The sequence below is a fragment of the Mobula hypostoma genome, chromosome 10, assembly GCF_963921235.1.
Source record: "Mobula hypostoma chromosome 10, sMobHyp1.1, whole genome shotgun sequence".
In the NCBI taxonomy this organism is placed as follows: domain Eukaryota; kingdom Metazoa; phylum Chordata; class Chondrichthyes; order Myliobatiformes; family Myliobatidae; genus Mobula; species Mobula hypostoma.
Genome location: NC_086106.1, coordinates 55285736 through 55419584, shown reverse-complemented (window position 1 = coordinate 55419584; position 133849 = coordinate 55285736). Strand labels below are relative to the sequence as shown.

The 133849-nt window shown below is 42.4% G+C and overlaps 1 protein-coding gene across 6 annotated transcripts; it reads left to right on the top strand.

The window, feature by feature from the left end:
• Positions 1-40077: 40077 nt before the first annotated feature.
• Positions 40078-86330, top strand: LOC134353309 (interferon-inducible GTPase 5-like). 6 transcript variants are annotated; one of them, XM_063061350.1, is made up of 4 exons: positions 40078-40208; positions 44107-44182; positions 44312-44439; positions 84280-86330. In XM_063061350.1, the coding sequence occupies exons 3-4, from the start codon at positions 44420-44422 to the stop codon at positions 85478-85480; spliced, it is 1221 nt and encodes a 406-aa protein (XP_062917420.1). In that variant the 5' UTR covers positions 40078-40208; positions 44107-44182; positions 44312-44419; the 3' UTR covers positions 85481-86330. The 6 variants fall into 6 exon arrangements, with proteins under 6 accessions (XP_062917420.1, XP_062917416.1, XP_062917415.1 ...); XM_063061345.1 differs by having other exon boundaries at positions 40088-40208; positions 44011-44182; XM_063061347.1 differs by having other exon boundaries at positions 40129-40208; positions 44080-44182.
• Positions 86331-133849: the final 47519 nt, after the last annotated feature.

Genomic DNA, 133849 nt, shown 5'->3' with positions numbered 1-133849 from the left:
ATCCCATTTATAGTATAACAATTGATAGAAATAGCTAAACAGGTTCGTAAATTTGCACAAATTCCCACTGGTATGCCTTTCTTCAGTAATTCCCACCGATAAATGGACATGGTCTGAAAGACTTGGAGAGGATTAAGTTAATACCCATGTGTCTGCGTCCCATGCTATATCTTGCTTTGTCCAATCGCCAGGATGGAGAGGGTGCTCAGAGGAATTTAAGGCAGTGATCCTAACTGCCATTTATCACACCGGGGATCACTGTGGACAGCTAAAATAAATGCAAGCATTGGAAAAGTGGACATCTAGTAACATTAGTCATGAGATTTTGGACACATTTTATCTGAGTGCTTGGACAGGTGGACCAAATCAGGCTAAATACACAGGCTGAGGCAAACTCTACAAGGATACTATTGCTATATGCAACTGAGAGTGAGGCAAGAGTGTGCAAGAATTTTGAATCCATTGACAATGTGAACTGGTTGTAGATCTTAGGAAGGAGAAGAGACATGAACACACTCTGGTCTCATTGAAGAATGTGGTGGGAAGTTTGAGCAGCTCACATTCCTGGGTGTCAGTATTTTGCAGGATCTATCTTGGGCCAGAACATAGAGGCAGTCATGAAGAATGCGTGCCAGAATCTTATTAAAGAAGATTCAGCATGTAATCAATGACTAACAAACTTTGATAAATGTACAGTCGAAAGCATTCTGACTGGTTATACCATGGCCTCATATGGAAATTCAAAGGTACAAGAATACAAGATGCTACAGAGAGTAGTAGTCTCAGCTAGTTCTATCATGGTTACACCTCTACCCACCCACCATCAAGGGCATCTATAAGAAGTGATGTCTTGGCAATGAACTAACTGCTGCAATGAATTTCACAGATTCACCACTCTCTGGCTACAGAAATTCCTCCTCATCTCTATTCTAAAAGGAAGCCCTTCTATTCTGTGTCCTCTGGTCCAGGACTCATCCACCACAGGAAACATCCTCTCCACATCCACTCTAATTGAGGCCTTTCAATATTAGACAGGATTCAACTAGGTCACCCCTCATTCTTGTGGATTCCAGTGAAGAGAGGCCCAGAGGCATCAAACGCTCCTTATATGACAATCATTTTGATCCTGGAATCACTTTTGTGAACTTCCTTTGACCTTTTAAAGATGAAGGTCCCAAAAATGCTCACAATACTGCAAGCGAGGCCTCACCAGTGCATTATAAAGCCTCAACATTACATTCTTGCTTTGATATTCTAGTCACCAGAAATGAATATTAACATCACATTTGCCTTCCTCATCACTGACCTGGTCTGCAAATCAACCTTTATGGAATCCTGCACAAGGACTCTCAAGTCCCTTTGCACTCAGATTTTTTAATGTCCTCTCCATTTAGAAAATACCCTACTTTTTTATTTCTTCTGCTAAAGTGCATGAACATTTATCGTCAAAACTCTGTATCACAACTGCCACTGAGTTGACTATTCTTCTAATCTGTCTAAGTCCGTCTGTAGCTTCCCTGTTTCCTCAAAACAACCTGCTCCTTCACTTATCTTTGTATCTTGTATCATCCTCAAACTTTGCAACAAAGTAATCAATTCTGTCATCCAAATCATTGACATATGACATAAAAAGAAATGGCCCCAGCACAGACCCCAGTGAAACACCACTAGTCGCCGGCAGCCAATCAGAAAAGACTCCCCTTGTTTCGACACTTTGCCAAACAACCATTAAATCATCCATGCTGGTATGTTTCCTGTTATACCAGGGCCTCTTAACTTCTGAAGTAGCCCTCATATGTAACACCTTGTTTCAAAGGCCTTCTGAAAATCTGAGTACGCGACATTCACTGATTCTCCTTTGTCTACCCTGCCTGTTACTTCTTCAAAGAATTCCAACAGACTTGTCAGGTAAGATTTCTTCCTTGAGGAAACCCTGCTGACTATGAATTATTATATCATGTGCCTCCAACCACTCCGAAATCACATCCTTAACAATTGAATCCAACATCTTCCCAACTACAGATATCAGACTAAATCGCCTAAGACTTCTTTCCTTCTGACTCTCTCCCTTCTTGAAGAGCAGAGGGACACTTGCAATTTTCCAGCTCTTCTGGAACCATTCCTGAATCTGGTGATTCTTGAAGATAGTTACTAATACCTCCATGATCTCTTCAGCCACCTCTTTCAGAACCTTGAGGTGTACACCACCTGTGTTAGGTGGCTTATCTTCCTTCAGACCTTTCAGTATCCCAAGGACCTTCTCCTCGTAATGGCAAATTCACACTCTTTGACCCATAGAACCATAGAACCATAGAAACTACAGCACAGAAACAGGCCCTTTGGCCCTTCTTGGCTGTGCCGAACCATTTTCTGCCTAGTCCCACTGACCTGCACACGGACCATATCCCTCCATACACCTCCCATCCATGTATCTGTCCAATTTATTCTTAAATGTTAAAAAAGAACCCGCATTTACCACCTCGTCTGGCAGCTCATTTCATACTCCCACCACTCTCTGTGTGAAGAAGCCCCCATTAATGTTCCCCTTAAACTTTTCCCCACTCACCCTTAACCCATGTCCTCTGGTTTTTTTCTCCCCTTGCCTCAGTGGAAAAAGCCTGCTTGCATTCACTCTATCTATACCCATCATAATTTTATATACCTCAATCAAATCTCCCCTCATTTTTCTACGCTCCAGGGAATAAAGTCCTAACCTATTCAACCTTTCTCTGTAACTGAGTTTCTCAAGTCCCGGCAACATCCTTGTAAACCTTCTCTGCACTCTTTCAACCTTATTTATATCCTTCCTGTAATTTGGTGACCAAAACTGAACTCAATACTCCAGATTCAGCCTCACCAATGCCTTATACAACCTCATCATAACATTCCAGCTCTTATACTCAATACTTCGATTAATAAAGGCTAATGTACCAAAAGCTCTCTTTATGACCCTATCTACCTGTGACGACACTTTCAGGGAATTTTGTATCTTTATTCCCAGATCCCTCTGTTCCACTGCACTCCTCAGTGCCTTACCATTAATCCTGTATGTTCTACGTTGGTTTGTCCTTCCAACGTGCAATACCTCACACTTGTCAGTATTAAACTCTATCTGCCATTTTTCAGCCCATTTTTCCAGCTGGTCCAAGTCCCTCTGCAGGCTCTGAAAACCTTCCTCACTGTCTACTACACCTCCAATCTTTGTATCATCAGCGAACTTGCTGATCCAATTTACCACATTATCATCCAGAACTTTGATATAGATGACAAATAACAATGGACCCAGCACTGATCCCTGTGGCACACCACTAGTCACAGGCCTCCACTCAGAGAAGCAATTCTCTACCACCACTCTCTGGCTTCTTCCATCGATCCAATGTCTAATCCAATTTACCACCTCTCCATGTATACCTAGCGACTGAATTTTCCTAACTAACCTCCCATGCGGGACCTTGTCAAAGGCCTTACTGAAGTCCATGTAGACAATATCCACTGCCTTCCCTTCATCCACTTTCCTGGTAACCTCCTCGAAAAACTCCAACAGATTGGTCAAACATGACCTACCACGCACAAAGCCATGTTGACTCTCCCTAATAAGCCCCTGTCTATCCAAATGCTTGTAGATTCTGTCTCTTAGTACTCCCTCCAATAACTTACCTACTACTGACGTTAAACTCACCGGCCTATAATTTCCCGGATTACTTTTCGATCCTTTTTTAAACAACGGAACAACATGAGCCACTCTCCAATCCTCCGGCACTTCACCCGTAGACAGCGACATTTTAAATATTTCTGCCAGGGCCCCCGCAATTTCAACACTAGTCTCCCTCAAGGTCCGAGGGAACACTCTGTCAGGTCCCGGGGATTTATCCACTTTAATTTTCCTCAAGACAGCAAGCACCTCCTCCTTTTTCCATGGTCTCACTACTTGATTCCCTCAATTCCATAGATTTCATGCCAGCTTCCTTAGTAAATACAGATGCAAAAAACCTATTTAAGATCTCCCCCATTTCCTTTGGTTCCACACAAAGCCAACCACTCTGATCTTCAAGAGGACCAATTTTATCCCTTACAATCCTTTTGCTCTTAATATACTTGCAAAAGCTCTTTGGATTATCCTTCACTTTGACTGCCAAGGCAACCTCATGTCTTCTTTTTGTCCTCCTGATTTCTTGCACTTCTTATACTCCTCAAGCACCTGATTTACCCCTTGTTTCCTATACATTTCATACAACTCCCTCTTCTTCTTTATCAGAGTTGCAATATCCCTTGAGAACCAAGGTTCCTTATTCCTATTCAATTTGCCTTTAATCCTGACAGGAACATACAAACTCTGCACTCTCAAAATTTCCCCTTTGAAGGCTTCCCACCTACCAATCACATCTTTGCCAGAGAACAACCTGTCCCAATTCGCGCTTTTTAGATCCTTTCTCATTTCTTCAAATTTGGCCTTCTTCCAGTTCAGAACCTCAACCCTAGGACCAGATCTATCCTTGTCCATGATCAAATTGAAACTAATGGTGTTATGATCACTGGAACCAAAGTGCTCCCCTACACAGACTTCTGTCACTTGCCCTAATTCGTTTCCTAACAGGAGATCCAATATTGCAACCCCTCTAGTTGGTCCCTCTATATACTGATTTAGGAAACTTTCCTGTACACATTTTACAAACTCTAAACCATCTACACCCCTAACAGTATGGGAATCCCAATCAATGTATGGAAAATTAAAATCCCCTACCACCACAACTTTATGTTTCCTGCAGTTGCCTGCTATCTCTCTGCAGATTTACTCTTCCAAGTCTCGTTGACTATTGGGTGGTCTGTAATACAATCCCACTAATGTGGCCATACCTTTCCTGTTTCTCAGCTCCGCCCATAAGGACTCAGTAGACAAGCCCTCTAATCTGTCCTGCCTGAGCACTGCTGTAATATTTTCCCTAACAAGCAATGCTACTCCCCCACCTTTCATTCCTCTGCCTCGATCACATCTGAAACATTGGAACCCTGGAATATTAAGCTGCCAGTCCTGCCCCTCCTGCAGCCAAGTTTCACTAATTGCTACAACATCATAATTTCACGAGTCAATCCACGCCCTCAACTCATCCGCCTTCCCTGCAATACTCCTAGAGACCCCTGACTCTCTTAAACTTCCGGCATACTGTTTGAGTCTTCCATAGACTGATGCAAAATACTCATTCAGTTCATACACAATTTCTGTTCTCATTGCAGTCTCACATCAAGTCTCGATTCTTTTACAATATTTTTATTAATTACTTGCATAGATGAATACAAAATAAATTATGATATTATGGAAACAGAAACAAGATTGAAATGCCCCATAACTATGTATAGTTAATTAACTATAATATCGAAAAGGTATATTTTATTCTAATCTGAAGTAAAATCATAACCCCATAACGAAACAGAAAAAAAAGAGAGAAAAAAACAGCTGTTTGGTTAAAAGAAAAGAAAAAAAAATCTCTGACATATAGTCGTAAATTGAAACATATAATAGCCATCATCATTGCTTAACAATTCGAAGATTGTGAAAGTCGTTCCGAAAAGGTCCCCATAATGTGAAAAAATCTTGTCTGGGTATAGAAATAGAACAGCTAATCTTCTCTAGATTTAAACATGACATAACATCAATCAACCAATGGGCATGAGTAGGCAGAACAGTACCTTTGTATTTAAGCAACAAATGGCTAAAAGAGAAATAAAAGCCCAAATATGCAAATCATTCAGCTTAAGAGTAAAATCATTTCCTCCAACAATGCTAAACAAGGCACTCAGAGGGTTGGGTTTAAAGTTTACTTTAAAAAGCTCCAAGAAAGTTTGAAATAATTCTTGCCAAAATTTATCAAGCCGTGGGCAGGACCAAAACATATGAATTAGAGAGACCTCATGACATGACACCTATTACAGTATGGAGAAAAATCTGAGTAAACATGAGAGAGCTTGTCTTTAGTCATATAAGCTCTATGAACCACTTTAAATTGTGAAAGAAAGTGACGCTCACATATCGAAGAGGTGTGAACAAGTTTCATTCCAAATATCCTCATCAATTGAAATCTTTAGGTCTTGTTCCCAGAGGTTTCAATTTTGTCTAACAGAATGTTTCACAATGCCAACAACATACATTAGAAATAGATCAATTATGAAAAGGTTTCAAAGTAAAAATTGTATCAATTAAATTCTTATCTGGACATTTAGGAAGTGTATAAAGTTGAGAATGCAAGAAGTCTCTAATTTGTAAAATCTAAAAAAGTGAGCTTTACGAAGATTATATTTAATAGATGGTTGATCAAATGAGGAAAGACTATCACCTACAAACAGATCCTGAAAACATTTAATTCCTAGTCTATTCCACTCTTTAAAAACTACATCAGTCAAAGAAGGTTTAAACATAATTAGAAAAAATGGGACTAGAGAGTGAAAAACCAAATAACCCAAAGAATTTTCTAAATTGTAATCAAATCCTCAAAGTATGTTTAACTACATAATTATCAGTTAAATTACTTAAGGATCGAGGAATTGAACAACAAAAATGAGAAATAATAGAAAATTTATTAACAGAATTAATTTCTGAAGAAACCCAAAACAGGCAGTCTTCATGATTAATGTAGTATATCCAAAACATAACGTAGCATATGTTGACTGCCCAGTACTAAAACCTAAAATTGGGGAGGGGTAATCCCCCATATTTTTTTAGTTTTCTGAAGATGAACTTTGTTTAATTGGGGGGATTTATTCTTCCATAAGTAAGAAGATAAAATTGAATCTAAAGAGTCAAAGAACTCAGCATGGATTCCTTAAAGGAAAATCCTGCCTGACAAACGTATTACAATTTTTTGAGGAAATTACCAGTAGGCTAGACAAGGGAGATGCAATGGATGTTGTATATTTGGATTTTCAGAAGGCTTTTGACAAGGTGCCACACATGAGGCTACTTAACAAGATAAGAGCCCATGGAATTACAGGAAAGTTACATACATGGATAGAGCGTTGGCTGATTGGCAGGAAACAGAGAGTGGGAATAAAGGGATCCTATTCTGGCTGGCTGCCGGTTACCAGTGGTGTTCCACAGGGGTCTGTGTTGGGGCCGCGTCTTTTTACATTGTACATCAATGATTTGGATTATGGAATAGATGGCTTTGTGGCTAAGTTTGCTGATGATACGAAGATAGGTGGAGGGGCCAGTAGTGCTGAGGAAACGGAGAGTCTCCAGAGAGACTTGGATAGGTTGGAAGAATGGGCAGAGAAGTGGCAAATGAAGTACAATGTTGGAAAGTGTATGGTTATGCACTTTGGCAAAAAAAATAAATGGGCAAACTATTATTTAAATGGGGAAAGAATTCAAAGTTCTGAGATGCAACGGGACTTGGGAGTCCTCATACAGGATTCCCTTAAAGTTAACCTCCAGGTTGAGTCAGTAGTGAAGAAGGCAAATGCAATGTTGGCATTCATTTCTAGAGGAATAGAGTATAGGAGCAGGGATGTGATGTTGAGGCTCTATAAGGCGCTGGTGAGACCCCACTTGGAGTACTGTGGGCAGTTTTGGTCTCCTTATTTAAGAAAGGATGTGCTGACGTTGGAGAGGGTACAGAGAAGATTCACTAGAATGATTCCGGGAATGAGAGGGTTAACATATGAGGAACGTTTATCCGCTCTTGGACTGTATTCCTTGGAGTTTAGAAGAATGAGGGGAGACCTCATAGAAACATTTCGAATGTTAAAAGGCATGGACAGAGTGGATGTGGCAAAGTTGTTTCCCATGATGGGGGAGTCGAGTACGAGAGGGCATGACTTCAGGATTGAAGGGCGCCCTTTCAGAACAGAAATGCGAAGAAATTTTTTTAGTCAGAGGGTGGTGAATCTATGGAATTTGTTGCCACGGGCAGCAGTGGAGGCCAAGTCATTGGGTGTATTTAAGGCAGAGATTCATAGGTATCTGAGTAGCCAGGGCATCAAAGGTTATGGTGAGAAGGCGGGGCAGTGGGACTAAATAGGATAAAATGGATCAGCTCATGATAAAATGGCAGAGCAGACTCGATGGGCTGAATGGCCTACTTCTACTCCTTTGTCTTATGGTCTTATGGTCTAAAAAGGATTTAGGAATAAAAAAAAGGTAGGGCTTGAAATAAGTATAAAAATTTAGGCAAAATATTCATTTTAATAGAATTAATACATCCAATCGGTGATAAAGAAAGGGGAGATCAATTTGATAGTACCTTCTTAACAGATTCCAAAAGAGTGATAAAATCTTCTTTAAAAAGACATTTATAATTCTTAGTAATTGTTATACCCAAGTAAGTAAATTGTTTTCTTACAATTTTAAAAGGAAGGTCAGAGTTGACTGATACCAAATTATTCAAAGGCAAAAGTTTACTCCTATGAAGATTAAGCTTATATCCTGAGAACTGACTAAATTCAGTAAGTAAGGAGAGTATTGAGGGTAGAGAGGACTCCACATTAGAAATGTAGAGCAAAAGGTTATCAGCATAAAGCGACAACTTATGAGTGATACCCCTCCTTAAAATACCCGAGATGTCAACGGATTCACGAAATGCGATGACTAAAGGCTCTAAAGCCAAATCAAAAAGCAAAGGACACAAAGGACATCCTTGTCTGGTTTCACATTGGAGATTAAATGGTTTAGGACTCTGAGAGTTAGTAAGAACCTGTGCAGTGGGAGATAAATACAGTAATTTAATCCATAGAATAAAATTGGAACCAAATTTAATTTTTTCTAACATTTTAAATAAATAATTCCATTCAATCCAGTCAAAGGCTTTCTCAGCATCCAAAGAAATCACGCATTCGAAGTTTTTTTAGAGGGAGAATAAATAACATTCAGTAAACGACGAAAGTTAAAATGAAAATAACGATTTTTAATAAATTCGGTATGGTCATCAGAGATAATAAAAGGCAAAATGTTTTCCATCCTATGAGCCAAACGTTCAGATAAAATTTTAGCATCAGCATTAAGTAAAGAAACAGGTCTGTAGGAAGAGCAATCAGATGGATCTATATTCTTTTTGAGAATAAGTGAAATAAAGGCGTCATAAAAAGATTGTGGCAACCTACCTAATTTAAAAGAGTCAGAAAGAACAGAAAGTAAATGAGGAATAAACAAAGGAGCAAAAGCCTTGTAGAACTCTCCAGAAAATCCGTCAGAACCGGGAGCCTTCCCATAACTCAAAGAATGGACAACCCAGGCAATTTCCTCAGAAGAAAAAGATTGATCTAATCATTTTCAATTAACTTCAGAAAGTGAGGGAATGTTTAGATGATCTAGAAAATTATTCATAGCAAAATTGGCTTTAGAGGAATCGGAACTATACAGTTTGGAGTAAAATTCTCTAAAAGTATTGCTTATTTCTACTTGATCAGAACTTCTATCACCATTCGCTTTTGAGATTTCCTTAATTTGATGTTTAACTGTTAAAGTTTTAAGGTGATTAGCCAAAAGTTTGCCTGTTTTATCACCATGAACATAAAATTGACTTTTATCTTTTAAAAGTTGAGTTTCAACAGGGTAAGTTAAGAACAGGTGATATTTTGTTTTAACTTCCACATGTCTTTTATACAAAATGGGATCCGGATCAGAAGCATATTTTTGATCTAAATGTTTCAGCCAATTGGTTAAATCAGTTCTCTCCTTATTAGCTTTTTTCTTAATATTGCTGTATAGGAAATAATTTGGCCTCTAATATAAGCCTTGAAAGCATACCAAATAATAAGGCTAGAAGTGCCACCTAGTGTATTTTCTTCAAAGAAGAGAGTAATTTGACTCTCTAAAAACTGTAAAAAAGCCTTATCCTATAGTAAAATTGGATTAAAATGGCAGAATCTGTTTGATCGAGAAACACTCAGAAGATTTAAAGATAAAAAGCAGGGGCATGATTTGAAACAGCAATTTCTTTATAATCACAGGATCAAACAGAGGGTATCAAATGACTATCAACAAAAAATAATCAATCCTGGAATAGATATGATGAACATGAGAAAAAAAAGAACATTCTCTACTTGTTGGGTGTAAAAAAACGCCAAACACCAATAATGTCAGATTTCATTAGAAAAGATTGGATATAGGAGGCAGACCTACTAATATTCAATCGTTTTGAAGATGAACGGTCTAAAACAGAGTCAAGCAACAATTAAAATCCCCTCCCAAGATTAAAGAGCACAAATTTAAGTCTGGTAAAAAGGAAAAAAAAAAGTTCAAAAAAGCCAGGATCATCTATATTCGGAGCATAGAGATTAGTAAAAAATCATTAGTTTATTATCTGATTTCCTTGAGACTATAGCAAACTGCCCATTGAGGTCAAACATTACATCATGTTGAACAAAAGCAACTGAATTGTCAATCAATATCAAAGTACCTCTGGCCTTGGCTTGAAAGGAAGAATGACAAGCTAGTCCATCCAACATTTGAACAAACCCCCACAGTCAGATCTGTGATCATGTGTCTCTTGTAAAAAAAATAATTGAGGAATTCAATTTCTTAATATAGGTAAAAATCTTATGGCGTTCCACAGGGTGGTTTAAACCTTTCACATTTAAACTAAGAAAATTAATATTGTATACCATTTGATTATGTTTAAAACAGAGGTTAAACATATAAACCACTGGAGTATATCAAAAACCCAAACCTTAAAATTCAAAATACTTGATCAAGTAATAGATGAGGCAGGGATAACCAAACAGCCGATAAAAAGGAAAATGAAAAAGAAGTCCACTCCCGTCCACCCCCTCCCAAGGAAAAAATCACCCAAGCGAGGGTTAAAGCTTATCTACTGATAAATTCCTCCCCCAACATCCTACTGACAAACCTCCAAGGGAAGAAAAGATTAGTACAGAATGAAATCCAACCTAGACTAAATAACCTTCAAAAGAACTAAAAAAAATCCAAAACATAATGTTTGCAAAAAATAATTACAAAGAAAACTTACTGAAGTCAAGTCTATTAATTTCCTAAACAGAAAAAATAAAAAAGAGAAGAAAAAGAAGAATTATTTATGAAAATATATCAAATAAAAGAATCGTTCAAAAAAAGAAGTAATAAACAAATAAACTGCACAATTGCAATGAATTAATCAGTCAACAGGGAACAAGGTTATATGAAGCACAAATAAATTTGAATTTGGAGAAGGAAGTCTGAGAATCGGAGCAGGAGTGCGGTGTGAGCCATTTTGATTTTTTCTTCTCATCGGAGTTAAGAGAGGCAGGACTACGCAGGCGTGTGAGGTCAGGCAGTTAAGTGCAGAAGATTTAAAAGGTACGCAGCTTTATACAGTGGGCAGCGTAGTTTTGAAGGCAGCAGAGTGAAGGCTTAAGGGCTTTGGCTCAATGGGCTTAGGCGGAAATGGGCGAGGCAAAGTAGTTTGGTTTTCAATTTTTCCTGTTATTTGAGGGAAGGGGGAAGGATGAGTGTGCGAGCAGCTTGTTGTTCTCGGTGTCGGATGTGGGAGTCTCCCAGCTTCCCGCACGTCCACATCTGCGCCAGTTGCATCTAGCTGCAGCTCCTAAGGGACCGTGTCAGGGAACTGGAGCTGCAGCTCAATGACCTTCGTCTGGTCAGGTAAAGTGAGGAGTTGATAAAGAGGAGTTACAGGCAGGTGGTCACACGGGGGCCACGGGAGGTAGACAAGTGGATCACGGGTAGGAGAGCGAAGGGGAAGTGTCAGGTACTAGAAAGTACCCCAGTGGCTGTGCCCCTTGACAATAAATACTCCTGTTTGAGTGCTGCTGTGGGGGGGGGGGGGTACAGCCTACCTGGGGGAGGCGACAGTGGCTGTTGCTCCAGCACAGAGTCTGGCCCTGTAGCTCAGAAGGGTAGGGAAAGGAAGAGGAGGGCAGTAGTAATAGGGGGCTCGATAGTTAGGGGGTCAGATAAGCGATTCTGTGGATGCAGTCATGAGACCCAGATGGTAGTTTGCCTCCTTGAGCCAGGGTCTGGGATGTTTCTGACAACGTCCAAGATATTCTGAAGTGGGAGGGTGAGGAGCCAGAGGTCGTGGTACATATAGGTACAAATGACATAGGTAGGAAAAGGGACGAGGTCCTGAAAGGAGAATATTGGGAATTAGGAAGGGAGTTGAGAAGAAGGACCGCAAAGGTAGTAATCTCGGGATTACTGCCTATGCCACGCGACAGTGAGAGTAGGAATGGAATGAGGTGGAGGACAAATGCGTGGCTGAGGGATTGGAGCAGGGGGCAGGGATTCAAGTTTCTGGATCATTGGCACCTATTTTGGAGCAGGTGTGACCTGTACAAAAAGGACGGGTTGCACTTGAATCCTAGGGGGACCAATATCCTGTCAGGGAAATTTGCGAAGGCTACTGGGGAGACTTTAAAGGAGAGTGGTTGGGGGGGGGAGGTGGGAATCAAATTGAAGAGACTAGGAGAGAGGAGGTTCGTTCACAAATAGAGAAAGCTAGTAGATAGTGTGTGAGGGAGGATAGGCAGGTGACAGAGAAGGGGAGCACTCAGACCGAAGATGTAAGGGAGAAGGAAGAAAAAGTTGAGGAAAGAAGGAATAAAGTTGTTTGCACCATCAGGGATAAACAGAGAGTAAGAGGTGGAGAGTTTCTTAAATGCATCTATTTTAATGCTAGGAGCATTGTAAGAAGGGTGGATGAGCTTAGAGCATGGATTGATATCTGGAAATATTATGTTGTAGCTCTTAGTGAAACATGGTTGCAGGAGGGGTGTGATTAACAACTAAATATTCCTGGATTTCATTGCTTCTGGTGTGATAGAATCGGAGGGGCAACAAGGGAAGTGTTGCATTGCTCGTCAGAGAAAATATTACTGCGGTGCTTTGGCAGGATAGATTAGAGGACTCGTCTAGGGAGGCCATTTGGGTGGAATTGAGGAATGGGAAAGGTGTGGTAACACTTATAGGGGTGTATTATAGACCATCTAATGGGGACCGAGAATAGGAGGAGCAAAATTGTAAGGAGATAACAGATATTTGTAGTAAGCACAATGTTGTGATTGTGGGAGATTATAATTTTCCAAACATAGACTGGGAAGTCCATTCTGTAAAAGGGCTGGATGGTTTGGAGTTAGTAAAATGTGTGCAGGATAGTTTTTTGCAGCAATACATAGAGGTACCAACTAGAGAAGGGGCAGTGTTGGATCTCCTGTTAGGGAATGAGATAGGTCAGGTGATGGAGGTATGTGCTGGGGAGAACTTCTGGTCCAATGATCACAATGCCATTAGTTTCAATATAATTATGGAGAAGGATAGGACTGGACCCAGGGTTGAGATTTTTGATTGGAGAAAGGCTAACTTTGAGGAGATGCAAAAGGAATTAGAAGCAGTGGATTGGGACAATTTGTTTTATGGGAAGGATGTAATAGAGAAATGGAGGTCATTTAAAGGTGAAATTTTGAGGGTACAGAATCTTTATGTTCCTGTTAGGTTGAAAGGAAAGGTTAAGAGTTTGAGGGAGCCATGGTTTTCAAGGGATATTGGAAACTTGGCTCAGAAAAAGAGAGAGATCTACAATAAATATAGGCAGCTTGGAGTAAATGAGGTACTCGAGGAATATAAAGAACGTAAAAAGAATCTTAAGAAAGAAATTAGAAAAGCTAAAAGAAGATATGAGGCTGCTTTGGCAAGTAAGGTGAAAATAAATCCAAAGGGTTTCTGCAGTTATATTAATAACAAAAGGATAGTGAGGGATAAAATTGGCCCCTTAGAGAATCACAGTGGGCAACTATGTGTGGAACCAAAAGAGGTGGGGGAGATTTTGAACAATTTATTTTCTTTGATATTCACGAAGGAGAAGGATATTGAATTGTGGAAGGAAAGAGAAGCAAGTAGGGTAGTTATGGAAACTATGATGATTAAAGAAGAGGAAGTATGGCACCTTTAATGAATATAAAATTGGATATGTCTCCAGGTCCTGACAGGATAGTCTCTCGGACCTTGAGGGAAGTTAGTGTAGAAATAGCAGGGGCTCTGACAGAAATATTTCAAATGTCATTAGAAATGGGGATGGTGCCAGAGGATTGGCGTACTGCTCACGTGGTTCCATTGTTTAAAAAGTGTTCCAAGAGCAAACCTAGCAATTGTCAGCCTGTAAGTTTGATGTCAGTGGTGGGTAAATTAATGGAAAGTATTCTTAGAGATGGTATATATATTATGTAGATAGATAGTTCTGATTAGGAACAGTCATCATGGATTTGTGCATGGAAGGTCATGTTTGACAAATCTTATTGAATCTCTTGAGTCGGTTACTATGAAAGTTGACAAGGGTAAAGCAGTGGATGTTGTCTATATGGACTTCAGTAAGGCTTTTGACAAGGTTCCACATGGAAGGTTAGTTAGGAAGGTTCAATCATTAGGTATTAATATTGAACTAGTAAAATGGATTCCACAGTGGCTGGATGGGAGATGCCAGAGAGCAGTGGTGGATAACTGTTTGACAGGTTGGAGGCCGGAGACTAGTGGTGTGCCTCAGGGATCTGTACTGGGTCCAATGTTGTTTGTCATATACATTAATGATCTGGGTGATGGGGTGGTAAATTGGATTAGTAAGTATGCAGATGATACAATGATAGGTGACGTTGTGGATAATGAAGTAGGTTTTCAAAGCTCGCAGAGAGATTTAGGCCAGTTAGAAGAGTGGGCTGAAAGATGGCAGATGGAGTTTAATGCTGATAAGTGTGAGGTGCTACATTTTGGTAGGACTAGTCAAAATAGGACATACATGGTAAATGGTAGGGCATTGAGGAATGCAGTAGAACAGAGTGATCTAGGAATACTGGTGGAACCTCATGTGGATAGGGTGGTGAAGGAAGCTTTTGGTATGCTGGCCTTTATAAATCAGAGCATTGAGTATAGGAGTTGGGATGTAATGTTAAAATTTTACAAGGCATTGGTGAGACCAAACTTGGAGTATTGTGTACAATTCTGGTCTCCAAATTATAGGAAAGATGTCAACAAAATAGAGAGAGTACAGAGGAGGTTTACTAGAATTTTACCTGGGTTTCAGCACCTAAGTTACAGAGAAAGGCTGAACAAGTTAGGTCTTTATTCTTTGGAGCATAGAAGGTTGAGGGGGGACTTGATAGAGTATTTAAAATTATGAGGGGGTTAGATAGAGTTGACATGGATAGGCTCTTTCCATTGAGAGAAGGGGAGTTTCGAACAAGAGGACATGAGTTGAGAGTTAAGGGGCAAAAGTTTAGGGGTAACACGAGAGGGAACTTCTTTACTCAGAGAGTGGTAGCTGTGTGGAACGAGCTTCCAGCAGAAATGGTAGAGGCAGGTTCAATTTTGTCATTTAAAAAAAAAATTGGATAGGTATATGGACAAGAAAGGAATGGAGGGTTATGGGCTGACTGCAGGCAGAAGGGACAAGGTGAGAGTAAGCGTTCAGCACGGACTAGAAGGGCCGAGATGGCCTGTTTCTGTGCTGTAAATGTTATATGGTTATGTGGTTAATAAACATTTAAACTTCTGGAGTTGATGGACTAAATATTATTCTGAAGAGCTAAAGAAAAGTTCAGAACATCATGTTGGAAAAAAAAATAACTCAACAAAGAAAATACGGTAAGAACGGAAACTAATTGTAAGAGTATATGAGAATAGAAGAGAGAATTGTTAAAATAAAAAAGACGTACTGAACCATTAGATTGCAAACTTCCAATAGCAAAAAATCGGTTAAGCTAAGGAAGCGTAATTTTTATGATACACTATTAAACAATTAGTCTTCTGGACTTGATTTGGCCTGAAGAAAATCGTGCACTTCCTGAATCAAATGAAACCACTTAGGAGATCCATTTTCCAAAATGATCCTGAGGTGAGCGGGGTAATTTAGTGAAGGTTTATAGCCTTTGTTGTATAACTCTGCTATAACCTTTTTATACTTAGAACGTTCATTTAATACCTCAGGCAAATAATCTTCGACCAGCCTTATCTTATAATCTTCAAAGTTAATCATACCTAACTGACGAGATTGGTGAGTTATAGAAACCTTAGTTTGGAAGTCATGTAAAGCAATTATCACAGGTTGAGGTTTTTGTTGAGAAGCGGATCTGAACACTGGAATTTATTCTTGGTGGAGTATCCAAAAATCAGAAAACAAACGAGCCAACAGATTTTCAAAAAATTCTGCAGGTAACTTGCCTTCAACCAGCTCAGGAAGACCCAAAATTTGTATATTGTTCCTTCTTGATCTAGCCTCCAAAGCAACAATCTTTTGTCTTAAAGATTCAATGATTTTTGATTGTTTATCTCTGAGCTTTTCTAATTATTCTGTCTTAGTATCCAGTCTGGTTAAAGCATCTTCATGTTCTTGAATCTGGGTAGTATGTTCCTGTAAATTTTTTTGCGAAGTCTGCAGCAGAATCTCCATTCGTTTAAGCTCTGTGGTAACTTTTAAACATACATCTGAAAGTTGTTCAGATGTTCTGCTCTGAGCTTTCCGGATTAACTCTGCAATAGCTTCCATAGTCGCGGAAGGATCCTCTTCTTTTTTAGAAGTTTTAGCACGAGACATCATAATACTCCAAAGGTAAGTTTTCGAAGCAGATTGGATTCAGTAATTTAAAAAGAATGGAGCCAATCGAGAAATGTGTCTGCTCCATGCAATGCCAGTAGTTTTTGAATCTTTCATTGAGGAAACCATGCTGACTATGAATTATTATATCATGTGCCTCCAGCTACCCTGAAATCACATCCTTAACAAACGACCCCAACATCTTCGCAACCACAGAGGTCAGAATAAATCACCTAACATTTCCTTCTTTCTGACTCTCTCCCCTCTTGAAGAGTGGAGAGATACTTGCAATTTTCCAGCTCTTCCGGAACCATTTCCAAATCTGGTGATTCTTGAAGATAATTACTAATACCTCCATGATCTCTTCAGCCACCTCTTTCAGAACCTTGAGGTGTACACCACCTGCTTCAGGTGACTTATCTTCCTTCAGTCCTTTCAGTATCCCAAGAAACTTCCCCTCATAATGGCAACTTCACACCCTTTGACCCCTGACTCTCTTAAACTTCCAGCATACTGTTTGAGTCTTCCATAGTGAAGACCGATGCAAAATACTCATTCAGTTAATACACAATTTCTGTTCTCATTTCAGTCTCACATCAAGTCTCGATTCTAGCCTCGGATTCTCCAGCTCTAGGGTCCAACCATACTTGCCGAGGTTTCTTGCCACATTTTCATTTTTTACCAACAGAGCCAGCCCAGACCCTCTGCCCACCTGCCTGTGCTTTCGATATAATTTGTATCCTTGGATTTTCATCTCACAGTTTGTAATCTTCTTTCAGCCATTACCTAGTAATCCACACAACTTCATACATGCCGATCTGCTGCAGTTATGTGGCTGACCAAGACAAAAAGTCACCTTTAGACCAAGGAACTTGAAGCTCTTAACTAGCTCTTCCCTCTTTAAAAAATCAGGAGGAGCATAAATAGGGTGGGTAACGTGACACTTTTCCCTGAGCTCTGAACATCAAAACCCAGTGGCAGATGTTTAAGTGTCAGAGGGAATCTGAGGAAAATGCTTTCACCCAGAGGATGGTTGCAGTCTAGATCTTGTTCTCTGGGTACGTGTTGGAGATCAGTACTGTCTTGTTAATGAAAACATGAGGAATTCTCCAGATGCTGGAAATTCAAGCAACACACGTCAAAGTTGCGGGGGAGATCCAAAATGCTAGGAGAAGACAGGAGAGGGAGGGATGGAGTCAAGAGCTGGACAGTTGATTGTTCAGTACCTCCTTACCACCATTCAGGGCCCCAGACAGACCTTCCAGGTGAGGCGACACTTCATCTGTGAGTCGGCTGGGGTGACATACTGCGTCCGGTGCTCCCAATGTGGCCTTCTATATACTGGCGAAACCAGACGTAGACTGAGAGATTGTTTCGCTGAACACCTATGCTCTGTCCGCCAGAGAAAGTAGGATCTCCCAGTGGCCACACATTTTAATTCCACGTCCCATTCCCATTCTGATATGTCTATCCACAGCCTCCTCTACTGTAAATATGAAGCCACACTCAGGTTGGAGGAACAACATCTTATATTTCGTCTCGGTAGCCTCCAACCTGATAGCATGACCATTGACTTCTCAAACTTCTGCTAATGTCCGATCTCCCCCTCGTACCCCATCTGTTATTTATTTATATACACACATTCTTTCTCTCTCTCTCTCTCTCTCTCTCTCTCTCTCTCTCTCTCTCTCTCTCTCCTTTTTCTCTCTCTGTCCCTCTGACTATACCTCTTGCCCATCCTCTGGGTTTTTTTCTGCCCACTTCCCCTTTTCTTTCTCCCTGGGTCTCCTGTCCCATGATCCTCTCATATCTCTTTTGCCTAGCCCAACTGTCCAGCTCTTGGCTCCATCCCTCCCCCCACTGTCTTCTCCTATCATTTCGGATCTCCCCCTCCCCCTCCCACTTTCAAATCTCTTACTAGCTCTTCTTTCAGTTAGTCCTGACGAAGGGTCTGGGCCTGAAACGTCGACTGTACCTCTTCCTATAGATGCTGCCTGGCCTGCTGTGTTCACCAGCAACTTTGATGTGTGTTACTGTCTTGTTAATGGTGCTTTTGAATTGCCAAGACAAAGAAAACTACAGACTAACTGCTGGTAACTGCGATTAGTATAGCTGAATTCTTGATGGTTCACTCGAGCAAGATTGACAAAGTGTCTGTTTCTGTCTGCTTGACTTCCAAGTAGGGGAAGCAATTTATTTTTGGAACAGTTTACCATCTCCCTTGTGCTCAAAGTGTGAAATAGGCATAAAGCAGCAAATGCAGAACTCTATTCCATAAACTGTGCATATTTAAATATATCACTTTCGGCCCTGTATTAACCTTTTTCAATTTTGTCAACATTTTACATCGCAGCTCATCCTGTTGACTGTAATTTTGACCTATCATCAGCCTGTCCTTACCAGGAGTTTCACTACACTTTGCCTTTGTTTGTAAACTAACTGCGTCATCCTCAGCACTATCACTCTGGTTCCCATTCCCCTGCCAAACTAGTTTAAACCCTACCAAAAAACTCAAGCCAACTTGCCCACAAGGATATTGCACCCACTCAGGTACAGGTGTAACCAATCCCTTTTGTATAGTTTGTACCTTCTCCAGAGGAGATCCCAGTGATCCAAAAGTGAACCCCTGCCCCCTGCACACCTTCCTCAGCCACATATTCACCTGCTAAATCATCTGAGCTTTATTCTCACTGGAGCGTGGCACAGTCAGAGGTCCAGAGATTACTTCTCTGAAGGTCCTGTTTTGCAGCTATCAACTTAGAATCTCTCTTCAGGACCTCCTCACGTTTTCTACCTTTTCTTGGTGCCAATATACACCAAGACTTCTGGCTGCTCACCCATGCCCTTGAGAATGCCATGGACCCAATCCGAGACATCCCTGATCCTGGCACCTGGGAGGCAGCATACCATACAAGTGTCTCTATCACACCCATAGTTCCTCTCACTATGTATTATCCTGTCAGCACTGCAATCCTCTTCATCTCTCTGCTCTTCTGAGCCAGAGCACCACACTACAGAATAACCATTGGTGCTATCATAATGGCAGTAATCTTATCATGAATCTTGTGTTCAGTAGCGGGTCTGAAAAGGAAGGGATATTAGTTGGGAATGGATGGTAAAAGAAAGCCTTGAGAGCTGAATCATTTTAGTTTTAAAGACATAATTTGCTTTAATTCCTGATAATATTAAATGTATATTGTCATGGGATGACAAAAAGGAGGGAAAGTGAAAATATGTATTGAACTTTGGAGTTTTTGTAACCATTTGAAGTGACACAATGGAGCTGTATACAATCCTGGAGTGTGAAGCTAATATATTGTAATATATGTATGTGACTAAAGGAAATGTCTTTACTAAAGGAATACATCAGTTCAAGCGCCCAATATACTGAACATTGTTCAAAAATAAGGACTTTTCAGAGAATAGACCGCAACAAATGTATCTGGAGGACTGAGATCACTGGAAATAGTAAAGTTGTCTTGACCTTAAGTATAAAGGAAACAGTTTGTAAATGTATTTTGGATGACCCGACCATCCCTGGTGGGATTTGAGGTGAACCTTCCCTTGCAAATAGTAAAGAATAAAGATCTACTCAGTGTTGGTATTGTGATTGTGAGACTTAGCAGAGACATACTTAACACCTTTCAGTGGGTGAACAGTTAGGCAACAATAACCACAACTCCTTAACTTTCAGGATAGCTATAGGTAAGGACAGCATTCACCCAATTTATACCCCTCATTATCTTGTATACCTCTATCATATCTACTCTCAATCTAGTCCTAAATTAAGCAATATTTCTTTATAACATAGGTCCTCCAGACCTGCAAACATCCTTGTAAGTTTTTACTTATTTTCATCTTTCCTGTAGTTAGGTGACCAAAAATGCACAAAATACTCCAAATTAGGCCTCACCAACATCCTATACAACTTCAACATAACATACCATCTTCTGTACTCAATTCATTGACTTATGAAGGCCAATGTGCCAAAAACTTTCTTTATGACTCCATCTGTATTCCTAAATCCCTCTGTTCTACCACACTCCTCAATTCACTGTGTATGACCCACCTTGGTTGGTGATACCAAAGTGCAAAACTTCGCGCTAGTCTGCATTAAATTCTATCTGCCATTTTTCCAGCTGCTGCAGATCCCTCTGCAAGCTATTACACCCTTCCACATAGTTCACTAAACCCCCAGTCTGGTGTCATCCACAGATTTGCTGATCCGGTTAACCACATTATCATCCAGATTATTGATCTAGATGACAAACAACAAAGACTAATCCCTGTCACAGGCTTCCAGTCAGAAAGGCATCCTCTACTACCACACTTTGGCTTCTCCCACAAAGCAACTGTCTAATCCAATTTCCTTCCACATCCTGAAACCAGAGCAACTGAACCTTCATGACCAGCCTCCCATGCAAGACTTTGTCGAGTGCCTTACTAATGTCTTGGAGGCAACATCCACTGCCTTGCCTTCATCCACTTTCCTGGTAACTCCAGTGAAAAACTCTATAAGATTGGTTAGACATGACCTACTATACACAAAGCCATGCTGACTATCCTTAATCAGTGCATGTCTATCCAAATACTACACAATATTTCTGGTCCCTTAGAATACCTTCCAATAATTTTCCCACAATTGATGATAGACTCATTGGCCTATAATGAGTCTATCATTACCAGTGGTGTTCCACAGGGATCAGCGTTGGGGCCGCTTCTTTTTACATTGTACATCAACGATTTGGATTGTGGAATAGATGGCTTTGTGGCTAAGTTTGCTGATGATACGAAGATAGGTGGAGGGGCCAGTAGTGCTGAGGAAATGGAGAGTCTCCAGAGAGACTTGGATAGGTTGGAAGAATGGGCAGAGAAGTGGCAAATGAAGTACAATGTTGGAAAGTGTATGGTTATGCACTTTGGCAGAAGAAATAAACGGGCAGACTATTATTTAAATGGGGAAAGAATTCAAAGTTCTGAGATGCAACGGGACTTGGGAGTCCTCGTACAGGATTCCCTTAAAATTAACCTCCAGGTTGAGTCGGTAGTGAAGAAGGCGAATGCAATGTTGGCATTCATTTCTAGAGGAATAGAGTATAGGAGCAGGGATGTGATGTTGAGGCTCTATAAGGCACTGGTGAGACCTCACTTGGAGTACTGTGGGCAGTTTTGGTCTCCTTATTTAAGAAAGGATGTGCTGACTTTGGAGAGGGTACAGAGAAGATTCACTAGAATGATTCCGGGAATGAGAGGGTTAACATATGAGGAACGTTTGTCCGCTCTTGGACTGTATTCCTTGGAGTTTAGAAGAATGAGGGGAGACCTCATAGAAACATTTCAAAACAAGAAGTGAATTTTATGTACACAGTGACAAAATTGGCAAACTGTTGGCTAATCAACTGAAGTCTAATTATGCTAAATCTCAAATTAATCAGATTTATAACCAAAATGACCAACTGATACTTGATCATGTGGGGATTAAGCAAACCTTCTGTGATTTTTATTCTTCCTTATATCAATCAGAGTCTCCTCGAGATTCTAAATATATGAATGATTTTTTAGATAATCTTGACTTCCCTGAGATTTCACAGGATATGTCTTCTATGTTAGATACTCCCATTACCACGGATGAGATTATTTTCTCTATGAATTTGGGGAAAGCTCCTGGCCCTGATGGGTTTACCGTAGAATTTTATAAATGTTTCGCACCTTCATTAATCCCTTGGTTCTGTAGGGTTTTTGAGGCTTCATTAAAACTTGGTAAACTTCCTGAATCTTTCAATAGAGCGTCAATCTCTCTAATATTAAAGAAGGATAAAGATCCTGCTCAATGTGCATTTTATAGACCAATATCTTTATTAAATGTTGATTCTAAAGTTTTTTCTAAGTTATTAGCAAATAGATTAGAAAAAGTACTTCCTTTTATTATTTCGGAAGACCAAACGGGTTTTATTAAAGGTCGTTACTCTTTTTATAATATTCGCACACTGTTAAATATTGTTTATATTTCCTCACAAAATGTTCCTGAGTGTGTTATCTCTTTAGATGCTGAGAAAGCTTTTGATAGAGTAGAATGGCCTTATTTATTTAAGGTGCTTGAAATGTTTAATTTTAGCTCGAAATTTATATCCTGGATTAAACTGTTATATCATTCTCCTGTGGCCTCAGTCCGTACTAACTCTTTAAGCTCACCATTTTTCCCTTTTTTTGAGGTACTCGACAAGGTTGTCCTCTTAGTCCTTTATTACTTGATATTGCATTAGAACCTCTTGCAATTGCCATTCGAGAATCTCCAAATATTACTGGGATAACTCGGGGCTTAAAGTCCCATAAAATATCACTCTATGCTGATGACTTACTTTTATATATTTCTAATCCCCAAAAATCCATCCCTGCTGTTTTAGAGCTATTAGCACAATTTGGTCTTTTTTCAGGTTATAAATTAAATCTTAGTAAGAGTGAACTTTTCCCGATTAATAAACAACTTCCCTTATATCATAACTTTCCATTTAAATTGATTAATAATTATTTTTCATATCTTGGGATTAAAATTACTTGTAAATACAAAGATTTATTTAAGATTAACTTTTTACCATTAATTGACCATATCATTCAACTTTCATCTAAATGGTTTCCTTTATATTTAACTTCGATTGATCGTATTAATGCAGTTAAGATGTTTTTTTTGCCAAAATTTTTATATATATTTCAGGCATTACCAATCTTTGTTCCAAAATCTTTTTTTGATAAAGTTGACTCCAAAATTTCTTCATTTACTTGACAAAATAAAAACATGAGACTGGGTAAAATACATTTACAGAAAGCTAAGAGAGATGGAGGCTTAGCATTACCTAACTTTAGATTTTATTATTGGGCAATTAATATTCGACATATGAAATTTTGGTTACTTGACCAGGATATACTATCCATTCCTAAATGGGTAGCATTGGAATTACAATCTGTTCAGGGTTATACACTTGGCTCTATTTTAGGTTCCTCTCTTCCTTTTAATTCGAAACGCCTTAAACAGGTGTCTAACCCGATAGTTAAATATACCTTACGTATTTGGTTTCAATTCAGAAAATTTTTTGATCTTAACCAATTTGGGCTAGCGATTCCTATTTTAGGTAACATATTTTTTCCTCCCTCTTTTACGGATCGTGCTTTTCAAATTTGGAAGACTAAGGGTATTTCACGGTTCTTGGATTTATTTTTAGATGGTTCCCTTATGTCTTTTGAACAATTATCTAATAAATATAATTTATCAAGAATACATTTTTTTAGATATCTACAAGTTAGAAATTTCCTAAGTACTATACTTTCTTCCTTTCCAATGCTTCCTCCTACATACATTTTAGATACTATAATTAACCTTAATCCATGTCAGAAAGGTGCATCGGCTATGATTTATAATATTATTATGAAACTTAGGAAAGCTCCATTTGATAAGATTAGGGTAGATTGGGAACAGGAATTGGGGTTTATCATTTCCATGGATGACTGGGGGCAGATTTTACAATTAGTCAATACTTCCTCTATCTGTGCTAAACATTCCCTAATTCAATTTAAAGTTGTTCATAGAGCACATATGTCCAAAGATAAATTAGCTCGCTTTTATTCTCATATTAATCCTTTTTGTGATAGATATCCGGGGCAGATAGCCTCTTTAACTCATATGTTTTGGTCTTGTCCTACTCGGGAAACTTTTTGGAGAGACATTTTTAATATTATCTCCAAGGTATTGAATATAGATATCTCTCCTCACCCTATTACTGCTATCTTTGGACTACCTAAAATTTCCAGTAATCTTTCTCCTTCAGCCCGTAGAATGATTGCATTTCTTACTTTAATGGCGAAAAGATGTATCTTACAACATTGGAATGAGCTTAATGCTCCAACTACCTTTTTTTGGTTTTCTCAGACGATATTATGCTTGAATTTGGAGAAAATTAGAAGCAATCTTTATGACTCCTCATTTAAATTTGAACAGACCTGGAGATCTTTTATTCAATATTTTCATTCAATGTAATATATACCCTTCTTGTTTTTTTACTGTTTTTAATGGAGGTCGGGATTGAGGACGTGATTTTAAGTTTTTTAACTCTGTTTGGTTTCAAGTTATCCCATTGCTTTGTTTTGCTTTTAGTTAGTTGCATGGTGGGTTTTTTGGGGGGGGGGGTTTCCTTTTCTCTATTGATATATATATAAAAATTAGTATACTATTATGTTACCTTGGTACGTTATGTTTAAATTACATTGTTTGTATCATTTTTTTTGTATTAATATCTCCTATAATTTTATTACATTCTAACAGTGTATTAGTGCCTATATGGCTTACCTTTTTGTATACTTATTCAATAAAAAGATTTAAAGAGAGAGAGAGAAACATTTCGAATGTTAAAAGGCATGGACAGAGTGGATGTGGCAAAGTTGTTTCCCATGATGGGGGAGTCTAGTACGAGAGGGCATAACTTCAGGATTGAAGGGCGCCCTTTCAGAACAGAAATGTGAAAAAAATTTTTTAGTCAGTGGGTGGTGAATCTATGGAATTTGTTGCCACGGGCAGCAGTGGAGGCCAAGTCATTGGGTGTATTTAAGGCAGAGATTCATAGGTATCTGAGTAGCCAGGGCATCAAAGGTTATAGTGAGAAGGCGGGGCAGTGGGACTAAATAGGATAAAATGGATCAGCTCATGATAAAATGGCGGAGCAGACTCGATGGGCTGAATGGCCTACTTCTGCTCCTTTGTCTTATGGTCTTATGGTCTTATGGTCTAATGGCCTGGTTTCTGTTTAGAGCCTTTTTTAAACAACGGAAAAACATTGGCTATTCTTCAATCCTCTTGTACCTCTCCTGTTGCCAAGGCCATTTTAAATGTTTCTGCTGGGGCCATGGCAATTTCGGCATTTCCCTCAGTAGTGTTTGAGGGAACACCTTGTCAGACCCTGGGGATTTATCTACCCTGATTTATCTCAGGGAAGCAAACACCTCCTTCTCCATAATCTGTACAGGATCCATGAAGTTGATGCTGCCTTGCCTCACTTCTCTAGACCCTGTAACCATCTCCCAAGTACATACTGATGCAAAAAATGTATTCAAGATCTTTCCCATCGGTTTTGGCTTCACACATGGACTACTTTTCTGATCAGAGGACCAATTTTGTCCCTTGCAATCCTTTTGGTCATAACATACCTGTGGAATTCCTTGCGTTTTGACCTCACCTTGTCTGCTAGAGCAACCTCATGCCTCATTGTACTCTTCCTGATTTATTTCTTAAGTTTTCTCTTACATTTCTTGTACTCCATAAATGCATCATTTGCTCCAATTTGCCTCTACCTGCTATGTACTTCCTTTTTTCTCTAAACCAGGATCACAATATCTCTTGAAAACCAAGCTTGCCAGTACTTGTTGTATTTACCCTTTATTCTGACAGGTACATACAAGCATTGTGTTCCCAAAACTTTGTTTTTGGAAGCCTCCCACTTTTCAAGTACACCTTTGCGTGAAAACAGCCTGTCCCAATCCACACTTGCCAGATCACTTATGATACCACCAGAACTGGCCTTTCTCCAGTTTATAATCTCAACCCATGGACCTGACCTATCACTTTGCATATTTACATTGAAACTAATGGCATTGTGATCATGGATGCAAAGTGTTCCCTGCACAAACTTCTGTTACCTGCCCTGTCTCATTTCCTAATAGCAGATATAGTATCACACATTCCCTTGTTGGGACTTCTATGTACTGCTGAAGGAATCTTTCCTGAACATATTTGACAAACTCTATCCCACCTAGACCATTACAGTATGGGATTCCCCAACAATATTTGGAAGTTAAAATCTCCTGCTCACAACTTTCTGTTTGTTCTGTTGGTCTTTTTACCAATTTGTTCCTCTAAATCCCAAGGATTGTAGGTTGTCAGTAATATAGCCCCATTAGCACGGACTTATTCCTCTTTTCAACACATAATGCCTCACTAGTTGAGTTCTCCAGTCTGTCATGTTGGAGCCCTGCCATAACGTTTTCTCTGAATTGTAACGCCACCCTTCCTCCTTTAATCCCTCCCTCTCTGTCACATCTAAAACAATGTTGTGTCATCAATGGTCCAAGTCCGAGTCTGACACACTGCAGTTTCAGTATGTAGGTTCACCACTGTAACTGTTGAAAATTCACAGCTACATATGGAGATCCGCCATCCCATTTTTATGTAAAATTTCTAAAATTGTTGACTGTCACAAGGGAAATGATATCGTCTTCATGGAACTTTGTGTGTTTCTCACAAACGTCAAGATCCGTAGATCATCAGAAACTGACTGTCTTGAATTTCTACAATAAAATGAATATTCTCCCACCAAAACCAACATTCTTGGAGTTGTTGGAAGTGAAGCTGGTTTGATGTAATTGAATGTAACTAAAGGTTTTCATTGAAGCTTCAGTTGCTCATTGTAGTGTCCAGACACAAGGCAAAATGCATCCTGGTGACAGCTGTGTATTTAATATTTCAGTAATATTCAAGCAATACTGTAAATATATTATTTTATTGAGCATTCTTTGTTTACATCATTCACTATGGGTTATATGTAAAAGTACGTGAATGACACACGTCATTACATCACCAGGTCACATTGCATGTCTCACTGAAATTAAAATGAAACTGAGCAGGCACACCCCGAACTCCAAGGTTTTACTTTCGATTGGGTTTAGGTATTAGAGTTACAAAATGTACCAGTGACAACCATCAGGCATATTTGTCAAGATTCCAATAGAGAGGATATTGTTCCCTATTTTATAACATGTTGTGATTAAAAACCGCAGAAATGGAGCCAACCTGTGTCTTGGGGAATTATCAGCATTGACTCAGCATCGAGTGAAAGTTAAGGTTGTGCTGGGTTGTAGAATGTGGATGCCAGAAGACAAGGGTTGCAATGTCCTTGGGAATGAGCTCAGAGAGAGACAGTAAAATGATCTCAATGAAGAACCTGGGAATAATCGGTGTAATGGGAAGAATGATGAGGGTTTGTCATACACCACTTCATCAGAATAATGAGAGCTGCTGAACCAGTGATCTGAACAATATGCTGATGCTCTTGATGTGAGTATATTCTGTTGTGGTGTGCTATGATCTACTGGTGAATTGGTGAAAGAACACCTCCGTGACCATGAGAGGCTCTTTCATGTAGGGAACGGAGAGTCTGCATCTGAGAGTAGAGGTTTAAAGATAATGCAGTTTGTGGAACACTAGGCAGTGAATACTAAGGATCAGAATGGACAGTTTATTTCATGTAATAATTAGCCTGTGTTCTTGGTCTCTGCCAAGTTTGAAATCTCATGGGATTTCTGGACATTAGAAATCCATTTCAAAGATAAATCTGTCAGCAGGGAGGTGTCAAAGAACACACTGGATATGATGGATATCACAGTCCTGGCCCCAGGATAGGGGAGACTGACCCTGGAGGAAATAGTGTTAAGGTGAGTGGGAAACAATCTAAAGGGGATCTGAAGGGGCAAACTTTCCACAGAAATGCTCATGTGCATATGGAACAAACTGCCAGAGGAAGTGCAGAGGTGGTTACAGTTGCAACATTTCTAAGAATTTGGACAAATACAAGCAAAGGGACATTTTGGAGGGACAGAGGCCAAATAGAGGAAAATTAGATCAACTTGGGTTGATATCTTTCTCGGTACAGATGTTTTGAGCTGAAGGTCTGATTCTGTGCTGGATAACTCAACATATATTACCAGTTTGAAGAGTGTGGGTTTGGAATTTGGACAGGTAATATTGCACTCTGAATGCAAGGAAGACAAGGCTGATGGATGGGTGGTTGGGGAATTAGTTCACTGGTCTAGCAAAGAAGGGAAAGAATTTGATATCTACATCAACGAGCAGTCTTTTTCAGCAGAGTGGTGCAGTGGATAGAGCTCCATCAGCAATGATTCATACCAGGTCACAGATTAATTACTGGGGAATGTTTATGGATAGATAAAGTATTCATTTACTGGTGAAGTCAGAAGTATACATACACCTCAGCCAAATACATTTAAACTCAGTTTTTCACAATTCCTGACATTTAATCCTAGAAAACATTCCCTGTCTTAGGTCAGTTAGGATAACCACTTTATTTTAAGAATGTGAAATGTCAGAATAATAGTAGAGAGAATGATTTATTTCAGCTTTTATTTCTTTCATTATTTTCCCAGTGGGTCAGAAGTTTACATACACTTTGTTAGTATTTGGTTTTTAGATTGTTTAACTTGGGTCAAACGCTTTGGGTAGCCTTCCACAAGCTTCTCACAGTAAGTTGCTGGAATTTTGTTCCATTCCTCCAGACAGAACTGGTGTAACTGAGTCAGGTTTGTAGGTTTCCTTGCTCGCACATGCTTTTTCAGTTCTGCCCACAAATTTTCTATTGGATCAAGGTCAGAAAATGATGTCAAGTCTGGTTCATCCTTGGAAGCAATTTCCAAACGCCTGAAGGTACCACGTTCATCTGTACAAACAATAGTACGCAAGTATAAACACCATGGGACCACACAGCCGTCATACTGCTCAGGAAGGAGACACATTCTGTCTCTTTGAGGTGAATGTACTTTGGCGCAAAAAGTGCAAATCAATCCCAGAACAACAGCAAAGGACCTTGTGAAGATGCTGGAGGAAACAGGTAAACAAGTATCTATATCCACAGTAAAACAAGTCCTATATCGACATAACCTTAAAGGCTGCTCAGCAAGGAAGAAGCCACTGCTCCAAAACCGCCATAAAAAAGCCAGACTACAGTTTGCAAGTGCACATGGGGACAAAGATCTTACTTTTTGGAGAAATGTCCTCTGGTCTGATGAAACAAAAATTGAACTGTTTGGCCATAATGAAGATCATTATGTTTGGAGGAAAAAGGGCAAGGCTTGCAAGCCGAAGAACACCATCCCAACCATGAAGCATGGGGGTGGCAGCATCATGTTGTGGGGGTGCTTTGCTGCAGGAGGGACAGGTGCACTTCACAAAATAGATGGCATCATGAGGAAGGAAAATTATGTGGATACAGTATATTGAAGCAACATCTCAAGACATCAGCCAGGAAATTAAAGTTCAGTCGCAAATGGGTCTTCCAAATGGACAATGACCCCAAGCATACCTCCAAAGTTGTGGCAAAATTGCTTAAAGATAATGAAGTCAAGGTATTGGAGTGGCCATCACACAGCCCTGACCTCAATCCGATAGAAAATTTGTGGGCAGAACTGAAAAAGAGTGTGTGAGCAAATTATGAAAAACTGAGTTTAAATGCATTTGGCTAAGGTGTATGTAAACTTCTGACTTCAACTGTATGTGCCGCATAGTCCTGAGTTTGAAGCGTGCTCTCTTACTGAACTGATAAATGAGTACAAAATGTTGCATTTAGTGGAGGGAAGGAGCTCCTTCCACCTCCTTTGGTAGAGCCGTATCTGCACCCTGCCATGTAATAACGGGGAGTCTGGGATTGTTTATGACTTGCACTATGTTGTTTGTGGTGTTTGCATGTTTTCCTTGTGACACTGTGCGTTTCCTCTGTCTTTGCTGGTCTCTCCTCATATCCAAAGCCGTGTGAGTTGGCTACTGTGCTTTTCCCTGGAATCTGGAAAATTGATGGACAAGGGTCAGAGAATTTGATAGCGGTGTGGAGCAATCTGTTGTTGAACTTGAGGTGTGGGCTTCAGGCTCCTTCCTAATAATATTCAAATTATCTCCTTCCAGATAAGGTAATTTAACTTATAGCAGTTACAGATTGGCATGTATGATGTGAACATCACTGAGTCATGGTTGAAAGAAGATTATATCAGGGTGCTTAACGTTCAAGGATACACATTGTATCAAAAGGACATGCAGGTAGGCAGAAGTGGTAGCTTGGCTCTGTTGATGAAAAATTAAGTCAAGTCATTCAATAGAGGTGACATAGGGTCAGAAAGTGTTGAATCATAGAGCTAAGGAACTGCAAGGGTAAAAAGAACCTGATGGGAGTTATATACAGACATCCACACAGTAATAAGGATGTGGTCTACCAATTGAAATGGGAGATGGGAACAGCATACCAAAAGGACAATGTTATAATAGTCATGGGAGATTTCAATATGCAGGTAGATTGGGAAAATCAGATGAGGCTGGATCACGAGTGGTATTTTCTGGAATGTTGCCGAGACGGTTTTTTAGAGTAGTTCGTGGTTGAGCCCAATAAGAGATTAGCTATTCTGGATTGGTAGGGCGCTGTACAAAGAATCAGAATAGATTAGAGAGCATAAGGTAAAAGAATGCTTAGGGGTAAGTGATCATAATATAATGGGATTCACCCTGAAATTTGAGAAGGAAAAGCTAAAGTCAGATGTATCAGTATTATGGTGGAGTAAAGGGAATTACAGAGGCATGCACAAGAAGTTGGGAGAATTGATTGGAAAAGAACACCTGGCAGGGATGACAGCACAGCACAATGGCTGGAATTTCTGGAAGCAATTCAGAAGGCATGGGATGTATACATCCTAAAGAGAAAGAAGTATTATAAAGGCAAGATGACACAACCGTGGCTGACATAAGAAGCTAAAACCAACATAAGAGCCAAAGAAAGGGCACATAATAGAGCAAAAATTAGTGGGCGGTCAGAGGATTGGGAAGCTTTAAAAAAAAACAACAGAAAGAAACTAAAAAAGCCATTAAGAAGAAAAAGATGGAATACGGAAGGATAGTTCAGATATGAATGCTGGAAAGGCTCAGGAAAACTCACTGGCACAATCTGGCAACATATACATGAAAACACAGGACTGAAGTATACTGAGCAATAAACCGAGGCGGATGATAGGTGGAGCACAATGGGACACAGGTGGCAGCAAAACAGGTAATAATGGGAAACAATTGAGAGGTGGAGGATTCTGTGATACAGGGGCTGGAGTAGAGCAGGAGCGGGGACAGGAGCACATGGGGCATGAAAGCAAACAAGAGCACATGGCAATACAAAAGCATAGAATGATGGCTCGGGGGAAAACACACAAAGACAGAGTTCAACTGGAGGTACTGACAAGTGGAGAGGTAATAATGAGGGACAAGGAAATGGCAGAAGAACTTTAAGTATTTTGCATCAGTCTTCACTGTGGAAGAAACAAGCGGTATGCTGGAAGTTTGAGAGTGTCAGGGTTAGAAGTTTGTGAAGTTGCCATTACTAGGGAGAAGGTTCTTGGGATACTGAAGGTTCTGAAGATAGACAGGTCTCCTGAACCAGACAGTGTACACCCCAGGGGTCTGAAAGAGTTGGCTGAAGAGGTTGTGGAGGTATTAGTAATGATATTTCAAGAATCACCAGATTCAGGAATGGTTCTGGAAGACTGGAAAATTGCAAATGCCTCTCCAATCTTCAGGAAGAGAGAAAGCAGAAGAAAGAAAATTATAGACTTGTTAGTCTGACCTCAGTGGTTGGGAAGATGTTGGAGTCAATTGCTAAGGATGTGGTTTCAGTGTACTGTGGTTTACAAGGATGTTGCCTGGACTGGGGAGCATGCCTTATGAGAATAGGTTGAGTGAACTCGGCCTTTTCTCCTTGTAGTGACGGAGTATAAGTGGTGACCTGATAGAGGTGTACAAGATAATGAGAGGCATTGATCATGTGGATAGTCAGGGCTGAAATGGCTAGCATGAGAGGGCATAGTTTTAAGGTGCTTGGCAGTAGGTACAGAGTAGATGTCAGGGGTAATTTTTTTTATGCAGAGTGGTGAATGCGTGGAATGGGCTGCTTGCGGCAGTGGTAGAGACGGAAATGATAGGGTCTTTTAAGAGACTCCTGGATAGGGACATGGAGCTTCGAAAAATAGAGGGCTGTGGGTAAGCCTAGGTAGTTCTAAGGTAAGGACATGTTTGGCACAGCTTTATGGGCCAAAGGGCTTGTATTGTGCTGTAGGTTTTCTATGTTTCTATTACTTGGAGGGACATGATAAAATAGGCTATAGCCAGCATGGTTTTCTCAAGGGAAAAATTGCCTGCAAAATCTGTTGGAATTCTTTGAAGAAGTAACAAGCAAAGACAAGGGAGAATTGATGGATGTGGTGTACTTGGATTTTCAAAAGGCCTTTTTGACAAGGTGACACACATGAGACTGCTAAACAGGTTAAGAGCCCATGGTATTACAGGAAACATACTAGCATGGATAAAGCAGTGGTAGATTGGGAACAAAAGGAGCCTTTTCTGGTTGGCTGCTGGAAACTAGTTGTACTCCACTGGGGACTGTGTTGAGTCTGCTTCTTTTTACATCATATGTCAATTACTTGGATGACAGAATTGATTACCTTGTTGCCAAGTTTGCAGATAATATGAAGATGAGTGGAGGACAGATAGTTCTGAGGAAGTAGAGAAGCTACAAAAGGACTTTGAGACATCAGGAGAATGGAGAAATAAGTGACAGATGTGATTCATTGTTCAGAAGTGTATGGTCATGCACTTTGGTAGAAGAAATAAAAAGGTAGACTATTTTCCAAATGAAGAGAAAATTCAAAATCATGTGGTGCAAAGGGACTTGGGAGTTCTTGGCAGGATTCCTTAAAGGTTGATTTGCAGGGTAAGTCGGTAGTCAGGAAGGCAAATGTGATATTAACATTTATTTTAAGATGACTAGAATATAAAAGCACAGGTGTAACTTTGAGGGTTTATAAAGCATCCAGTGATGCCTCACATGCAGTATTGTGAGCAGTTTTGGGCCCCTTATTTCAGAACGGATGTGCTGACACTGGATTGAGTTCAAAGGAGGTTCACAAACATTATACCAGGATCGAAAGGCTTGTCGTATAATGAGTGCTTGATGGCCCTGGGCCTGAATTCAGAAGAATGAGGGGTGACCTACTTGAATCGTATCTAATATTGAAAGGCCTTGATTAGAGTGGATGTGAAGTAGATGTTTCCAGTGTTGGGAGAGTCTAGGATGAGAGGACGCAGCCTCAGAATAGAAGGGCTTCCATTCAGAATGGAGATGAGGAGGAATTTCTGTAGCCAGAGAGAGGTGTATATGTGGAATTCATTGCTGCAGGCAGCTGTGGAGGCCAAATCTTTATGTATATTTAAGGCAGAGATTGATAGTTCTTGATTGGTCGACATGAAGGGATATAGAGAAAATGCAGGACATTGGGACAGACAGGGTAAAAGGATCAGCCTTGATGAAACGGCAAACAGCCTCAATGGGTCAAATGGTCAAATTCTGCTCCTGTATCTTATGGTTTTATGGTCTGATGGCAGAATCAAGAAGAGTACATGGCCCAATAGATGGAGATCTTTGATGGCAAGTTTTACCTTCCTGAGACATCACTTCTTGTAGATGGTCTTGAAGGTGGGTAGAGCTGTACCCATGATAGAACTGGCAGACCACTGCCCTCTGTACCCATGATAGAACTGGCAGACCACTGCCCTCTGTACCCATGATAGAACTGGCAGACCACTGCCCTCTGTACCCATGATAGAACTGGCAGACTACTACACTCTGCAGCATCTTGCATTCTTGTACATTTGAGTTTCCATATGAGGCCATGATATAACCAGTCAGAATGCTTTCTACGGTACATCTGTCAAAGTTATTACTCTTTGATAACGTGTTGAATATCCTTTAATAAGATTGTGGCAAACATTCTTCAGTATTGCCTCCATGTCCTGGGCCCAGCATAGATCCTCCAAGACATTGACACCCAGGAACATGAAGCTGCTCAAGCTTTCCACTACATTCTTCAGTGAGACTGGTTGTTCGTCCATCGTTGGCGTCAATGAGGACCTCGACACCATAATGATGGTGTCGAGACTAGCGCGTGATTTGGATTTAAGTGAGGGCGAGTTGTGCAGCGTCAGCCTCACTGTCTCTTCCCAATTCCCATCTGGATCCAGTGGCAAGACAGAGTCTAGACGGCTGGAGATGGGACAAGGCGCAGTGGATGACCAGGACATCTTCTGTGTCTTGTTCTGCTCTACACGTTCCACGACGCTTGCAGAGACCGCCTTCTTGACCGTTGGACCTTCCATTGGTCTCGTCCGTTCAATCCGCCGGAGTCTGTCTTCACATGCTGGGATAGACAACTCCCTATCTCACCGAGGGTTTGAGACCCGTCAGCTACCCTCACATGGTTTAGCCGGCTTGTCGAAGCTGTTGCCCGGGGTGTGGCTGCTGTCGCATGCAAACAGCTACTGGGAGCCTCAGGTGACAGCTGAGTGCCAGGTGGGGACCAAAGGTGGACTAACCGCCCTGAAAAGGCGATTCAATGAGACTAGTGTGCATTCATCTCCCTTCTCCTTCCAAAAATCTACAATCAGTTCTCATTGTCAATGGATTCAAAATTCTTGCATAATCTTGCCTCACTCTCAGTAGCACCTGGACAGTTTGCCTGTGCCTGTGTACTTAAACTGATTTAGTTGACCTGTCCAGACACTCAGGTAAAGTGTGTGCCAAAATCTGTGGCAAATGCCAACAGATATCACCTTTTCCATTGCTTGCATTTATTCAGGCTGTCCACAGTGATTTCCCCCTGTTGTTATAAATGGCAGTCAGGATGACTGCCTTAAATTCCTTTGAGCCCCCTCACCCTATTCTGGGGATTGGCCAAAGCAGAATAAACCATGGGGCTCAGTCACATGAGTATTATCTTAATCATTTCCATGCCCTGCAGACCATGTAGTCCCTTTGTCATTGGGTATTATTGAAGAAAGGCAGACCAGTGGGAGGTGGTGCAAATTGACAAACCTGTTTAGCTATTTCCATCAATTGTTATACTGTAAATGGGATCATGTACATGCTGCTGCATTTGTGCAGGACATTTCTCCAGCTGATAACAAGGGTATTCATTTGTGTGGAAGTTGATTCTGTAGCTGCAGAGAAACTAAGCCTGAGTTTGTCCTGGAATGGAGGAAGATCCAAAGGCGGGCCCTCTTTCTGTCTGTCTGTCTGAGACACTCTCTCATTTACAGGAAAATAAACAAATGCAATAGAATTTATGAAAAACTAAGTATAAACAAAGACCAATATGACACAGAAGAAAGGAATGAAATATAATACTGAGAATTTTATTTGTAAATAGTCCTTGAAATTGAGTCTGTAGATCATGAATCAATTCAGGATTGTGGTGTTTGAAAGTTATTCACACCAGTTCAGCAGCCTGAAGATTGTATGGTAATTACTGTTCCTGTACCTAGTGGTGTGGGACCTAAGCCTTCTGTGCCACCTGCCTGATGGTAGTAGTGAGAGGAGTGCGTGGCCTCGATGGGATGGGATTTGATGATGGATGCTGCATTCTGTGGCAGAGCTCCTTGTAAATGTGGTCAATGGTTGGGAGTACTTTGCCTGTGACAGTCTGGACTCTATCCAACACTTTCTGTAGACTTTTCCATTCCACAGCATCGGTGTTTCTATACTAGACTCTGATCAAAGATTTTTAAATGTAATTTCCAGTAAAGGAGAACTCAATAATTATTTCTTCAGATCCAATGCAGTATTAAAAAACACAATAAGATAAAAAACACAACAATATTACAAAAAACATAATAAACATACATATGGAAGATAGTTTATGTACTGTTACGTACCCCGTAACTGGGTTGCCAAACCAGCAGAAATGGATCACTCAGTTGGAGTCTGGAGTACTAGAACTAAGAAAGTTTTATTAAAGAAACAAGCAACACAGTAATCGAAAGGATAATAAATGCAACAGTTCAGTAATGATAACCACACATGTGCACAGAATTAAGATAACAGCATCAATCAAGCTCTATCGTTGTCTAGGGGTAAATGACCAAATTTAAAAGTGACTCAAAGTTCAGTCCAGTTTAGTAGTTCAGTTCGCAGTAATCGTTGCCATGGCGATGGACAACGTGGGGGAAGAGAGAGAGGGAACAGGAACAACTGATCATTCAGACACTGCTTCACTCACAGACCGGCGATATGGCTCACAAGCAGCTTTTGGGCAGGTCCTTGGTGATGTCACCTGAGGTCACCGACTGTGACCCCTCCTCCAGATGTGGTCGATCCTCTGCAGTGAACCCGGCACCCAGGCAAGGGCGGACACACACCGGGTTCCCGCTGATCGTACCTTTCCACCCTGTGCGTTTATGGCCCGGTACTTCTCACCAACTTGTGAGAAGCGTACCGCTTCCAGGGTCTCGTTACCTCGGGTGGCGTGTGTCCTGCCTTAGCGAACCTGTCCCTTTTTATCCCCCTGCTGGGGTATCGCCTGTCCATCACTTCAAACAGTTCAGGGTTCAAAGGGGGGAGCTGCTCCAGACAGCTCTCTCCCACGTCCCTTCATTACACATCTCCAGACGCTGCTTCATTGTTCCTTATCTCTCCTTCCCCTGAGGGCAGGTGGCAGACCACTTGCTGATGTCACTGATGCTAACCCAGGCCAGCAAACATCTTAATTTTATGTGTATTCTCGTCACAGTACATAGATTGATTGTATGACCATAAGTTGATGCTAGTCACAGGAGCATTTATACATAAGGTTACTGACAGGAAATAATAAACTGCTGGTGGTTAGGAGTGTGGAGGGGTGGGATACTGGTTGGAGATGTTGATAAGCCTTAATGCTTGGGAAATGTAACTGTTTTTTTTTCTCATGGTCCTAGTAACCTCCTCCCAGATGGGAGTGGGACAAACAATTCACAAGCTGGGTGTGAGATCCTTCAGGATATTACTGGCCCTTTTCTGGCAACTTTCTGTATATACTATATGTCCTTCATGGTGAGCAAGTTGGTGCTGGTGATGCATTGGGCAGTTTTGACTACCCTTTGCTGATCCTTCCTGTCTGTTGCAGTGCAGTTTCCATAACATGCAGTGATGCAGCTTGTTAGAATGTTCTCTAGTCCACACTTGCAGAACGATTTGAGTACGGGTGTGCATAGTCCAGCTCTCTTCAGCCTCTTTAGAAAGTAGAGAGGTTGGCAAAATTTCCTGATGCTGTAAGTTGTGTACTGGGATCATGAAAAGTTGTTTGAGATGTGCACTCCTAGGAGTCTGAACCAGCTAACAGTTTCCACTGTTGTGCTGCTGATGTAAAGAGGGGTGTAGCTAGTGTGAGTTCTCCTGAAATCAATAATCATCTCTTTTGTCTTGGTGACATTGAGGAAGAGGCCAGTCACCTGGCACCAGGCCTTGAGCTCTTCCACCTACTCTCTATCGGTCATCACATTGTTATTGATGATGAGCCCCAGCACTGTAATGTCATTGGTGAACTTGACAATGTGATAATATAGGACCATAATGTCCTTGGCCATGTGGTCACGTGTGAGCAGAGTGTCCAGTTAATGAGCTCAACACACAGCCCTGGGGAGGAGCCCATTTTGAGGATGATGGGGAGGAAGGTGCAGTTTTGCATCCTGATTATCTGAGGTTCATTGGCTTGGAAATCCAACACGCAGTTTCACAGTGGTGTATTTAGACAGAGGAGTAGAAGCAGCAGTTTGATCAAGGTCTGTGGGACAATAGCGTTGAATGCTAAATGAAATCCAGAAACTGCATTCTGACATAAGTGTTGTTGCTGTCTAGGTGCGTCAGGACCAGGTGCATGACGGATCGTATGCAATCTGTTTTAGAGAGGATCTGTCGTAAGAATGTTGATAACTGTCGAGTGTGGCAGGAATGGAGTTTCTGATTGCCAGCTGCTCAAAGCACTTCATGATCATTGGTGTCAGTGCCACTGGGCAGTAGTTGTTTAGTTGTGAAGGTGTGCAGAGTCCTTTGATACAAGGGTGATGGGGACTGATTTGAAACAAATGAGGACAGTAGCCTGGATGGGTGGTGATGTGCTGAAGATGACCGTGAAGACATCGGGGAGCTGGTGTACACTCTCCCTGACAACTCCACCTTGGATATTATTGGCTCGACTGCCTTAACGGAGTTGACTCTGCAGACTTTCTCACGTTTGCTGCTTTTACAATGCCTGCCCACCTGGGAGAGGGGTAGATTTTGTGGCCGGTGTTGTGTTGCATGCCTCAAAGTGTGCATAAAAGCTGCGAAGAGTGTCAGTGAGGGAGACATGTCTGGTAGTAGAGTCGATACTGTTTTTCATTTGCGTAATGCCCTTCACACCCAAACACATACGCCGCGCCGGGATCACTATGAGGCGTGGCGGTCTTGTCCCTCTTGATGCCTGAGATGTGGTTTCTCCTGGCTACTCTGGGAGCCGTTCTGTCACTAGAATTGAAGGCAGTGTCCCTGGCTTTTAATAGGAGGCGCTCCTCAGTGATCAGCCAGGGTTTGTGGTTGGACAGTGAGATGATCCTCTTGAGTCACCAACGTTCTCTACACACTTAACTGATGTAGCCGGTGATAAATGAGGCATATTCCTCGAGGTCTGTGCCTTCTCTGTTTCTGGCGGCTTCTTTGACCATTTGTCAGTTCAACCGTTCAGAACAGTCCCGAGGCATGGCGATTGCCTAATTAGGCCATGCAGTGATTGTTCTCTTGACTGGTTTCTCGGTGTTCAGCAGTGGTCGGAATGCTGAGATTAACATTATGGAGATGGGCTCAGAGAGGCCAGGATGAGAGAATGGGATGGCTTTGTGAGTACCGTATCGGTTTGTATTATCATAATCAAATCTGTTTACCCCCCAGTGGCAATAGTGATGTGTTGCAGGAATTTGGATAAAATGTAATCCAACCAGTTTGAACACTCCCCACTGTGCATCTATAGAAGTTTGTCTCTCACATTATTTTATATTTATAGAAGTCTTTCGCGTGCTATTCAACTCCTCATGTTGCCCATCCAACTGAACTGGGGTCAATTTCGAGTGACCCATTCGCCCACCAAACCGAATGTCTTTGATATAGGAGCGGAAATTGGAATGCACTAAAAATACCGACACGGCGACAAGAAAACATGCACATTCCACGCACAGACATCATCGAAGGTCAGGAGGACAGGAGAGCTGCACCTCCCGCTCTGCCATTGTGTCACTCCGCGTCATCTCGCTGCCTGCAGGCAAAGATTGGCTTGTTTTAATGTCAATGGGATTGAATATTGTGTAGTCCAACTTTTGATTTAGTTCTGACCTTTAGTGGAAGGGAGATCATTTATAATCCTTTTCATACTGGTTTTACCTGCCACTAGGAAGTGATGAAATCCTACATCGATATCATGGTGCTGCATTGATTTATCTGCAAAACCCTGTAACCAGGCTTCGATCCTGACACAGAGGGCAGTTTGAATCTTCTCTCCGTGATCCTGGGAGTTTCCCCAGCGGTTGATATGTCCTTCCACTTCCCAGTTAGCTACCGTAAATTATCATCAATGTAGCTGGCTGGCTGAAGAATTGAGGACTGTATATTGGTCGCTGTATATTGGAATGATTGGCAGCTGTAAAGGAGCACATGCAGGGATTTAACTGTGGTAAATTGTGAACAGGGATGGTTCTGTTTGTACACGGTGTCTGAGTGCACCGTCTGCACTCTTCATACACTGAACCAGCAGAATGAAAAGAATAAAGTCACCCGGCAACAAGTGATCTCATGCATATCTTTATTTCTTATTGGATAACACACATCAATCTGTCCAATCCGTGAGAGGTACACTGTGTGAATGAAAGCGGAAGCACTGAATGTACGAATCGCAACGGGGTGCCGATCAAAGTGGACCTTTACTGACCCACACACATCAAAGTTGTTGGTGAACGCAGCAGGCCAGGCAGCCTCTTTAATCAAAGATCCAGTGCAGGTAAAGACAGGAAATTGAATAACAAACTGAGTATGTTTACTACCATTACAGAATTTTAATCCTGTTAATTTGAGACAATTCTGGGCAGTTTACGTGTTTGTAAACTGGGCCAACGGTCGTAAAACTAATATATTGCACGAAGAGTTTGAGAAAACTCCTGATCGGGTGTTACTTTTGTCCTATTTTCTACTTCTTTTACCAGCGTGTAGACATTTTACATCATGGATCTGGGGGTTTTCGAGTGAAATTGAAGTTGGGCACGTAACAACAGCAGCAAGCTGCCCTAAATTGATAATCGGAATCAGGTTTAATATCACCGGCGTATGTCGTGAAATTTGTTAACGTTGCGGCAGCAGTACAATGCAATACATGATAAATGTAAATAAAATACTGAATTACACAAAGTATATCTGTGTATATTAACTCGTTAAGTTAAAACAAGTAGTGCAAAACACAACAAATAAAAAGTAGTCTGGTACTTAAAGAGGTTAGGATGTTTCCAGGAAACGGGAGAGCTGGGTGACGCAAACCTCGATTCAGTCAAACACAACGTGCTGCAATACAAGAGCTTATTGCAAAACGGCTAGAAAACAAGTGAGGGAAATAAATTCCAGCTTGCGTTTAGTTCACTTTCCCAGCCTATCTGACCATTCCCAGGACATTTCACAAGACTTTAACGCAAGCTGCAGATAGAGTAGCAGAATCTCTGACCCGCGGATTTTTAAAAAACGTGCAAGAAATAGAAATACTGTATATTTTTAAGAAGTGAGTCGTCTCCAAGAGTTCAATGTCCATTTAGGAATCGGATGACAGAGGGGAAGAAGCTGTTCCTGAATCGCTGCGTGTGTGCCTCAGGCTTCTGTATCTCCCACCTGATGGTAACAGTGAGAAAGGGGCATGCTCTGGGTGCTGGACGTCCTTAATAATGGACAATGCCTCTCTGAGACACTCCTCCCTGAAAATATCCTGGGTACTTTGTAGGTTAGTACCCAAGATGGAGCTGACTAGATTTACAACTTACTGCAGCTTCTTTCAGTCCTGTGTAGTAGCCCCCTCCCCTCCAGACCAGACAGTGTTGCAGCTTGTCAGAATGCTCTCCACAGTACCTATATAGAAGTTTTTGAGTGTATTTGTTGACATGCCAAATCTCTTCAAACTCCTTATGAAGTACAGCTGCTGTCTTGCCTTCTTTATAACTACATCGATATGTTGGGACCCAAATTAGATCCTCAGAGATCTTGACACCCAGGAACTTGAAACTGCTCACTCTCTGCACTTCTGATCCCTCTATGAGGATTGGTATGTTTTCCTTCGTCTTTCGAGATGGCCTGTTTCCGTGCTGTAATTGTTATATGGTTATATAAGTAAGTCAATAGCATCATAACATTTTAAGTAACGTTTGGATATTAAACACACAGCACATATTTTCCCCGTATGAACATATAAAATCATTGCAACACACCAATATCGCTGAATCAGTGGGAGCCCTGGGCTTGTTTCCCAACAGCAAGACGGTCCTATCGAGGGGTGACGGGAGACAGCGATACTCGAAGGGGGTTCCTTATGTCCAGTCTATTCCGCAATTTAGTTTTCGTTGCATTCATTGCAGAAAAGCCCGCTTCGCAGCGATATGATGTTGAAGATGGAAGCAACGTTTTCTGTGCTTTCGTGGCTATCTCAGGATATTTAGCCTTGACTTTGATCCGGAATGCCGGTAGAAATGTTCTGGCAAACATACTTTTCAGTCCGCCGTCATTTGCAAGCTCGAGGAGTTGATCTCCTTCCCGCGCTGACATGGATGACTCAACAGGGAATGAGGAAAGGAGAACTGGTTAATGTTGTGTACTTGTCAGAAGGTCTTTAAGAAGGTGCCACACATGAGGCTGCTTAACAAGCTACAATTCTAGTATGGATAAAGCAGTGACTGATTGGTAGAAGGCAAAGAGTAAAATAAAGGGACCTTTTCTAGCTGACTGCTGTGAATAGTGGTGCTTCACAGGGGTCTGTGTTAGAACCAATTTCTTTTTTTTTACATTACGTCAATGATTTGGATAATTGAATCGATGGCTTTATTGCAAATTTGCCAACAATATGATGATGGGAGGACAGGTAATTTTGGGAAAGTAGAGAGGCTGCAGAAGGACATAGACAGATTGGGAGAATGGGAAAAGAAGCGGCAGATGGAATAGAGTGTCAGGAATTGTACGGTCATGCACCTTGGTAGAAAAAATAATGGAAGGGTTGATTATTTTCTAAGTGGAGAGAAAATACCAAAAACTGAGGCAGGAAGTGATTTTGGAGTCCTTTTCCAGGATTCCCTGAAGGTTAATTTGCAGGTTGAGTTGGAGGTGGGGAAGTTAAATGCAATGTTAGCATTCATTTCAAGAGGACTAGAATATAAAAGCAAAGATGTAATGTTGAGACTTTGTTAAGCACTGGTGAGGCCTCACTTGGAGTATTGTGAGCAAATTGAGGCCCCTTATCTTAGAAAGGATGTGCTGAAACTGGAGATGGTTCAAAGGAGATTCACAAAAGATATTGCAAGATTGAATGGCTTGTCATATGAAGATTGTTTAATGGCTCTGGGCCTGTATTCACTAGAATTCGGAAGAATGAGGGGTGACGTATTTGAAACATATTCAATGGTGAAAGGCCTTAATAGAGTGAAGTCGAAGTTTCCTACAGTGGAAGAGGACACAGCATCAGAATATAGGGGTGTCCTTTTAGAATGGAATGATGGGGAATTTCTTTAGCCAGAGAGTGGTGAATCTGTAGAATTCTTTGCCACAAACAGCCATGGAGGCAAAGTCTTTATCTATATTTAAGGCAGAGATTGATAGATTCTTCATTGGTTAGAGCATGAAGGGATATGGGGAGAAGGCAGGAGACTGGAGTTGAGAGGAAAATTGGATCAGCCATGATGAAATGACAGAGCAGACTCGATGGGCCAAATGGCCTCATTCTATTCCTGTATTTTCTGGTCTTATAACAGAAGGCATGGGTTTGTCATGAAAAGCATGGTGATCAGTTGGAGAGAAACGGAAGTGGTGGTGGGTGTCAGTAGTCCCACAAAGTATAGTTGGGAGCTAAAATACAATTCCTCAGTCTCACTAGGTCTATTAAGGCTAGATCTTATCTGGATAAGCATTGGAATCACAACAGCACAGAGGTTGTTGTGTCATTGAGTGCCTTCAGGATCCTGTACTTCCTTCCTGATGGTAGTAATGAGAAGAGGGCATGTCCCGGTTGAATGGGGGGGGGGGTGGTGAGTGTTGGTCCCTAATGATAGATGCTGCCTTTTAGAGGCATCGCTCCTTGAAGTTGTCATGGATATTGGGAAGTCAAGTGCCAGTGATGGAGCTGGCTGAGTTTATAACTTTCTGCAGCTTGTTTGAATCCTGTGCAGTGGTCACCCACCCACCTGCATACCAGACAATGATGCAGCCAGTTTTGAATTCACTCTACAGTGTAATATTGTCTCACTGTATTCCCACTTTTCAATGCTTTATGGACACAACTCTGAAAAATTTCATCCTCTTGATTTAGGTTAGTATTTAACTGTATCTTTAGTATTTTATTCCCATCTGTGAAGACAGAAAAGGTGTTTGAAAAGTTAGCTTTTTATTTTAATTTAATTGCAATTTCACTGACATCTGCTGTCTATAGAAATAACATCTTTCTGTGAATTGTTGGGAGTGTGAGTGAAAAATGCTATTTTTCCCAAAGCGATTGCCATGGGCTTTTCATTGAGACAGTAATGTGGCATTTTACAACATAAAGGTTTCTGTCACTTCACTTCAAGGTGGTGCCTGATTTATGATGTTGTTTGAGAATTCCACAGACAATTTTGACCATTCTCATTCAGCTTCAGTTCTCTATGTCCTGAGCTTCATGATAGGTCGATCTTCATTGGAACATTGAGAAGGATGCACGACTACCCTCACAATCTCTTTCTTCATTTTGACTAAGGCAAGGTGAGACAATACGAATGTGTATTTTCTAGTTGCTTGCATGAAACCAACTGTTAAAGGTGATTGGCTTCTCAGTCTAGGATATGTCTGGTAAAATAAAAAAAGCACAACTCAATCTGTCTTCTCCTCTAGAAGTGGAAAAATCACACAAGAAAAGACAGAGGCTCCCCAAGTATCATTTAAAGCCCTGTAGTCACTGGATTGTTATACAGACCAGCCAACGAGGGACAGAGATCAGAAATGGGAGGGTCAAGCTCCAGGTAGGTCAGAAATTATGCACATTGTTTCTTCCCAGCTCTCCTGCATCAACAAAACCTGCCAAAGCAAAAGCTGTACAGTGCTCAGCTTTCCCTTTAGAACAGGATAGTGCCGGCTCTTCAATGGATTAAATCCCTTTTATTTGTTTTTGAGAGTGGGTATTGACATTGAGAACAACAGTTATTAAAAGTTCCTAACAGCCTTGAGCATGTAGCTGGGACCTGCCTTCTTGAAATGCTGCATTCTTGTGGTTGGCTCAAGATTTCATCAATGTAGACCTGGTGACATTAAAGGAACAATGATACCTTTCCTCATAAGCATGGTACATAATGGAGATGAAGGTACGTGAGGAAATTTTATCTCATACTAAAACCCTGGTTCATTCTCTTTGTGGACATTTTGTTTGAGTATAGCATAAACAGGCAGCACCATTAAATTTTGCAAGTGGCATTCACTTCATCCTCTGTGGTACTGGTGGAAAATGTGACTGTTTTGGGGAGCATGTGGTGTACCAGTCCAACTTCTTGAGTGCTGATTGAGCTAAGAAAGTGAGGGGTAATCCTGCATACATGTGACTTCTGCCTCACAGGGAGTAGAAGGTCCTTGGAGTGTGAAGAGGTAAGCCACTTATTGGTGGTTACTATACCTTTGACGTCTCTGACTCCTCTTGCAGCCACCATTCTCATTTTTCTGGTCTTGTCAAATACTTGATCAGCGAGGAATTTAGCCATGCTACTGTCATAGAGTTAAGGCTAAGCTGATAGATACTCTTTCTTTGGAGCTTTTTCAACTGAATGACTGTTAACACTGTTTTGATTATCTCATATCTGAATGTTTCCTATTTTTCATATTTTCAATTTATTATGTTTGTTATTTCTACTTCACATGTTGACTTAAGACATCTGGAAATCTTCAAGCCATGAGATTTTTCATAGCTCCAGGACAGTGACACGTTTATTTCCTTTGGTCCTATATCTTTCACCAGCCCAACATGTCCCTAGTTATCTCATCACCAGATCTTTAGATTGTAGGGAAAGAGGTGGCCAATGGGAAACTGAGATTGTCAGTGAGAATGTGTAAACTCCACACACACAAAACACAGAGAATTAAACCGAGTTTACTGGAAGAGTGAATCAGCTGCGCTACCTGATGCACCATATCGCTACCTCACTGTATGTTGTGTTTTATGCAGGTAGGAACTGGTTTAGCTTCATTGTGAATGAAATTGAATTTTGTCCTTCAGCAAGCATTATACATTTGACTCTAATGAAAGGATGGCATTTTTGATGCACTTAAACTAGTTGAGTGTGGCACTGAGTTAGTGAATGTTCCATTGATATCATTCAGCTGAGTTGATTTGTCTGTAACAACCTGCATATCAGGTTCAATCCTTTGCTCTGGTTCTGTCTACAGATTTTGAAATATTCTCTTTGTGGTGGAATTGATTTACTGAGCTGCTGTGGTTTCCTCTCATTTGTCAACAACAGAGTTATAATGTTAGCTGGCCAATGTAAATATTTGATGTGTAGCTTAGTTGAAGGTGAATTAAAGGGTGTGTCAGTGATAGACAGGCATACAATGAATAATAGGTTGCTGGGAATTAACTGGAATGAAGGCATTGCTCTGAGGGCCAGTCTACTGAGTGGGATGGATAACTTACTTTGTCATAGGAAAGGAGAAGAACAAGTGAAGATGCAAAAGAAACAAACACAACCATCATTGTTTAGACCACAAGACATAGGAGCAGAATTAGGTAACTTGGCCCATCGAGTCTGTTCTGCCATTTCATCATAGCAGTATTATTTCTCTCAATCCCATTCTCCTGTTTTCTCCCCATAATCTTCAACCTCCATTTTAAATATACCCAACGACATGCCTCCACAGACACCTGTAGCAATGAATTCCATAGATTCACCACCCCGTGGCGAAAGAAATTCATCCCGATTCAAAAGGGACACCCTTCTATTCAGAGGCTGTGACCTCTGGAACTAGACACTCCCACCGTTAGAAACATCCTCTTCATCTCCACTGTAAATAGGCCTTTCAGTATTTGTTAAGCTTCAATGAGATTGCCCCCTCCCCACCCCATCACTATTGTTCTAAACTCCCATGAATACAGGCCTAGAGGTATCAACCACTTCACATATGTTAACTCTTTCAATCCCTGTGACATTCTTGTGAATATTCCCTAGTCCCTCTACAATACTAGCATATCTTTTCATAGATATGGGGCCCCTAAATGCTCACAATACAGAAAGTATGGTCTGACCAATGTTGTTTGAAGTCTCAATATCACATCCTTTCTGTAACATTCTAGTCCTCTCAAAATGAATGCTAACATTGCATTTTCCTTCCTTGCCACCATCTCAACCTGCAAGTTAACCTTTCAGGAATCTTACACAAGGACATCCAAGCCCCTTTGTACCTCTGATTTTATGAAATTATCCTACGTTTAGAAAATAAGTTATATATTTATTCCTTCTACCAAAATGCCTGGCCATACACTTCACCACACTGTATTCGTTCTGCCACTTCTTTTCCTATTTCCGGATCTGTCCAAGTCCTTCTGCAGAATCCCTGCTTCCTCACCACCAACATCAATGGAACACCACTAGCCACTGGCAGCCAGCCAGCAAAGGAATAAAGAGTTGTTGTTTCAGGCCGAGACCTTTCATCAGGACTAATGAAGTGTCTCTACCTGAAGTTCAGCTCTTTATTGCTATCCATAGATATGTACTGCCTGACCTGAGTTTCTCCAGCATTTTATGTATATAAACGTTATTCCCACTCTTTGCTTTCTGCCAATCAGCCAATCATCTATTCATGCTAGTATCCTTTTGGAATCTTATCTTGTTTCCTGTCTTCTGTGCAGCACCTTGTCAAAGGCTGCCTGAAAATTCAAGTGAACAACATTTACTGTCTCTCCTTTATCTATCCTGCCTGCTATTTTCTCAAAGAATTTCAACAGATTTGTCAGGCAAGATTTCCCTTCAAGAAACCATACCAAGTTCTGCATATCTTATCATGTACCTTCAACTACCTTGATTCCTCATCCTTAATAATAGACCCTAACGTCTTGCCCAACTATTGAAGTCACGCAAACTTCCCTATAATTTCCTGTCTTTTGCCTCCCTCTATTCTGAAATCATTCCAGAGACCAGTGATTCTTGAAGTATCATTCCTACTGTTCCACAATCTCTTTAGCTACCTTTTTTACAACCCTGGGGTGTAGACCATCCTGACCAGGTGACTTATCTACCTTGGGACTTTTCAGCTTCCCATGCACTTTCTTCGTGGTAGTCGCACATACACTACCTCTTCCCTCAACACTATCAAATTTCTGGTATGCTGCTGAAGACTCCCACAGTGACGACTGTCACAAAACACTTATTAGGTTCATCTGCCATTTCTTTGTCCTCTGATACTTGTTTTCCAGTGTCAGCTTTCAGCAGACCTGCGTTAAGTCTTGCCTCTCATTTACTATTTACACTGCCTATAAAAAGCATTCAACCCCTTGGAAGTTTTCATGTTTTATTGTTTTACAACAATGAATGACAGTGGATTTAATTTGGCTTTTTTGACACTGATCAACTGAAAAAGACTCATTTGTGTCAATGTGAAATCAGATCTCTACAAAGTGATCTAATTTAATTACAAATTTAAAACACAAAATAATTGATTGTACAAGTATTCATCCCCTTCAGGTCCCCATTCTTCTATACAAAACTGCTCAAGCTCTGTCAGATTGCATGGGAATCATGAATGAACAGGTCTTTTCAAGTCCAGCCACAAATCCTTAATTGGATTGAGGTCTGGACTCTGACTTGGCCACTCCAGGACATTAACTTTGCTGTTTTTAAGCAATTCCTGTGCAGCTTTGGCTTTATGCTTGAGGTCATTGTCTTGCTGGAAAACAAATCTCCCAAGTCACAGTTCTCTAGCAGACTGCATCAGTTTTTCCTCCAGGATTTCCTCATTTTTGCTGCATTCATTATACTGTAGACACCACCATACTTCACAGTAGGGATGGTATATTTTTGATGATGTGTAGTGTTTGGATTATCATATCATTTAGTCTGACGGCCAGAAAGCTCAATTGTGGTTTCATCAGACCATAGAACCTTCTTCCAGCTGACTTCAGTCTCCCACATGCCCTCTGGCAAACTCTAGCTGAGAACTCATGTGAGTTTTTTTTCAACAGTGGCTTTCTCTTTGCCACTCTTCCATAAAGCTGTGACTGGTGAAGCACCCAGTCAACAGTTGTTGAATGTGCAGTGTCTCCCATCTCAGCCACTGAAGCTTGTAATTGCTCCACAGTTGTCATAGGTCTCTTGTCAGCCTCCCTCACTGGCCTCCTTCTTGCACAGTCACTCAAGATTTGAGGATGGCCTGCTCTGGGCAGATTTACAGATGTGCCATATTCTTTCCATTTCTTGATGTTTGACAACTGGACTCCAAGTGCCTTGGAAATTTTTTTGTATCCATTTCCTGACTAGTGCATTTCAATAATCTTTTTACGGAGTTGCTTGGAGTGTTCTTTTGTCTTCATGGTATAGTTTTTGCCTGCAGATGCAGGTGTATTTCTACATCTTGACTACACACAGATGATCTCTATTTAACTAATTATGCGACTTCTAAATCAGTGATGATTTGGTGTGTCATATTAAAGGTGTGTGATTATTTAAGCAATCAATTATTTTGTGTTTTATATTTATAATTTATGTGGATCACTTTGTAGAGGTCTGATTTTTCTTTGACACAAAAGTCTTTTTCTGTTGATCAGTGTTAAAAAGGCGAAATTAATCCACTGTGATTCAATTTTGTAAAACAGTAAAACTTCTGAGGTGGTGGGGTGATTACTTTTTACAGGCATTGTATAGTTCTAAAAAGAAAGCAGCTTTTGGTTTCCTCTTATATTATTTGCTAGCTTGCCCTCACATTTATCGTTTCTCTTGTGACTTTTCTTTTCCCTGGTTGCTTTCTGCTTATTTTAAAAACTTCCCAATCCTCTAACTTCTCAGTATTATTTGCCATATTGTATGTCCTTTATTTTGCATTATTGCTATCTTGACCTCCCTTGTTCCTATGGTTGCTTCATCCTCCCTTGACAATGTTTCTTCTTTGGGATGAACCGATCCTGTGTCTTCAGAATTGGCTGCCAGTGACTAGTGGTGTTCTGCAGGGGTCTGTGTTGGGACTACTTCTTTTTACGTTGTATATCGATGACTTGTTTGATGGAATTTATGGCTTTGTGTCCAAGCTTGCAGACAACACAAGGATGGGTGGAGAGGCAGGTTGTCTTGAGGACGCAGGGAGGCTACAGAAGGACTTAGATTGGGAGAATGGACAAAGAAGTGGCAAATGGAATACACCTTTGGGAAATGTATGGAAGTACAGACTATTTTCTAAAAGGGGAGAAAATTCAAAAAAATGAAGTGCAAAGCGACTCTGGAGTCCTCGTGCAGGATTCCCAAAAGGTTCCTTTGAAGGTTGAGGTTCTGTTGAGAAAGAAAAATGCAATGTTAGTATACATTTTGATCAGACTGGAATATAAAAGCAAGGATGTAATGCTGAGGCTTTATAAGGCACTGGTGAAGCCTGTCTGAGTATTGTGAGCAATTCTGTGCCCCTTGTTTAAGAAAGGATGTGTTGACACTGGAGAGGGCTCAGAGGAGCTACATGAGAATGATTCCAGTAAGGAAAGGATTATCGTCTGAGGAGCGATTGATTACTGTGGGCCTTCACTTGCTGGAATTTAGTAGAATGAGGAGGGATCTCACTGACACTTACTGAATGTTGAAAGGCCTAAATACTTTACATGTGGAGAGGATATTTCCTATGACGGGTGAGTCTAGGAGCACAGGGCACACTGTCAGAATAGAGGGGCATTCGTTAATGTAAATGAAGACTAATTGCTTTAACCAAAGGACGGTGAATCTGTGGAATTCATTGTAACAGGCAGCTGTGGAGGTCAGATTATTGGGTACATTTAAGGTGGTGATTGATTGGTTCTTGATTAGTCAAGGCATGAAAGTTACAGGAAGAAACGAGGAGAATGGTGTGGAGAGAGAAATGGATCAGCCATGATGAAATGGCAGAGCAGACTAGATGGACCAAATGGCTTAATTCTTTTTTTTTAATTTTTATTTTTATTTGGATAAGGAATTCACAAATATCATGTACTTTTTTCACACATATAACCTTTTCCATTTTTTATATGTATAAAACTACAATTATTTATACATTCTTAAGTACACATTGAGATGATATAAAAGGAAAATAAACACTTAAATAGATAGTTATGTACTGTGGTAAATCTAACCTATTAGGCTAAGTAATGGTATTAGTTGTTAAGAAAAATGGTAATAATAGTTTCCATATAACCCTTCTGGACCATTTCCACTGGTCCAAAATGTTGTATATAAGCCTATATACCAACCATTGTGGTGTTTATATCCTAATTTGTTCATGCTTGCTCCTGCCCGCAGACATAATTATCCAATCCCTATGTACTTATTTACTTAATTTTTTCATTTTCTTTTTATCCCTTTCCCAAATCTTTCCCTTTACTAGTGTTAATTCTCTATTTTCCAAAAGAAAACAAAAAAAAAGACATTTAGACTAGGGGTGCTTACGTTAGCAATATTACTGTGTTGATGAGAAGAGCAGTATAAATCATTAGGAGAGTCATCTAAAATCTGCTTGCATTGGGGTTATATATTCAATCCATTTATTCCAGATTTGATAAAATTTTTCTTTTTGAATTCTCAGGGTCAACTTTTCCATTTTAAATATTTCCAAGATAATTTTGTACCAATCTTCTAATGTAGGTGGTATTGGATTTAGCCATTTTCTAGTGATTGATTTCTTACTTGCCGCTAAGAGGGCGTGCAGCAACTTTATATCTTCCTTCTGTTCAAGAAACAATACATGCCCCAAATAGAGCATCTCAAAGTTCAGAGGTATCTGGGACCTAAGTACCTTAACTAATGTTCTATGAATACCTTCCCAATATAGACTTAATTTAGGGCAATCCCAGAAAATATGAAAATGATTTGCCTCCTTGGAGCCGCACCTTCTCCAACACGTCATGTTTGTATCTCTATATTTTTCCTGATATGGGGTCTTGAAGTATCTTATAATGTTTTTCCAACAATGTTCTCTCCAAGTCAAAGAATTAGTCGAGGACCATTGAAAGCTGCAGATTTTCCCCCAAGCCTCCTCTGAAAGTACCAACCCTGCTCCTTTCTCCCACTTCTCTTTAATATACAGTGTATTTACATTTTTAGCATGGGAGAGTGCATTATATAATCGAGAAACTGATTTACTAGGTATTGAACTGCAAGTCGAATTCAGAATCTTGAAAAATTCTAATTCTACTGTTGATAGGTCTGTATATCTACAACTCTGGTTAACGTAGTTTCGTACTTGAAGGTACCTAAAAAAGTCATTATGTTCTAGGCCATGTTTGTCCTGCAGGATTTGGATACTTTGTAACACTTTTTTATATATAAATGAGAGGTAGGTTGTAAGACCTTTCTTTATCCATAGCTCAAATCTTTTATCTCCTCTGTTGGGAAGGAATTCGGTATCATATGCACACCATCTAAAGAGTTTTAACATGTTATTAATTCCACATGAATTAACCACCTTCTGCCATACTTTTAATGTAAGATTTATCCAACTGTTTTTAAATTTTTCCAACTGGGCCAGCAATCCTTTGTCAGCTATTGAGGCCTGTAGAGGAAAACTGTCAACTAATCCAAATTCTATTTCCTTCCATCTAGCCTTATATTCCCTATTACACCAATATAACAGAGGGGTTATCTGTGAGGCATAAAAATAATTTCTCAGGCAAGGAAGAACCATACCTCCTCCTTCCTTCCCTAACTGTAAGGTGTTATATCGAATTCTAGGTTTCTTTCCTTGCCAAATGAAGCGGGAAATCCATTTGTCCCATTCCCCGAATTGACTATCATCCACCTCCAACGGTAAAGTATGGAAAAGATACAATAACCGAGGAAGAATATTCATTTTTATAGTATTTATCCTTGAATTTAAACTTAAAAAGGGGATAAGATTCCATCTATGCATATCTGCTTTTATCTCTGAGATTAATGGCCCATAATTTACCTGTGACAGTGTTGAAAGATCCTTCGGCAGGGTTATTTCTAAATATTTTAATGATTTAGCTTCCTACTTAAGATCGTATGTATCCTGCAATTTTTTGGATGGTGTATAATTTAGGGACATAACCTGCGTTTTCTTTACATTTATTTTATAACCTGATATTTTCCCAAAGTCATCCAACAGTGTAAACAATCCTATAAATTATTTTTCTGGTTCACTCAGATAGACCAAAACATCATCTGCGAATAACGCCACTTTCTGTTCAATCCCTGCCACCTTGATACCTCTTACGATTTCGCTCTGTCTTATTAGTTGGGCAAGTGGTTCAATATATAGCGCAAAAAGGAGAGGAGAAATTGGGCATCCCTGTCTAGTGACTCTCTCTAAGATGAAGGAGTCAGAGAGGTCCCCATTTATCTTAATTCGGGCTGTAGGGCTGTCATATAGAGTCTGAATTACTTTAATAAACTTTTCTTGAAAGCCGAATCTTCCCAACATTCTGTATAGGAATGCCCAACTAACCGAATCAAAAGCTTTCTCAGCGTCCAATCCTACCACCATTGTCTCTGTCTCGTTCTTATTAACCTGTTCTAATATGTGCAGAGTTCTCCTTATGCAGCAGTTATAATGGGTGACTTCAATCTACATGTAGATTGGGTGAACCAAATTGGTAAAGGTGCTGAGGAAGAGGATTTCTTGAAATGTATGCGGGATGGTTTTTTGAACCAACATGTTGAGGAACCAACTAGAGAGCAGGCTATTCTGGACTGGGTTTTGAACAATGAGGAAGGGTTAATTAGCAATCTTGTCGTGAGAGGCCCCTTGGGTAAGAGTGACCATAATATGGTGGAATTCTTCATTAAGATGGAGAGTGACATAGTTAATTCAGAAACAAAGGTTCTGAACTTAAAGAGGGGTAATTTTGAAGGTATGAGACGTGAATTAGCTAAGATAGACTGGCAAATGACACTTAAAGGATTGACGGTGGATATGCAATGGCAAGCATTTAAAGGTTGCATGGATGAACTACAACAATTGTTAATCCCAGTTTGGCATAAGAATAAATCAAGGAAGGTAGTGCACCCGTGGCTGACAAGAGAAATTAGGGATAGTATCAATTCCAAAGAAGAAGCATACAAATTAGCCAGAGAAAGTGGCTCACCTGAGGACTGGGAGAAGTTCAGAGTTCAGCAGAGGAGGACAAAGGGTTAATTAGGAAGGGGAAAAAAGATTATGAGAGAAAACTGGCAGGGAACATAAAAACGGACTGTAAAAGCTTTTATAGATATGTAAAAAGGAAAAGACTGGTAAAGGCAAATGTAGGTCCCCTGCAGACAGAAACAGATGAATTGATTATGGGGAGCAAGGACATGGCAGACCAATTGAATAATTACTTTGGTTCTGTCTTCACTAAGGAGGACGTAAATAATCTTCCAGAAATAGTAGGGGACAGAGAGTCCAGTGAGATGGAGGAACTGAGCGAAATACATGTTAGTAGGGAAGTGGTGTTAGGTAAATTGAAGGGATTGAAGGCAGATAAATCCCCAGGGCCAGATGGTCTGCATCCTAGAGTGCTTAAGGAAGTAGCCCAAGAAATAGTGGATGCATTAGTGATAATTTTTCAAAACTCGTTAGATTCTGGACTAGTTCCTGAGGATTGGAGGGTGGCTAATGTAACTCCACTTTTTAAAAAAGGAGGGAGAGAGAAACCGGGGAATTATAGACCGGTTAGCCTAACGTTGGTGGTGGGGAAACTGCTGGAGTCAGTTATCAAGGATGTGATAACAGCACATTTGGAAAGCGGTGAAATGATTGGACAAATTCAGCATGGATTTGTGAAAGGAAAATCATGTCTGACGAATCTCATAGAATTTTTTGAGGATTTAACTAGTAGAGTGGATAGGGGAGAACCAGTGGATGTGGTGCATTTGGATTTTCAAAAGGCTTTTGACAAGGTTCCACACAGGAGATTAGTGTGCTAACTTAAAGCACACAGTATTGGGGGTAAGGTATTGGTGTGGGTGGAGAATTGGTTAGCAGACAGGAAGCAAAGAGTGGGAATAAACGGGACCTTTTCAGAATGGCAGGCGGTGACTAGTGGGGTACCGCAAGGCTCAGTGCTGGGACCCCAGTTGTTTACAATATATATTAATGACTTGGATGAGGGAATCAAAATGCAGCATCTCCAAGTTTGCGGATGACACAAAGCTGGGTGGCAGTGTTAGCTGTGAGGAGGATGCTAAGAGGATGCAGGGTGACTTGGATAGGTTGGGTGAGTGGGCAAATTCATGGCAGATGCAATTTAATGTGGATAAATGTGAAGTTATCCACTTTGGTGGCAAAAATAGGAAAACAGATTATTATCTGGATGGTGGGCGATTAGGAAAAGGGGAGGTGCAACGAGACCTGGGTGTCATTATACACCAGTCATTGAAAGTGGGCATGCAGGTATAGCAGGCGGTAAAAAAGGCGAATGGTATGCTGGCATTTATAGCGAGAGGATTTGAGTACAGGAGCAGGGAGGTACTACTGCAGTTGTACAAGGCCTTGGTGAGACCACACCTGGAGTATTATGTGCAGTTTTGGTCCCCTAATCTGAGGAAAGACATCCTTGCCATAGAGGGAGTACAAAGAAGGTTCACCAGATTGATTCCTGGGATGGCAGGACTTTCATATGAAGAAAGACTGGATGAACTGGGCTTGTACTCGTTGGAGTTTAGAAGATTGACGGGGGGATCTGATTGAAACGTATAAGATCCTAAAGGGATTGGACAGGCTAGATGCAGGAAGATTGTTCCCGATGTTGGGGAAGTCCAGAACGAGGGGCCACAGTTTGAGGATGGAGGGGAAGCCTTTTAGGACCGAGATTAGGAAAAACTTCTTCACACAGAGAGTGGTGAATCTGTGGAATTCTCTGCCACAGGAAACAGTTGAGGCCAGTTCATTGGCTATATTTAAGAGGGAGTTAGATATGGCCCTTGTGGCTACGGGGGTCAGGGGGTATGGAGGGAAGGCTGGGGCGGGGTTCTGAGTTGGATGATCAGTCATGATCATAATAAATGGCGGTGCAGGCTCAAAGGGCCGAATGGCCTACTCCTGCACCTATTTTCTATGTTTCTATGTTTCTATGTTGTCCTGTGTTTGTCTTTGTTGAATAAATCCAGTCTGGTCTAAGTGGATTAGGCCAGGTAAAAGCTTTTCCAATCTGCGCGCTAATATAGATGTAAATAGTTTGTAATCTAAATTAAGAACACTAATTGGCCGATAATTCCCACTTTCTAGTTTATCTTTACCCTCTTTAGGAATAACTGAAATATTCGCTTCTTTCCAGGAAGGTGGAGTTTCTCCTCTCTGCAAGATCCAATTAAAGGTGTTAAGTAGTATGGGGCTAACTGTGTCTTCAGGGACTTGTACCACTCTGAGGTAAACCCATCAGAACCTGGGGACTTTCCAGCCTTTAACCTAGAGATGGCCACGTTCAGTTCTTTGACAGTTACTGGTTCTAATAAACTTTCATTTTGTAAATCTGTAAATTTAGGTAGATCTAAAAAATTCAATATACTGTCTATATAGGGCTCACTGGGGGCCCGGGGTTGGGAGTACAGCTCTCGATAATATGTTTCAAAACTCTCTTGAATTTTCCCTATTGTACTCTCCACAAGCTTTGTCTTTGGATTCTTTATTTTACGAATTGTATTGTCTGCTTGTTGTTTTTGTAATTTATATGCTAATAATCTAGCTGATTTACCTCCTACTTCATAATTCTTTTGTCTCAGGTAAAGAAAATTTCTTTGAGTTTCCAACATATAAATATCATCAATTTCACTTTGCAATTTCCTAATTTCCCGTTTTCGATTTGAATTACTTTTGTTGCAATCTACAACTTGAAGTTGTTTTAATTTTCCTTGAAGGTCTGCTAATTTTTGTGCATTGATTTTTTTCATGTGAGTGGTAATGGAAATAATTTTCCCTCTCAGTACAGCTTTCAATGCATCCCATAAGATCACTGGTGATGTTTCTCCCATGTCATTAAGGTCTAGATATTCTTTGATTTCTCCCCTTAATCTCTCCATTACTTTTGGGTTATTAAGTATATGTGAGTTTAGCCTCCATAGTGTTTTCATCATTTTCCTTTCCAGGATTAGAGACATAGAGACTGGGCTATGATCCGACAGATCAATTGTTGCAATATTACGGTTTTTTATCCTGAGTCTATCTGTATTAAAGATAAAGAAATAGTCTATCTTGAATAGGCTGAATGAGGGAAAGAGTAATATGTATAATCTTTACTAGTAGGGTGTAATTCCCTCCAGACATCTGTAATTCTCAACTCCTCCATCAATGAATTCACTTTCCGAGTCAGAGGTTTACTCTGAGTAACTTTTCTTGAAGAATCTAATATAGGATTTAATCTAATATTAAAATCCCCTCCACAAATTACTACCCCTTGAGAACTGACCATTAGGTCAAAAATGTGTCTATAAAATGACCATCCACAACCTGGAGGAGCATAAACATTCAGCAATGTTATTTCTGTACCTTCTATTCTTCCTGTGATTTTTACGAACCGTCCTTCTTTGTCTTTAGTCTCTGAAATATGTTCATAATTAAGAGTACTTGATATTAAAGCAGCTACCCCTCTTTTGTGACTCAATTTATATGATGAATAAAATACATGCTTAAAGCCCATTCTTTTTAATTTTCCATGTTCAGATTGGGTCATATGTGTTTCCTGGAGGAAAGCTATTTGTGCCCTCTCTTTTTTCAATTTAGACATTATCTTATTTCTTTTAATTGGATTCAAAACCCCATTAACATCATAGGAAATTATTTTTACCAATTCAGTTTGCATTTTTCTCTAGTAGAAAAAAAACACTCTCCTTTTCTAACCAAACAGTAAGCAATCCCTTCTCAACAGTAAACCAAGACATATAGCCACACCTGGACATTTTTGAACGTGTAACATTTGAAATTTTTTCCCGACTTCCCACAGTGAGGCCTGAGCACCGACCCGCCTCAGTTCAGAGGGATAACCTCTATCTTCACCCTGTGTTAGAGGGCCCTCAGCAGTTTGAATAATCATAGAGAATTTTCTTCTATTTATGTCTCGACCAAATTGCTATCATTCAAGTTATTCCGCCTAGTTTATTTTCAGTGACCAGTTTTCATTTTACCTTTAAGTCCGATTTACTCTTTTCAGTCATTTCTCTTAATTAATCTGTATTCTCTGTACATTCGCGTCTGAATATTTGCAGCTTTTCCTTGTAGTTTGACACTCTGGTTCGTGTGGAGCGTCCTTGCCCCACTAACTGCCACGACTTCTGCCGAATCCTCTCCAGTAGTGACTCCGGTTGGGTGATAACTTTAATAGGTAGTCCCCGGTCCGCCAGGTCTGACGTTGCCTCCTCCACCGTAGCGTAAGTTTTTGTCCCTTCGTCGTAAAAGACTCTCAGCCAAGCTGGATACAGGGTCTGGAATCTGATGTTGTTTTCCTTCAGGACTCTCCGTGTTTCCGTATATTCCTTCCGTCTGGCAAGAATCCCCGGTGCGTAGTCGTGGTCTAAACTGATTTTACAGTTGCTCCATATGAAAACTTTCTTTTGCCATGCCCTTTTAAGCACCTCTTCCTTCGTTCTGTAACTGAGAAATCTGACCAGAATCGATCTGGACTGGGCACCTGCCGGGGGCTGTGGTGCCAACGCGCGGTGAGCCCTTTCTATCTGTAGGTCTTTTGCGGCCGGTATATTAAGGTTCTCTCTAAGTAGCTTCTCCACAAAGGGAATCATCAATCCGGGTTTACCTTCAGTTCCTTCGGGAACTTCGTAGATCCTCACATTTTCCCTTCTCGAGCGGCCTTCTTGATCTATTAGTTTCCACTGGAGTTGGCCTTGTAGCTTCAGCATTTTTGCTATCACTTCCTCGGCGTTTTGTAGCTTCTCTTCAATTCCAACAATCCTCGCTTCGGCTTCATCTATCCGCGAGTTAGTTTTTACTATTTCTCCTTTAATATCTTCCAGCTGTTTGCTGTTATCTTGTCGAAACTCGCGAATCTCTCCGAGAATCAAAGACAGAGTCACCGATTCCCCCTCATTATCTCCGTCCTGGCTTGCCTTGGGGGAGCTAGGCCCGTCGCCTTGCTGCGTCTCTTTATGTTTATCAGCCTTCAGAGCTGACTTTTTAATCTTGTTCTTAGACATCATCCTTGCCCCTTTTATTAATATAGTTATGCAATATTAAGTATTTGTCTAAATTCGATTTTGGGGCAGTTTACCTTCTTTTTTGTCGAGAGACCTTTTCCTTACGCCGCCATTCCCTTGATGACCCGGAAGTCCCCCCCGATGGCTTAATTCTGCTCCAATGTCTTATGGTCTAATTGTTGTCAAAATGTCCAGCCATTAAACTTCTATCATCCCTGTCAGAGAACTTTATTGCACTGTAATACAGATACGTCCAATTTTAACTTCTCCCTCTCAAACTGCAGGATGAATTCTATACTGGTATGATGACTGACACCTAAGGGTTCTTTTACGTATGGGGCCCTTAACCAAATCTAATTGGTTACACAACATCTAATCCAGAATCTCAACCAAAAGCTGTTTGAAAAATATGTCTTATTCATTCTACAAATTCCTTCTCTTGGAATCCATTACCAAACTGATTTTTGAACACTGTAAACCTAAATATTGTAATCTCCCATGGCCAACACAACATTACCCTCTTTTCATGCCTTTTCTGTCTACCATTGTAACTTGTACCCCACATCCTTGCTAACATTTGGAGGCTTATATAAAGCTCCCATCAGGGTCATTTTTTCACACTTCGTACACTGCATCTTCCAGTCATATGCCTTTTTTTTTTGTGACTTTATTTATTTTTTTTTAACCAACAAAGCCATCACAACATCTCTGCCCAGCTGCCTTTCCTTTTGATACGATGTGTATCCTTGGTTGTTAAGCTCCCAACTGTGATCTTCCTTCAACGATGACTCAGTGATGCTCATCATACCTGACAATCTGTAACTGTTCTATGAGATCATCTACTTTATTATACATACATCATGCATTCAAATATAGTAAAGTAACAGCATCCGTCAGTCTTGCGAGACCGTGGATCTGCGCCAGGAAAGTCTGCACTCTCCAGGTTTCCAGGGTGCAGGCCTGGGCAAGGTTATATGGAAGATGGGCAGTTGCCCATGCTGTAAGTCTCCCCTCTCCACGACATCGATGTTGTTCAAGGGAAGGGCATTAGGACCCATACAGCTTGGGACCAGTGTCGCCACAGAGCACTGTGTGATTAAGTGCCTTGCTCAAGGACACAACACGCTGCCTCAGCTGGGGCTCGAACTCACGATCTTCAGATCTCTAGACGAATACCTTAACCACTTGGCCACATGCCCATTCAAATATAATAGATTCACTTCAGTATTCACCACCATTTTTAATTTTGTCTCCATGTTACTGAAGATAATTTCTTATCCCTTTCTAAACTTTTGTCTTCTGCATTATTCTGGAGACTTCTGCAACCTCTCCTGGACTCTCCTTCCCTTTTATTGAATCCATACTTTTCCAACCTGTCATACCCACCCCCTACGATTTAGCTTAAAGCCTTAACCACAGCCCTGGTTATGTGATCCTGGGTCCTGGTCCCAGCATACTTCAGGTGGAGCCTGCCCCATCAGAACAGCTCCCTTCTCCAACCCTGGCGCCAATGTTCCACAAATTCAAGCCCACTTCTCCCACACCAAACTTTATCTTTCTGATCTCATTAGCCCTGTGCAAATTGCATGTTGCTCAGGTAAAACCAGAGATTATTAGCTGTTCGTTTCTGTATTTTAATTATCCCCTCGCTTCTTAAATTTCCCCAGCGGAAACTCTTCCCTTGTTCTTCTATGATCACTCGTACCCAGGTGAACCACAAAAATTGAACCTTTCCTCTTCCCATGCATAATTTCCCTGCATTTCGGATGGGATGTCCCAGACCCAGGAACCAGACAGAGAACATTGCCTTTGGGACTCTCAATCCTTGTGACAGAGAATTATGCCTATTCCATTGCTTATACAATCACCAATTAAAACTATGTTTCTCTTCTCTCCCCGTTCTTGAACAGCGCCATGAACCACAGTGCAACGGTTCGGTTGCTCATCTTCCCTACCGCCCTCTATCACATGCTCACAGGGAGCATCAATCTCAAACAAGAGAAAATCTGCAGATGATGGAAATAGAAAAGATAGAAACATAGAAAACCTACAGCACAATACAGGCCCTTTGGTCCACAATGCTGTGCTGAACATGTACTTACTTTGGAAATTTCCTCGGGTTACCCATAGCCCTCTTTTTCTAAGCTCCATGTAAATATCCAAAAATCTCTTAAAATACCGTATTGTATCCGCCTCCACCACTGTCACCAGAAGATCATTCCATGCACTCACCACTCTCTGCATAAAAAAACTTACCCGACATCTCCTCTGTATCTATTTCCAAGCACCTTAAAACTGTGCCCTATCATGTTAGCTATTTCAGCCCTGAGAAAAAGCCTCTGACTATACACATGGTCAATGCCTCTCATCATCATATACACCTGTCAGGTCACCTCACATCCTCCGTCACTACAAGGAGAAAAGGCCAAGTTCACTCAACCGATTCTCATATGCATGCTCCTCAATCCAGGCAACTTCCTTGTCAATCTCCTCTGCACTCTTTCTATAGTTTCTACATCCTTCTTGTAGTGAAGTGACCAGAACTGAGCACAGTACTCCAAGTGGGGTCTGACCAGGTCCTATATAGCTGTAACATTACCTCTCGGTTCCTGAACTCAATCCCACGGTTGCTGAAGGTCAATACACCATATGCCTTCTTAATCACACAGTCAACATCCTCAGCAGGGATCCCAAGATCCCTCTGATCCTCCACACTGCCAATATTCCTACAATTAATGCTATATTCTGCCATCATATTTGACCTACCAAAATGAACCACCTCACACTTACCTGGTTTGAACTCCATCTGCCACTTCTCTGCCCAGTTTTGTATCCTATTGATGTCCCGCTGTAACCTCTAACAGCCCTCCACACTATCCACAGCACCTCCAACCTTTGTGTCATCAGCAGGTTTACTAACCCATCCCTCCACTTCCTCATACAAGTCATTTATAAAAATCACAAAGAGAAGTGGTCCCAGAACAGATCCCTGAAGCACACCACTGGTCACCGACCTCCATGCAGGATATGACCTGTCTACAACCACTCTTTGCCTTTTGTGGGCAAGCCATTTCTGGATCCACGAAGCAAGGTCCTCTTGGATCCCTTGCCTCCTACTTTCTCAATGAGCCTTGCATGGGGTACCTTATTAAATGCCTTGCTGAAATCTATGTACTGCTCTACCTTCATCAATGTGTTTAGTCACATGCTCAGAAAATTCAATCAGGCTCGTAAGGCACAACCTTCCTTTGACAGGTTAAAGTTATACACACAAAATTCTGGAGGAACTCAGCAGGCCATGCAGCATCTTTGGAGAAGAGTAAACAATTGACGTTTCAGGCTGAGAAATGAAGTGTCTCAGCCCAAAACGTCAACTGTTTACTCTTTTCCATAGATGTTGCCTGGCCTGCCAAGTTCCCCAGCATTTTGTGTGTACTGCACCAATTTCAGACCTGTTGGGCAAGTTGAAGGGTTGAGACTCCTCCAGCACTCCCTCTTGGAACACCCCCTCCCCAAATGTCTCACTCACAGTGATACCCTCTAGGCCCTGAGCAGAGTCCAGGTCACTTTCGCCCTCCCTGATGCATCACAGTGTTTGAAGCTTAGATTCCAGCTCCTCAAATTTGAGCCAGTGTTTCTTGAATAACTCAGGTGTGATCACCAGAAACCAGCTCCCATATCGTGTGCTAAAACACATCACCTATTTTATTTGATTTGTTGTAATTTGGTATCCTTATAGTTAAGTATGTTATCTACAGTTCTATGCAAAAGTCTTAGGCACATGTATAGTTCGGGTACCTAAGACGTTTGCATTATACTGTCTTTATCAATGTTGAGTGGGGAGCGGTGCGAATGTTCTTGCTGTGTTTCGTGTGTGTAGGGCGGGGAGAGGGGCCAATTTTTTGTTGCATTTTGTGTGGGAGAGGGGGCTTGGATGGTGGATTGATGATGGTGTTGCTGTTCTTTCTTTTGTGCAGGGGTGGGTGAGTTTGTTGTTTCTCTTTGAACCGAATCCATGGTTTTCTTTGTTTCATTGCTATCTGGAGAAGAAGGATCTCAGTTGTATGTTGCATACATACTTTGCTGATAAATGAACCTTTAAACTTGTAACAAACTGGTGGGAGGAAAGGATGTTGGGAATGGTGAGGCTGGAGAGCCGCGAGTGGAGTGTGAGGCGGTTGGCTGAGAGGGAATGCCAGGGGTGGGGGGGGGGGTTGTATACATATGTGCATAAGGCCTTTGCACAAAAATGTATAAAATAACTTACTTGTTTTTATCTGTTACAGTTCTGTTTTCTTTATCAAAGCCTCTCGAACCAAAGTCCCACATGTTAGACTACTCTGCTGACCAAGTCATACAGTGGCCAATCCAAAATGGCTTTAAGACCTTGGTCTTCACCTCTTCTCACCAAAGTCTCTTGAGCCAAAGCCTCAGTTCAGTATCTAACTTGACCATTTGTAGCCAGAGAGCCGTGCCTGTCACGGCTCAGCACTGCCCTCTATCTGGTCACAAGGCACACCACATGCCAGTCAGCATTTCACTCCTCCCAACTAATCAATGCACACTGAACCTTTGGCCACCTTAATTGGAATAACCCGTCTAGCACCAAGCCGTTGGCCCCCTGGTTAATCACCTGGGCTGGACCCTCCAGTCCCCTGACCTATAAAGGGTGCTATGTGTGCTTCTCTCCCTCTCTTTTTTGCTATCTCCGAGGGACCACCTTGCTGTTGGTGAGCTGTGCATTGAATAGGGTTTTGGGAGCGTTTATTGTTGTCCCTGCAGCAGAGAGCAGTGTCTACCCATAGTCAAGGGGTGGCAGGTATCGTAGTTACTTTTCCCTTGCTTGTATATGTACCTGTACTCTGTCCCCACACCGTTTTCCCATGTATTGTGCTGCCGACCCGACTTTTCCCACATCTCGTCTATTCTGCGGAATCGATATGGGTAGAGCTGCATAACACTAGGGGGCAGAAAATGCTGGTGGGAGTTGTGTGCAGGCCACCTAACAGTGGTAGTGAGGTTGGGGATGGCATTAAACAGAAAATTAGAAATGCGTGCAATAAAGGAACAGCAGTTATAATGGGTGACTTCAACCTACATATAGATTGGGTGAACCAAATTGGTAAGGATGCTGAGGAAGAGGATTTCTTGGAATGTATGTGGGATGGATTTCTGAACCAACATGTCGAGGAACCAACTAGAGAGCAGGCCATTCTAGACTGGGTATTGAGCAATGAGGAAGGGTTAGTTAACAATCTTGTCATGAGAGGCCCCTTGGGTAAGAGTGACCATAATATGGTGGAATTCTCCATTAAGACGGAGAGTGATAGTTAATTCAGAAACAAAGGTTCTGAACTTAAAGAAGGGTAACTTTGAAGGTCTGAGACGTGAATCAGCTAAGATAGACTGGCAAATGATACTTAAAGGGTTGAAGGTGGATATGCAATGGCAAGCATTTAAAGATCGCATGGATGAACTACAACAATTGTTCATCCCAGTTTGGCAAAAGAATAAACCAGGGAAGGTAGTGCACCCGTGGCTGACAAGGAAAATTAGGGATCGTATCAATTCTAAAGAAGAAACATACAAATTAACCAGAAAAAGCGGATCACCTGAGGACTGGGAGAAATTCAGAGTCCAGCAGAGGAGGACAAAGGGCTTAATTAGGATGGGAAAAAAGATTATGAGAGAAAGCTGGCAGGGAACATAAAAACTGACTGTGAAAGCTTTTATAGATAAGTGAAAAGAAAAAAGATTGGTTAAGATAAATGTAGGTCCCTTACAGTCAGGATCAGGTGAATTGATCATGGGGAGCAAGGACATGGCAGACCAATTGAATAATTACTTTGGTTCTGTCTTCACTAAGGAGGACATAAGTAATCTTCCGGAAATAGTAGGGGACTGAGGGTCTAGTGAGATGGAGGACCTGAGGGAAATACATGTGAGTAGGGAAGTGGTGTTAGGTAAATTGAAGGGATTAAAGGCAGATAAATCCCCAGGGCCATATGGTCTGCATCCTAGAGTGCTTAAGGAAGTAGCCCAAGAAATAGTGGATGCATTAGTGATAATTTTTCAAAACTCGTTAGATTCTGGATTAGTTCCTGAGGATTGGAGGGTGGTTAATGTAACCCCACTTTTTAAAAAAAGGAGGGAGGGAGAAACCAGGGAATTATAGACTGGTTAGCTTGACATTGGTGTTGGGGAAAATGCTAGAGTCAGTTATCAAAGATGTGATAACAGCACATTTGGAAAGCGGTGAAATCATCGGACAAAGTCAGCATGGATTTGTGAAAGGAAAATCATGTCTGACCAATCTTATAGAATTTATTGAGGATGTAACTAGTAGAGTGGATAGGGGAGAACCAGCGGATGTGGTATATTTGGATTTTTAAAAAGCTTTTGACAAGGTCCCACACAGGAGATTAGTGTGCAAACTTAAAGCACATGGTACTGGGGGTATGTTATTGATGTGGATAGAGAATTGGTTGGCAGAGAGGAAGCAAAGAATGGGAATAAACAGGACCTTTTCAGAATGGCAGGCAGTGACCAGTGGGGTACCGCAAGGCTCAGTGCTGGGACCCCAGTTGTTTACAATATATATTAATGATTTAGACGAGGGAATTAAATGCAGTATTTCCAAGCTTGCGGATAACACGAAGCTGGGCGGCAGTGTTAGCTGTGAGGAGGATGCTAAGAGGATGCAGGGTGACTTGGATAGGTTAGGTGAGTGGGCAAATTCATTGCAGATGCAATTTAATGTCGATAAATGTGAGGTTATCCACTTTGGTGGCAAGAACAGGAAAACAGATTATTATCTGAATGGTGACTGATTAGGAAAAGGGGAGGTGCAAATTAGAATTAATTTGCCATTGTCTATTAGTAGAAGAAGTATCCATTAACTTAATAGAAAGTTTCATTGGAGCATGATCCGAAATGGCGATAATGTCATAATTGCAATCAATTACAAATGGAATTAATCGAGGGTCAATAAAAAAATAGTCAATTCGAGAATAAGAATGGGAAACATGTGAAAAGAATGAGAATTCTTTGTCCTTTGGGTGTAGAAATCTCCAAATTTCTGAAATCCCAGAATCAATCGTAAAAGAGTTGATAAGAGTAGCAGACTTATTCGGTAGAGCTGGACTACCTATGGATCTATTCAACATGAGATTTAAACATAAATTAAAATCACCACTCATTATCAATATATACTCATTTATGTTAGGAAAGGAAGTGAATTGGTGCTTAAAAAATTCAGGATAATCCACATTTGGAGCATAACCATTAACCATAGCAACCTTTTTATTAAAAAGTAACCCAGTAATTAACAAGATTTTACCACTAGGATCTGAGATAATGTCTTGATGAGTAAATGTAATTGAAGAATCTGTAAAAATTGCAATGCCTTCAACTTTGGCTTGGGAGTTCGAGTGGTATTTATTATCTTTCCAAAACTTGGTTGTCCTCTTTCCTTACACAAGTTTCTTGTGCAAAAATAATGTGAGCATTTAGTCTTTGGAATACTTTGAAAATCTTTTTCCGTTTTATTTGATGGTTTAGACCATTTGTATTCCAGGGAACAAAATTAATATTGTGAGCCATAATTTAATGTTAACCGTTTGGTGTGTAAGGGGTTAACCATAACGTAAACTCATGAGATCGGAAAAGGAATAAATAATCAGAGAGGAACCAGAGATCCCGACACTGCAGGCATCTTTGTAGTACTATATCAACCCAACAGAAACAATTAGAAAAAAAAGAAACTCCACTACACTCCACCCCTGAGAACCCCGAACTAAGCCAGAGGAGGCTGAAGAAAGAACTAACTAATACTACATCTAACCCCATTTCTGCAGGAGGCAACTCCAAAAATATATGTTATAAAGAAGAACCCCAAAATCTGATATATAAAAAAATAAAACACTGTACTATAATAATCTACATATTGTGATTCCTAAAATGCATGAGAAAAAAATGTTAGTACCAGTACATATGATTAGTCAATCACAAATAAAAGTAATTAAAGATATCGCTTCCAAAAAAAAGAAGAGGGATTATGGGAAGATGAAACCTAAGAACATGGCATACACAAAAAGAACACAGGAAATTATGCAAAAAGGAAAACAAACCACCATTTTAATCATACAAAAGCAAAGATAAAGAAAGTGTTCCTCCACGTAGTTAAAATGTATCATCAAATCAAATCATTGATGACAATGTCGGAAGTCAAATAGTTAAAAAAGTTACCTAGTTAAAGAAAAATAAAGTTACTTGCAAAAAAAGATTTAGATAGGTTGTAAAACAATACCTACACTACTAACCACAAACAAGAGTCTTGAACTTGTAAAAATCTTTCTTCATACGGTAGTTGAAGGTTTATTATTTTTTACAAACACCTAAGAAAAAGAGCCAATGCTGAAAGCGCGGGACATTAATTAAAGGACGGTGTCCGTATCAGATGGGTAGTTGTCATCCAAAAAACTTTGAATAGCATTTGTGGAATGGAAGCCACGACGAGATCCGTCGGAAAGAGAGATCCTTAGACGTGCAGGGTAAAATAATGTCAGTTTAAGATTTTTTTGATAACATTCCGACATCAGAGGTTTAAAAAACAATCGCTCTTTCATCACTTCTGGACTGTAGTCTTGAATCAAATGGAAGGAATGTTGTAGATATTTAATCATACCTTGCCGGAGGGCAGCACAGAGAAGTTGTTCTTTAACGTTAACGTAATGAAAGTGAAGAATAAATGGCCTCGGTCTCGATTCGGCGGATGCTGACTTTGGACAACACAAGTGGCTACAATATTCGCACAAACTCGCTTAGAAACATAGAAACATAGAAAGTAGGTGCAGGAGTAGGCCATTCGGCCCTTTGAGCCTGCACTGCCATTCAGTATGATCATGGCAATTTAATTCTAATTTGCTTCAAGACCTGGACCTTGTTAAGTTTATGAAGGGACAGATTGATTTCTCCTTTTCAACTAATATCATGGAAGAAGTTTCCAACGGAACAGTATGGGATGCTTTTAAAGCTTATATCCGCGGACAGATTATTTCCTATTCGGTTGGTTTGAAAAGATGTACTAAGAATGAAGTACTCTTGTTGGTTGATAAAATTAAAGAAATTGATAAAAAAATATGTTATTGTTCCTAGCAAGGAGCTTTATAAACAAAGAGTTGAACTTCAAATGGAACATAGTTTACTATTAACATCCTTGATTGAAAATCTATTAATGAAAACTAGAAGTGAGTTTTATATTCATAGTGATAAATCGGGTAAATTATTAGCTAATCAATTTGAAATTCGATTCGGTTAAACGTCAAATTACTAAGATTCGTAAATACGATGATACTTTGACAGTTGATCATGACGAGATAAGCAAAACCTTTCAAGAATTTTATACCTCTTTATACCAATCTGACCTTCTTCACGATTTTAACATCATGCATGATTTTCTAAGAAAATTGAATTTTCCGAAATTATCACCCGAAGACTGTTTATCATTAGAAACTCCTATTACAGAAGAAGAAATAACAGCTGTAATCCCATCAATGAATTCTGGCAAAGCAGCTGGTCCGGATGGTTTTACAGTGGAATTCTATAAGTCTTTTTCCTCTATTCTCTCTCCTTGGCTGTCTAGAATATTCAAAGAAGCAATCAGTTTAGGTAAATTACCACAATCATTTTATGAAGCTTCTATTTCTTTAATTCTTAAAAAGAATAAAGATCCTACCGATTGTGCATCATATAGACCGATATCTCTTTTGAATGTAGATTCAAATATTTTTTAAAAATTTTAGCAACTAGGTTAGAGAATGTATTACCTCAAATTATATCTGTGGACCAAACAGGATTTAATAAATACTATTATTCATCTTTTAACATTCGGAGGTTAATGAATATTGTTTATACCCCCTCATTTAACACTCCGGGATGTATTATTTCATTAGATGCTGAGAAAGCCTTTGATAGAGTTGAATGGCCATATTTGTTTAGTGTGTTCGAGAAATTTAATTTTAGTCCAATATTTATATCCTGGATTAAATTGTTATATTACACCCCTGTAGCTTCGGTTTGTACTAATAATCAAATATCTCCCTTTTTTCGTCTATCTTGCGGTACTAGGCGAGGATGCCCTCTTAGTCCTTTATTATTTAATATTGCCCTTGAACCTTTAGCAATTGCTATCCGTGACTTGCCCAACATTTTTGGTATTACCCGCGGAAATGAAATACATAAATTATCACTATAGAACATAGAACATAGAATAGTACAGCACAGTACAGGCCCGTCAGCCCACAATGTTGTGCCGACCCTCAAACCCTGCCTCCCATATAAGCCCCCACCTTATATTCCTCCATATATCTGTCTAGTAGTCTCTTAAACTTCACTAGTGTATCTCCCTGCACCACTGACTCAGGCAGTGCATTCCACGCACCAACCACTCTCTGAGTGAAAAACCTTCCTCTAATATCCCCCTTGAACTTCCCACCCCTTACCATAAAGCCATGTCCTCTTGTATTGAGCAGTGGCGCCCCGGGGGAAGAGGCACTGGCTGTCCACTCTATCTATTCCTCTTATTATCTTGAACACCTGTATCATGTCTCCTCTCATTCTCCTTCTCTCCAAAGAGTAAAGCCCTAGCTCCCTATATGCAGATGATTTGTTATTATATATCTCTAATCCAGAGAAATCAATTCCTGTTACTTTATTTTTGTTGGCTCAATTTAGTAATTTTTCTGGTTATAAATTAAACCTTAATAAGAGTGAATTATTTCCCCTGAAAAAGCAGGTTCCTATTTATGGATGTCTACCATTTAAATTGGTTACTGACTCTTTTATATATTTAGGGATTAAATCACGAAAAAGCATAAAGATTTATTTAAACCTAATTTTTTACCTTTAATTGATTAGATTAAACTTTTGTTTACTAAATGGTCACCAATGTCTTTGTCTCTGATCGGTCGGATCAGTGCTATCAAGATGATTATTATGCCTAAATTTTTATATGTATTTCAATCGGTTCCAATTTTTATTCCAAAATCTTCTTTTGATAATGTTGATTCAAAAATTTCTTCATATATATGGCAGAACAAAAACCCTAGGCTAGGTAAAAGGCATTTACAGAAATCTAAAAAAGAGATGGGGGGGTGTTAGCGCTCCTGAATCTTAGATTTTACTATTGGGCAATTAATATTCGATACTTAAAATTTTGGTTACGGGACTTGGATGTAATTTGAAGTCCACATTGGGTAAATCTTGAATGTAATTCATTACAAGGGTTTTCATTGGGTTCTGTTTTAGGGACTTCGCTTCCTTTCTTCACTCTTTCTAAATTGTATAAACAAATGAACAATCCAATAGTTAAGCAGACTTTACATATATGGTTTCAATTTCGAAATTTTTTTGGGTTGAACCAATTTATTTTAGCAAGTCCTATTATATCTAAATTCTTTTTTCAACCTTCCACTATGGATCAAGCTTATTTAGATTGGAGAAAAAGGTATAGTACGATTTCATGATTTATTTTTGGATAATTGTTTTATGTCCTTTGATCAACTATCTAATAAAAATAATTTACCTAGATCTCAATTTTTTAGATACCTACAGGTTAGAAACTTTAAATTACTGTTTCTCCTAATTTTCCACACTTATATCCAATGGATATTTTGGAAAAACAAACCGGAGAGACAGTCACTGGTAGATACAAAGCAGCTTCTTTATTCGACACAGCAAGGTACAGCAGGCATCTTACAGACGGAGACACTTTCCGTAGAAAGGTCTGCTAGCTAAATATGGGCTCGATATTTATATGCTAAACACAAAGGCAATCGCTACGTAAAAAGTTACAGACAATGCATAGACAATGCTTCCTATTGAAGCTACATACAAAATCTCACACCATCCTTTCCTCCTGACGCCAACATGTCTGGGTTGGTATCTACAGCCTTTAGGAATGTAAGTTAAGCCTACAATACATTTATTTGGCACTTTACATGCTAACATAGAAGACAATTAATATTTATAATGTATAGATAAGACTGTCTTCGAAACTACAGCATCAGGCACCAGAAGCATCTGGTATTTACACCTTTTAGGAAGCCCATTGTGGTGGACTCGATCCACAGTCCTTTGTCAAACAGTTAAAATAGAAGTCTGGTGGCCAAAGTCATTTAAGTGTTAACAAATCATCTACCCAAAAAGAAAACCACTCTAACAGTCCCTCCTCTTGGCCCTCCTGGACAAATTAAATTTGTATCAGGAAAGGCCAACCTAGGAGGATCTGCACAAATAGGGCAGCAAAAATGCCCTGTCTCAAAATTCCCCCCCAATTTTATGTACCTCAATATCTATCCTAGCATTACCTACCAAATGTTAAGCAGAGAGCCTGTTCCAAGTCTTTAGGAATGCAGCTCCTTTCATGTGCCTGCAGGCTGACTGCATCTTAAATCACATTCCTTTGTCTTCAGTCCTTTATCCTCTGGTCGCTGAAACTCTCCATCCAGGAGCACCCACAGGCTCTCTCATTGATGTACAGGAAGGGGTTGGGGTGGCCTCTAAGTAAATGTCTGCAAGGACCTCTCCCCGGTGGCACCCCCTTCCGAACTGTTCCGTTGATCACTGGCTCAACTGCTGAAAAGGGCTCAGCTCTTCAGATTTGGGGTGACTGCTTTCAGATGCCGTGTGCAGTCTGAAATGCTATCGAAGTGCTGGAACTTGCCATCTCTGCTTTAACTCAACAATCCCTCCCCATCTATTTCCCAAATAATTTTCTATACTATGCTATAAAATTAATCATCTACCTTCAGCAACCAGCCTTCTTTACAGAGTACCTTCATCAACATACTTTCCAACACGTTCTCAGTATCTTCTGCCACGCTCTCAGCGTTTTCTGCCTTTGTGTTTTCTCCGGGTATGTTTTCATCAGCTGTGGTCAGGTCTGCCATAGCCGGCTGGTGTTCCTCTCTGAGGTTCTCTGCAATTACATGGTTACTGTGTACACTTGGTTCCCCACTCCATCTGTGGGAGCAACAAGAGGGTGAGTTGTATGCTTTAACCTCGGTCCAGTGTTTCCACTGGCTGCCTCGCCGAGTCTGTACACAGACACATGTATCATTGGTTAAGAGTATCGTCTGTGGTCCTATCCACCTGGGGGCAAACCCTGGCCTTTCTGGCAGCACCCTCACCATAACTTGGTCACTGGGCTGTGGAAGAACTATCCCCTTTCCCTCTGGCTCTCTCTGATCAGCAATTCGCTGCTGTTGTTTCGCTTGTATCGCTCGGTCCTTTAATACTTTAAGTTGACAGTAACTTTTCCCCCTGCTTTTTGGCAGGGGCCCTGTGAAGTCTGTCTGGATGTTTTCCCAGGGCCCCCTCGGCCGAGGCTGATTTGCCAACTGTAGCTTTCTGCCCTTACCAGGGTTATGCTGGGCACAAGTGATACAGCGGCGGCAGAATCTCTCAACATTCCCATGTGTCCAGCACCCACCTGGTCCCTTCTTCGCTCCTTTTCTCCTCCATTTTTCCTTCTCTTCTGTCTCTACCTCTTCATATAATTTTACTAAGCTGGCTTCTGTCGTCTCCTCCTGCACACTTGCAATTTCAATTGCCTCTTGTTCCCCTGCTGCCTTATTCGCAGCAATGTCTGCCCTCGGAGGAACTGGGAAAACTTTGTTCTGGAGTGGCCGCAGTCTCTCTGAGTATCCCCTGGTGTTTTTGTTCCTTCGCTATACCCTGAACAGTGGTCAGTGTGTCAGTTTGTATAGGGTCCTGCTAAGGGGGTTTATACAGACCCTCCTCTATTTTAACTGGGTCTATCTTTATATGCTCACAATCTTGCTTGTCTCTAGCCCACACAGCTGGAAACTGCTGACAAGGTAACCCATAGACACCATCCTGGCTCCAGTCTCTAATGATCAGGGCAGCTGCGCCTCTGCTAGCCAGGCCGTGTATTCTGTTGGTTGTGCGCGTTCGTTGCCCCTGACTGTCCATATTATTTCTCCTTTTCCTGAATCTATAACAACTCCTGCTTCCCTTAGGATATCTATTACAATGATCGTGCCTTCATTATTTGGACATACCCAGAAATACACTGGAAGCTGTACTCCCCCGATTTCTAGTATTTGCTTCTCGCTTCTTTCTGCTTTTACTGATTTTCCTCCTACACCCCTGATATAACTGTCCTGTCCAGTTGTTGGTAAGGGTAAGTCTGTTATCGATACTGATGCCCCTGTGTCCACTAACATATTGCATTGCCGTCCTCCCTAACAATGCGGTAATGTACATTCGTGAGTCACCAGACCTGGCCGTGGAGCCTGCTGCCACATCCTTTTCTGCCTTAAGAGGCGCTGTCACTAACTCTTTGATCTGATCCACAGTCAGAATGGTTGCTGATGGGGTGAGTGAGTGGGTGTCTGCCGTGCCCTTCGCCTGGGTTTTCCCCCTCCCTTTTAGACACTGTCTCCGGCCATGTCCCGATAGGCCGCAGCTGTAACATATCAACTCCTTCACTGCCTTATACCTGGTCCGGCTGTCCTTTGCAAAGTGCCCTGGCTGTTGGCAAGCAAAACAAGCCCTCCGGGATATCACGGCAGCTGCATCCACTATACCCACTTTACGATTTCTCTTGCCTTTTCTTTGGTCTATCTCACTGGCCCATGAAACTATCTCAGAGTAGTTGGACCCTACCATTATGCCTAAATCTAAAACTTCTTGGTGGGCTGAGCTCAGGCCTTCCTTCAGCATTTTTAGGAAGACTGGGTCATCCCTCCCTGGGTTATCCAACCCGGAATACTCCTTGTACACTCGGTATTTATGTTCTGCGTAATCCATGGTTGTCTCGTCAGCTTTTTGAATCACTGCCATTATCATTCCCCAGCTACTCTCGCCTCCCCCCAGGCACTGCCTCACTTCCCCTTTAAAAGAACGATATCTTTCTTCATTACTGGCGCTCCCGGTAATTGTCCATGTACCGTCCCATACCCCCTGGGCCATCCTGTCCCACATATTCCTCGGGCACTTCGCTTTCAATAACACATGTATATCTTTAGGGTGCATCTGGTGAATTTCAACCATTTCCTCGAGCTTACGCCAGAATTCTGAATTCCCACAGGCGACTTTAAGTGAGGGCAACTCGGACAAAATGCTCTGTTTCTCCCCTGGGGTGAAGGGCTTATGAATAGTTGTAATCAAGGTCAAGGGCTGACTCGGATCATTAGGGTTCTCAACCTGACGTTGCCTGACCTCAATAGGTGCCATTCTGGTAGATCTCTCTGGGTAAAACCTTTCCCTGAGAAAACCCCACACTAATTCCCACACTATGCAAAATATAAAACCACAGAATATGTATTCCACAATCTGCCACCTTTAGGTACTTGAACTCATGATGGCTGCCATATTCCTCTGTATCACACTTGCACACGCATACACTAAAATGCAGCTCCCCGAACGAGTATACATGCCCCCACGCTGGCATCTCGAACCATCCCGTTGGTTACCACCTTTCGCAACTGGTGGTCCAACTCTCATCAAGTTAACATGCAAAGGTTCCTCACTTACATAAACACACATGCACACGCACACACTACTTTAATATCAGCCAGTTCAGCTCTCCACGTTCGTGATACCTCGTGACCCGTGCACTACCGACCGAACAGATCCAAGTGTGAGTGTTATTTTAGAAAAATACTCACCAACTTAGATTGCTAGGAACGCTGGCCACACGACGGGTCACGAAGGTATCCCACTTCTGACACCAAATGTTGTAGCGTGGATGAAATTACCGAAGAGGCAGTCACTGGTAGATACAAAGCAGCTTCTTTATTCGACACAGCAAGGTACAGCAGGCATCATATGGACGGAGACGCTTTCCGTAGAAAGGTCTGCCAGCTAAATGTGGGTTCGATATTTATATGTTAAACACAAAGGCAATCACTACTTAAAAGGTTACAGACAATGCGTAGACAATGCTTCCTATTGAAGCTACATACAAAATCTCACACCAGCATTTCCTCCTGATGCTAACATGTCGGGGTTGGTATCTACAGCCTTTAGGAATGTAAGTTAAGTGTACAATACATTTATTTGGCATTTTATGTGCTAACATAGAAGACAATTAATATTTATAATGTATAGATAAGACTGTCTTCGAAACTACAGCATCAGGCACCAGAAGCATCTGGTATTTACACCTTTTCGGAAGCTCATTGTGGTGGACTCGATCCACAGTCCTTTGTCAAACAGTTAAAATAGAAGTCTGGTGGTCAAAGTCATTTAAGTGTAAACAAATCATCTACCCAAAAAGAAAACCATTCTAACAGGGAAAGAGAACTTAAGATCACTGTACCGATTGAAAAATGGGAAAAAATTCTTCAATTAGTTAATTCATCTTCTATATGTGCTAAACATGCGTTAATACAGTTTAAAGTAGTCCACAGGACTCATATGTCCAAAGATAAACTATCTCGTTATTACTCTTATATTAATCCAATATGTGATAGATGTCACTCCAAGATAGCTTCTTTAACTCACATGTTTTGGTCATGTCCTTTGTTGAAAAAATATTGGAAGGATATTTTTGATATTATTTCAATGGTTTTGAATATAGACCTACAACCTCACCCAATTACTGCTATTTTTGGGTTACCAATGATAGAATCAAATCATTTAACCTCTTTAGCTCATCGGATGATTGCATTTCTTACTTTAATGGCTAGAAGATCCATTTTGCTGAATTGGAAAGAGATTAATCCTCCTACCATATTTCATTGTTTTTTTCAAACTATGTTGTGTTTAAATTTGGAAAAAATTAAAAGTGTTCTTTATGACCCCTCCATTAAATTTGAAAAGTCTTGGAGGCCATTTATTCAACATTTTCATATGATGTAATTTGACCATTTCCAAACTTATTTTACTTCTCTGTAATGTTGGTTGAGAGGAACGGAGTCGTCGATACTAAGGTTTTCTTTTCTCTCTTTTTTTACGATGTTACAAAACAGCCCAGGTCTTTCTTTCTTTCTTTTTTTTTAGTTTAGTTGATTAATTGCATTCAGATTAGTTTTTTTGGGGGGGGGTATTTTTTTTTCCTTTTTCATAATTTTTTTTCGATATTTTTCTTTGTTTTATATTATTCATTTGTATCCTATATGATTGGGAGTTTTATCATTTACGTGTTATCTGGTTTGATAATCACTCATGCTAATTATAACAATGTATTCCCAATAACTTTGTATTACTACTATGTTATGTTTACTTTTATGAATCTAATAAAAAAAATTGAAAAAAAAGGAAAAAGGGGAGGTGCAACGAGACCTGGGTGTCATTATACACCAGTCATTGAAAGTGGGTATGCAGGTACAGCAGGCGGTGAAAAAGGCAAATGGTATGTTGGCATTCATAGCAAGAGGATTTGAGTACAGGAGCAGAGAGGTACTACTGCAGTTGTACAAGGCCTTGGTGAGACCACACCTGGAGTATTGTATGCAGTTTTGGTTCCCTAATCTGAGGAAAGACATTCTTGTCATAGAGGGAGTACAAAGAAGGTTCACCAGATTGATTCCTGGGATGGCAGGACTTTCATATGAAGAAAGACTGGATCGACTAGGCTTGTACTTGCTGGAATTTAGGAGATTGAGAGGGGATCTTATTGAAACATATATAATCCTAAAGGGATTGGACAGGCCAGATGCAGGAAGATTGTTCCCGATGTTGGGGAAGTCCAGAACGAAGGGTCACAGGTTAGGGATAAAGGGGAAGCCTTTTAGGACCGAGATGAGGAAAAACTTCTTCACACAGAGAGTGTTGAATCTGTGGAATTCTCTGCCATAAGAAACAGTTGAGGCCAGTTCACTGGCTATATTTAAGAGGGAGTTAGAAATGGCCCTAGTGGCTAAAGGGATCTGGGGTAGGCAGATAATGCAGGTACAGGGTTCTGAGTTGGATAATCAGCCATGATCATACTGAATGGCAGTGCAGGCTCGAAGGGTCGAATGGCCTACTCCTGCACCTACTTTCTATGTTTCTATGTTTCTAAGCGCATTTGTGTGAATATTGTAGCCACTTGTGTTGTCCCCAAGCTCTTCTCCCCTTGTAAATAAACTCCTTATTGTTAAAACTGTGTGTCCAGAATCCTTGCCTTTGAGACGCAAAGAATCTGTCTCATTTCCATCACAACAGCACTCTACCTGAAACTCACACGCAAAGAAATTTGGAATTTTTAGTGGTTTCACCCCCTGCACAATCTCAGTCTTGCTATTCCAAACTCGTTTATATGAACTACATCACTAACTGTTGGTATGCATTCCTCTTCGTGCCTGCTGAAATAGTGTGACTCAGTGAAGCTTTCGCGTGGGATCAAAGACAGTTTTCATTATGTATGGGAAGAAGCTCTCATGTCCACAATTGAGCAAAGGTTTGAAAATCAAATTGTCCAAATTAGGCATAGGTGTGCATGTGAATAAGTGATTCTTCAGAGCCCCATGATGACGAGACCCATTGCTCTGTTGATGTTTCTGTGTCGACAGATTAGGTGCACTAGATTTGACACTTGAGCAATGTTACGTCTTGACGTGTAGATACCTGCATTGAAAGACCTTAGGTCTTCTGTACTATATTCTGGAAGTTGCCTGGTCCTATTGCCTTTATGTTGCATCTTAAGTATTGTATCTTCCGTTTGTTAGTATCGAGTGGCATTGTAGTGTCGTGGTTAGCATAACGTGTTACAGTACCAGTGAACTGGGTTCAATTTCCACCCCTGCCTGTAAGGACTTTGTACAATCTCCCTGTGACCACATGAGTTTACACCAATAGTGCACAAACCCGGAGCTATGCGCCATACAAGCTTCCATAAAAAAAAGACATCAAACCGCCAACCGAACCCATATAACCAAGCATCAGAGAAGGACCATCTGGATTAACTCAAGTCAAATGGTAAAAACGGGCAAAAGAACCCCAACTTTTCTCGAAGTCAAATTTAGGATCAAAAGTTCGACTTCTGATTTTTTCCAAACTAAGACGTAACATCACCTGAGAGAACCATTGTATCAAAGTGGGAGCAGAGGCATCTTTCCATTTTAATAAAATAGCCCTTCTAGCCAATAATGTGAAAAATGCAATTAAGTATTGGTCAGATATAGAAATACTGTGAATATGTTGAGGAATTATACCAAACAAAACTGTCAATTTATTAGGTTGCAAATTGATTTTTAAAGCTTTAGAGATTGTAGAAAAAATACATTTCCAAAGTTGCTTCAATACAGAACACGACCAAAACATATGTGTCAATGTAGCTATCTCAGTTTTGCATCTATCACACTGACTATTTACATTAGGAAATATTTTAGACAATCTCTCCTTCGTCAAATAATAATGATGTACAATTTTAAATTGAATTAGAGAATGATTGGCACAAATCGAAGAAGAGTTAACCAGCTTCAAAATTCGCAACCAATCCTCTGTTATCAAGGTCATATTAAGCTCTCTTTCCCAATCTTGCTTAATCTTAAGTAAAGGATAATTATCCTGTTGTAATAGTAAATTATAAATTTTCCCAATAAAGCCTTTCACTAAAGGGTTCATTTTTAAAATAATGTCTAACAGGTCAGAGTCTTGTATATATGGAAAATTACTTAAATATTCTTGTAAGAAATGTCTGACCTGAAGACATTGCAAAAAGTGTGAGTATGAGAGAGAGTATTTAGTTACTAATTTCTCAAAGGACATCAATCGACCTTCTTGAAACAAGTCCATAAACGAATAAAATCCTTTATTCCCCCAAAGAGAAAAGGTAGGATCGCTAAGTAAAGGTTTAAATAAATAGTTTCGATAAATTAAAGGAAAGAGGTTAATTTTTTTCAGATTAAGAAACTTATGAAACTGATAACAAATTTGTAATGATTGATTAATCATAGGATTTATATTTAGAATAGAAATTTTGGTTAATTGTACAGGTAAAGGAGCTCCTAATAACAAAGTTAAATGAAATTGTTTCACTATTTTCAATTCCAAAACAACCCAAGATGGTCGTTCCTTTTTATCGGTCCAATATAACCAAGAACACGCATAACGTATATTAACCACCCAATAGTACATTCTTAAATTAGGCAAAGTAAGACCTCCATCCTTTTTTAATTTTTGTAAATGACATTTTCCAATTCTTGGTCTTTTATTATTCCAAACAAAAGATGAAATAATAGAGTCAACCTGATCAAAAAACTTCTTAGTTAGAAAAATAGGAATGTTTTGGAATACATATAAAAATTTTGGTAAAATCATCATTTTAACTGCATAAAACCCACTAAGGGAACTAAATTAGCTCTATAAAGGTCTCCGTAATTTTTAGTGATGATAATACCTAAATAATTAAATCCGTAAGTTCTAGAGGAATACTACCATATATAGATGAGGAATCATTTAAAAGAAATAATTCACTTTTATGCAGGTTTAATTTATATCCTGAAAACAATCCAAATTCATTTAGTAATTTCAATAAGCTAGGAATAGATTCTTTGGGATTTGAAATATAAACCAAAACATCATCCGCATAAAGGGAGATCTTATGAATAGTTCAATTTATAGAAATTCCTTGAATATTTTTTGCTTCATGAAGTGCAATAGCCAAGGGTTCCAACATCAAGTTAAATAACAGAGTACTTAATGGACATCCTTGTCTTGTACCCCGGGAAATGTGGAAAAAGTGGGATCTACAGTTATTAGTGATAACAGTGGCAATAGGGCTTTTATATATCAATCTAATCCATTTATTAAAATTAGTACCAAAGCTAAATGCCTCTAAAACTTTAAATAGATATTTCCATTCAACTCTATCAAATGCCTTTTCAGCATCTAGAGAAACAACACATTGGGGGGTCTTAGAGAGGGATGAGTATATAATATTTAACAATCTCCAAGTATTAGAAAAAGAATAACGGCCTTTTATAAAACCCGTTTGATCCTGAGAAATAATTTCAGCTCGTATATTCTCCATCCGATTAGCCATTATTTTTGAAAGAATTTTGGCATCCACATTTAATAATGAAATAGGTCTATATGAAGCACAATTAGTAGGATCTTTATCTTTCTTAAGAATTAAAGAAATAGAAGCTTCATAAAATGTGGAAGGTAACTCTCCTAACAGAAAAGAATCTTTAATCATTTCCAACATATAAGGAGTAAGCAAATGTTCACATTTTTTATAAAATCCTACAGTAAGACCATCCAATCCAGGAGCTTTACCAGATTGCATTGAAAGAATAGCTTTCTGAATTTCTTTTTCAGTGAAAGGAGCATCAAGAATTTGCTGATCTTCAATAGATATTCTAGGAAAATCAAACTTTTGTAAAAAGGCATACATATTAGAAGGGTCAGCTGGAAGCTGAGATCTATAGAGTTCACTGTAATAGTCTTGAAAAATTTTATTAATATCTTCATAATTACTAGCTAAACTACCATCTCCCTTATGAATTTTTAAAATTTTCTTTTAGCTCTAACTGCTTTAAGTTGAGATGCTAATAGCTTGTTACTTTTATCTCCAAACATATAAAATTGACTTTTTAATTTAAGCAAATTCCTTTCAATAGGATAAGTTAATAGTAAATTATATTGTGATTGAAGTTCAACCCTTTATTTAAATAAATCAACATTAGGAGAAACTGCATAAGTATTATCCAGATCTTTAATTAGTTTGGAAATTCTATCTAACTCTATTTTAGTCTGTTCCTTAAGTTTAGCCAAATAAGATATTATCTGACCTCGCAAAAATGCTTTGAGTGTATCCCATATAATCAATTTCGAAACATCTCCCGTATTATTAAAAAGAAAGAAATCTTTTATCTGAATCTCTATAAATTTAACAAAGTCCGAACTTTGTAATAAATTTCCTGGAAAGCGCCAGGGCAAGTTTACATTACTAACATCATTTAACTCAAAAGTTAAGCTTAAAGGTGCATGGTCCGAGACTGCAGTAACATCATATTCACATTTCTGAACTTTGGACAGAAATCGGAAATCAGCTACAAAATAATCAATTCTTGAATATTTATTATGAACATGTGAATAAAAAGAATAATCTCTGTCATTAGGATGTAAATTTCTCCAGATTTCTATCAAACCATAATCAGTTAAAAAGGAATTAATAAGTGTTGCCGAATGACTCGGAAGCTGCTAATTGGTTGAACTTTTGTCAATCAAAGAGTTGAAACAACAGTTGAAGTCACCTGCCATCAGTAGCATATATTTATTTAAGTCTGGTAATAAATCAAATACATTTTTACAAAAAGAAGGATTATCTACATTAGGTCCGTATAGATTAACCAGGACAATTTTTCTGTTACAAATTGTTCCTTTAATAATTAAAAATCTACCATTATTATCCGAAACAATGTCTTCTTGAATAAATAAAATATTAGATTTAATAAAAATAGATACTCCCTTTGCCTTATTTTGACTATTAGCATGGTATTGAAGGCCCTTCCATGTTTTAAAAAATCTATTTTGATCGCCCGTTCTGATATGCGTTTCTTGAGCAAAAATTATATCGAGCTGGAATCGATTAAAAACTTTAAATGTCTTCTTTCGCTTAATAGGGTGATTCCAGCCACGTACATTCCTACTAATAACGTTTATCTGTTTAAGTACCATTGGATATTATTCTTAAACAAGACAATACACGCTTACCATCGCGGGCTAATCAAAGATGGCGGTGATGAATATAACCAAATAGAAAATATGCATACTCCGGAACTCCATAATGGGAAAAAATACAAAAAGTGTGTGTGAAAAAAAAATCCCACAATAAACCCTAAAATACAGAAATACCCCCAAACCTCCCACCATCCCCAAAGAAGGAAATCCAGCAAAAGAAAGAAAGGCCGGAATGCATCCCCAAGAAAAGACATAAGAACGGAATTCAGCGTGCTGCTCAATTTAAATAATGATTAAAAGTTTTTTTCTCCCAATTCCCCCACTCCCCCTTACAAAGAAAATACATAACCTTAAGATAAAAAAGCCCAGCAAAGAAAAAAAATGTTTATACTTAATCAATGAAAATAGGCTAAAGGAATGTGGAGACAGTCTCCAAAGACACCAAAACAGTACTAAACAGTTTAATATCTAAAGAGAGAAAATCAGCGCCATTATTCTTTAACTTACTACCTTATTTAACAAAAGAATTAAAGCTAATTATCTATTGCTAAACACTCCATATTATAAGAAAAAAATCTATATAAACTGCAAGCAAACTATCACTTAATTAATAAAAAAAGAAAAATAGAAACAGATAATCAAACCAGTTCACAATCTATCCGCTGTAGTAATTCACTCCATATACTAAACCGTTTTAAAAAAAAAGTCATTCTTTAATCAAACCAAGAAGACCACCTCTTCTTTAAGTAATACATCAAACAAAAGATATCTTCTGCATACCAAAATCTTCAAAACCTGTTTTCTTTCAGAAAATTATTCGGAGACTTTAATATCCTTCATACTTCAGCTGATTCCACAATAGAACTGACAAAATCCAATGCCGCTTGGGGATCCAAGAAGACACGAGGGGTAGAGTCTTTAGGAAATAACTTTAGTTTCGCTGGATATCTCAGAGATGGAAAAAGAGTTTTTTCGGAAGCGATCTTCATGACCGATAAGAATTTGATCCATTGTCCCATAACTTCCCGTGGATAATCTTCATAAAACCGGGTCTCGGAACCATTAAATTTTAAAACCTTCTGCTTTCTTGCACATTTTATGATTCGATCTTTAACTGTAAAGCGAAGAAAGTTGACTAAAATTGGTCGAGCTTTATCTGACGAAGTAAAAATTCTGTGAGCTCTTTCAATCTCGGGAGGCTGAGATAGAATATTCGGGGACAGAGATTGAAACAGATTGGCAAAATAATCCAATAGATTCCCAGATTCAGAGTGTTCCGGAAGACCTGGAATATGAATGTTATTTTGACGAGACTTTACCTCTAAATCGACAATTTTGCATTGAGCCTGTTCCAGTCAGGTTGAAATATCCGCAATTTGATGTTTCGATTCTTCAAACTCAGTATTCAAGGAAAGAATATTTTCCTCAAAAGTCTGTAAACTCTGTCGAAATGACTTCAACTCAGAAGTGTTATTGTCTATTTTGTTATTGAGAGCCATCAACGTACGTTCCAAACGCTCAGCCCAGACAGGGATATCTTCTGATTTTCCTTTCGAAGTTTTTTTCCTTTCCATTGCTGGGTTCAAAAGACTGTTTTCCACTTCTTAAAGGATACGACATAATGACCACTATTACCCTCTAAGATCCAAAAAATAAATGTTGAATAATTCAAGGTTTAGACTGGGGAAAAGGAGGAATTAAAGGCAGCCGCAAAATTTATGTGTTACTCCATTGAGCGCAGGCAGAAGTCCCATTGTAAATTGTCCCATGATTAGGCCAGGGTTAAATTGGGAGATTTCTGGGTGCTGGAAGGTCTTTTTCTGTCCTGTATCTCAATAAATCAATAATGTAGAGTGAATTGAAGTCTTTGGATCTAGGTTCTGTGGTGGTACAGTTCTGGATAATGAACAGCATGCTTGTGAATATTTCAGCCACGTCTTTAGCACTCACAATGGTTGAGGATGGACATGTTCTGAGAAACTGTTTATATCCCCCCGCCCACACAACTGTTTAGCTGTGTAGCATCATTCAGAACTGCATGTGCTGATATTAGATTATTGACTGTGGTAGATCGAATCAATAATTGAAGAATGCTGGGTCTGAAATGTGCTGTTCCCATTCCATTGATGCACCACGCTGCAGAGAGAACACATCATCTGCATAGGAACCTCTGACAACCACTCCTCTTCTGCACCCTATCAAACAATTACTAGCACCCCTCACAATATAGGGCTTCATTTGCTCCAATCACCCTGCACCAACTTCACTTGCAATATCAGTTCAGGGAAGCAAAGAGTTAGACAATCTTGTTGGGCTGACAGGAGATTACATGGTGAAGTAACATTGATAAACAGGAATAAACTGGTAGAAATATGTGAAGATACTGCTCTGCAGACAAACAGGTTGACATCTAGTGCTCCATTAGTGAAATCAGTGGGGCTTAAGCAAAGTCAAAGCATATTAACTGGTTAGAGGGTTGTGAAAGTGTCGAATAAGCTGCCAACACAAGTGGTGCTTGTGATCTCAGGATTTTAACGTTTAAGAGAAGTTTCAGTCAGTACGACAATAATAGGAGTATGGAGGGCTATGGTCCCAGTGCAGGTCAATGGGAGTAGACAGTTTAACTGGTTTGGGTATGGACTAGAAGGGCCGAAAGGCCTATTTCTGTCTTGTACTTTCCTGTGACTACTTATCCTTATGCATATTTTAATAACAAATTATAGATAGCTGTTGGATAGCAAATTGTAATAGCAAAGACCACTTAGACCATTGAAAGTAAGGACTGACATGAGGATGTTCTGTGAATGCCAGGCTATGAAATATAAATGGAAGTTGTTTCAGTTGAGAATTTTAATGGAACGTCTTTTCTTTCAGTGAACAGATGGCAGAGACTGAGACCCCCTCATTCTTCACACAGGAAGAACTGAGCAAACTAAAGTCTGATTTTGAAACAGGTGGGGTGGAAAAAGTTAAACCACTGATAGACAAAAAAGTAACTGATCTGGACAAAACAGAGCTTAACATCGCAGTGACGGGAGAAACAGGTACAGGAAAATCCACCTTCATCAATGCCATGAGAGGACTTCGGAGTGATGATCCAGGAGCAGCTGAAGTTGGGACCACAGAAACAACAAAGGAGCCAACCGGATACTCACATCCCACTCTGCCCAATGTTCGCTATTGGGACCTACCAGGGATGGGAACTACACTATTTCCAGCAGCTACATATCTCACAAAAATGAAATTCAAAAGATTTGATTTCTTTATCATAATCTCCACTGTTCGATTCAAAGAAAGTGATGTAAAACTTGCCAAAGAGATTAAACGGCTGGGGAAACAATTCTATTTTGTCCGCTCTAAGATTGATGCTGATCTTTATTCCATGAGGAAAGATAAGGTGTTTATTGATGAAGAAGAAGAGCTGGAAAAGATGCGGAGTGACACTGTCAGGAGGTTGGTAGAGTCAGGGTTTCCAGATCCAGCTGTGTTCCTGATATCCAGTTTAGAGCCGGATCATTTTGATTTCACTCGGTTAAATGAAGGACTCGAAGGTGATCTAAATAATGTAAAGAAAAGGATCTTTGTCCTGGCCCTTCCAAATGTAAGTGTGGAGATAGTTCAGAGGAAAAATGAGATTCTGAAAAAACATGTCTGGATGTTTGCAACACTCTCTGGGGGATTGGGAGCGGTCCCAGTTCCCGGCTTCTCTCTTGCTTGTGATATCGGTATAGTGATTGGAGCCATTGTCCACTTCCGGAAATGCCTGGGTCTGGATGATGCTTCTCTTCAAAGACTGGCTAACAGAGCAGGAAAACCTGTGGAAGACCTGAAGGCGACAGTAAAAGCTCCATTGCTGGGGGAAATAACCCCAGATGTAATTGTGAGATTAGGTTGGGGGGTTGCTGTTGTTACCATTTCAGCCCTGGAATTCGCTTTCGACTTTGTCCCTGTCATTGGCTCCATTTTTGGAGCAGGCTCATCATTTCTCATGACATACAAGATACTGAGTGCTGCACTGAAGGATCTTACAGAGAATGCAGAGAGAGTGGTGAAAGTTGCCTTTGAAACTGATTAACTGCTCTGTAAATGTATCCACCCAGTGAATTTGTATCATGTTTAATAATTTGATGATATTACATCAAGCACCAAATCCTGCTGTAATTCTACTCAATAATGTTCATTTCTACTGCACGGATTCCTCGAAATATTTCTGATTCAATACCTGGGGGCGGTGGGGGCGGGGTAAGGAGTTCCTATCTGCAGCTTTGTGGAAAACCAGAGCAAGATTAACAGAGTGCTGTTCCATGAATTAAACATTAAAATTAAACTATATCTGCCTTCAGAGGTGTACATAAAGGATGTACCTGTAAGGGGTTTCTTTTTTTTGTCACTGCATAGTCTAATTAAAATGGCTTCTTTGTTATGTTATAATTGAAAGGGCTTCTTTGTTATGTTAACTGCTGAGAAAGTCCTCCCGCAAGCAGTTTGTTTTGGATTATCTATTGAAAAGAGGACGAATGAACCAATTGGGATAGTTGTTATGCTTTCTGTTTGTCTGTAAGATATTGTATGCGTGGGTTTTTGGGCAGAAGGCGGGAGAGAGAGACAGAGGATGGACCAGGTGCTGTGAGTCCGCTAACGGGGTCGGACCCTGAGCAGGAGTCCGAGGTCCAGGGTGTTTGGCGAGGAGAGGAAATGGAGATGGACTCGTGTGGAGCGTCTTGTCGACCACCTTGTTGGTCCCAGGCGGCAGGTCAAGGTGGTCTGAGGGGATCGCAAAGCGAAGAAGGAAGGTCCTGAGCTCCAACTGTCTGTGCATGAAGAGATTGAACTTTGATAAGTGTGGTGCCTTTTATTTTCCTTTTATATTTTATTCTCTATTAATTATATAGTTCCAGTAATATCTATAAACTGTAATTTATTTAATCGTATCTGGTCTATTGTCTGTTACTTGGGTGAGGTGGGGTACATCACACAGCATCCACACAAACTATTTACCTAGACGACAGCAAGTTGAGTGAGCCTGAGGCTGGCCAGGGGGGCTACATACCCAATAAATGTTGGCCTATAGAAGGCACAGCTGGTTGTGCTGCAAGGCAATAAGCAGAAGCACCTTACATTATTCAGCCAACTACTTGTTTAAGAAAGAACTGCACAGGTCAGATGATAGCTGATAACTGAGTGCAGCATATAGATGCCTGTATCAATTGAGATGTTGTAATTCATTGGTTGAAATACCAAGTTCCACCCCAACCAACTGTTCTAACCTCTGATCTTAACTTTTGGGAAGACTTTTACTGCCTGTGTTCAGTGCTTATCAACCAGTTCAGTTTCACTTGCCTTCAAGAGAACCTCCAAATAATTAAAACAAGTATCATTAAAAATTTGGCTTATGTCAAGATCCAGGAACAATGAAGGGCTTGCATATTCAGATCTCATTTAAAATAGTCAAACAATTGTCTAATTCTCCCTTCTGCAGGTTCTGTGAGTTTCGTATGAGCACTTCTAGTTGGCGTATATTACTCGTATAGCACAGCAAGTCAGGGTTATTCTAAGTTTATTAATACATTAATGAATCATAAGGAATAATAGAAAATATTGCAAGATGACAGAATAAATTGAATAATATTGAAATAATATAACATAAAACTTTCCGTCTTCATTGTGACTGTAAATTATGCTCAAACAGTATTCTCTTCAACTGAGCTTAACTCATCATTGGTGATCACTTGGAGGAAATGGCTCTGGATGATACCAGTGCTGTGTCACATCCAATATCTCAACCTATTCCAAACCATTTCAAAAATGAAACTCACTCTTGTGACTTTATTGAACATACACCATTTGTGATTGTGCAAATTACATTCAGTCTTTAGAACTGCAAGTCCAGTATTATTGAATTATATTACTGTATCTTGCATCATCCATATTAAGCTGGATTTTTTTTGTCAGTAGAAAACTGAGGACTGAAAAGATCTTGCCCAAGTAAACGCTTACTTGCCATGTCTGTTCTGTGGCCGTTCTCCCATAGAAACTCTGTGGTAAACAGATGAACAAGTTGTTTGCTTCTAGCTGAGCTATTCATTTCATGGATTCCCTTGCCCACCTGGTACGCAATAAAAGAAAATGCCCTCGTTGCTCGAAAACTGAAATGAAAGTCAGATGAGGGAGGTGCTCACCAAATCAGGCAGCCACTACAGTGAGAAGGAAATTTCAAGTTCCAAGACAATTGAACTTCATTTGAAAAAGTCTTTTTTCAAACATTCCAATGATTCCTCCTTAGATAGCAGATGGACACAGAAATCAACTTCAGTGCTGTAGAGTGTGAATTAACGTCATCTTTGTTTGACTATAATCACCAAAACATAAGAAAATATTGTTGAATCAATGTAAGAATACAGAGTAAAATATTGAAAAGTGTTAAGTAAACTGAACTACTTTATTTCTTAGCAATTAATTTGATACAATTGAAGTAAACAGTAGGCATTATGACATGGATGTTAAGGAACACGCACTGAGTGCTCCCATGCTTTCTTCCTGTACTTCAGTTTTCTGAGGAATTATCCAGTCTCCAGCAGAGACGTCGTGGCACCTGCTTTACACCATCTTCGCCCTCAGGGCTGTGCCATCAAAAACACAAGAGATCCCACAGATGTTGGAAATCCAGAGTAACACACACACAATGCTGCAGAAACTGAGCAGGCCAGGCACGGTCTATGGAGAGGAATTATTAGTTGACGTTTTTTGATTTCATCAGATCCTGAAGAAGGGCATCAGCCCAAATGGCAACTGTTTATTCTTCGTAAATACTGCCTGCACTACTGAGTTCCTCCAGCATTGTGTGTTCGTGCCATCAAAGGCGAGAAAAATTATCTGGCAGAAGCCATATTCAGAAGGCAGCAACATCACACTCAATGCCAGCATAACCAAGGAACTGGACTTCAGGAAGAAGAAGTCATGAGAACACATATCAGTCATCACTGAGCAAAGGAAAGGCTGAGCAGCTTCTAGTTCTTGCACATTAACATCTCAGAGTATCTTTCTTGTGTTCAACACAGTTATGCAATCACTAGCATTAAAGATTACGAGGAGAAGGCCAGTGAGTGGAGTGAACGAGGGGGAAAAGGATCAGCCATGATTGAATGGTGGAGCAGACTCAGTGGGCCAAATGGCCTAATTTTGCTCCTATGTCTTATGGTCTTATAGCTGCTTGCATTGGGAGTAACTTGTGGGTGCATCTTACTTTATACTTTTTTTTAAACTTTATAATTTATTACTGCCAAACAATTGGTGCTAGAACGTACAATCATCACAGCGATATTTGATTCTGCGCTTCACACTCCCTGGATTACAAATATTAAATATTAAAAATAGTTAAAATTAGTAAATATTAAAAATATAAATTATAAATCATAAATAGAAAATAGAAAAATGGGAAGCAAGGTAGTGCAAAAAAACAGAGAGGCTGGTCCAGATATTTGGTGGTTATGGCCCAGATCCAGGTCCGGATCCGGTCAGCAGTCTTATCACAGTTGGAAAGAAGCTGTTCCTAAATCTGGCCATCCGAGTCTTCAAGCTCCTGAACCTTCTCCCAGAGGGAAGAGGGATGAAAAGTCTGCTGGCTGGGTGAGTCGTGTCCTTGATTATCCTGGCAGCACTGCTCCGACAGCGTGCGGTGTAAAGTGAGTCCACAGACGGAAGATCGGTTTGTGTGATGTGCTGCTTGAACGATTTTGCTTATTTACAGATTTGAACAGTAGGGTAATATTAGTGTTGTGATATACTTTGTACATCAATTATTTCCAAATGTGTGTATTGTTGGTCGATAACTATGTTCCTAAAAATTTACATGATTAAAACATGTGCAAATGTAACTTACTGGGGCCTAATTTCTTTAATTTTCTTTTGCAGCGTAGTTTTATCATACAAAGTCAGATATCAAGCCAGTTGCATTCTATTTCAGATTGCTGCCACATTGTAGTATCCTGTGTAGTAATTAAATTCTGGACATACTTGAATAAATTCTACCTAGGCTTATGCATGTAATAGCTACAAAGATTAAAATCAGAACCTTGCATGGCAGTCTGAAGTTTGTACAAAGACGATGTCATTCATTACATGGAATAGGAATGCAAGGTGAAGTATTACTGATGGGAAAACAAATTAATTAAAAAGGAATTAGTTGGTTGGTCATGACAACACATGCCAGTAAAGGTGCTTTCAATGAGTAAATTTGACTCTTGCATAGCTCAAATCATGCTAACATTTAAAGTTATCACCTCAGGTAAGAGGATTAAAGTAATCACCTCAGAGCTTCAGTGACTTGGTTCTGTTCCGTCAGATGTTGTTCCCTCTTTAACATTTTCCTGCCTTTTATTTCTGCATTGGGATGGGTTTCTCCCAAATGCTCTTTCAGGTTACTCAGCCATAAATGCAGGCAAGTGATGAGTGAGTTACAGGGCAAATTGTTTAGGAAGGTTATTTTCTGCCAGCTGCCATAAACTCATTGGGCCAAAAGGGTTCCTGATATTGGGTACCTTGAATTAATGTCCCATGAGGGCTTTTAAAACAAGATGAAATATGTAACATATTGTCCTGTTAATTTAATGGATATTTTGACTGAAAACAACAAGAACTACTATCATAGTACTTTCTTAGATTATGAAGACACGCAGTTCTTTTTTATTGTCATTTAGTAATGCATGCATTAAGAAATGATACAACATTTCCTCCAGTGTGATATCACAAAACACAGGACAGACCAAGACTGAAAAAAATCTAACAAAACCACATAATTATAACATATAGTTACAACAGTGCAACAATATCATAACTTGATGAAGAAGTCCATGAGCACAGTAAAAGTTTCCAAGTCTCTCAAACAGCTTGTGTCTAGATATTTGAAAACCTAAATTGCTACTTGTTTTGCTGAGTTGACTGTTGCAGTGGTTGTGAGCTGCTGTATTGCCACTCTGGCTCTTCCATATCTTTGGGAGGAACCTGTTATCCCACCATGATTGGCATTTGGCAATTTCCATTACTTCTACCGCGCCTATAATTCAGCTTAGGTAATCACCCTGATCTGAGCACCTCAGTGTCAGAGCAGATTCAATTGTACTTGTCGGTGGGAGTCGTGCATAAACCTACATCAATCAATCGGTGCTAGAACTCCTGCGAACCAAAGTGAAAAGTTGGTTAGCAGGACATTCAGATCTTTTTCTTAGTATTCATGGTGTATGATTTTTAATTTTGGTAATTGTGTGAATTGACATCTGTAAGAGAGCCTGAAAAGGTAAAGCAAAGAGGATTGGAGGGTTGCAAATGTTGTTCCCTTGTTCAAGATAGGGAGTAGAGATAACCCAGAAAATTATAGACCAGTGAGTCTAACTTCAGTGGTGGGCAAGTTGTTGAAGAAGATCCTGAGAGGTAGAATTTATATGCATTTGGGGAGACATAATCTGATTAGGGATAGTTAGCATGGTTTGTAAGGCATGACATGCCCTTGACAAACCTGTTTGAATTTTTAAGGATGTAACAAAACACATTGATGAAGGTAGAGATATAGATGTAGTGCATATGGATTTCAGTAAGGCATTTGATAAGGTTCCGCATGCAAGGCTCCTTCAGAAAGTAAGAAGGTACGAAATCCAAGGAGACCTTGCTTTGTGGATTCAGAATTGACTTGCCCACAGAAGGCAAAGGGTGGTTGTAGATGGTTCATATTCTGCATGGAGGCTGGTGACCAGTTGTATTCCACTATAACTCCTGGCCTGCTCTCCAGCCTCCAGGCTCCCCTCCCCCCTTTCCTTTCTCCCCAGGCTTCCCATCCCATGATCCTCACCCTTCTCCAGCCTTGTATTCTTTTTCGCGAATCAGCTTTCCAGCTCTTAGATCAATCCTTCCCCTCCTGTCTTCTCCTATCCTTTCGGATCTCCCCCTCCCCCTTTCAAATCTCTTTCTATCTCCTCTTTCAGTTAGTCCTGACGAAGGGTCCCTGCCCGAAACGTCGACTGTACCTCTTCCTATAGATGCTGCCTGGCCTGCTGCGTGCCACCAGCATTTTGTGTGTGTTGCTTGAATTTCCAGCATCTGCAGATTTCCTCGTGTCTGTGTTTTTAAATTCACTACTGCGAAGCCTCTTCCAGTGACGCCTACACTGAAGAAGTTTAGATCTTCTCTTGACGGGAATTTCGTGAAACCCTGTCTCACAGCTCCCCATGTATAATTTCCTCGGCCTTTCAACCTTTTGAACACATTTTGACTCACACTCGCTATTACAACCAGATATCCTTCCTTGGAATGTGTCTCCGCCGCCAACTTACTCCAGTTGGCTTCAGAATTGGTTTTCGGGCCTCTCAGTTTGGACCTTCTCAGGATCCCAGGTACTCACATTTTATTGACTCTGCCTCCCGTCGCTTGTCCCGTCAAGCTCTGAAGGCGACCCTCTCCGCCATGAGGAGGTACTTGGTGTCCCTATTCCAGACCCTTCCACACCTCTGGGACACTTTCTTCGCCGTTTGTAATGGTCCTGCCCGTTATTTCATCCTCCGTCGGATCCATAAGTGCAATCGCCGTTTCATGGAATTTGTCATGTTTGGTAAGGATCGCAAGATCTTACATCTGCAGGCCCCAGAGCCTGCTGGCTTCGACGCTAGCGTGCATGAAATCGATCTCGGCGGCTCCAGCACGTCAGGGTATATTCAAAACCCGGACTCCAGCAACAACCACGGACACCTTCAAAGCGATTGCACAACCAGCAACTGCGACTCCAGCCTTGAACTCCAGGCCGGGTCTTTATGTGCTGCTATTGTGACTCCCGTCTCCCCTTCGCCCACCACCACTCTGCAATCCCGTCTCCTTTACATTCCATCATCTGCTCCTGGGCCCTCAGAGGCTCAGTCTTCCTCTCACCCCAACCCTCCCTTTTCCACTAACACCACCAACCTCCCTCCCCCCCACCCCCTCTGATCCCACTTCTTATCCGTGCCGGGTCTTCACCAAACCCTCCGACCTTCAACTGTCTGAGGCAGAGCGCTCTGTCCTCAGTAAGGGCCTCACGTTTGTCCCCCTTCGCCCACACCTCAGCGAGTTCCGCGTTCGCCATGACGCTGAACTCTTCTTCCGCCGGCTCCGTCTTCGAGCCTACTTCTTCGGCAAGGAATCTTCCACCCCCACTGATGACCCCTTCTCCTGTCTTCAACCTTCCTTCTCTTCATGGACACCCCACTCTGGTTTTCTGCCTGCTCTAGATCTCTTTATTGCCAACTGCCGACGGAACGTCAACCGTCTCGACTTCACCGCACCTTGTTCCCATTCCAACGTCACTCCTTCCGAACGCTCTGCTCTCCATTCCCTCCGCACTGATCCTAACCTTACTATAAAACCCTCCGATAAAGGGGGTGCTGTTGTAGTCTGGCGTACTGACCTCTACCTTGCCGAGGCAGAGCGACAACTCGCGGATACCTCCTCTTATTTACGCCTCGATCATGACCCCACTAAGGAGCACGAGCCCATTGTCTCCCACACCATCACCGACTTTATCCGCTCAGGGGATCTCCCATCTACTACTATCAACCTTATAGTTCCCACACCCCACAGTTCCCGTTTCTACTTCCTACCCAAGATCCGTAAACCTGCCTGTCCAGGTAGACCCATTGTTTCAGCTTGCTCCTGTCCCACCGAACTCATTTCTGCATACCTCGACACTGTTTTATTCCCCACCCCCCTTCCCACCTAGGTTCGTGACACTTCTCACGCTCTGAACTTTTTCAATGATTTTAAGTTCCCTGGCCACCACCGCTTTATTTTCACCATGGATGTCCAGTCCCTAAATGCCTCCATCCCCCACCAGGAAGGTCTCAAAGCTCTCCGCTTCTTTTTGGATTCCAGACCTAACCAGTTCCCCTCTATCACCACTCTGCTTCGTCTAGCGGAATTAGTCCTTAATCTTAATAATTTCTCCTTTGGCTCCTCCCACTTCCTCCAAACTAAAGGTGTAGCCATGGGCACCGGTATGGGTCCCAGCTATGCCTGCCTTTTCGTTGGCTTTGTGGGACAATCCATGTTCCAAGCCGATACTGGTATCTATCCCGCTCTTTTCCCTCACTACATCGACGACTGCATTGTCGCTGCTTCCTACCCGCATGCTCAGCTCATTAACTTCGCCTCCAACTTTAACCCTGCCCTCAAGTTTACCAGGTCCATTTCCGACACCTCCCTCCCCTTTCTTGATCTCTCTGTCTCTATCTTTGGAGATAACTTTTCTACTGATATGTCATGGTCCCATCTGGCAACCCCCCACCTTGCCATTTGCCTCAAGATTTGGGCCTCGATCACCTCATTTAGATCCCAATCATTCCCAAGTACCGCTAACTACACGCACCTGCTTCCCATCAAACGGCAGGATAAAAACCCTGCGACCACAGCAAGAAGCCGCTAGTTCGTTGGTCGACTCTTGTGAAAGTAAACCTTGTTTCCTATTCCTGAGGACTGTGAGTTCTAAGCCTCGTATCGTCTCCTGGATATCGGCTCCCATTTCGCGGAGGTACTACGCCTAACGACACTGCCTCAGCCTCTGTGTCCTGCAGTTGGGTTCGTCCCCAGCCACATCCTTGCAACAGAACGAACTGGCCAACATGAACCCAGCGGACACGAATCCTCTGCAACAAGCCCTCGCCAGCCAGGGCTCCCCATTGGACTTGCACGATCAGCTGCTCCGGAAAGTCATGGAAAACCTCCATTGCCTATCAGTAGACGTAAGAAAGGTCAGTGAACAGGTCGACCGAGTATCCACCCATCTTACCCCGTCGACTCCGGGAACTCCGTCTGACCAGCCCAGATAGTCTCTACTGGCGACGCCCGAGGCGTTAACAACACGTCCGCTAAGAGAGCCGAGCGTCCCCGAACCAGAACCCTATGCCGGAGATCTGGGGAAGTGCCGGGCTTTCCTGCTGCAATGTTCCCCGGTGTTCGAGCAGCAGCTATCCACATACGCCACGGATAGATCTAAGCAACATACATCAAAGTTGTTGGTGAACGCAGCAGGCCAAGCAGCATCTATAGGAAACGTCGACTGCGCCTCTTCCTATAGATGCTGCTTGGCCTGCTGCGTTCACCAGCAACTTTGATGTATGTTGCTTGAATTTCCAGCATCTGCAGAATTCCTGTTGTTTACGGATAGATCTAAGATAGCTTACATTATTACAGAGGGTTGTAAAGTGAGGGTAGAAGCAAAAAGTACTAAGGAGAAAAGTAAAAGTGGCAGGCCGACAAATCCAGGGCAAGCATTAAAAAGGGCCACTTTTCAACATAATTGTATAAGGGCTAAGAAAGTTGTAAAAGAGCGCCTGAAGGCTTTGTGTGTCAATGCAAGGAGCATTCGTAATAAGGTGGATGAATTGAAAGTGCAGATTGTTATTAATGATTATGATATAGTTGGGATCACAGAGACATGGCTCCAGGGTGACCAGGGATGGGAGATCAACGTTCAGGGATATTCAATATTCAGGAGGGATAGACATGAAGGAAGGGGAGGTGGGGTGGTGTTGCTGGTTAAAGAAGAGATTAACGCAATAGAAAGGAAGGACATAAGCCGGGAAGATGTGGAATCGATATGGGTAGAGCTGCGTAACACTAAGGGGCAGAAGATGCTGGTGGGAGTTGTGTACAGGCCACCTAACAGTAGTAGTGAGGTCGGAGATGGTATTAAACAGGAAATTAGAAATGTGTGCAATAAAGGAACAGCAGTTATAATGGGAGACTTCAATCCACATGTAGATTGGGTGAACCAAATTGGTAAAGGTGCTGAGGAAGAGGATTTCTTGGAATGTATGCGGGATGGTTTTTTGAACCAGCATGTCGAGGAACCAACTAGAGAGCAGGCTATTCTGGACTGGGTTTTGAGCAATGAGGAAGGGTTAATTAGCGATCTTGTCATGAGAGGCCCCTTCGGTAAGAGTGACCATAATATGGTGGAATTCTTCATTAAGATGGAGAGTGACATAGTTAATTCAGAAACAAAGGTTTTGAACTTAGAGGGGTAACTTTGAAGGTATGAGACATGAATTAGCTAAGATAGACTGGCAAATGACACTTAAAGGATTGACGGTGGATATGCAATGGCAAGCATTTAAAGGTTGCATGGATGAACTACAACAATTGTTCATCCCAGTTTGGCAAAAGAATAAATCAAGGAAGGTAGTGCACCCGTGGCTGACAAGAGAAATTAGAGATAGTTTCAGTTCCAAAGAAGAAGCATACAAATTAGCCAGAGGAAGTGGCTCACCTGAGGACTGGGAGAAATGCAGAGTTCAGCAGAGGAGGACAAAGGGCTTAATTAGGAAGGGGAAAAAAGATTGAGAGAAAACTGGCAGGGAACATAAAAAAGGACTGTAAAAGCTTTTATAGATATGTAAAAAGGAAAAGACTGGTAAAGACAAATGTAGGTCCCCTGCAGACAAACAGGTGAATTGATTATGGGGAGCAAGGACATGGCAGACCAATTGAATAATTTCTTTGGTTCTGTCTTCACTAAGGAGGACATAAATAATCTTCCAGAAATAGTAAGGGACAGAGGGTCCAGTGAGATGGAGGAACTGTGCGAAATACATGTTAGTAGGGAAGTGGTGTTAGGTAAATTGAAGGGATTGAAGGCAGATAAATCCCCAGGGCCAGATGGTCTGCATACCAGAGTGCTTAAGGAAGTAGCCCAAGAAATAGTGGATGCATTAGAGATAATTTTTCAAAACTCATTAGATTCTGGACTAGTTCCTGAGGATTGGAGGGTGGCTAATGTAACCCCACTTTTTAAAAAAAGAGGGAGAGAGAAACCGGGGAATTATAAACCGGTTAGCCTAACGTCGGTGGTGGGGAAACTGCTGGAGTCAGTTATCAAGGATGTGATAACAGCACATTTGGAAAGCGGTGAAATGATCGGACAAAGTCAGCATGGATTTGTGAAAGAAAAATTATGTCTGACGAATCTCATAGAATTTTTTGAGGATGTAACTAGTAGAGTGGATAGGGGAGAACCAGTGGATGTGGTATATTTGGATTTTCAAAAGGCTTTTGACAAGGTCCCACACAGGAGATTAGTGTGCAAACTTAAAACACACGGTATTGGGGGTAAGGTATTGGTGTGGGTGGAGAATTGGTTAGCAGACAGGAAGCAAAGAGTGGGAATAAACGGGACCTTTTCAGAATGGCAGGCGGTGACTAGTGGGGTACCGCAAGTCTCAGTGCTGGGACCCCAGTTGTTTACAATATATATTAATGACTTGGATGAGGGAATTAAATGCAGCATCTCCAAGTTTGCGGATGACACGAAGCTGGGTGGCAGTGTTAGCAGTGAGGAGGATGCTAAGAGGATGCAGGGTGACTTGGATCGGTTGGGTGAGTGGGCAAATTCATGGCAGATGCAATTTAATGTGGATAAATGTGAAGTTATCCACTTTGGTGGCAAAAATAGGAAACAGATTATTATCTGAATGGTGGCCGATTAGGAAAAGGAGAGGTGCAATGAGACCTGGGTGTCATTATACACCAGTCATTGAAAGTGGGCATGCAGGTACAGCAGGCAGTGAAAAAGGCGAATGGTATGCTGGCATTTATAGCGAGAGGATTCGAGTACAGGAGCAGGGAGGTACTACTGCAGTTGTACAAGGCCTTGGTGAGACCACACCTGGAGTATTGTATACAGTTTTGGTCCCCTAATCTGAGGAAAGACATCTTTGCCATCGAGGGAGTACAAAGAAGGTTCACCAGATTGATTCCTGGGATGGCAGGACTTTCATATGAAGAAAGACTGGATGAACTGGGCTTGTACTCGTTGGAATTTAGAAGATTGAGGGGGGGATCTGATTGAAACGTATAAAATCCTAAAGGAATTGGACAGGCTAGATGCAGGAAGATTGTTCCCGATGTCTGGGAAGTCCAGAACGAGGGGCCACAGTTTGAGGATAGAGGAGAAGCCTTTTCGGACCGAGATTTGGAAAATCTTCTTCACACAGACTGGTGAATCTGTGAAATTCTCTGCCACAGGAAACTGTTGAGGCCAGTTCATTACTATATTTAAGAGGGAGTTAGATATGGCCCTTGTGGCTACGCGGGTCAGTGGGTATGGAGGGAAGGCTGGGGCGGGGTTCTGAGTTGGATGATCAGCCATGATCATAATAAATGGCGGTGCAGGCTCGAAGGGCCGAATGGCCTACTCCTGCACCTATTTTCTATGTTTCTATTATGGGGTTATTACGAGGAAATGCCTTAGCGTGGGCCACCGCGATTTGGGATAGTCGGCCAGAGACCTGCTCTTCCTTCTCCACCTTCATCTCAGAAATAAGGAAGATTTTTGACCATCCCGTCTGCAGTAAAGATGCCGCCAAGCGGCTACTCGCCCTCCAAGGCTCACGTAGTGTTGCAGAATACTCCGTGGAGTTATGGACGCTAGCGGCCGTCTCGGGCTGGACTGATGAGTCACTCCAGGAGGTATTCCGGTAAGGCCTCTGTGACAAGGTAAAGGGCGAGTTGGCGGTTAGGGATGACACTCATAGCCTGGATTCATTGGTTTCCCTAGCCACCAGGCTGGACAACCGACTCCGAGAACAACAGGGAGAGAACCGGTCGTCCTTTGGCCACCCCACGGCATGCTTTTACCACCTACTCCCAGCCCTAACCTCCCTCCTCGTCCCACTCCTAGAATAGCATCCGGCCCGGCCGTTTCCACCACCCCGGGAAAGGAACCAGTGCAGCTGAGACGGAGTCATCTTTCTCCCTCCAAATGGCTCCGGAGATTAAGAGCAGGGGATTGTTTCTATTACGGTCAGTCTGGCCATTTTCGTGACACCTGTTTCCTTCGGCCAAAAGGGGAGGGCTTACCAGTAGAAAGGGAGACCCTGGTTAGTCAGATCACATTCTCTTCTGTCCCCCAATCCCGGATGCAAGTCCAAGCCACTGTTAGCTACAACGAACAGTCCCTGTCCTTGTCTGCCTTGATAGATTCCGGGCTGAGGGGAATCTGTTGGATGAAGATGTAGCAACCCAGGCCAGAATTCCTCGAGAGCCGTTGACTACCCCTCGGGAAGATCGGGCACTGGACGGAAGACTTCCAGCCGGAATCACTCACTGTACCCCGCCACTGTCTTTGATTCTCTCGGGGAACCATTGGGAACAGGTACAATTTAACTTGAGCTCCTCCCCTCAAGCCCCAATAGTTCTTGGGTACCCATGGGTAAGACGCCACAACCCTTGCATTGATTGGTCCACCGGCAGGATAACCAGCTGGAGTCCGTTTCGTCACGCCACATGTCTACAGTCGGCCCTTTCCCCTGTGAAAACCACCTCGACCTCACCTGCAGTTGAACCCCCTGTCTTGTTCAGGGTTCCAGCGGAGTACCACGACCTGGGACACGTGTTTAGTAAACAACGCACACTTTCCCCACCTCCACACCGACCCTACGATTGTGCCATCGACCTTCTCCCCAGAGCTCCTCTGCCCACCAGTCGGCTGTATAAAATTGTCCCGGCCAGAGAGGGAAGCAATGGAGGGTTACATCAGTGAATTTCTCGCGGCGGGCATCAGCCGACCCTCGTCCACCCCGGTGGGCGCAGGTTTCTTCTTCGTGGGGAAGAAGGATGGTTCCCTACGTCCCTGCATCGACTACCGTGGCCTAAATCATACAACCATAAAGAACAAGTACCCACTACCTCTAAGTTCTGCGTTCGAACCACTTCACGGAGACACCATCTTCTCGAAGTTGGACCTACGAAACGCCTACCATCTGGTCCGAATAAGGGAGGGGGACGAATGGAAGACGGCATTCAATACCATTTTAGGCCACTTCGAGCCCTTTGGCCTCACCAATGCCCCTGCAGTCTTTCAAGACTTGAGTAACGATGTACTAAGAGACTTTATTAACCGCTTTGTTTGTCTATCTGGATGACATCCTAATCTTTTCCAGCAGTCCCCAGCAACACGTTCTTCATGTCCATCAAGTCCTGCAGAGGCTGCGGGAGAATAAATTATTCGTAAAGGCGGAGAATTGCGAATTCCACGTCCACTCAGTCAGCTTCTTGGGTTATATCATCGCGAGCGGACAGGTGAGAGCTGATCCTGAGAAGATCCGGGCTGTGACGGAGTGGCCCAAACCCACAGACCGCAAGCAACTCCAACGGTTCCTGGCGATTGCGAACTTCTATCGCCGTTTCATCAGAAACTACAGTCTGGTGGCGGCTCCTCTGACCCGACTTTCCTCACCCGCCACACCTTTCCTTTGAAACTCCGAGGCGGACTCAGCATTCGCGGAACTAAGGAGGCGTTTCACGGCTGCTCCCGTTCTGATTCAACCGGACCCCTCCTGTCAATTCATTGTGTAGGTTGACGCCTCCGACTCCGGGTCGGAGCGGTTCTGTCCCAACGCTCGGGCCCGGATCAGAAACTACATCCCTGTGCCGCCTTCTCTCGCCGACTGTCTCCCGCTGAACGAAATTACGACGTGGGGAACCGGAAGCTACTGGCGGTCAAGCTGGCGTTGGAAGAATGGAGGCTCTGGTTGGAGAGGGCGGAACACCCATTCATCGTGTAGACGGACGATAAGAACCTTGAATATATCGAGGCCGCCAAACGCCTGAATTCTCGCCAGGCCCGTTGGGTATTATTCTTTGGCCGGTTCAGGTTTACCCTCACGTACCGTCCAGGATCCAAGAACGGGAAGCCGTACGCGCTGTCCCGCCAGCATGACTCCAAGGATGACACCTCTAGTCCCGAGACTATCCTCACACCTTCCTGTGTGGTTGCCACCCTCAGTTGGGAGATCGAGGCTAAAGTAAAGGAAGACCAGCGGAACGACCCTGACCCGGGCAATGGACCCGGCGATCGCCTGTACGTGCCCGCCTCCGTCAGGTCCCAGGTTTTCCAGTGGGGACATACATCCCGGTTCGCCTACCACCCCGGGACTGATCGGACCCTTTCTCTCCTGAGGAAGCACTTTTGGTGGTCATCCATGGAGGGGGACACCCGTTCTTATGTCTCAGCTTGTTCCATCTGTGCCCGGGGAAAGGTCTCTCAGACCACCTGCGGGGCTACTTCGTCCTCTATCTGTCCGTGGTCACACACCGCCTTAGACTTCGTGACCGGTCTACCCCCTTTCCGCGGAAACACCACAGACCTCACCGTGGTAGACCGATTCTCTAAGGCGGTGCACTTTGTGGCCCTCCCTAAACCTCTTTTTCTTCTCAGGAAACCGCAGATCTTTTCGTTCGCCACGTCTTCCGCCTCCACGGAATCCCCGCGGACATCGTCACCGATCGAGGTCCCCAGTTTGTCTCGCAAGTATGGAACAAGCCTTGGGTGCATCGGTCAGCCTGTCATCTGGCTTCCACTCCCAGACGAAACGGGCAGACAAAGACTTTGAGGCGACGCTTCGTTGCGTAACGGCAAACAACCCATCGACCTGGAGCGACCACCTCCCGTGGTTGAGTACGCCCACAACTGTCTTGTGAGCTCTGCCATTGGGAGGTCTCCGTTTGAGTGCTCCCTTGGGTACCAACCCCCGCTGTTTCCCGCGCAAGAAGAGGAGATTGCAGTACCGTCGGTTCAGGACCATATTAATCGGTGCCTTAAGATTTGGGAGGAGACGCGCACGGCCCTACTCAAATCAACAAATCGAAATAAGACGACAGCCGTCCGACACCGCATCCCGGCGCCGGAGTACCAACCTGGGCAGATGGTGTGGCTGGCCTCCAAGGACATCCCGCTCAAGAACGAACATAGAAAAATCGCCCCTCGCTTCCTGGGAACATTCAAGTTTGATAGGGTATTCAATCTCACAGTGGTCCGCCTAAAACTGCCTAGATCCATGCGCATCCACCCAACCTTTCATGTGTCCCAGTTAAAGCCAGTTTCCATCAGCCCTCTGTGTCTCCCTGCCGAGACTCCCCCACCTGCAGTATCATCAACAATCATCCGGCATACACCGTCGACTACTAGATGTGCGCCGTCAGGGCAGGGGTCTCCAACATCTGGACGACTGGGAAGGGTACGGTCCAGTAGAGCGTTCCTGGGTCCCCCGCTCCTTCATCCTAGACCCTTCCCTCATCCAGAATTTTCATCGGTACCATCCGCACAGGCCAGGAGGATCGCCTGGAGGCTCCCATTGAGGGAGGTGAGGGGGTGCTGTCATGGTTCTGTCTGGCAATCCCCCACCTTGCCATTTGCCTCAAGATTAGGGCCTCGATCACCTCATTTAGATTCCAATCATTTCCAAGTACCACTAACTACACGCACCTGCTTCCCATCAAACGACAGAATAAGAACCCTGCGACCACCGCAAGAAGCCACCAGTTCTTTGGTCGACTCCTGTGAGAGTAAACCTTGTTTTCTAAGCTTCGCATCGTCTCCTGGATATCGGCTCCCCGTTCGCCGAGGTGCTGCGCCTAAGGACTCTGCCTCAGCCTCTGTCCTGCAGTTGGGTTCGTCCCCAGCCACGCCCTTGCAACATGATGTCTACTATAAGCCTACAGACTCTCACAGCTACCTGGACTATTCCTCTTCCCACCCTGTCTCTTGCAAAAATTCCATCCCCTTCTCGCAATTCCTCCATCTCCGCCGCATCTGCTCTCAGGATGAGGCTTTTCATTCCAGGACGAAGGAGATGCCTGCCTTTTTTAAAGTCAGGGGCTTCGCATCCTTCACCATCAACTCTGCTCTGAAATGTATTTCTCCCATTTCACGCACATCTGCTCTCACTCCATCCTCCCGCCACCCCACTAGGAATAGGGTCCCCCTTGTCCTAACCTACCACCCCACCAGCCTCCGGGTCCAACATATAATTCTCCGTAACTTCCGCCACCCCAACGGGATTCCGCCACCAAGCACAGCTTTCCCTTCACCCCCACCCCCGCCCCCCTTCTGCTTTCTTCAGGGATCGCTCCCTACGCGACTCCCTTGACCATTCGTCGTCCCGCCTCTCCTGGCACTTACCCTTGTCAGCGGAACAAGTGCTACATATGCCCTTGCACTTCCTCCCTCACCACCATCCTTCCAGGTGAGGCGACACTTCACCTGTGAGTCGGCTGGGGTGATATCCTGCATCCAGTGCTCTCGCTGCGGCCTTCTATATATGGGCGAGACCCGATGCAGACTGGGAGACCGTTTCGCCGAACACCTACGCTCTGTCTGCCAGAGAAAGCAGGATCTCCCACTGGCCATATATTTTAATTCTATGTCCCATTCCCATTCTGATATGTTTATCCACGGTCTCCTCTACTGTCAAGATGAAGCCACACTCAGGTTGGAGGAAAAGCACCTTGTGTTCCGTCTCGGTAGCCTCCAACCAATATTCATGGCATGAATATTGACGTCTCTAACTTCTGTTAATGCTCCTCCTCCCCTTCACACCCCATCCCTTATTTGTTTAATATTTAATATTTTTAAATTTTTATTCCCCCTTTTTTCCTCTTTTTTCCCCCTCTGTCCCTCTCACTATAACTCCTTGCCTGCTCTCCACCCTCTGGGCTCCCCTCCCCCCTTTTCTTTCTCCCCAGTCTTCCCGTCCCATGATCCTCTCCTTTCTCCAGCCTGGTATCCCTTTTGCCAATCAACTTTCCAGCACTTGGATCCACCCCTCCCCTCCTGTCTTCTCCTATCATTTCAGATCTCCCACTTCCCCCTCCCACTTTCAATTCTCTTACTGTCTTCTTTCATTTAGTCCTGACAAAGGGTCCCTGCCCGAAACGTCGATTGCACCTCTTCCTACAGATGCTGCCTGGCCTGCTGCGTTCCACCAGCATTTTGTGTGTGGTGTTCCACAGAGATCTGTTCTGGGACCCCTCTTTATAATTTTTTATAAATGACCTAGATTAAGAAGTACAAGGGTGAGTTAATAAGTTTGCTGATGACACAAAGGTTGGGGGTGTTGTGGATACTGGAGGATTGTCAGAGGACATTAGCAGGACAGCGAGAGGATTCAGAACTGGGCTGAGAAGTGGCAGATGGATTTCAACCCATATGTGTGTGAAGTGGTTCATTTTAATAGGTCCAATTTGAAGACGGAATATAAAATAAATGGTCAGACGCTTGTCAGTGCAGAGGATCTGACAGATCTTGGGGTCCATATCGATCGGACACTCATAGCTTCTTCTCAGGTTGACAGTGTTAAGAGGGCATATGTGTGTTGGCATTCATCAACCGTGAGATTGAGTTCATGAGTCGTGAGGTAATGTTACAGCTGTGCAAGACCTTGGTCAGACCCCACTTGGAGTACTGTGTTCAGTTCAGGTTGCCTCACTACAGGAAGGATGTGGATACAATAAAGAGTACAGAGGAGATTTACAAGGATGTTACCTGGAATGGAGGATGTACCTTATGAGACTAGGTTAAGGGTACTTGGCCTTTTCTCCTTTGGAGTGATGAAGGATGAGAGGTAACCTGATAGAGGTGTGAAAGATGAGGGGCATTGATTACTTGGACAGCCAGAGGCTTTTCCCCCCCAGGGTTGAAATGGCTAACATGAGGGAGCATAGTTTTAAGGTGCTTGGAAATGGTACCGAGATGATGTCATGGGTAACCTTTTCACAGAGACAGGTGGGTGTGTGGAATGCACTGCTGGCGGCGGTGGTGGAAGCGGATACAGTAGGGTCTTTCAAGGGTCTCTTAGATCGGTACATGGAGCTTAGAAAAATAGAGGGCTATGTGCTAGGGAAATTCTCGGCAGTTTCTAGAGTAGGTTACATGGTCTGCACGATATTGCCAGCCAAAGGGCCTGTAATGTGCTGTAAACTTCTATGTTCAAAGTCAATGAGATGTGGCTGTGTGGGGAAAAATGCAGGCTCTGGAAGTTCAACATAAAACTGGAAACGGATATCAGCAGGTCAAGCAGAAAGAGGAAATTAAAAAAAAATCTTGACATTTCTGGTCAAGAAGCTTACTTCAGTAGTAAAAAAGAGAAAAGACAGGTGTTGCAATTTGCAAAAACTGGGTTCGCTTAAAGGGGAGTAACAAATAGTGCAGGACCAAGGTAATCAAGGTCATATTGAATTGGAGAAAAAAAGTTACATAGATGGAGGGAAGAATTTGACCATCCAGTCATGGAGATAGTACACTGAAAGGTACCGAGGGCAGAGAGAACTGAATGGTGCTGGAATGTAATGAAACTTGGTGAAAATTATGGAGTGCTGTCTATTGAGTGTTGCTGGCATGGTGGAAGAGAATGGAATGTGTTAATCCCATCGTGTCTATGCTGGCTCTTATATTAATCTGCTCATTTTCATCATGACATTCATCTTCCCTATTCTAGAGACAATTATTAAAGAAGCTTGATCTCATGCCATCCTTACGATATTCCTTTTATCTTCATATGCTAATAATAGTTTACAGAGGCCAATTAACATATCAAATATTGGGAAAGTAGAGCTCACCATCATTCTGGGATCAGAACTTACGGAGATGACGGTGAAGCTGATGCCAAGAGTCACTTGTATTCAGAGTGGGAGCAAAATCACAGACAGGAATGTGGGGGTCGGTGTTCAAGGGGATGGATATCGAGGAGTGTTAGAATTCAGGATCTGTTCAAGTTTAATGAGAAAGGTGTTTTTTGATGAAAAGTCACATGAAGAATAAAGTAGATCAGTGGATCAAGACAGTTTGGACGTAGAATTACGTGCCACTTTTACCAAGACTAGTGCAACATGAAATAGCACACGGCATGACGCTTGGGAAAGGGTGTGGTTGTAACAATAAGTATTCACCTTCTCCGATTAAATGGGGGTACTCCAGGAGGATAGCTTACTTAGTCGGCGATGAGAAGCGAAGGAGAAAATAATAAATTTCACAACCTTTTGCGGTTTCATGGTGGACAGCAATGAAAATCTCTGCGTGATTCATGCTTCCCCGCTCCTCCCCCAACATTAAAGGCATACCAACTGGTGTGTTACGAGGAAGTAGGCTCACGGATTTGGTAAGTGAACAGAAGACACTAATTATGAATAAGCACATTAAATATTATTTACAGATAAACAGTGAAACATTTGACCAAACATCTCCGCCACTCCAAGTTACCAGAACTACGATACTGTACACTAAGAACGCTTCAAACTCTTCGGGTACTTCATTAAGTTCCCCCCAAGTTGCATTACTACAAAAGTAAACATTCAACGGATATTTAGCTCAGTATGCACATGGGCACTCCTAAACCTGCAGCACTTTCCCAATGGTCCTTCAGCACTGGTCGCGATCACAGTGAAGATGAGCCCAGAGACAAAGAGAGCCAGCCAGTCCCTCGCACGTACTATTATACCCCTGAGGGAATTGGAACCAGACACTGGTGCCGTGGCACTCATGACAACCAATAGGAAAGAGCTGCTGCCTTGATGACCTGCACGGCAGAAGCGGCTTTCGACCGACGAGTAAACTAACCCTTCGCATTGCAGGTGGTTAACATTTCTACCCTGGGCATCAGATGCTGACTGTCTATGCCTCTTATAATTTTAAGAACTTGTATCAGGCTCCCTTCGACTTTCGACGCTCTCAAGAGAAAGCTCGCACCCTCCAATCCAGATAGCAGCCTGGTAAACCAGTTGCGCGCCTTTTCCCCACATCTCCACATCCTTCCTGTAATAGGGCGAACAGAACCGCACACAATACGGCAAGTGTGGTTTCACTACGATTTTATATTTAGTGACCGTAGACTACTTGCTCCCACTGCCAGTCTAGTCAGACTTCAACTATGACCCAGAAGTTCTTGTCCTGGACGCACCAGCTCCAAGACTGCCGGTCCGGCTAGTTGAAAATAGGGATGGATGGGTGATGTGTTTTTGGCGGCTGACTGTGGAACTCAAGACTGCTCGATACCAGGAACGATGTGGGGGGATTTGTGTCTGTCTGAACTGGACAGCAGTGTCTTTAAACTGGCAATCCCTCAGGGGATGGGAGGTAGACAGATGCAATGACTTACTGGCACCCAGAATGGAAAAAAAAACCTCAGTTAACTATTCAATACTGGATCCAAGGCTACGACAGATCACGAATCACAGGCATATATTTCCGATTGTTTTTACCCGTCTTCTCAGAATCCTGCACTATTAGGCAGGACTCGAGAGGTGAAGCGATTTTCTGCTCCAATGTAAGGGAGGAGTTCCCACACTTCATAGTCCCGCATCTGCCGGCAAACACTCTTCTCGTTCGTAGCAGCTATTATTCATGCAGGACAGGAACCTTCTGGAATTAGCTTCCTTATTTTTATTCTGGCTTCCACCCCTAACTTTTCTGTCCTGCTAAAGAGTCTCAGCCCAAAATATCAATTGCTTTTTCCCACTGTAATATCTTTTAATCAAAGCTGAAAAAATTATTCACTCAAAATACACACGATGATTACAAAACTAATAACGATTTCAAATTAAAATACAATTACTTTTATCTACAAAATAGTCGATTCCGGGGCTGTGGGTGGGGGGAGCACACAGTTCTCTGAACTACCCCCGTGACGAAAAGGACTGTATGTTGCAAGGACGTGGCTGGGGACGAACCCGAGGGCAGAACACAGATGCTGAGGCAGAGTCGTTAAGCGTAGCACCTCCGCGAACGGGGAGCCGATATCCAGGAGACGATGCGAAGTTCAGAACTAACAGTTCTCAGGAAGAGGAAACAAGGTTCACTCTCACAAGAGTTGACCAACGAACTGGCGGCTTCTTGCTGTGGTCGCAAGGTTTTTATCCGGCCGTTTGATGGGAAGCAGGTGCGTGCAGTTAGTGGTACTTGGGAATGACTGGAATCTAAATGAGCTGATCGAGGCCCAAATCTTGAGACAAATGGCAAGATTGCCAGAAGGGACCATGACAGTACCACCCCCATCCCCCCACCCCGCCACCGGAGCCTCCAGGCGATCCTCGCTGCCTGTCCGAATGGTCCCGATGAAAATCCTGCATGAGGAAAGGGTCTAGGATGAAGGAGCGGGGGACCCAGGAACGCTCTACTGGACCGTACCCTTCCCAGTCCACCAGATGTTGTAGACACCTGCCCCGACGGCGCACATCGAGTAGTCGTCGGACGGTGTATGCCGGATGGCTGTCAATGATACGGGCAGGTGGGGGAGTCTCGGCAGGGGGACACAGAGGGCTCATGGGAACTGGCTTTAACTGAGACACATGAAAGGTTGGGTGGATGCGAATGGATCTAGGCAGTTTTAGGCGGACCACTGTGAGACTGAAATACCCTGTCAAACTTGAATGGTCCCAGGAAGCGAGGGGCGATTTTTCTATGTTCGTTCTTGAGCGGGATGTCCTTGGAGGCCAGCCACACCATCTGCCCAGGTTGGTACTCCGGCGCCGGGATGCGGTGTCGGACGGCTGTCTTCTTATTTCGAGTTGTTGATTTGAGTAGGGCCGCGCGTGTCTCCTCCCAAATCTTGAGGCACCGATTAATATGGTCCTGCACCGACGGTACTGCAATCTCCTCTTCTTGCGCGGGAAACAGCGGGGGTTGGTACCCAAGGGAGCACTCGAACGGAGAACTCCCAATGACAGAGCTCACCAGAGAGTTGTGGTCGTACTCAACCCACGGGAGGAGGTTGCTCCAGGTGGACGGGTTGTTTGCCGTTACGCAACGAAGCATCGCCTCCAAGTCTTGGTTTGCCCGTTAGTCTGGGGGTGGAAGTCGGATGACAGGCTGATCGATGCGCCCAAGGCTTGGCAGAAGGCCTTCCATACTTGCGAGACAAACTGGGGACCTCGATCGGAGACGATGTCCGCGGGCATTCCGTGGAGGCGGAAGACGCTGCGGTCGAGGAGATCTGCGGTTTCCTGAGAGGAAGGAGGTTTAGGGAGGGCCACAAAGTGCACCGCCTTAGAGAATCGGTCTACCACGGTGAGAACTGTGGTGTTTCCGCGGGAAAGGGGTAGACCGGTGACGAAGTACAAGGCGATGTGTGACTTGGGATGATCACGGACAGGTAGAGGACGAAGTAGCCCCGCAGGTGGTCGAAGAGAAACCTTTCCCCCGGTACAGATGGAACAAGCTGAGACATAAGAACGGGTCTCCTCCTCCATGGACGGCCACCAAAAGTGCTTCCTCAGGAGAACCAGGGTCCGATCACTCCTGGGTTGGCAGGCGAACCGGGATGTGTGCTCCCACTGGAGAACCTGGGACCTGACGGAGGCGGGCACATACAGGCGATCGCCGGGTCCATTGCCCGGGTCGGGGTCGTCCCGCTGGGCTTCCTTTACTTTAGCCTCGATCTCCCAAGTGAACGTGGCAACCACACAGGAAGGTGTGAGGATAGTCTCCGGACTAGAGGTGTCATCCTTGTGAGTCATGCTGGCGGGACAGCGCGTCCGGCTTCCCGTTCTTGGATCCTTGACGGTACGTGAGGGTAAACCTGAACCGGCCAAAGAATAATACCCAACGGGCCTAGCGAGAATTCAGGCGTTTGGCGGTCTGGATATATTCAAGGTTCTTATGGTCTGTGCAGACGATGAACGGGTGTTCCGCCCCCTTCAAACAGTGTCTCCATTCTTCCAACGCCAGCTTGACCGCCAGTAGCTCTTGGTTCCCCACGTCGTAATTTCGTTCACGGCGAGAGAAGGCGGCACAGGGATGTAGTTTCTGATCCTTGCCAGAACGTTGGTACAGTACCGCTTCCACCCCGGAGTCGGAGGCGTCAGCCTCCACAATGAATTGACAGGAGGGGTCCGGTTGAATCAGAACGGGAGCAGACGTGAAGCGCCTCTTTAGCTCCGCGGATCCTAAGTCCGCCTCGGAGTTTCAAAGGAAAGGTGTGGCGGGTGAGGTAAGTCGGGTCAGAGGAGCCGCCACCTGGCTGCAGTTTCTGATGAAACGGCGATAGAAGTTCGCAATCGCCAGGAACCGTTGGAGTTGCTTGCGGTCCGTGCGTTTGCGCCACTCCGTCACAGCCCGGATCTTCTCGGGATCAGCTCTCACCTGTCCGCTCTCGATGATATAACCTAGGAAGCTGACCGAGGGGGCGTGGAATTCGCACTTCTCCGCCTTTACGAATAACTTATTCTCCCCCAGTCTCTGCAGGACTTGACGGACATGATGAACGTGTTGCTGGGGACTGCTGGAAAAGATTATGATGTCATCCAGATAGACGAACATAAAGCGGTTAATAAAGTCTCTTAGTACATCGTTAATCAAGTCTTGAAACTGCAGGTGCGTTGGTGAGGCCAAAAGGCATGACAAAGTACTCGAAGTGGCCTAACGGGGTATTGAATGCCGTCTTCCACTCATCCCCCTCCCTTATTCGGACCAGATGGTGGCGCTTCGTAGGCCCAACTTCGAGAAGGTGGTGGCGCCGTGAAGTGGTTCGAACGCAGAACTTATCAGAGGCAGTGGGTACTTGTTCTTTATGGTTATATGATTTAGGCCTCAGTCGTCGATAGAGGGACGTAGGGAACCATCCTTCTTCCCCACGAAGAAGAAACCTGCGCCCACCGGGGAGGATGAGGGTCGGATGATGCCCGCCGCGAGAGATTCACTGATGTAACCCTGCATTGCTTCCCCCTCTGGTCGGGACAAGTTATACAGCCGACTGGTGGGCAGAGGAGCTCTGGGGAGAACGTCGATAGCGCAATCGTATGGTCGGTGTGGAGGCAGGGAAAGGGAGCATTGTTTACTAAACTCTTGTCCCAGGTCGTGGTACTCCGCTGGAACCCTGGAGAAGTCAGGGGGTTCAGCTGCAGGTGAGGTCGAGGTGGTTGTCACAGGGGAAAGGGCCGACTGCAGACAGGTGTCGTGACAGAACGGACTCCAGCTGGCTATCCTCCCGGTGGACCAATCAATGCGAGGGTTAAGCTGGCTCAACCATGGGTACCCATGAACTATTGGGGCTTGAGGGGAGGAGATCAAGTTAAATTGTACCTGTTCCCGATGGTTCCCCGAGAGAATCCAAGACAGTGGTGGGGTACAGTGAGTGATTCGGACTTAGAGGTCGTCCGTCCATTACCGGGCTTCCAGAGGGGTACTCAACGGCTCTCAAGGAATTCCGGCCTGGGTTGCTATATCTTCATCCAATAGATTCCTCTCAGCACCGGAGTCTATCAAAGCAGAAAAGGACAGGTCTGTTGGTTGTAGTTTACAGTGGCTTGCACTTGCATCCTGGATTGGGGGACACAAGGGAATGTGGTCTGACTCACCAGGATCCCCCTTAGGGATCAGGTGCCACGAACATGGCCAGACCGACCGCAACAGAAACAATCCCGTGGTATTAATCTCCGGAGCCGTTCGGAGGGAGAAAGACGGCTCCGTCCCAGCTGCATTGGCTCCTCTCCCGGGATGGTGGAAATGGCCGGGCCGGATGCCATTCTAGGAGTGAAAGGAGGAAAGAGGTTAGGGCGAGGAGTAGATGGTAAAGCATGCCGTGGGGTGGCCAAAGTACGACCGGTTCTCTCCCTCTGTCGTTCTCGGAGTCGGTTGTCCAGCCTGGTGGCGAGGGAAACCAATGAATCCAGGCTGTTAGTGTCATCCCTAACCGCCAACTCGCCCTTTACCTTGTCACAGAGGCCTTACCGGAATACCTCCTGGAGTGCCTCATCATTCCAGTCCGAGTCGGCCGCTAGCGTCAGTAACTCCACGGAGTATTCTGCAACACTACGTGAGCCTTGATGGAGGGTGAGTAGCCGCTTGGCAGGATCTTTACCGCAGACGGGATGGTCAAAAATCATCCGTTTCTGAGATGAAGGTGGGGCAGGAAGAGCAGGTCTCCGGCAGATTATCCCAATCGCGGTGGCCCACGAAAAGGCATTTCCTCGCAACAATCCCATAATGTAAGCTATCTTAGATCTGTCCGTGGCGTACGTGGATGGCTGTTGCTCGGACACCAGGGAGCATTGTAGCAGAAAAGCCCGGCACTTCCCCAGATCTCCGGCGTAGGGTTCTAGTTCAGGGACGCGCGGCTCCCTTAGCGGATGTGTTGCTGACGCCCCGGGCGTCGCCACCACAGATTGTCTGGGCTGGTCAGATGGAGTCGCAGGAGTCGACGGGGTAATTTGGGTGGATACTTGGTCGACCTGTTCACTGAAGTTTCTTACGTCTACTGTCTGTATCTTATTTTACGGCGGTTGGCATCCAGCTTAATGGTGCATTACCGCCACCCTCTGCTCCAGACACACACACACACACACACACACACACACACACACACACACACACCTTTGACCATCCTAGTATCCTATTCCTGTTTATTCGTCATATTCCATTAAAAAAACCCTGTACCCCTTAAAAACGCTAAAAATACCCAGACTTGTGCTCTCACCCATGCCCAGCAACCCTTTTAATGTGAATTCCTGCATCCCCAACTCCCTTAATTTATTTCTCATCATCTCTCTGTATCCCATACTTCCCGCAACGCAAAACTACATGTTCTACTGACTCCTCTTCCTGACATTCCTCACACAATCCTGTCTGGTGTTTCCCTATCATTTTCAATGTTTTGTTTAATGCACAGTGTCCCAGCCTTAACCTAGTCCACACAATTTCCTCTCTTCTGTTTCCATTACCTACCCTAGTAACTGCAACACACTTTTGTATTTGATATAAATGCTTTCCTTTCCCCTCCCTGTCCCATCTTTCTTGCCACATTCGGTTGACTTTTTCCCAGATTACACACTTAACCTCTGCTTTAGTGATACTAATGTGCATTTCCACATTTTCTTTCTTTAACACCCTCTTTGCCAACTCATCCACCCTCTCATTCCCCTTCACCCCTACATGTGCCGGAACCCATAGAAATTTTACCTGACCTCCCTGATTTGCAATTCTTGTAACTAACTGAAGGACTTCATAAAGTACATCTTGCCGACTGTTTGTGTGAAAAGACCTTAAACTTGCTAGAACTGAGGATGAATCTGAACATATCAATGCTTTGGATGGTCTGGCTTTCTGCACCCATTGCAACGCAACCAACACTGCCAGCATCTCCACTGTAAACACCCCTAACTTATTAGATGTTCTTCTGCTGATTCCAATTTCTTTTGCTGGTATTACCACCCCAAACCCTGTCACTCCTGTTTCAGGTTCCTTCGCACCATCTGTATAAATGAGAGTATAATCACTATACTTTTCCATCACATGACAGTTAAATGCATTTACCAAATCTGTTTTATATCTTTCTTTCCTTTTTACCTCTAACAAATGCCAGTCTATGTCAGGCCATACAAGCTTCCATGGAGCTACAACCAGATAAACTACTGAAGGACTTATCCTCAGATCAAACACTCCACATTCTTTTGTGATATCATTCCTTACCTGACTAAAGGTATCCCTCTGAAACCTCCCATTTTCCCAGCACTCCTGCAACACTCCTTTAGTAGGGTGAGAATCGTTGTGCCCCTGCAAGTTAGCCCAGTAGTTTGCCGTCAGTTGCATCCTTCTTAGTTCCAAAGGCATTATTCCCATTTCTATCTGTAGGGCTGACACTGGTGACGTTTTAAAAGCCCCACTGCACACTCTCAAGGCCTGAGCCTGAATCACATCCAGTTTCCTTATAAGAGACCTAGCTGCTGATCCATATACTATATTTCCATAATCCAATACAGATCTTACTAAAGCCACATACATTCTCTTCAAAGTTGAACAACTTGCTCTCCATTCCCTACCAGTCAAACATCTCATCACATTTATTACTTTTTTACATTTCTCCTCAACTTTCCTGATATGGTCTGCCCATGTTAATCGTGAATCAAATATAACTCCCAGAAATTTAAATGATGCAACCCTTTCTAATTCAACCCCATACATCCTTAACTTCTTCCCTACCTCAACCCTTTTCCTGGTAAAAAATACAGTTTGAGTTTTATCTACTGAAAATCTACATCCCCACTCCACCACTTCATCAATTGCTTCTTGTAGTTTCCTGATTATATAGTCCATGTTCCTGCCTCTTTTCCACAAGGCCCCATCATCCGCAAACAGTGACCTACCTATATCCACTGGTACCTTTGTGAAGACATCATTGATCATAATCATGAAATGTAACGGGCTAATCACACTACCTTGAGGTGTGCCATTTTCCACTATGTACTGTTTTGATAATTCTGATCCAATCCAAACTTGAATTTTTCTACCAAACAAAAAATCTTTAATCCAATTAAAAACTCTCCCACCAACCCCCATCTTTTGCAGTTTAATTAATAATCCTTCCTTCCACATCATATCATAGGCTTTTTCAATGTCAAAGAACACTGCCACGACTGACTCTCTATTTGCCTGGGCCTTCCTTATTTCAGTCTCTAACATAATCACTGAGTCCATGGAATTCCTTCCCTTTCTAAAACCACTGATAACTTGCCAGCATTCCGCTTTTCTCAAGCTCATATGATAATCTTTCTGTTATCATCCTTTCCATTATCTTACATATACTTGATGTTAATGCAATTGGTCTGTAGCTAGTGGGTTTTGACAGATCCTTGCCAGGCTTCCTTATTGGAATTACTACTGCTTCTTTCCATGCACTTGGTAATCTTCCCTCCTCCCACGCTGTTATAAAAATGCAGCAACTTCAAGAGCGCTCCTTCTCCTAGATATTTTAGCATCACAGAGCATATCAGATCTTTCCCTGGGGAGGTTGGTCTCGATCTCTTTATTGCTCTCACCATTTCTGCTAATGTAAATGGATCATCAATTATATCATCTGTTCCTTCCCTCCTGCTTAGCACACCTGGGTGTTGGCTCATTATTCTTTCCCTTCTTCAGACAAATTTTCTGAACTGTGTATCAGGACAAATGACTTGGCCATGACCTCAGCCTTATCCCTACTGGAGACTGCAGTTTCCTCCTCAGATATCATTACTGGATATTCCCATTCCCTTCTATCTCCTCCCATCCTCTTAATCATTCCCCATCTCTCTCCCACAGGTGTTGTTCTTCCTACCTTGTCGCAAAAACTCCTTCAACTTGCCCTTTTAGCTTGACGTATAGTTCTTCTCACCACTGCCTGTGCTTTCTTATATTGAACCAAATGCTGCATATTATGGGTTCTTTTAACTAGCCTGAATGCTCTATTTCTGTTTTTTACAGCCTGACAACATTCCTCTGTCCACCATGGTACCAGTTTTCTATTCATCCTACTTTTACTCCTAGGTATAGATCCTTCTGCTGCCATGATAATTGCTGAAGTCACCTGACTGTTTAATTCATCTACATTTCCAGAAATATCAATCTTTGTCAACCCTTCTTCACTCAACTTCTGGAACTTACCCCAATCAGCTTTTTCAAACACCCACTTTGGGGTTCTGCCACCTGGTCTTACTTCAACTCTTTCACCCACTGAACACAAAACTGGGTAGTGATCACTGCCTACTGTTGAAGCAGTCCAAACCCCCCAGTTACTAATGCCAGCCAAGGTATTAGACACTAACGTAATATCTAACACTGACTCAGTTCCTGTTGTTATATCGATCCTTGTGCCGCTACCATCATTCATACACACCAAATCCCTTTCTTCAATCAAATCTTCAATTACCTTTCCATTTGGATCTGTAATCTGATCCCCCCATATTGTGCTATGAGCATTGAAATCTGCACACCACACTACTTTATGTCTGCTTTGTCCTTGTATCTTTAATAGGCTGTCCAAATCCAACCTTTTACATGGATTGTAGAAGTTAATTATAACCACTCCCTCCCCTCTCTCCCACACTTCCACCACTATGTATTCCTGATCATCTCCTTTCTCCAGTACCCTATATGGTATACCTTGCTTGATTAACATAGCACAACCCCCTCTCCCCCTAGATTTCTATCTTTCCTTATCATTGTATACCCATATACCACAAAGTCTAAAGTTGGTTTCAACCAAGTTTCCTGAATACACACTACATCCGGTTTTACAACCATTTCTTTAATAAAGTGCTTGAATTCCTGGCTATTGGCCAGTAAGCTCCTTGCATTCCATTGTAAAAGAATCACCATAATTAGTATTAACCAACACATGACACTTCCTGGCTTGACTGATTACTGAGGTTTTCCCTCACTTCCTCCCATGTCAGTCCTACTAACCCTAAATGGTTTACTGCTGCTTTTACCACCAGCTGAATTTTGTCACTTTTTGACTTCACCTCAGCAGTACTATTAATCACTCCTGCAATGAATGTTACTCAAGCCTTTTTGTCTACATAAATCCTGTCATTTGTTCTTTGTTGCATCTCTCGTATCCCTATTGCTCCCTGTTCATTAGGAGCATTATTCTGTTCTCTTGACATTCTTACAGCTTCTGCACAAGTGATCTTTCTTTTCACTCTTATTTCTTGAATTTTAGTCTCCCGTCTCACAACCTCACACCCACTATATGCAACATTATGAGCTCCTCCACAATTGCAGCATTTTGGTTGAACTCCTGTTCCTCACTTTCCATATTCATGATCATCCCCACATCTAGCACATCTCCTCTGCCTTTTACAGTTTTTAGCCACGTGTCCAAACCTTTGACAAGTATAGCACCTCAATGGCTTTGGCACATACACCCTTACTGGGTAACTCATGAAACCCAGGAACACCTTCCTTGGCACTCTTTCTTCTTCAAATTCAACCAATACTGATTCACTTTCCTTTTTCACTCCCTCCTTTGTTGTTTTCAGTCTTTGAACATTCATTACTTTCCCTCCTTTGATATTCCTCTTTATCTCCTCCATATTTATACTCATTGGTATCCCCGTGATCACTCCTTTACAACCACTGTCTTGTGCTCCCACCCTCCCAGTGTATTCCACCTGGCACTTTCCTATCTCTTTCAGCTTGAGTGCTTTCTCAAGTTGTTCCTCATTCGCACATCTTACCAATAAGTTGCCAATATTAAGGACTTTTGCAAATACTGTTTTCCCCTATCTTATTTGTCAGAGTTGTTAGCACAAACGGGTTAATTTTCTTCATATCTCCCTGAGCCTTCTCATTAAACCTAATTATGACAACACCTCTGCTCTGAGCTTGTTCATCTTCCTCACTTTCAGAGCTTTCTCCACTATCATTTCTTATTCTTTTATTCCCTTTGTCTTGGTTTTTATTCATCCGACCCCTCACTACCTCCTCATTCCCTTTATTTCTCCCTTCACAATAATCCACCTCTCCCCAGCTGCCTACCTCTGATCCCAAGTCCCTATCCCTCTCCTTCTCCACTTTCTTTCCCTCAACCCCGCCTCTTATCTTGTCCACCATTACCGGACCCACACGACCCCCTCCCAGCAATTTCCGTTCCTTCCCCACGCTCTTTCCCTCAACAGGTTCCAAAACACACTCACGCATCAAGCAAAACACAGCCAGCTTCCACGTCTCTCACTTCTTCCCCGTGCCCACACTCCAACCTCCAGCAACCGCAATCAGCCTCTTACGTCTACTGACAGACAACCGAGGTTTTCCATGACTTCCCGGAGCAGCTGATCGTGCAAGCCCAATGGGGAACCCTGGCTGGCGAGGGCTTGTTGCAGAGGACTCGTGACGGCTGGGTTCATTATGACCAGTTCGTTCTGTTGCAAGGACGTGGCTGGGTCGAACCCAAGTGCAGGATACAGATGCTGAGGGAGAGTCATTAGGCGTAGCACCTCCGCGGACGGGGAGCCGATATCCAGGAGACGATGCGAAGCTTAGAATTAACAGTTCTCAGGAAGAGGAAACAAAGTTCACTCTCACAAGAGTCGACCAACGAACTGGCGGCTTCATGCTGTGGTCGCAGGGTTTTTATCCTGCCGTTTGATGGGAAGCAGGTGCGTGTAGTTAGTGGTACCTGGGAATGATTGGAATCTAAATGAGCTGATCGAGGCCCAAATCTTGAGGCAAATGGCAAGGTGGGGGTCTGCCAGAAGGGACCATAACACTGCATACTCTTCTCAAAGGATACCCGGGCACAGTCCAGGAGCTGGGGAGTGTGGAAACAGTCTAAGGAACAGGGTTCCCACCCGACTCATTTCATGTGGGTCCAAGTCACACTGAAGGTATCCAATAAACTCAGCGACACAGCATTTTTTTGTTGGAAAAATCTCCCATATTTCGTCAATATAGCGCGAAATTAGTCCTGTATGTTGACCAGCATGGTGATGACGGAAACGAAAGCGTGTCATAAAAGATTTAAAAAATATAGTACATGACGAATAAACTCGTCTCGGGCTTTAAGCTGGGTACAGGTATCGATTTTGTTGTCGTAAAAGATATTTAACATCATAATGGATTAAGAATTTCGAAAGGTGTAATGTGAGGAATAAGTGACAAGAGATTTAGTGAAAGCGTCCATGGAGGTTCGATTATTAGTAAGTGTAAATAGGATAGTTCCTGAACCATATTCTGTGTGAGCACCGCTTAATACTCAGAAAGATGAGTGCCGGAATTTAAAGGCAGGAAGAGTAATTCATTCCTGCAGCCACAAGTTGGTGCTATTGCACTTCTCCCTCCCCAATTAAAATGTTAATATGGCATTGTCATTATTAATGAGCATCGACCTGTAATGAAAATAGGGTAACTATAGACATCTACTGCATTATGACCCATCTGGATCTTATATACATTTACCACTTACCTCCATTTTGTTCAACATTTTTGTCCAAACTTTCTTCTGGAAAGGTCTCTCGAGGAATTGTTGGCAGACTGGGTTTGATCCGGGGTTAATATGGCAAAGCTTTGTATCTTCGATCAGTGGAAGAGTAGGAAAGGCTTAGACCAGGTAGACCCAGGCATAGAGGAGTTCAGAGACAAGGAAGAAGTTGAACAATGAATCTTCAATCGTGGATTAGTTTGTCGACAGGATTTGAGAATCACTACACACAAGGTAGGTAAACAAGATGAAGCAAAGAAAAACAAAACAGAGGGAACTGAAAGAGAGAAACAAAATAAGGCAGAGGGACACTGATAACTAAAACAAGACTCAGGCTAAAATAATTAAATAGTAATCAGGGGAGCAAGAGCTTCGGATCCTGAAGGACACTGGCGCCTCCTGTCGCTCATATCAAGGTATGATAAAAGGAATTCGACTTCCAGGACCTGGACATGCCTGCTGTTCGCATACCTTTTAAAGAGTTTAAAGATCTCTCATGGGCTGAAAGCAAGATAAAAAAAAAGGTAATGTTGGATTGCAGTCATTTCTTCTAACCCCGTGCTTGTCAGATTGTTGTGATGAGTGGGGGATGGGTGGACCCAAGTGCGGGACACAGGCACGGAAACTAGACACGGTGACAGACTTCGACATGGCTTGGACTCGGAGCCTGGGTCTGGACACGACTTGGACTCGGAGCCTGGGCCTGGACACGACTTGGACTCGGAGCCTGGGCCTAGACACGACTTGGACTCCAAGCCTGGGCCTGGACACGACTTGGACTCGGAGCCTGGGCATGGACTTCACTGGAACACAGGGCCTGGACTTGGACTTGACTGGAACACAGGGCCTGGACTTGGACTTGACTGGAACACAGGGCCTGGACTTGGACTTGACTAGAACAAAGCCTGGACTTGGACTTGACTGGAACACGGAGCCTTAACCTGGACTTGGCTGGGACTCAGAGCCTTAACTTGGACTTGACTGGGACTCAAAGCCTTGACTTGGACTGGAACACAGAGACAGAATACCGAACTCGGAGTTACGGCAAACGGCCGGACCTACTCAGCTGGAAACGAGACGACAAACCCAAAGAACAACAGGCAATCCATATCCTGACACGGAGAAGCTCACTGCAATACTAATCACTCACATGAGAAAATTTGATGATGCTGGAAATCCAAAGCAAAGCACACAAAATGGTGGAGGAATTCAGCGACTCAGATGGCATCCATGGAAAAGAATAAACCATTCAATGTTTCGGACCGAGACCCTTCTTCAGGACGCAATAAACTGAACACTCAATACGTTTATTGAATCTGTCTAAGATACACAAGATTAAACAAGCAATAAGTAACTCCTTAACTAGCTATGCACCCGAAACCCTCCCCCCTTCCCCCTATTAATAGCAACACGCCTGACAAATGATATCTTCAGGGCAGCTCTTGGCTCACAGCCTGGAGTGAGTTCCGAATAAAAGCAGAGTGACTTGCACCCGTGTGTTTACCTTTATGCACTTGAAGACCAGAAGCCGGTCGCAAGTATGGCAGCACCTGGGTTGGGACCAGAAACCGGGGACGCGAGGCACTGAAGCTAACCAATGGGAAGGCGGCATGGTCGAAGCGACTTTCGGAACAATTTTCGATCAGCAAATTAGTTAACCTTCCATGTCGCAAATATTTGTGCTATGATTGTCCAAAAAGTCTCAGTGCACAAAAAGGCGGATACAATAGGGTCTTTTAAGAGACTCCTGGATAGGTACATGGGGCTTAGAAAAACTGACGTCTACGGGTAATCCTAGGTAATTCCTAAAGTAAGTACACGTTGGGCACATCATTGTGGGCCGAAGGGCCTATATTGTGCTGTAGGTTTTCTATGTTTCTCTAAAAGTAGTTAAAGAACAACTTCTGTGATGCAATGTCCACAGCAGTTTTGAGGAAATATTCAGCACAGTCTTTTGTGCATAAATTGGGATTATTACACTGACAAATAAATTTCAAGTTTTTGATAATATAAACTGGATCTGATGATGGAGAGAGGACGGAAATGCCTTCTCTATTCCGGTATTATGCTGGGTGTCTGACCCTTTCATCTCTGGGCTGCTCACCTTGTTGGAAACAGATGCTGTGGGGCAGTTATTCCAATTGAATTCAGCAAAGCATCCCAAGATCCACGCTGCTATTTATTAACTATTGTCACTAGAAACTAGTTAATAGAAAATAGAAAAGAATAGTTAATTTCGCCGAAAATCGCTTAATCTAACATTTACTACATTTCTCTGTAGCCAGGCAATGGGCATTCATTCGGCTCCTCTAAAATCTAATCTCTTCGAACTACCGGCCTTCTGCACTTGCCGTCCAGAGTGACAATTGTGCACTTACAGCAATAGTCTTCCATATTCAGCCAATCTAAATGCCTTACCGCGGATTCACTGTCTCTTTGACTGCAGTTCTGACCCAAGCCATGAGCTGATGAGCGTGAATCAGGAAGTTAGAAAAAATAATTATCAATCACAAACAAGAGGAAATCTGCAGAAACCCAAACAAAACTGGTGTAGACCTGCAAAAGGTTCTCGGCTTGAAACGTCGACTGTACTCTTTTCCTTAGATGCTACGTGGCCTGCCGAGCTCCTCCAGCATTTTGAATGTCGTTAGTTACCAAGCTCTCTATCAAAAAAAAATCACTGTTGAGGATCGGGATCTCGTACGAAACTGTTATGAGAGATTGTGAGTATTCGTACAGTGAATATTTTGTTCAAACCAAAGGTTCATGAATGGATACCCGCTCGCTGCGTTATGGTAACCTAATGGTTTAAAAATCGATGAAATCGGAGTGCTCTATGTGATGAAAGATTTGGAATTATTCCAGGATATTGCGTGATTAAAAAATACTAGCTTTTTTGTTTCACGCAATAAGAAATCGAGAACTTGCACATATGTTCCTGCTATATACAGACTCCTATTGATCTGTGACCCAGTAAGAGCGAGCCAGATTTTTAGAAATAATCATCTTATGTCTCGACTATCGACTCTATTATAACTTTGCTATTTTGCGAAAATTACCATCCTTTATAAACAGATCCTTTTCCTGAGTGAATTCCTGCAACAACACGTGTGAAAATTTTCAGTGGAAAAATCCACTGGGACAAAGTAGCTCTGTTATCTGCTTCGATTTCCAAATTATACATTGTACCAGCAATCCAATTATCGTTTGTTCATTTTTATCCCATTTACAAGATGAAATACAAAAACGCGTTAGAAAACCAGCGAGCAAAGACCACTGGTCTTTGGGGATATATTTTGTTTCGACTGTCGTTTTTCCCACTATTCCTTCCAATGGAAAATTATCTAACTATACCAAACAATGCTTGTTTTAAACAGAGGAGTAGTCTTGATTTCCACTTGATCCAATACCAATTTTCTCAGGAACTATAAATGAATAAGATCTATCTGCACTGCTTGTTTTCAAACATGGCTTAAAAACGGCAAAACCTAAACAAGGTACTTGCTGGATGTTTGTATCAATGTCCTATGTGTGGACATACTGCTCTGTGACAATATAGTCTTAAGCTTGAATATAATATCATTATGAATATTCAGCACCTACATGCGTTTTCTGAAAAGATGACTCTTTTCACTATCCGGGCTCGGTTCCCGGGGAAAGTGACACGCATCGAGGTGATTTGCTGATGCTTGGTGGCAACGCCAACAGGATCTCTCCAAACTAGATGAGCTGAAACAATTATAGTTCCTCAGAATCGTTAGGCAATGATACAAAAGAATACGTCGATTGGCAGAAGGTGGTGCGAGGGTAGGTATTGTGCACTAATGTGACATCAGCACTCAGCCTCTCGGAGTGCATCACTAGACTCGAGAGAACGCAGGTGTTCCCGTTACTACATTCATCATGACAAACTTTCTTTTGACATCTTGGCGCAGTCCACAGCCGGCAGTCATTGGCAGACCAAGTGAAAACATTAATCCACCGACATGTATTGTGTAAAATTACGGTTTGAACATATTTTCCCAAAATGGCAGGACATGTCAAAATCGCTGAGATTTTTTGAGCATTTGTAAGTTCATCGGTTAGTGACATTGACGTGTGGGAATAAATTTTATCTAATTATAAATGTAGTATCCTGTTATTGTGTGTGTTAAAAGTAGTTAATGTTATAAACTGTATCATGGCATGGGAACTCAAACAGATGCAACATCAAGAGCACTCTCGTGTCCTGGTATTCCAGATGCAGGAACTGTTTGAGCGCAAACTCCGGGAGTATTGACATGAAAAAAATGGTATCACTGGGACCCATCTACAATTTTGGGCAATTTCTTTTACAGTGTATTTGAGGAGATACACTGTATCATCGGAAGTAGATTTCGAGATACAGTGCCTTGTAGAAGTATTCAGCCCCCAACCCCGTGTTCACATAAATGAGTATTACAACCAGGGATTTTGAGCAATTCAACTGAGAATCTCTATTTGTGAATCACATGCTCCTCTTTTCTCCGTATCACTACCCCAACCCCCCAAAAAGACACAAGGAAAATTGTAAAGAATGGAAAACTAGAAGTTCAAAACTGAAATGTCAGCAGTTTAAAACTATTCCTCCCCCTTTGCTCAGTACTTTGTTGAACCACCTCTCGCCGCTATTACAGTCAGTAGTCTTTTGGGTAAGTCTTTGCATAACGTGATGGAGCAAGATTTGCTCATTCCTCCTTGCAAAATTGTTCAAACCCTGTAGGGTTCGTTGGGGAGAGGTGATGGACAGAAATCTTGCGGTCTTGCCAGAGACGTTCCACCTCCAGCAACTCGCTAGTGGCATAGACTTGCAATTATGTTCTTGATAACGACCAATGTATTGCGATCATGAAAAAGACATGAAAGATGAACAATTACACCTTTGCTTGGAGCCAGAGTGCCCCTGCGTCCGAGCGCACTGTCATCTCACTGGAAGATACCAACACGCTGCAGGGGACAACCTTTAAATACTGATGCATTCTCTGGGGACCCTTTATAAACAATGCCCAGCTCTTGATAATGACACAGTCCCAGTGACCCTCTGAGACAATCTACGTAGAAGTACAGACACTTTGTAAATTCGGACACACTCGACGGAGACATTCTGTAAATGGTGACACGTTCCCCAAGAACCTCTGTAAATACAGACATACTATGGGAAACGTGCTGTAAGTAGTGACACACGGCCCAGAACCTCCTGTAAAGAGTGACACATTCTCAGAGACTCCCTGTAAAGGACACACTCTGGGAGACCCCTGTAAAGAGTGCCACACTTCCCGAGACCTCCTGTCAATAGTGACGCACTCCCCGAGACCTCCTGTCAATCGTGACACACTCCACCATACACCCTGTAAAGAGTGACACACTCCACAAAAACCCCTGTAAATAGTGGCAAGGTCCCAGAGAACCACTGTAAATAGTGATGCACTTCCCGAGACCGCCTGTCAATAGTGACGCACTCCTCGAGATCCCCTGTAAATAGTGACACCCTCCTTGAGACCCCGTGCAAATACTGATACACACTCCGAGACCCCGGGAAATACTGGCACCCTTCCGGGAACTTCAGAAAATACTGACACACTCTAAGACACCTGTTGTAAACAGGGACACACATCTCGGAGACACCCTATAAATACAGAGATCCGCACAGGACCCCCTATAAATACTGACACCCTCCACAGGACCCCCTATAAATACTGACAACCCCCACAGGAACCCCGTAGATACTGACAACCCCCACAGGACCCCCTATAAGTACTGACAACCTCCACAGGAACCCCGTAGATACTGACACACTACCTGGGGACCCCTGAAAAACTGCCACAGTGCCCAGTGACACCCTCTGACATACCTCATGGGGACCAGCTGTAAACAGTGACAAACACCCCGGGACCCCTATACTTACTGACACCCTCTGACATACCTCATGGGGACCAGCTGTAAACAGTGACAAACACCCCGGGACCCCTATACTTACTGACACCCTCTGACATACTTCATGGGGACCAGCTGTAAACAGTGACAAACACCCAGGGACCCCTATACTTACTGACACACTCTCCAGGACCATCTGTAAATACTGATGAACACAGGGACTCGCTTTATACATCAATTCACTCTCCATGGGCACATGCAAATACTGACACACTCCTTGGAACCCTGTGTAATCCCCGGGGACTTCCTGTAAATACACAAGCCCTACCTGATGACCCTCTGTAAATGCTGACACAGTCAACATGGACCCTTTAAATACCGACACACACCACGGGGATCCACTGTAAATACTGACATATTTCCTGGGACACACTCAATGTGGACCCTCTGAAAATACTGAATCACACCCGGGGTGCCCCTCTAAATACTGATACACTCCCGGCGGGGGGGGGGATGTTGGTAAACAGAGGCAATCCCCCCCCCACCCCCGCCCAAAGAGCCTTGGTAAATAATGCCAGACACCACATAAATATTGACATTCCCCAGGACATCCTGTAAGTATCAGCACACCTGCAGAAACACCAGAACACACCAAAACACAATTCACATCCATCGACAATAATGATAGATTCAACAGTGCTCCCTGTAAAAACTGACAGACTCAACAGGGACTGACAGCAAATACTGACACACTCCCCAGCATGGATGGTAAATAATGTCACACTTCCCCAGATCCATGTTAAATACTGTCACTCTCCACGGAGGCCTGCAAGTATTGATACATTCCCCGGGACCCCTTATTGATAGTAACACATTCTCCAGGGACCCACAGTGAATACTAACACATAGCCAGAAACCCAACTGTAAATACTGACCCTGTTACGTACCCAGTAACTGGGTTGTCAAACCAGCAGAGATGGAACACTCATTGGAGTCTATGATTACTAGAAACTAATAAAGATTTATTAAAAAATAAGTAATATAGTACACTAACCGCAAGGATATAAATGTAACAGGTTAGCAATGATAGTTATCACATATACACAGAAATAGGGTAATAGGAATCAACCAAGCTCTATCGCAGTCTAGGGGTAAAATGATCGGTCTTAAGGTGAAGCAGAGTTCAGTTCAGTCCAGTGTGGTTCGAAGTAATCGCTGTAGTTGTACCGTGGGGGGGGGTGTAGAGAGAGAGAGAGATACAGTTGAGGTTTAAGGCAAACCTTTCGAGGCCTTCTGATCCCGTTGTGGTCACTGACTGTGGACATCCGGACATACATCTGCATGCCAGTTAATTAGCTTTCTCAGCGGCTCGCTCTGTTCAGGGGTTAAGTGAGAGACCTTATCAGCAAAGTTGGCCAAAACAATAGAGTTCTCCAATCTGGTCGGCACCATATTTATCTTTTCAAGAAGTGTTTTCCCCTTATCATTTGGCACCACAGCCTCATTTATATTTGTGATAGCACCGACTAGATCTGCTTTCTCATCGTGGTAAGCTTTTAGCATATTGATATGCACTAATTGTGTCGGCTTACGTCTGTCTCGCGTTTCAATAACATAATTCAAAGAGTCTATCTTTTTAATCACTTTGTACGGACTGTGGAATCTCACCTGGAGGGGGTTGGTTACCACTGGAAACAGAACTAAGACCCTATCGCCCACCAGAAACACTAGCTCTCGGGCTCGTCTATGATACCACTGTTTCATTTTTGTTTGGGAGTCTCATAGCCTTTCTTTGGCAAGGTCACAGATCCTTTTAAGCCTCTCACAATTTTTTAAAACATAATCAATCACATTGACTTGTGCTGTCGGGCTGGACCATTTCCCTTTCAGTAAGGTCAGAGATCCTCTGAGCCTATGACTGAAGACGAGCTCGAATGGGCTGAACCCCGATGACTCCTGGACCGTGTTCCTTGTGGCAAATATCAAGAGAGGCAAGGCATCATCCCAGTCTCTAGCGTTCTCTTGAATCATGGTCTTTAACATTGCATGGAATCTCTCCAACGCCCCTTGAGACACCGGGTGGTGTGCAGAGGCCAAAATCTGCTTTGCTCCCATCTCATCCAACATCCGTCGGAATGTGTGAGATGTGAAGACACTCCCCTGATCCGACTGAATTTCCCTTGGCAACCCCACCGTAGTGAAAATTTCACAAGCGCCTCTACCACTGCGGGAGCCTTGACGCTTGCCAGGGGCACAGCCTCCGGAAACCTAGTGGTGGCACACATCATAGACATCACATACTCTCGCCCACTCCCAGTTCGGGGCAGGGGACTGACAAAATCCACAATTATTCAGGAAAAAGATACCTCAAAAGCGGGTATCGGTTGAAGAGGCGCTTTAGGCAGGTCCTGGTTCGGCTTACCTACCACCTGACAGGTGTGACACCGTCTACAATACTCAATAATATCCTTCCTCATGTTCGGCCAGTAAAACACTTTCATAATTCTATCGACTGGTTTCCACACCCCAAAATGCCCACCGAGGGGTAGCTTGTGGGCCAGGTTAAAAAATCTCGCCCCTATAAATTTTCGGCACTACCACCTGATGTACCATCTCCCACTCCTCATCTGCGGGCACGGTACTTGGTCTCCACTTCCTCATCAGTACTCCCTCCTTCATATAATAGCCCACCAGTTCCCTTTTTATTTCTGCTTCAGAGAGAGCTGTCTCCATCAAAACCATCAGCTCCTCGTCTCGTTCCTGTGCCTGTATAAATTCCTTTCTCGCTAATGATAAATCTACCTCAACTCCCTCACTTCCTTCCGCTCCACTATGCTCCTTCTTCTTACTTTCTAACCCCTCCTGGTACAAGGCTGGTAAAAACATCTCAGCTAAATCTACATTTGCTTCGGCAGCCTTTCTGGACATGCGTCAAGTTACTGCACAAGCGGGATAAATCTGTGAATACATGGGCGGCTCTTCAGTCCTGGCAGGCTTGCTCATCAGCTTTACTATTGGGTACACATCTCCACCTGCAAGGTCATTACCGAGTAAGACCTCCACGTCTTCCATCGGTAATTCGGACCTCACCCCTGTCGTGACAGGTCCGGAGACCAAGTCACTTTTCAGGTATATCTGGTGCAAAGGTACTGCTTCAGTCCCTTTCCCAATGCCTTTTATCACACTGACCTCCCAAGTCTCGGTCTCTGCACTAAATTCTAACACCCTCCTTAAATCAATGATTGACAAGCCCCAGTGTCTCTCCAGATCCGTACTGGAACTGGGGTTGACCCCTCCTTCACCGACAGCAATCCGGTCGAAGCAAACTTCTCGCACCCTTCCTGATCTCTATCAGACCTCTTCTTCCCTATCAGTTTGTTTGCCGGCTCAATACAACCAGTCGGAGTCGTCGTTTTTCCTTTCCCCGTCTCCATCTTTGGAGCAAAACACCTGGATGCAATGTGACCAGCTTTCCCACAATTATAGCATACGAAACTAGGAGACTTCCTACCAAACTGCTTCCCGTCTTCCTTATCCTTCTCACCAGTCCCCGGCTTACTTTCTGGCTTTGCCGGCGGACTTTCTCCACCCTCTCGACTACCCTTCTGGTAGCTCTTACTCGGGGTAAACTTTGCTTTGTGTATTAACGGGTACTCATCCGCTAACTTAGCAGTTGCGGCTAAGGTTTCTGCCTCTTTCTCATCTAGATAGGGCTACATTTCCAAAACGCGTGGAGGGGCCAATGCACTGGATTGGAAAATGTTGTAGACAGCTGTAAGCTCTGTTTCCTTCATCATGCGTATTAGTCTGTCTCGTCAGCATCCAGGACACTTACAAAAGACGATGCCTCAAAAAGGCAGCACCCATTTTTAAGAACAACCATCGCCCGTGTCATGTCATTTTCTCGTTACTACCATCAAGGAGGAGTTATCGGAGTCTGAAACCGCATACTCAACTTTTGAGGAACAGCTTCTTCCCCTGCGTAATCAGGGACACAGCCTTTAAATTGCTCAATCAGTATAAGCTGTAGCAGTTTGTCATAATCCCCAGTGACCCCTTTCAAGGCGCACCTATGCTCACAGTATATTTGCATCTCACAGGCAATCTCTAAATACGTGCGGCCCCACTGCCTCCTCACATTCTGGAACCTTTGCCGGTATGCCTCTGGGACCAACTCATAAATCCTGAGTATAGCCTATTTTACCACATCATACTTCTGTGCATCTTCTGCTGACAACGCTGAGTAAGCTTGCTGAGCCTTCCCCTTAAGCACACTCTGGAGTCAAACAGCCCACTTATCCCTCGGCCAGTCCTAACTTGCAGTGACTTTTTCAAAATGTAGAAAGTACCGATCAACATCGGCCTCCTCAAATGGGGGAACCAAGCTAACCTCCTGGGTCGCCTAAAACCCTCCACCTTGGTTCGGCATTTGGCCCCCCTCTAGCGTTATCTTTAACTTCTCCAGCTCAAACTCGCTTTCCTTCTCTCTTTCCTCCCTTTCTAGCTGCTTCTCTCTCCCTTCCCGTTCTAGCTGCTTTACTCGGAACTCATGCTCGAGCCTTAATCTTACCATCTGCAGCTGCACTGCCTCCCCACCAGGTTTACTCATAGACACCACCTCCAGCTCCGAGTGGGGAAACGCATCTTTCGATACATAATAGTCAACGATGGCCCTGTGTATCTCCACTCTCCTCATTGTCTGCTTCCCCTTCAAAAGATTCAACCATTTTGCAACAGTCGCCAATTCTGATTTCTTGGCATCCTCTAATGCCTCCAAGGTTGGCGCCTTTAGAAATTCCTCAATCTCCATTTCTACTGTTTGCCCTTTTCTTTTATTCGGGAATTTAACCCAATCAATTTAACCAGTCCCAATTTTGGCGTTCAAACTCCTGGACGATACCCCCACTTATGTTACATACACTGTAACTGGGTGGCAAACTAGCAGAAATGGAACACTCGTTGGAGTCTGTGATACTAGAAACTAATAAAGTTTTATTAAAAAAATAAGTAATACAGTACACTAACCGCAAGGATATAAATGTAACAGGTTAGCAATGATAGTATACACATATACACAGAAATAGGATAATAGGAATCAACCAAGCTCTATCGCAGTCTAAGGGTAAAATGATCGGTCTTAAGGTAAAGCAGAGTTCAGTTCAGTCTAGTGTCATTCGAAGTAATCGTTGTAGTTGTACCGTTGGGGAGAGAGAGAGAGAGAGAGAGAGAGATACATTTGAGGTTTCAGGCAAACCTTTCGAGACCTTCTGTTCCCGTTGTGGTCACCGACTCTGATCCCTCCGTTCCGGATACGATCGTTCTTCCATGGTGAACCCGGCACCCAGGCAAGGGCGGACACCCAACACGTTCCCACCGGTCGTACCTTTACATCCTGTGAGCCTCTGACTGATTTCCGCGAATCGGTCCTCCAAACTCCCAACGAATTGTGGGGCACAAAGCTCTTTCCAGGGTCTCGTGGCGTGAGTCCTGTGCCTTAGCAAACCCGCTATTTTATCCTTCCCCCTGATGGGGTATCACCTGTCCATCAAACTTCACACTTCCTATTGTCTCAGCAGGATTGTTAATGAACAGTTCAGGTTCAGAACAAACTGTCTGTGGCAGACGCCAACATACTGAATTATGTGTGTCGCTCTCGTTATCTCTCTCTTCTCTCTTATTAGCATTTTGAATGGCTCTCCTTTGTCCTCGTTACCTCTCTCTCATTAACAGCATCCGTTCTGCAGCTCTGCTTGGCTTCACACATGACAACACACACACTGGAACCCACAGTAATTACGAACACACACCCGGGAACCCATTGTAAATACTGACACATACATGGGAACTCACCGGAAATACTGACGCACACCCGGGAACCCACTGTAAATACTGACACACACCGAGGAACCCTCTGTAAATACTGACACACACCCGGGATCCCACTGTACATACTGACACATGCTCGGGAACCCATTGTAAATACTGACACATGCCCGGGATCCCACTGTAAATACTGACACACACCCTGCAACCCACTGAAAATACTGACGCACACCGAGGAACCCTCTATAAATACTGACAAATACCCGGGATTTCACTGTAAATACTGACACATGCTCGGGAACCCACTGTAAATGCTGACACACGCCCAGGAATTCACTATAAATATTGACACATACCCAGGGATCCACTCTAAATACTGACACACACCAGGGAACTCACTGTAAATACTGACACACACCCAGGGACCCACTATCAATATTGACATACACCCCTGAACCCACTGTAAATACTGACACACAGCCAGGGACCAACTGTCAATATTGACACACACCCGGGAACCTATTGCAAATATTGACACACGCTGGGGGTTCTTATCTCAATCCCTTTATTTGTACTGCAGGACTTTATCCTCTATTCTGCACCAACATGTAGAGTGACCTCTCCCACAGGTACTTTCTGCAGCCACTGAGAATGTCCTTAACCCTGGCACCCTGGAGGCAAGACAATGTCTTAGTTTCTGTTCAGAGGCCACAGAATCTCCTGTCTGTGCCCCGCACTGTCGAGCCTTCTACCTCAATCTCCCTGTCTCACTGAAGCCTTTCACTCTGAGTTGCAGAACCAGTCACAGTACAACAGACATAACTCCTGCTGACAGCCCCTGAAATAACATCTCTCTCAGCAGTATCCAAAGGGCTATACCTGACAGCAAGGTTCCACAAACCCTTCGGATTCCATAAAAAAAACTATTCCCACTGACCTATACCTTTGTTCACTAGCTGTTGGTTCCCCAATCCTAGGAAAAAAAAAATCTCTTGGCTTTCATTTTATCTATGCCCCTCGGAAAAATCACCCACCCCGGATATTCTCCCTTCCACCACTTCCATTGAGCAGAAGATAGAAATGCCTGAAACCATCTATTATCAAACTCAAGGAGAGCTTCTACCTCATATCATCTTGCACCTTGTTGCCTACCTGCACTTTCCCTGTAGCTGTTCCACTTTATTATTTTTTTGTGTGTTTTGCCTTGTTCTACTTCGATATACCATGTAATAACTTGTTAGAATCAGAGTCACAGAGCACAAGAGGACAGAATCAGGCCCTTTGGCACATCTAGTCTGTGCTAAACTAATATTCTGCCTGGTCTCATCAAACTGCACCTGGATTGTAGCCCTCCATACCCAACCCCTCATCCATGTACTTATCCAAACTTATCTTAAATGTTGAAAATGAACCTACATCCTCCACTCCTGCTGGCAGATTGTTCAACATTCTCACCACGCTGTGAGTGAATAACATCCCCCTTATGTTCCCTTTAAATATTTCATCTTTCATTCTTAACCTATAGTCTCCAGCTCTAGTCTCAACCAACCTCAGTGGGAAAAGTAGCTTGTATAAGAGGTATACCCTATCTATACCCTTCATAATTTTGTATACGGTATATGAAACAATGGAATTATTGTGCTGTGAATAATGAACATAATAATAATAAAATCACCTCACCTGCTATGATATAAAATATTTTTGCTGATCTCTGGCTTATATCTGAAAAAAAAATCGAATTGTGCATTGAATGTTTATCTTTTTCTGGAAAAGAAAAGAACAATTTAATGAGATCTCTTAAAGGCACAATCCACAAAAATGTACCTTCTTCATGCATATTCGAAATACTTCTCCATTTTTCCCTGTGATTATATGATTAATGTGGAAACAAGATGTTCACACTGTAAGTTACAACAGTTGTAAACACGCAATTACTAAAATCACAGAAATTAATGAAACAGAACCATAGAAGATTCACAGTTTATGAAGAGGCATTCGTTTCTTCCTGTCCGTGCTGGTCAATATAGACACACCAATCAGCTTCAATTATCAGCAGCATGTCCATGTCACTGATGCTTTCATTAGACACCTCCAAATGTTCGCTTATCCATTCTTTATATGTTCATGCCTCACCCATCATTCCATACTGTGATCCAGACCAGTAAAGCGCTCTGCATGAACGGATCACTACCCTCCATTATCCTCTTACCTTTTGGTCAGTTGCTTTAAAACTAAAACTCTAATTTTCATGTTCGCTGAAAGCTACGTTTGTATTCTTCTTTACAGAAGTAATTCTTTCTTTTGAATTCGACTTTCGCCTCCAGCGAGAATTCCACTCAACAGCCTTTGTCTCGTAGAATGCAGCATTAAATAATCGATTCTTCTCTCAAAACAACAACAGCAACTCAGCGGGTCTAACAGCATCTGTGGGTAGAAGGAATTTTCAATGTTACAGGAATCGCCGAGTTCATCAGAAGATTGTCCATGATTCCCGATTCCAGCATCTGCAGTATTTTATGTCTTCCATCAAATCGAAACTTATAAAGTTTCTGTGGTATCTACGCACATCTCTCGGTGCTCTTATCACACTATTCCGTTTTTCAAGTGATGTAGTCAGCAGGACATTCAAGCTTCAAATGATTCGAAGTACATTTATTATCAAAGTATGTGTGCAGTGTACAACCCTGAGATTTGTTTTCTCCACAGACGGCCACGAAACAGGGGAAACAATGGACCCCGTTCAACCCCCTCCCCCGCCACCCACGCGCAAAAAAATAACAAATCGCGCAAACATCAACAAGAAAGAACGAGCGAAAACACGTTTAAAAAACAATTTTAAAAGAATATAGAATCGAAAGAGTCTATATTCAATGCAGCTCAGTCTTCATTATCTCCATGTCGCCCCGATTCAAAGTCACATCAGCCAGATAGCACCATGTAAAGTATGGTGGAAGTAGCATCATGCTATGGGGACGCTTCTTAGCAGCAGGGACTTGAAATCGGGCCAGGACTGAAGGGAAGATGAATGCTGCTAAATACAGAGAGATCCTGGATAATAAGCTGACAGCCTCAAACAGAAAGCTTAAACTATGGAGGAAGTTCGTCTTTCAGCGCACTGCCATAGCAACCATGGAGTGGCTTCAAATGAAGAAAATTGCTACCCTTGAGTGGTCCATTTAGAGTCTTGATCTTCATCTGATCGAACATCTCTGGCAAGTCCTCAAGATTGTCGTCCACCGCCACTCCCCTATTAATTAGACAGTTTAGCAATTTGCAAGGAGGAGTGGGCAAATCTTGCTCCATCACATTGTGCAAAGCTACTGGAGACGTATCAAGAAGATTATTGACTGTTAATAGCTGCGAGAGGTGGTTCAACTATGTAGTGCACAAAGGGGGATGAATACTTCTGAACTGCTGACATTTCAATTTTGAATTTTAAATCTTTCACTTTAAAATTTTGCCTTTTTTGGGGGTGGGGGAGAAGGAGCATGCGTTTCAGAAATAAAAAAAAATCTTAGTTAAATTTATCAAAATCACTGGTTGTATAAATCATTTATATGAACAAAGCGCTGGGGCTGAGTCCTTTTTCAAGGCACCATATCTCGAAATCTACTTTGGATGATCACCTCAAATACACTGTACAAGTAGCCGTTCGACCTCGTCGATGGATCGCAGCGATGTCATCTGTTTTCATGTTCAAAATCCTGGAGATTGAGCTCGACCAGCGACAGCTTCTCCATCTGGAATATCCATGATATGAGAATGTTCTTGATGTTGTTTCTTTACACAAGATTTGCATCCGTTTGATATGTGTTATTATGCCATGATACAGTTTATAACATTAACTACTTCTCACACTCAATATCAGAACGCTACAATTATAATTAGACAACATTTATTTCCACGAATGTCACTAGCTGTTGAACCTTCAAATACTAAAATCTCAGCGGCCTGGACACGCCCTGGCATTTTGGTAAAATATGTTCGAACTGTACTCTTACACGCTACATGTCTGTGAAATAATGTTTTCACTTTGTTTGTCAATATCTACCGGCTGTGACCTGTGCCAAGATGTCAAAAGAAAGTTTAAATAATGAACAGCTGCGTTCTCTCGAGTCCGAGTGATACACTGTGCGGAGATGGATGAATAATGAGTTTCCGAGAGGCTGAGTGCTGATGTCGCATTAGTTCACAATACCTCCCTCGCACCA

Bases quoted from the DNA above. Each gene is read 5' to 3' on its own strand.
- LOC134353309 (XM_063061350.1), top strand. From the start codon at position 44,420: ATGGGAGGGTCAAGCTCCAG. The intron at 44,440-84,279 runs GTAGGTCAGAAA...CTTTTCTTTCAG, and splicing joins ATGGGAGGGTCAAGCTCCAG to TGAACAGATGGCAGAGACTG.